Source organism: Prionailurus viverrinus, chromosome A1 (assembly GCF_022837055.1).
Source record: "Prionailurus viverrinus isolate Anna chromosome A1, UM_Priviv_1.0, whole genome shotgun sequence".
Classification (NCBI taxonomy): Eukaryota; Metazoa; Chordata; class Mammalia; order Carnivora; family Felidae; genus Prionailurus; species Prionailurus viverrinus.
Window position 1 is genome coordinate 32,487,818 of NC_062561.1, and position 144,179 is coordinate 32,631,996.

General features: G+C 34.0%; 1 pseudogene; it reads right to left on the reverse strand.

The window, feature by feature from the left end:
- Positions 1-4,959: 4,959 nt before the first annotated feature.
- Positions 4,960-115,009, reverse strand: LOC125163551 (ATP-dependent RNA helicase DDX3X-like; annotated as a pseudogene).
- Between the last annotated feature and the right edge of the window lie 29,170 nt (positions 115,010-144,179).

Consider the following 144,179-nt stretch of genomic DNA (forward strand, 5'->3'; position numbering starts at 1 on the left):
GTTCTAATAAAATCTCCTGACTCCAACTGACCTTGTCTTTATAAAAATGGGTTACTTTTGGCATTTCTTTGGCCTTAATTCTGTTTCAATGGAGAAAGCACTAGTAAACACCCTATTTTCTTATGGAGATCAATATGTATTCTGGCTTTTACTTTGGACTATTCTAATTTGAATTGATATTCAAACTTTATAAGTTTCTATAGCCCAATGAAATGCAATTTGTTGAGTATTTATATACATTTTTAGGAAGTTTGTGTTTCATGTAACCATAAATAAATAATGTATAATCTATGAATGTATTATTGCCATTATCACTGAATTCTAGATTATCAGATTAAATTTATAATACACAATTTAATATGCTAAAACATTTTCTTCTTTTTTGTTATGACAATTATTATAGTATATAAAGTATTTAGTTTCTCTGCTCTTAAACTATATTTGACATAGACATAGATTTTTTTTAGAAACTTTGATATATTTCTCTGTATTATGTAAGGAGTAATCTGTTATTTTGATAATTAAATATTATATGGTATTTCATTTCCAGAAAAAAATATATAAAACTGCTTTCTGGATAGATAAAATTTTCTTTTATGCAATTAATTTTAACTTTTAGTTTATTTTTCAATTAACAACATAGAGAATCATATTTTCAGTTTGTTGTTGTTATCCATCCCTCCTTTGAAGGATTTTGCTTTCATTGAGAAAAACTTAATTGAATTTTAATAATGTAGAAGAAAAAACACACATTTTAATATCAATAAATTGATTTATTTCTGATAAGTAACATTAAAATTTTAAGGACATAATGCTTATATGAAGATGTAAAGCCTAGGGGTGGCTCAGTCGGTTAATCATCTGATTCGACTCCAGTCCAGTTCCTGGGCTGGAGCCAGGCATCAGGCTCTGTGCTGACAGCTCAGAGCCTGGAGCCTGCTTCAAATTCTGTGTCTCTCTCTCTGCCCCTCCACCGCTCATGCTTTTTCTCTCTCTCTCTATCACCCTCTCTCAAAAATAAACATTAACACTAATTTTTAAATAATGCCTAGATCTATTTTTACTTGAGGCTTCCTTACCTTGAGATATAAATTGAAACCATCACTCAGTGATACTTGAGCCAAAATTCATGTGAATCTTGTGAATTCAGCAATTTAGCTCCATCTATAGCTTTTCGGTCTACCAGTATTACTGGAATGAAATAATGATTCTCTCTATACGTGGAAACGCTAATACAGATGATGTTTAAAAATCTCTTCTGATCTTTGTTTTCCCAAAATTCAAATTTTGTCATAAAATAGAACATTTCAATCAGATTAAATTAATGAATTATCTATATCTATATCTAGATATCTAGATATCTATATCTATATCATCTATATCTATATCTATCTATATATATATCTATATCATCTATATAGATGATATATAGATGATATAGATATAGATGATATAGATATAGATATAGATATAGATATAGATATAGATATAGATAGATATTTTTTTCCCCTTTGGCATTACTCATGACAGGGTGTTACGTTTTTCTAGTATAAGAATCTGATGTAGGCTGCCCATGTATTTTTTTGATGATTTTGGTAGTAATTTTACTGTATGTATACATCAATTGGGAAAAATGACATATTTTCAACATAAAGCCTTCATTCTTTGAACGTGGATTTTAATGAACTATGCCCAATGCAACTGTAGACTCAAATACCTGAGTAGATCATGTACTCCTACAGTGAGCTGGCATGTTCATATGATCATGTGTTAATGTGTTTTTAGGATATAGTTCTTAAATCTTATTGTTCATTTTTTTGATATATGAAAAAGTCTTCAAAATCAATCATTTATTTATTTACCTGTTTACAAGCTAACTTCCTTTGTAATCAGAAGTACTGATTTTATACTATAGTATCACTCTGAGTATGATCTGAGTATCATCACTTTTAGTACTGCTACCTTTTTAATTTGGTAAATATAGCTCTGTCAATTTTATCATTGCATTATAAAGTTCATAGGATCAGGTTAGATATTTTTAAGAGCATATTTTTAATGTATTGTTCTTTTGGAGTAATAATTTTAATACACTCTATTCAGTTATTTTGCATTGTAAAATTCACATTTTCTTAAGGAAATTCTTTGCTTTCACTTGAAATCTCTTTGAAAAGAATACCTTTATCTTATTGCATTGTAGTACTTTTAATATATAATATACTTAAATAATACTGGGTCTATTATTTGCTTAAAAATCCTCACGTAATAAAGGAAACTAAAATTATAGATAAATAAGATAGGAACTAAAACCAGTAACTTAAAAAAAGGATATAATCAATCACCTAATGACCATTATGTAGGGAAATATTATATTTGCTGCAATAAGGGATTTGCCATATATTGTTACCACACATTTATAAAATACCTGGTTCTGTTTTCACACACCTGAAATTGTTAATCTTCACAATAATATAGTGATGTAGATATTATTATCTTCCTTTTACAAATAAGGAAATAAAACACAGGAATATTGTATAACTTGTCCAAGTTCAGTTAGAAGGAAAAAAGAGCTAAGATTCACACTCAAATAGCTTGTATCCTTATCTATATAGCTCTATATTGTCCCTTCGTAAGATGTCTAAGTAGTTTTAACTCATTATGTGTTTCTATTAATTTTTAAATTATTTCTTGGTAAGTGAAAAATGTGTTCTCAAGCTCATAGTTATATAATTAATTCAGTCACAATTCAACAAGTAAAGTCTATTGATATTTCAGATTCGTGGAAAAACTTATGACTTTGGCAAAATATATATTAAACACATACAATTGGGAAGAATTGTTTTTTATGTATGTTACTACTTTTGGGGTTTACCTAACATTGCACTATAATTATTAGGGAAACATTTATGTCCCAACTTCATGTAACAAAGTTTACCAAATTAATTACTACCGTGTAGCATGTAAAGCACTTGGTCAGTTTAGCTTGAACCTGTGCTGAGTGCAAGTGCTGGCCAGCTCTCTGCTCTCAGTCAGGTGGTGGAATTTCTGTATGACCTTCTCCTAGGCCTTCAGTACTAACTCCAGTTTTTTCTTTTAGTACTCTAATTAAGTCAAGGCTCTGTAGACATATTTTCTATTCCAACTAAAAAAACAAGTATAGAAAGGGTTTTAAATTTTATATTCCCCACTCCCCAGCATTATATAATTGAAATTATGTGTTTGCTTTCTAATATGAACCAAGAAAAGGACAACTTTCAGGAGAAAAATGATGTGGTATATATTCCCGACATGCTTGACCGATAAATAAAAATAAAAACTGAGTAAAAAAAATTACATATCTAACCTTATCCATGACACAGAAGCATGATAAGCCAGAAAAGCATACTGATCACTGTGTGCACAAGGCTTTCTTTTTGTTTTTCTCTCTCTCTATTTACTTTTTTTCCCTTAACTTCCACTAAAATATTTTTGAAGTGCCATCCTTAAGGAAGGATTTTTGAAAATCATTAATAGCTCAAATGTGGTTAATATGGCATATGTGATCAGAATAAGCAGACATTGGTGAACCTTTAGCTCATGATTAAGAGTTTTTAACTTCTGTCCTTGAGTCTCACAATAGCATCTCATTTCTTTTCATCCTCCTAGATTATGCTCCTTGAGCTCTTTTCTGTAAACACCAATCACTTGAAAATGAATATCCAGAAGATTAGCCATTTCAAGAGTCGTATGTCCTACCTTACTAAAATATGCTAATATAGAAAATTCTAAAGGATGGAGTTTTGTTTTTTTTTAATCTTTGGATTTTTTTTCCATTCACTGCAAATATCACCACTAAATACTGAAGTATTATTGCAGGCATATTTTTTATATATAGCAAACATTAAAATCTGTGATTTAGTTAAATTTTTCTTAGACTCCAAGATTGCCTGTAAAAATTATATAAGACGAACCCACATTCATGACAGATTTATTAAGGACAAGTGATATATTAAAACCTTGGAAGTTATATTTTACATTAAAGGTAAATTAAAACCATAAATTAAATGTGTGCACAGATGAGCCCGGTCTTAGCAAACAGTAATCAGGTTCTGTTTAATTTTCCTGTACTAGATAGATTCATCAAGACTCACTGAGTCTCTCTAGTAATTTTCCACATCCCCTTATGTCTGACATTTGCTTCATTAGAATCAGGTCTCCTTGCAATCATAAGGCAAAACACATTCTTATATTAAGGAGAAAGGATGGCATTGCCATTACAATATTTTAATCTGGAAAACATATATCTGCTGTTCTCTGTAATGACATATTTGGGAAGTCAAATAGCCTTTAGAGAGAGGTTTACTATAATAAAGTCCGTCTACTCCTTAAATACTTAAATAGGTAATCGAGTTTTGTTTGTAAATGTGTGCTTGTTTTAAAATGCACAGATTTTTTTTTTAATTTTAGCTTATGTTCCATCAGTTTGTTTTGTCAAAACAAGTAATATCTTGAGTATTATCAAGTCAACAGGACATCAAAACAAAAATTTGTGTAAAGTTAAAGGCACAGTACATTAACAAATAAATGATCCTGTTATAAAATTATAAATGTAGTTTGGGATGGGGTGGGCAGGAGGGCAGTTACTCTAAAGTATAGGAACTGACGTCTTGAAAGTATCTCTGAAGAGAGCTGATTATTTCTTTCATCTCTTCTTATGACCTTAAGTTCTTTTAAACAAATCAGTGGAATATCACAGTTGGTAACTTGTTGTGAGTTCTTGAGGCTATACAGGTATTGTCAGGCTACATTACATGTGGTTTCCCTATTAGTTTGTTGGACGGAGTGACCCACTCCCAAGCAGATTCAGTTGTCTCATGGCAACTCCTGAGTATACCCCTTGGGAGTTGTAATTTCCTCTAAATCCTTACTACTGTAAAAGCCTCCATAACCATCTCTAGCAAAGTCTCTGCTGCCCTAGAGTTGCTACCACTGTGGCAAGTGCTCCCACACATAGTTGCTACAGAAGCTGGAATTGCTAGTGCCAGTACTATGTTGATAGTCTCCGGCACCAAATTGTCTACTGAATCTACGACTCCTGGAATGCACACAACTGCTACCCTTGCAGTGGTGTTCATATACCGTATTTCTAACCAAGATGGCAGTACTTGTTTAGTCCCTGCAAGAAGATCCAACAAACCCTTGGTAATATTTATGCTTCTCTTAAGAGAACAAGGTAGCAGTTTTCCTATACATTCTGCAAAGCCAATGTGATGTACGTTTCTTCAATATCATTGGCGAATCAAAATTGACAAATTGTTTCATATTTGAAACACCCAATCTTCTTGATGCTATTGATATAGCCACTAGAATTGGACTTTTTCCAGAAAGAAACAGGTCAAGGCCTCTTCTCTGTCTCTATAAGGCTGTTCTTCATGGATACTGGTGTAAGCGTATCCTTTTTTGTATAAAAAAAAATCCTCCAGAGAATCTGCACCCTTTTTGGTCTCTGCAAACGCTAAGGGTCAGTGAATCCTTGCCTTTTGAAAGTCAAGCCGAAACTACCATTTGTCTGGCTCCTTCTGTGGGATATTCTCAGAAGTAGAACCAATCTTCCCACAGCCAGAAAGATATATTCATCAAAGAAATCATGAGCAAGCATCATTATTTCCCTAGGGAAAGTAGCACTAAACATCATGGAATGGTGATCTCCCTTTGATACCATGCTATTTTTTCAAGTATTTTACATATTTGAGCTTCAAACTCCATAGCGAACATACTATCAGCTTTATCCAATACCAAGTATTGGCAGAAGTCTAATCCAATATTTCCTCTTTCCATCATATCTACAAGGCCTCTTAAATGGTACTAACAAGTAGTATCCATGTTCTAAGTCTTAAATCTGCTGACCAATATTGGTACCACCAGAAATAATCCAAAGAAAAACCCTAGATTGGTATGAAAAACCCTAGATATAGCTTTCTCATAGGTCAGTACTGCCAATTCTCTCATTAGTGCTAATACAAAGAAAACTGGATATTTTTTTGCAGCTCCCAAACCTTCTCTTTTCTTTTCTTGTCCTCAAAGTACCCCCTGGACCATTGGAATAGATCAGACTCAAGATGGGCAAGAGAAATACTGCAGTTTCTACAGACCCTGTTTGGGTACAAGCCATCAAATATCTTTTCTCTTTGATAGTAACAATAACATCCCTCTGCACTGAAGTCAGGGGAGTATAACAAATAAACTGTTTCTCAGGATGATTTCTCCCCTCTCAACATCACTGAAACTTTCATTATGTGGGAGACAATTGTTGCCTGTTGCCTCAATTGGAATGTCATATTTCTCAAAGTTAATTCCAGTCTTATCTCCAGAGAAGGGTTTCTGTTCCAAGCATTCACTTAATGGGAGGGGTTTTGATCAATCATCTTCATCTGATTTGTCATACCATCAACTGTTTCCACCATATTCAAGTTTGTCAGAGCCACTTCCGTAATCATGGCTGCCAGTGCTATCAGTCTCCTTGACCGTGATCACCAAACCTTCCCCTTTATCCACTTCCACAATCACTGAGAAACTAGACTTTCCTCTTGAGTCACCATGGACCTCAAAACTGTTGTGCACATCCTTTATTCAAACTATGAACTGTCTTTATCATAGACTGTTTTAGTAACTTCTCTGTTCCTTAAATGCGGAGGAATATAGCACCCTTGGCTATCATCTGTAACTCCTCTATGCTGAATTATCAGAAAAATTCAGATATGTGTTAGCAAGCTGCTGGTTCAGTCTGAGCTCATTTTATACCACCACAGGATCCATATCTGAAGAGTACAGAGAACTCAGAATCTTCTTCCATGGTTCTCTAAAATGTGCAGAATGTTGTTTCAAAAAGTGAGGTCTCCAGATATATAACCATGTTTGAAAAAAAGTATTTTTGAACAAATTATGACTCAAAAAAAGTTTTAAGACATTATTCTTCAATAATTATAAAGCATGACTGAGCAAACTATTTGATACAGGTATGTTTCGATATTTTACACAGTTTCTGGATGAATTTTAAATTATTTAAAAATCATCTCTTCATATTTGTTTAATTGATAAATCCCTAATCATGCTGTCATTTTAGATTAAACATTACTATATACATTTCAGTCAAAAGGACTGTGATTTTGAACTTTTTAACTTGTTTATTCTATTCTGAGTTACAGTGTGATTTATGGTCTATACTTTTCTCTTTAATAAGGAGTTTACCTAATTAAGTTTTTGGCCACTAAACAAAGAATTATGAATTCACTTAAAGGTTTGCAAGTAGCACGATGTAATACTACAAAATCAAAGCTATAATTTTAGGAATTGTTTTGAATTCCAATTCTGATCATAAATGGGTTTGTATCAAATATTATGTATAGATAGAATCACTATGACTATATGGATATGGGAACATGTTGTTCAAACAAACATAATAGCTAATATTTCTTGACATATTCAAGGTTAAATGTTGACAGGTGCTGTGCAAACTCTTCACCCTCCTCCTTTTAAATATTACATGTAAAATGCAACATGAGTAAATGCCACAGGTTAATAGATTTCCATAATCCTGTTCTATGTATAGAATTTTTCAGGTCCCGAGATACAATGCAAATAATCCAATTCCCAATACAAAATAAATTATTTTATTAGTGATGTTTTCTGGATTATGCACAGATAAAGTAAATCAATGCTTTTTGTACTTTTTGTTTCTTTGCTATTGATAAGGGATAATGAAATACAAGCCTTCAGAATGACATGATTTTCAAGCTGTAAAAGACCTATGAAAATATATACCTGGCCCATAATTTTATAGATGAAGAAATGGAGGTAAAGACGTTAACAGACTTGCCTATGTCAAGCTTGCTACCTACGACAGATTTGAGAGAATATCAACATACCTGATTCCTAGGTCAACGTATTTTCTCTACAAGATACAACCCTTCCTTTCAGCTAACACAAATGCATAATAAAGGAATGTTTCACATTGATACTATTATTCCTTGAATTCAGCCTTTCTGTTTCACAATGATTATGCTTTCTGGATTACCTAGGAAAATAACCATCAGATTTCTTCTTTTTGTTCTGAGTACACAGTTGTTCCAAACTCTACCTTATGTGAAATTTTCTACCTCTACAAAAACCCATTGCATATCAGAAAATTAATTTCTTCCCTTTCTCAGATATTCAGATATGTCCCAGAAATAATTGCAGCAAAAGGCTTAAGGAGAGGGCAAGCCATATGTTTAGAAGTTTGCATTTGGTGATAACTTAAGCATTCTTGGTGAAGAATGTTTAAGTATGTGAAAGATGTATGCTTTTTCACCTTATATATGATTTCTGAGGAAAGAAAATAGAGAAGATCAAACTTTAGTTCAGGAAAATCCTTCCTTCTTTCCCTCCCCCTCCCTCCTGATTTGTTTCTCTTCCTTTTCTTTTTTTTCTTGCTTTAAAATATTAATGCAAAGTGAACATGGTGGTACATACTAGAAAATCAATGTTTTCTAAATTTATATATGTTCAGTACAGCATGACTAAAAATAAATAATCAGAATATTTACATACCTTAATTCGTAACTACTAAAATTGGAAGATTAACAAACTATATGTATATAATTTTAGAAGAGAAGTTCGAATGACATAACATTCAATATATACTTTAGCTTAACTTTACATTCTGAACCCTCAGCTCTCAAATGAAATATCAAAACATTTTTCCTTATGGTTATTTAAATGGAGAGCAAACATTCCCAAAACTGTGTAGTGTGGGATTTAATTAGGGGAGATTAGTGGTCGTTTGGTCCCTTGAACTTAGTAGTTTGTTCCCTGAAAGTTAGAAATATGAAAAACTAGGTCCTCAGGCTTTTCTTCCTCAAGTTATAAATAATCCCCAAACAAGCATACTAGCTGTAAAAAAGAAAAAAGGGGGGAAAAACAGAGACAATAAAAGTCTACATACTCTTCAAATACCTGCATTTCTAATCCAATGAATAATAAGGCAACTGGTCCCCTTATTACCACTGAGCAGGAGGTGGTCAATGAGGAAATCTCTAGAGATCCACGTATTGCCAAACTATTAAGATTATCTCCTTCACAGCCCCAGGACTGAAAGCCATGTCACTAGGTACATATTTTTTAAAATTATGATTTATTAATCTTTTTACTCATTTCCTCCCACTCAAAAATAAAAGTAAGGAAACTATCTGATTTCCTAAATAATGGCTATTGAGAATCATTTAGATTTTTATTATTAATATACAATGCCGAAGAAAAACTCTGCAACAAAGTAATTCCAGAGAATTTCTTACCTAGCCATATCCATCAACCAGCTCTATCTCTGAGTTATCATATTCAGTCAGTTTCATTAAACTTAATTGTGAAAAAAAGATAAAGTAATATAGGGTTTTACCTTTTCTCTTCATTTCCATATACTATGAAAACAATTCACTGAAGTTTCTACAAGTCTACTATCTACTGTTTTAGTCCATTCAGGCTGCAATAACAAAATGCCACAGACTGGGCACTGTATACACACTAGATAATCATTTCTCCCAGTTCTGCTGGAGTTGGAAGTCTGAGACCAGGGCGCCATCATGGTCAAATGAGTGTTCGTGTGTCCTCACATGGCAAAAGGGGCCAGGAATCTCTTTGAAACCTCTTTTATAAGGCATTAAACCCCATTCAGCAGGGTTCCATCTCTATGACTTAAGCATTTCTGAAAGGCCCCACCTACTAATACCATCACCTCCAGAGGTTAGGATTTCAACATGCGAACTTTGGGGGATAAAAACATTCAGAGCATAGCATCTGCTATGAGATTTGAATTCTCATTTGCCTTATAGGTTGCTTATAAGAAAATTACTTCTTTGTTTCATAGTATCTTTAGTATTCTACAATATTTTTTTTTCTGGCAATGCTGTTATGAGATCAATTAGATTATATAAATACCAAATTCCAGTGATACTTCGGTATGCATTGATGGCAAAATTAGGTTTTGCCTCTTTTTTTTTTTTTTAATTTTTTTTTCAACGTTTATTTATTTTTGGGACAGAGAGAGACAGAGCATGAACGGGGGAGGAGCAGAGAGAGAGGGAGACACAGAATCAGAAACAGGCTCCAGGCTCTGAGCCATCAGCCCAGAGCCTGACGCAGGGCTCGAACTAACAGACCGCGAGATCGTGACCTGGCTGAAGTCGGACGCTTAACCGACTGCGCCACCCAGGCGCCCCAGGTTTTGCCTCTTTTTAATGACTTATACTTCCTTTTTTAACTCTAAAATTAAAGCAGTTAATATTAAATGTCTTTTCAGTTGTCCATTGGTAAATTCTGTTATAAGACAGACATTTTGTCTGTCTTATTTGTGTTGACTCCCCTTGTAGTAGATTCCTGGCACTTAGTAAAATTTCAATGAACATATAGCAAATAAATAATTCTGGGGTTTCCAGTTCTGCATGTCAGGAGCTTGGAAGGTACCACTCCATCCTAACAACAAGTAAAAAAGCTGAAGAGACTGACAAAATTGTCACTCTTCTACAATCCCTTAGAAAGGTGAAGACACAAGGCAAACCACTGTCCCTAAGAGAATCTGACCAGCAAACAAATACACAGAATAACAAACTTAGCAGAGTACAGACTCCAGCAGAAACTGCTGTAGGAACCAGTGTCAGGGTAAGAGACCTGAGCTGTAATTGCCAAATTGCTGGAGGCAATTACAAGAGACCTGAGCTGTAATTGCCAAATTGCTGGAGGCTCAGTGTGTGCAACTCAGTGTTAAAAACTCCACAGGGAGGGGTGCTTGGGTGGCTCAGGCTGTTAAGCATCTGACATTGGCTCAGGTCATGGTCTTATGGTTTGTGAGTTTCAGCCCATGTCCTGTGAGCTCCAGCCTCGCTTCACTTGGGGCTTCTTTCTCTCTCTCTCTTTCTCCCTCTCTCACTCTCTTTGCAACTTGCTCACTTGCAGGCTCTCTCTCTCTCAAGCAAAAACAAAACAAAACAAAACAAACAAAACAAAACAAAACAAAACAAAACAAAAAAAATTCCATGGGGAACCCAGTCCTCGGGGGACACCCACAATATGAGGTTTACCTCTAGAGGCTCAACCAGGTTCTCACTAATCCCTTGCAGCTTCCGGCAGGGGTAAGGAAAAAGGAGCTATTTTGAAATATACCAGACATGGCCTGCCCTTAGGAGAAACTGTTTAACCTGATGAGATATTATCAGACCTAATTTACCTGGGAGAAGGAAAAACCCAACTTCATACTACTTTAGCCCACGTGTCCCATCCAAGGAAGTGGGGGGAGAGTAAGAAAAAAATGAAAACACTTGTAATGTTGACAGTCCTGAGGCATAGGCTCATTAAAAACCTGAGACCTGATCACAGGACTGTAGAATGCTCCCCCACCCCCCACACATCTCACTACCACATTACTAAAGGCCTATTTACAGCAGTTCTTACCAGTCTCTCCTGTCTGACTAAAAAGAAAAATTATAAGACATACCTAAAGGCAAAAAAAAAAAAAAAAAAAAAAAAAAAAGAAACCAAACAAACCAAAAAACCCACACAATTTGAAGAGACAGAAGCAGACATGACAAGGATGTTGGAATTATCAGAAGGAGAATTTAAAACAATTCTGACTAATATGCTAAGGGATCTCATGGATAAAATAGCAGCATCCAAGAACAGATGGGCAAAATAAACAGAGATGGAAATCCTAAGAAAGAACCAAAAATTTTTTGTAGATAAAAAAATCACTGTAACAGAAATGAAAACTGACTTTGATAGGTTTATTAGTAGACTGGAAAGAGTTTCTGGTCTTAAAGATATCTCGATAGGAACTTCCCAAACTGTAAAGCAAAGGGAACAAAGACTGAAAAAGAATAAGATAGAATATCCAAGTACTGTGGGGTAACAATAGAAGGTATAACATAGGATAATAGAAATACTAGAAGGAGAAGAAAAAAAGAAAGGATCAGAAGAAATATTTAAGACAATAATGACCAAGAATTTCCCCAAATTAATGTCAGACACCAAACCACAGATCTAGGAAGCTATGAAAACATCAAACAAGATAAATGCGACAACAACAACAACAACAACAACAAAAAAAACTACATGTAAAAATACTATTTTCAAAATACATTTATCCAAAAGATGTGAGGTGAGAATTTATATCCACATAAAATAGGGATGTTTACAGCAGCTTTATTCGTAATTGCCAAAACTTAGAACCAATCAAGATGTTCTTCAATAGGTGAGTGGATAAATAAACTGTGGTACATACAGACAATGGAATTTTATTCTGTCATTCAGTGCTAAAAAGAAATGAGCTATCGAGCCATGAGAAGTCATGGAGGAAACGTAAATGCATAATTACCAAGTGAAAGAAGTTAATCTAAAAGCCTAAATACTATATGACATTCTATAAAAGCTAAACTATGGAGGCAATAAATAGATCACTGCTTTCCAGGAACTGGGCTTGGGAGTGAGGAGGGATGAATAGAATAAGCACAGAGAAATTTTATGGCACTAAAAATATCCTGTATGATATTATAATGGTAGACATATATTTTTATACGTTGGTCCAGAACCATACAATGCACATCAAGAACAAGCCCTAATGTAAACTATAGATGAACTTTGTGTGACTACAATGTGTTAACATCAGTTTATCAACTGTAATAAATGTGCCATTCTTGGTGAAGGAAGTTGATAATGGGGGGAAGGCTCTACATGTGTAGGAACAGGAGATTTATGGGAAATCTCTGCATCTTCCTCTCAGTTTTTCTGTGAACTTAAAACTATCTATAAAAGTCCTTTAAGGGAGGCTGGGTGGCTCAGTCAGTTAAGAATCTGACTCTTGTTTTCAGCCCAGGTCATGATCTCATGGTTCATGAGTTCGAGCCTCACATTGGGCTCCACACTGACAGTGCAGAACCTGCTTGGGATTCTCTCTCTCTACCCCTACCCGAATTGCACATGCATTCTGTCTCTCTTTCTCTCTCTCTCTCTCTCAAAATAAATAAATTAATTAAAAAAATAAAGCCCTTTAAAAAAATAATAATGATATACTAGTTTTATTATTATTATAAATGTTACTACTTATTATCATTTTATATTACAAATATTATTATTATGAAGCATATACATTTCTTTCTATATGCTACTGCCAACTCAAATAGGTAATATCATGCTCACAAATTTAAGAATTATATATATATATAATACATATATATAATGCTATAAAAGTTAAGAGGATAAATGTAAATTTATTATGCTATCATAGTGAAACAATGGAAAACCAGTTGTAAATAAATTTACTTTGGTAATACTGAGATATTCATTTAAAATTTACTTTTCCAAAATTATAGCTGAGTTAATACATGTATAATTATCTCTATTTAAGAACATCTGGAGAAATTGAAGTGTTCTTATGCTGAGGTGAAAAATACATGTAACATGACAGGGCTTAGATTACAGCACTGGCTATGTGTCCGAAATCCTTCTTTCTACTCTCCATATGAAACTCTGTCCCTCCCCACCGTATTTTGCACTGAATCCAGTGAAGTTACTTGAATTCATATGTTCACCCCAAAATCGAACCAGTTTTCTTGGCTTCACCTCCAGGGTAAACAATGACTTCTCTACTGAAGTGGACTTTTTTACCTCTAAGTTTAGATTTTAACTAGATACGATTCTGGAAATTGAGGTATAGGACAACTTTAACCTAGGCATTTTGTTTTTAAAGTGTTTTGGGGCACCTGGGTGGCTCAGTCAGCTAAGTGTCCAACTTTTTTGGTTTCGCCTCAGGTCATGATTTCCCGGCTTTGTGGGTTCCAGCCCCGCATCAGGCTCTGTGTTGACGGCTTAGAGCCTGCTTGTGACCCCCTGTCTCTCTCTATTTCTCTTAAAATAAATAAATAAACTTAAAAAAATTAAAAATAAACAGTGTTTTGCAAAAGATATCATTCCCTGTTGTTCTTATACCTCTGCAGTGTAAATAGTATAACCACTACGTCAATATACCAAAGATCTCCCTAAGGCCTAATTTAATAAACAATGAGTATTTTTTCATTTCTGATACAAGTATCAAAAAATAATTATGATGAGATGTTGCCTACAAGATGACCTTTAGCATGGATGCTTTGAGAATTTGTTATTGTTTTTTATAGTGATACTATTATAGTAAAAATAATAAAATGCTAAGTACTAGGAGGAAGAGAAATGGTATGATTTAAATTATAATATTTTTGTGAGACTCTAGATTAATATACTCTGATTACATGTGGCATTTAATTAATTTATTTCATTTATTTCATTTCAATACCTGCATTACAAAAATGTCATTAATATAGCACTTTCATTCAGATCACCAAATATTGAGTGATGTTAGAAATTTGCAATCATGTGCTAAGCACTAGAGATTTTTAAGAGAATGTCATGATCTTTCTCTCTCTCTTTCCTTGTTCCTTTAGTAGAGTGCAATCTATTGGGGAAGACATTATAATGAAATCATCATGTATTGCAGTATATAAAATACCTGTACTATATAAATGCAGATTATCAGTGGCAGACAGATACAAAGTGATCAAAGTAGCAGGTATCAGAAAAGAGACATGGACATTACATATCAGTAGAAATAGAATGTAGTCCAGGCTTTTCCATTGCCTTAATGTGAAAGCTTGAGCAAACAGTTTCACGTTTGATCAAGTTCCTTTAATCATTAAATTACTGACCAAGAGTTAAAATAGCTGATATTTCTTGGGAAGTTTCACTTTATGTAAAAACCTACTCTGGCTACTCCCATGAATATGATGATCTTATTGAGTGAAAACTGAAGCCTTAGAGGTAGCACATAAAGAGAGCATAGCATCAAGGAATCATATCATGGTGCTCTACCCCCTGCTAGTTAATGCATTCAGCAAGCAAATCACAATACAATTTTCTAAGGTCCCAGAGGGGGAGAAAGTGTAATTGTATGAAATAGGATTAAAAAAATGGAAGACAGCACATGAATTCAGCTACCTACGTGAGGAAGATAACATTTCCTTTTTTTTTTTTTTTTTTTCATTGCATTTAGACTAGTTTTTGTTAAGGTAGCAACTATTGATAAAAATGAAGTATAAAAGACATTTACAGTTATAAATAAATCCTAAGGTTGTTAAGCACATCATAGGAAGTAGAGTCAATGATATTGTAATAACTGTATGGTGACAGTAACTAGACTTATCCTGTGAGCATTTTGTAATGTACGCAAATGTCAAATAACTAAGTTGTACACCCGAAACTAATAGAATATTGAGTGTCAGCTAGAATAATATAAGAAGACATTTTGAAGTGTGATTTCACAATACAAATCAGACCACCCTGGATAATGTCAATGTTTCTGTTTCTGCTTTTGATCTAGATGGGGATGTTATAACACGAGGCAGGGGCTGATAGGAGCAGAGGTGTTAAAGTATTTCCATTAAAGCAAGTGAAATTACAGAGTGAAACTTTAAAGCTTTCCTCATGTTAAAGCAATTCCCTTTCATTGGAAGGGTATAGACCTGTTCTACTGGCAGAACTCTTCAGTATCTTAATTGCAAAAATTGCCTCAGATAATAAAATCTATTTCCCCTTAAATGAATATCCCTTCCTTTTAAATTAAATTTTAAAAGTTACTGGCAAACTGATTTTTGCCTTACATTTACCCTCAAGCAAAAAGAAGAGGAAACGGATCGGGTGTTAGATATGTTCATAAAAACATTCAGTTTGTGTGAAAGAAAACTTTTATCTTTCCTGAAGGTATTAATCAAAACCTAGTACCCAAAGTAGCTAAGCTTGTGATAAGATAAATTGTGGAATACACACAGAACCTAAGATGTACCTAATATATAAATGTGATACATTCTAAAAACTTCTGCATAAGTATATTCCCCTCCAGGAAGTGTTTCTTTGTGAGTTTTTGCTCTCTTCTGATATTATAGAATTATTAGGACATACAGCTATTAAATAGGAACCTCATGAAGTTAAGACACAGAGTTCAGGAACCACTTTTATAACTTAACAATTGTGAAGATACTTACTGCCTGCTGTTTAAGAAAGTTGATCCTGGGGATATATAAACCATTAGACCTTGAGAAAGTATCTAAAGAAATGTACTGTTACCCCTGTAGGTAGCTATATGCTCCATCTGGGTGAACTGAACTGTGCAAATTAGCATGTGATCACAAACCAAGACCAAAATAAATCCAAGTCATGAGGGAAAGAAATCAAACAGGAAGGATGAGAGAAAGTAAAGAAGAACCCCTGTCTCTTTTTCCAATTGCTTTCTTATTAGGTTTTTAAAGGAATTTGTGTTGGATGAGAAAGATTTTTACTCAGATCCACAGATATATTTTCTTATATATTTGGGAAACAGGGTATAGAAAAATATATGGGCTTAAGATGGGATGAGCAAGTCAATAGTACCTGAAAAGATTCAATGAATTGGAAAGAATCATCTATTCTTAAATCATCTATAAGCTTCGCTAAATTAAATGCATCTAAAGAGAAATCACAATTCTTTCTCTTTAGAAAAGGTTTAGGACTAGCAAGAATATTTCATTGAATTTTATTTTAGGACAAACTAAATGTTAAATTCCTTACGATAATATTTGTGAGTACCTATTATGAGTACCTATTATGTTATATTCTACCTTTAGCTCAAATGTGTGTAAATCACACAAACACACGTATTTAATGGTTTGAGTGTGTAGAATGATGACATCACATGCGCACCAAGAAGGCATGAAACAGGGCTGACTCCCAAGGAGGTCTGAAAATAACTTGAAAAAGCAGGAAAAGCATATTGACTGGGGTTACAGTGTGAGACTGTGGTGAAGGTTTCCTATGTGAGGGCTGGGTGTGCTCTGAACTTCCCCTGAGCGCCAAAGGAGGGCGCACTCAGGCTTTCTGATCCGTTTGCCAACTTCTGTTTGATGGCCTGAATATGGTCTAACTGCAACTGTTTCATGTGTGGGTGAGAAGAATGTGTTTTCTGTTGGGTTTGGATGGAGTGTTCTATAAATGCTAAAATGACCAAGTTAACTGATAGTACTGTTCCGGTCAACTCCACCCTAACTGATTTTTATAACAAAGAAGTTTCAAATTCTCCAACTTTTTGATTGTAATTTATATTTTTTTCTTTGTGTATTATTTATCCACTGTTAAAACTATTTTAGTGGTTCTTCTAGTATTCACAACATGTATATATAAGTAATGTATATACACAATGAAATTTCACTGTAACGCTTCATGTGTGGTGCAGTTGCTGAACGGATTTCAGCAGAATTGGGAAAGAGAGACTGAGCTGACTGAAGTCAATTGGCCAATTAAAGGAACAAGCCAAAAAAGTGGAAGAGTTAAGTGTCTAATCATTTGCTGCAATGGGTAATAAACAAAAGGCTAAAACCAAGGAAGCCCATCCCCCACTCCTAGTCCATTTTCCCCCACAGAACCACTCCTGCTCCATTTGCCCCCACCAATCAAGGGGCAATGCAGATGTGGGGGTTGGCTCACTGTTGGCCCAAAGTCTCTGGCACTATCATGGACCCTGAAGTCAGGGAGAGCTAGAGGGAAAGGATAGGAGTGGAAAAGTACTAGGAACTGAGTCAGGTTGGGGAAAAGTGTTTTCATGGTTTCTAGTTCCCCTTCCTCCCTCATATGAGACATCAGCGGAGGAGCCTAAAAAAGACCTCTGTCCAAGGCCTCAGATAAAGAGACCTAGAAATGGAGGTGATGGCAGTAGAAAAATGCACGTGTGTGAAGAGCATGACTGTCCAGGGGGCCTCAGACCTTGACTCAACTTCCTTCAGAGACTGTAGTATACCATGTCTGTGTGGAGAGAGCAGCTTTCCTCTGTAAGATGTGACAAGTAAAGCCTTTGTAATTGCCTGTACTCAGACCTGAAAAATCACACATAGGTTTTTTGTTTTTGTTTTTTTTGAAGTTTTTAATTTAATTTAATTTATTTTTTCAATATATGAAATTTATTGTCAAATTGGTTTCCATACAACACCCAGTACTCATCCCAAAAGATGCCCTCTTCAATACCCATCACCCACTCTCCCCTCCCTCCCACCCGCCATCAACCCTCAGTTTGTTCTCAGTTTTTAAGAGTCTCTTATGCTTTGGCTGTCTCCCACTCTAACCTCTTTTTTTTTTTCTTCTCCTCCCCCATGGGTTTCTGTTAAGTTTCTCAGGATCCACATAAGAGTGAAAACATATGGTATCTGTCTTTCTCTGTATGGCTTATTTCACTTGTACCCCAATGATTATAGCAGCACTCTCAACAATAGCCAAATTATGGAAAGAGCCTAAATGTCCATCAACTGATGAATGGATAAAGAAATTGTGATTTATATACACAATGGAGTACTACCTGGCAATGAGAAAGAATGAAATATGGCCCTTTGTAGCAACGTGGATGGAACTGGAGAGTGTTATGCTAAGTGAAATAAGCCACACATAGGTTTTTAACTAGGAACCAAACTTCGCAGTTACCTTTATGAATTTATCCTCCATTCCTCTCTGGTATGCTTTATGACGTTGCTGCCATTTATATCAATTATTCATATGTTGTACACATGCAACACATTGTTGGTACAGTGCTTTGAACAGTGGTTGTCTTTTACATCAACAAAGAATAAAGAACATAAATGATTTTATTTTGTTTTCATTTATGGTTTTTGCAACCCTCTTCTTTAAGTAGTTCTAAGTTTCTGACCTATGTCTTTTTTGTTCCTGCCTGAAGAATTTTTTTTTACATTTCTTTTATAACAAGTCTGCTAAAAAATGATTTCCCTCATTTTTTTTTTCAGTCTTTACTTCTCCTTCATTTTTGAAGGATAATTTCCCTGGATATAGATTGGAATAGATTTCTAGATTTTTTTTTCCATCTCTGAACGGTTATTGTAACCCATACTGCTTTTTTGCATATTTTTTTAATGAGAAGTCTGCTGAAATACTTATCTTTATTTCTCTATATGTAAGAGTTTATTTTTTTCCTTTTTCTTCCTTTAATATTCTCTTCTATTTCCCCCCAGAGTTTAAATATGATATGCCTAGTTTTATTTTGGGGGGGGGGAGTTTGTTTTTGTTTTTCTAATATTGCTTGTGGTTCTCTGAGATTCTTGAATTTATGGATTAGTACCTATTATTAATTTAGTATTAATTGGCCATATTACTTTAAATATTTCTTCCGGGGCACCTGGGTGGCTCAGCCGGTTAAACATCCGACTTTGGCTCAGGTCTAGGTCTTGGGGTTTGTGAGTTTGAGCCCAGCATTAGAGCCTGCTTCCTGTCCTGTCTTCCCCTCTCTCTGCCCCTTCCCAGTTTGTGCCTAGCCATTCACACCCGCATGCACACTCTCTCTCAAATATGAGTAAACATTGAATAAATGAATAAATAAATATTTCTTCTACCATTTTTTTCTTACTACTGGTTTTCCAATTATGTGTAAGTTATTCCTGGTTATTATCATTATTATTGTACAGTTCTTGGATGTTGTGCACTTTTCCTTTTTTTTTAATTCATTTTCGCTTTGGGTTTTAGTTTGGGAAGTTTCTATTGACCTATCTTCAAGTTCATTGATTCTTTCCTCAGCTGTGTAGAATCTATTAAGGAACCTGTTCAAGCCATTTTTCAGTTTTGTTCCTGTATCTTTAACTTCTAGAATTTCCTTTAATTCATTCTCAGTATTTTCATGTCTCTGTTAATATATTATCTACATATTCTTTTGCACTGTTTATTTTTTCCTTTTGGTTCCTCACCAAAATAATTATATCTCCTGTCTGATAATTCCGACATGGGTCATATCTCAGTCTGTTTTTTTTTCTTCAAGTTTTTATTTAAATTCTAATTAGTTAACATATATGGTAAAATTGGTTTCAGGTGTAGAATTCAGTAATTCATGACTTCAGAGTCTCATTCTGATGGTTGTGCTTTAATTCTTCAGAATTTGTTTTTCTTGCCGTTTAGCATGCCTTTAAATGTGTTTTGGTTTTTTTGTTAAGTGATGTCAACATGCTATATAGAGTGATAAGGACTGAGATAAATGGGCCTTCATTGTGAGGATTTATGTTAATCTGGCTGAGAGTTGGGCTATGTTACTATATATTTTGGATATAGGTACCATAGACATCAAATTCCTTTAGTGTCCTTATTTTTGTCTTCTTATGCTTTAAGGTTTCCTTTTGTGCAGATTCTGAGAGAGATTCTGTGTCTGACATTTCTTTTAGCTGTAGTTCATAGCTATTATCCTGGAGGTTCATGGTTTGGTGGTGGGACATGGGGGAGGGAGTATTCTATAATTTCATGATTTTGTCTGTCTTTTCATGGACTACTTTTGGGGGTATGGCTTTCACAAGTGTTTCTGTTCCCCCTCCAATGAAATAGACTTTTGCCCCAGACATCTGTTTCATTTCCTATGAGCAGCATTCACATCTATTTTTTGAAACCTTATATTCTGCTGATTTTTCCCCTTTGATAAAACAAACAAACACAAAACTGTAACTGGGACATAATTCTCTTTTTCCAGTTAAGGTAACGTTTCAGAATATCCCTTTAGGTAATTTTTCCCCCTCAAGATTAGAACTTTTTTAAAAAAATTTTTTAATGTTTATTTTTTGAGTGAAAGAGAGAGAGTGCAAGTGGGGCAGGGACAGAGAGAGGGCGACAGAGGATCCAAAGCAGGTTCTGCACTGACAGCAGCGAGCCTGGTGTGAGGCTTGAACTGTGAACTAAGATCATGACCTGAGCCAAAGCCAGAGGTTCAACCAACTGAGTCATCCAGGCGCCCCAAAATTAGAACTTTATTTAAAAATTTTTTTTAATGTTTTAATTTATTTTTGAAGGAGAGAGAGACAGAGTATGAGCAGGGGAGGAGCAGAGAGAGAGGGAGACATAGAATTTGAAGCAGGCTCCAGGCTCTAAGCTGTCAGCACAGAGCTCAATGTGGGGCTCAAACTCACAAACTGTGAGATCATGACCTGAGCCGAAGTCAGACACTTAACCGACTGAGCCACCCAGGTGCCCCCAAAATTAGAACTTTTAAAAGAAGAGTTTCAGCAGTTTTCCAGGTCATTACTGTCCCCTCACTCTGATCATGCCAGGAAAGAATTTTTCTCAGATCCAATCCTTGAGGAACTGCAGGGAATCCTTACATAAAACTCTGCATACCTATGAGGGATGACTTATGACAGTGAGCCCCAGGAGTTTCTCACTCTCACTATATGCTTCACTCAGCTTACAGCAACCTTATAAAATAGACATTTTAGTGTTCCTACCACCCTACTGATTCTAGCAGCTTCTGCTGCAGGTAATAAAATTTCGGGATTTTAATCTCTTTGGATGTGCTGATTTTTCAAGATCTCAGTGTAGGCGTTTGTGCAACTACGTCAATAATCTGATGGGTCTCAGAAAAGCCACAGGTTTTCAGCTTGTATCGCTTTTTCTTGTCATAAAGACAATGATGACTTCCAATATGTTTACATTTCATATCTGATACTGGCAGTCCTAAAGAGCAACTTGTGATTCAGATGTCCAAGCACGTCCAACCAATGGTGACCTAGTAAGAATCAAACATCAAACCCACATGACTCCATACATAGGGAAGTGTGCTTCCAGCGAATTTAATCAGAACTCTTTGAAAATGGTTGACTTTCACACCATTTTGCCCAGGAACAATGTTATTTTAGGGGGTTTTGGTTCTTTTTAACTTAAAATAAAGTATTTTACCTAATCATAGTAACAGAACATGGAAGGGTGGCTTAGAAAATTAAATGTTTTACAATACTATTGTTCATATGGGGAAAATATGTTTCAGGTTTCTCATAAGTAATGATAAACAAGTTCTTGAAACACAGCCAGGCTATAAATTATAGTCTGCCTTTAGAGAGTAGATATATACAAAACCTGAAGAAAGTGCTAGAGCTTAATCTTAGCATTAAAACATCTAAGAAAAAATTACTTACTTAAAATGTGCATTTATTACTTCAGTACATGGTGATAATTATCAGTATTTTGTCTCTTAATGTCATGTATTCATTATATAATTTATTTATTTTCATACAGATGGAACACGAAGGTACATTGTTTAGGAATAGGTATTGTACTTGGTGAGGCTTCAGTTATTTCAAACAAATCACTAACATTTATTATAGGAAAGGGGACAAAGGAAGGAAACAGAACATGAATCAATTGCACTATACAGATATGAATATCTAAATCTAAGGGGATAAATAAGTACATATTCATATTCGGGAAAATGTAAAATATGTTAGCAATAGGGGCTCCTTTTACTCATAGGTAAAATCTGATTTCCATCTATATTTCACAATAGAACAAATAACTCTCCGTTCAAAATGAATTTTAGAGTTTTACAATCTGCCTTATGTTGAAGAGTATACAGATGAAAATCCTTAAAGCATAAGAAAAGCTTTCACCAAAATAGTTTTGGGGAGTTATGTACATAATAGACCAGGGTGAATTTACTGTTTGATTCACATAATCATCACTGTCAAAGTCCGTGGAATAGCATGCATGACAAATTGCAAACATAAACCACCTGATATTTTTTTCCTTTTTGTGTTCTGAGATGGAGCTAGTGTTTGTAATTTATTCCCTATAAATCCTTCTTATGTCCTCTGTCTTCTCCTCACCTTAAATGGCATCAAAGGAACCTAGCTTGCTAAGTTTCCGTAGCCTCTGATTTTGTGGGGATTTTAGCTACCGTAAAAGATTATCATAAAATGGGTTTATTTCTTCCACAATGGCCAAAATTTCTGGAAGTGTATCCCAGTTATGCTTAAGCCATGGGTTTGAAGATTGGGTTCTTGAATGGCGGCTTTGAACACACATTAACAGTGTGATGCCTTGAAAAAGGGAAATAGAGATATGTCACTGTAACCTCCACAACTGTTTTTTAAATCTTTATTGCTTACAACTTTTAATTTTATTTTTTTACGTTTATTGATATATCACTTACATTTTTTTTTAGTCACACTTCTTAGGTATATGGTTTGGGGAATTTTGGCAAATGTATGCAGTAAGGTAACCAATACCAACACCAGGATATAGAATGTTACCACAAACTCAAAGAAAAAAATTGCTTGGAGTCATTTGCAATCAATATCCACTCCCTCCCTCAGATACTGGCACCTAGTAACTTGATTTCCATCCTTATTATTTTGCCTTTTCAAGATTTTATATAAATAGAATCAGATAGTATGCCTTTCTCATTTCTCTTTCTTTGATCACACAAAACTTTTGCACTCCATCCATTTTGAGGGGTTTGCATCAATAGCTCATGTTGAATAGTATTTCCTTTTATAGATGTACCACAATATGTTCATCAATATGCCAGTTGATGGACATCGGTGATGTTTCTAGAACTTGGCAATCACGGAAAACGTTATACACATTCATGTACAGATGTCTGTGGGGATATTTTAATTTCTGTTGTATAAATATCTATGCGTAGGATTACAGGGTCACATTAGAAGTATACACATAATTTTATAAGCAACTGTCAAACTGTTTGGCAAAGTGGCTGTGCCAACTTGAATTCCCATTGGCAATTTAAAAGAAATACAATTGTTTTGCATCCTATCAGCCATTGGTATTGTCAGGGTTGTTACTGTTTATCTATCCATCTGTCTACTTGTGTCTATCTATCTGCCTATCTGTCATCTATCTTTCATCTTCATTTTATTTATACTAGAATGTTTGTAGTGATATCTCACTATGATTTCAATTTGCCTTTCTCCAAAAATGAAGACATTGAGCATATTTTCATGTGCTTATTTATAATCCTTATCTTTCTGTTAGTCACATGTCCGCTCAAATCTTTTGCCTAGTTCTTTTTTAATTGAGTTTTTTTGTCTCCTTATTATTCAGTTGTAAGAATTCTTTAACACATGCATGTTTTGCATATGCTTTCTTCCAATCTGTAGCATGTCTTTACATTTTACATTACATTTAAGAATGAAATCCAATACATCATGTTTATAGTTTATGGTATTGTGCCTTTCCCTAACCCAGTAAAACAAATATATTCTAAGTTTCTTATAAAAGTTATGGTTTCACCCTTGATTTTGAGCCATGGCCCACTTTGAGTTATTTTTTAATGTTTTTTTTTATTATTAATTTTGAGAGAGAGGAAGAGAGAGAGAGAGAGAGAGAGAGAGAGAGAGAGAGAGAGAATCCCAAGCAGGCTCTGCGCTGTCAGCATAGAGCTGACATGAGGCTTGATCCCACCAACTGTAACATCATGCCCTGAGCCAAAATCAAGAGTCAGATGCTTAAGCAATTGAACCACCCAGGTGCTCCCCACTTTGAGTTATTTTTTAAGTGGATATCTGACTTCTCTAGCACTATTTGCTGAGAAGACTTTTATTGCATTTACTTGGGAATTTATTAAAAATCAATTGACCATACATGTTTACCTGTTTTTTTTCTTAGTCTCTTTATATTGTTGCATCTATCTATCTATCTATCTATCTATCCATCTATCATCCAATTCTGCACTGCTTTATTTATGGTATATTTATACCATGTCTCAAATTCAGATGAGTTCTCTTTTACTTTTTTCTTTTTAAACTATTTAACTATTCTAGGTCTTTTGGTTTTTCATGTATACTTTTAGAATCAGATTGACAGTTCTGTAAAAATTACTTCAAGGATATTGATGGAGATTACATAGGTCTATAAATCAATTTGAGGAAAATTGCCATTGTCTAATATAAATTCTTCTATTCTTTTTAAATTTTAATTCCAGTAGTTAATATACAGTATTATATTAGTTTCAGGTATACAATATAGTGATTCAACAGTTCCATCCATCACCTGGTGCTCATCATGACAAGTGCTCTACATAATCCCCATCACCTATTTTACCCATCCCCACCCCCAAACCACCCGCCTACTTTTCTTCTGGTAACCATCAGTTTCTTCTCTATAGTTAAGAATCTGTTTCTTTGTTTTCCTCTTTCTGTCTCTCTTTTTCTCCCTTTGCTTATTTCTTTTGTTTCTTAAATTCTACATGAGTGAAATTATTTGGTATTTGTCTTTCTGTGGCTGATTTATTTCACTTAGCATTATAAGATCCAACCATGTTGTTGAAAGTGGCAAGATTTCATTCTTTTTTACAGCTGAATATATCACATCTTCTTTCTTCTTGATTCATTCATCAATTCATGGACACTTGGCTGGTTCCATAACTTGGCTATTGTAAATAATGCTGCTATAAACATAGAGGTATATGTATCTCTTTGAATTAGTGTTTTCGTATTCTTTGGGTAAATACCCAGTAGTGCAATTCCTGGATGATAGCGTAGCTCTATTTTTAATTTTTTGAGGAAACTCCATTTTGTTTTCCCCCAAGTGGCTACACCAGTTTGCATCCCCACCAAAGTACAAGAGATTTCCCCTTTTTCCACATCCTCACTAACAGCTGTGTTTCTTATGCTGTTGATTTTAGCCATTGTGACAGGTGTGATGTGATAATGCATTGTGGTTTGATTTGCATTTCCCTGATGATAAAGATATTGAGCATCTTTTCATGTATCTATTGGCCATCTGGATGTCTTCTTTGGATAAATGTAAATTCATGCCTTCTGCCCATTTTTTAATTGGATTGTTTGCTTTTTAGGTATTGAGTTATATCAGTTCTTTATATATTTTGGATACTAACCTTTTATCAGATGTGTCATTTGCAAGTATCTTCTCCCATTTTGTAGGATGCCTTTTAAAATTGTTAAGTCAATATTAATTATTTTAATCAATATACTTATTACACATCTTCATTTATTTTGTTCTGGTTTAAATATTCTCACAAATGTTTTGTTGCTTTTATCACATAAGTCTTGCATCTTTTATATTAAATATATTAATTTGCTAACTTAAATTTATCCTAAAAATTAATTTTTATTTGACGCTATATATACATATATATGTGTGTGTGTATATATACATATATATATATATACTATATATATATATATATAAATGGATTTTCAAAAATAATGCCCAATGATTATTTTCAATAAATCATTATGTGGAAATGCAATTTATTTTGCACATTGCCTTTATCCTATAATATTACTAAATTAACTTATTAGCTACAGGATATTTTATGTACAATCTTAGGTATTTTTTTTAATTTTAAAGTATTTATTCTTGAGAGAAAGAGCGAGAGAGAGACAGCAAGCTGGGGAGAGGCAGAGAGAGAGGAAGACACAGAATCCAAAGCAGGCTCCGGGCTCTGAGCTGTCAGCACAGAGCCCAGTGTGGGACTAGAACTCATGGACTGTGAGATCATGACCTGAGCTGAGGTTGGACATTTAACCAACTGAGCTACAGGCACCCCTGGTATCTTCTACATAGATAATCACATTGTCATTTTGTCTGAAAATAAAGAAAGGTTTCTTCTTCCTTTTCAGTCTCTATGATTTTATTATATTTTCTTGCTTTACTATATTACTTATGTCCTCCAGTATAAGTCGAATAAGGAGTGAGAGTAGACACGTCTTTGCCTTCTTTCTGATCTTAGGTGAAAAGCTTTGTCAGTTTCTTTTTCTTTTTCTTTCTTTCTATTAGTTATAATGTTAGCCATAGAGTTTTCTTTACATTTCCTTTATTAAGTTAAATTGAGAAGGAAAGCTGGTAAAAACAAGATAAAAGGGACGACCCAGATGTTGGAGGCTGGATACTCCCCTTGCTTGCTTTTGGCTTCTGTAATCTTGCTTGCCTCCTGCATCTGCCACCTGCTCGTGTAGCACAACTGATAAGTGCCCCCTCCCCTTTTTCTTTTTTTTCCTTTCAAGCCCCTGCAATCCCACCCATAAAAAGATGCCAGTGCCAAGGCTCAAGGCTCAGCCTTTGGAGGTGACTCCGCTCTGCCAGCACTGGTGTGAAATAAATTGTCTTTCTTGATTCCCCAAGTGCATATTGCTCCTCTCTTCCTGGGCACCAAGTATTTGCTGTACCAAAATAAGTTCCTTACTTGCCTTAATATGCTAAGATTTTTTTCATGAGGAGATGCAATATTTTGTCAAATTCTTTTTGTGCATCTATTAGTAAGATTGGACGAATTCCTTTTTTTAGACTGTTGATATGATGAAATACATTGTTTGGTGTTCAAATGTACTACCCTTATATTATTGGAATATAAAAACTGCTCATGAAGAGTTTCCTCCTGTTAATTATTGAATGTGATTTGCTAATATTTTAAGTATTTTTGTATCCATATTCATAAATAATATTATTCTATAGCTTTTTCTTCTTGCTGTATCTTTGCCTGGGTATGCTGTAAGGTAATTCTGGCCTCAAAAGATGAGCTGGTAAGGCTCTCTCTCTCCCCTTCAACTATTGGAAGAAACGGTATAGAATAGATTCATTTCTTCTTGCAATATTGGGAGAATTCAACAGTAATGTTATCTGGGCCTAGAGTTTATATGGGAATTATTTTATTGTGAAATCTAATATTTTAATAGATATACAGCTATGAAAACTATTTATTTTTGAGTATTTTAATTTCAGTCTTTCAAAAAATTAATCCATTTCATTTACTTATCAAATTGGTTGGCATAATATTGTTCATAATATTCCCATTATTTCCATAATATTTTCTTAAAATTACTTTAATATGTAAAATATATTCATAAATATCAATTTCATTCTTAATAATTTATGGTTTCTCTCTTGTTTTATTATCAGTTTGGCTATATGAATCTCTAGGAAAATGTTTTTGGTTTTATGGTTTTATCTGATATTTTTATGATTCTAATTTCATTGATTTCTATGTCTATATTTATTATTTTCTTCCATCTGCTTAAATTATTTTGTTCTTATTTTTCTATCTCCCAAGACTTAAGCTTAGATCATTGATTTAAGAGTATTTTTTCTTCTCTCATAATTCTATGAATTTCCATCTAAGAATGACTATAGCTGCATCTCACAAATATTTATGATTTGTTTTTATATTTATTCATTTCAAATACTTTCTATTTTCTTATTATTTCTTCCTCAATTCATGGGGAATTTAGAAATTTACTGGAGATTTCAAGATATCTTTTGATTATTGATTTCTAGTTTAAATTTTGTGGTCAGAATATGTTTTTATGTGATAATAATTGTTTTACGTGTAGTGGAGTATTTTACATGTGGTCTGTCAGTGTCATACATGCCCATGAGAAGAATTCATATTCTGCTGGGAGCCCTACTGGGTGGAGTGCCCAAGTCAGTTGACAGTGTTGTTCAAACCATCTGCATCACATTTATTCTCTCTCGACTTATTATATCACTTATTAGGACAAAACTTGGTAGTATCCAATTATAGTGTGTGCTTGTCCTTTCTGTTCATTCCATTCTATTTATTTTAAGTATCCTGAAGCTCTCTTATTAGGTGCATACACCTTTTAGATCTCACATTGTTTTAGATGGTGACAGAGAAAATGCTTAGATGTTATGGCTCCCTCATACATAATAGAAACAGTAGGTAGAAAGATAAGAAGACTCTATACTTCTTTTTCTATTTTCTTCTCTCACTGTGAGATACCAATATCAGAGGATATATTTTACTATGCACTTTTGCATAAAGATCAATCAAATTTGCAGCATGTTAGAAGAAAATGAAATTTAGAAATCTAATGAGTCTATTGTTATTTCAAGGTAATGCAAATTAAATAATAAGAAATTTTAAAACTTAATGATTTACATGCAAAATAAGTTATACATCAGCTAAGACAATTTAAAGTTAAAAATCAGATTAGCTCTCTTTAAAAAATATATTCAAGACCTCTGACCAGCAAAAACTTTGCATTAACTCATGTTGAACAGTAGTTTGTTCTGCTGAATATATCCATTATAAAAAGATGATAGCAGTTAAACATAAATAAGATATGGTTAATGATGAGAAAAATCACATCAATAAAATACCTATCCTTAGATTCAGACCTACATTTCTTTAGTAAATCACTTTACTGATAGAAAGTATTTAACGTCTGTTAAGTTAATAGGATTTCCATGTCTCATAGTATAAAGGTAAATATAAGTACATAAATAAGTCAACTAACAGTCACTATCACTGTACTATAATTTTACCCTTCAGGTCAGAAATATGGGGTCATAAATAAATTAGATAAATAGGTAGACAGACAGATAGACATACAGAAAAAAAATATGTTCTTAATTGACTTTTACATTTTATTCAATTTTTCACAAAGAGTAGACTAATTTCAATTAATTTACATTGTTTTCATATAATATTAAGTCTTTTTTCTTGAAAACTATTATGTAAAACCATTTATTTCAAGTTGACAAGAAATAATATTGAGATATATCTTCACGCCTTATCACATGTTTAACTTCATGGAGCTCACTTGGTATTTAGCAGAATAAGAGCAATTTCATGATGTTATAAAATTAAAATAAATAGAATATTAGAAGAAAGGTGTTATCAATGTTCACAATTTCGACTTTTTAAAATTAAATAAGCCATATTTTAAAATATATTTCCTGACTAAATGGTTTTGAAATACTTACCATAAAGTCACTGCATTAAGTGTGTTATCACGGTGGACCCTTTGGATATTAAGAAAGGAAATAAAATTAAATAACCAATTTTCCTTCAAGTAGCTTCTCAGTCATTCTGAAGAGTCTTGAAATACCTGTGATTACAGCTATTATTTGGGCTATTCGAGTAACACAGGAGAAGATATTCACATTTGTTTTCCTTTTTGCTGTAATAACTTATGGGTCAGCTTATTCTGGGCCGGCATTGTGTGATGCCAGATGCATTCAGTTGGGTGTCTACTGTCAACCATGATTCCTTCCTATTTAGGTTAATGTACCTATTAAAATGATCCACAGATGAAACTTTTGGCCATGAGGCCCTACACATGGGAGTGAAGATCAGCAATGGCACATCAGATTACTGGAAGTAGGAAAGAGGATTTTGAAATGAGGCCTAGGGAAAATTGGTCAAATGCAGAGAAATAAGTATGCAGCAAAGAAAGCAGTGGCTGCAGTGAAAGACATTAGTTTTTGTTGTTGTTGTTTTTAGTAATAGTGTATATGGTATGTATGTTGGAAAAAGGCATGCTCTGGGCCAAAAGTGTATACTGATCTAGACACAAACTAGAGTGGTACACATAGATTTTGATATCTTATCTACTTAGATTTGAAAGTAAATAAGCTCTAAGCTACACATTACTCTTTGAAAAGTTAAAACTCAGCAAGACAGAGGTGTTAAAGTGTCCAAGCTAGTACTTTCAGTGGTTTAATTTAAACATTTCAAATATATGTTAATGTAATTATGATTTCTACATCATAGTAGTACGGATTTTATACCCCAGTGACCTTTCATTTTAGAGAGTGTAGAGAAATAACGGTTTTAAATTGTTGATGATATCAAATGCTACAATTCAGTTTCATCTCATTTGTAAAACTATAAGGTTGAATTACATGCTGTTATTATCTCACAATTCATTTCTTTGGCTGCAGTGAAGCAATTATATTATGTCTTCTTGGGGAATGGAGAAGTGTCTCTCTCTGTCTGTAGCACCAGAATAAGCCCTTTTCACAGTCGACTATAGTCTTAGAGACTACATAAGATTTAAGAGGAGGGAGATACACAGATAACCAAATAAAGCTGTAATAAACTAAATAGTCCCATCCTTGCATTCCTATAAAGACAAATAATGCCAGTTAACAGAAAAAAATTTTTTGCAAGCATCCAAACTTTTGGTAAGAGTAATCTTGTTCTTCAATCCATCTCATAAATATGAACACTGATATTGACTTTTTAGGCAACTAAATTAACCCAATGAAATTGTCCCTTTGTGAATTCAGCCAAAAGAGAAAAAAGAAAAATAGATGATGGTCATTGTAATGGCTAAAAATGTACTGTAAGTTGAGAAATTGAGAAAAATTAGAATAGAAGTTACTAGAATAGGATCAATGATAACAACACGGACTCTTATTCTTCTCTATGCTATCCTCACGACATAGTTATTTTTAAAAAGATGCTAGTTTTAGATATGAGTTAGAGGCAATAAAGTTAATTTTAGTAAGATCTATGTAAACAGAAATAGATGTTTGGAAAACACTGGTAGGGAGCTGGTGGTTGAAGATATTAAAATGATAGCATTCATTTTACCATCGTCATAGAAAACTAGGTATTTATTGGTCATTCCTCTCAATCTATGAAGGAGTCTTTTCTATTCAGGGTCTAATAGCAACAAAAGCATAAAGCTTAACAGAAAGGTGAGGGAAAGAGACCGTCAAAGAGAACCCTAGAAAAGCCACTGTCATCTTAGAGTAGCTGTGCATTTGAGAAGCAATATTGGAGATTGCACACTATGGAGGTAATAGGAATCATTAAAACAGTTCAGCCAAATCAGTAAACAAATAAGCAAACAACAACAAAAAGTCCTAGTGTTCGTGGGTCAGTGTACAGAATTATGCACTATTTAAAATGTCCATTTTCAACAAAAAAAGAAATTCATAGAAACAGAAGAGTGTAATCCATAAAAAGAAGAAAAGTATGCAACAAAAATTGTCTTCAAGAGGGGCCACTTGTTGGATTTAGCAGACAGGACGTTATTTATTTTAAATAAGTTCAAAGAACTAAAAAACACATACTTATACAAATATAGGACAGTATGACAATGTATTATCAAGAAAATAATATTGATGAAAAGACAGAAAATTCAAAAATAAGAAGCAAATGGAAATTCTGAAATTGAAAAGCACAATAGCCACAATGACAAATTCACCAGAAAGAAGAAGCAATCCAGAAATTTGAAGATAGATCAATTAAGACTTTTCAATCTGCATAACAGAGAGCAAAAGAATAAATACAAATGAAAAACGCTTCAGAGAGATATGAGGAAGCCAACCGGGACATCAACATACCCAAATCAGAGCAAAGAGAGTAGAGCACACAAAATATTGGAAAAAATGATAACAAAAACTCCCTAAATTATATGAAAAACATTAATCCACACATCAAAGAATCTGTAACTCCAAATAGGATAAGTCAAAGAGATTCATATCTGGACTAGTCATACAAAAAATGTTGAAAGACAAAATTATTGAAAATAGCAAGAGAAAAATAACTCCTCACTTACAAACAAATGCCAAGAAAAATAACAGCTTACTTCTCATCATAAAAAGAAATGAAGACCAGAAGGCATTGAGACATCATATTCAAAGTACTGAAAGAAAGGGGGGAGAGGAAGCCTGTCAACCAAGAATTTTATATACAGTAAATCTATGTTTCAATGATAGAGGCAAAAAAAGACATTTACAAATAAACAAAAATTGAGAAAATCCATTGCTAACAAACTTTTACTATGATAAATAATAATAGAAGCTTTTCAGGCTGAAACAAAGAAACACCAGAGAGTAATTAAAATGTATATTAAAAACAGCAACAATAATGAAAAACAGAGTACCATTAAAGGTAATCATGAAGGTAAATATCAAACAATATTATAGCATATTTTTACTACTCTGAATCACAAATAAAACAATAGCATAAAACAACATGTGTTGTTGGGAATAAAAGAAGTCCAAGAGAAGTTGGGGGGAGTACATTCTTATTGGAGCAAGAAAATGACACCAGATGATTACTCAAATTCAGAGAAACAAAAGAAGACACACAGAAATGGTAAGGAAATTCTCAAAAGCATATTTTTACTTTCTTTTTTCCTCTCATCTCCTTTAAAACCAATATAATTATGTAAAGTAATAATATTATTGTTTTTTTCACATATATAGATGTAATATTGTATAAAATAGTAGCATAATAAGGGAGATGAGAGAATAGTGGTATGTAAGAGTACATTTCTGTATCTCCCTGAAATTAGATCAGTATAAGTCTAATGGAAATTCTGCAAAGAATGGATTTATCTTATAAATCTCAGAATATTACTACTATGAACATAATTAAAAAAACTATAGTGAAGATGAAATTAAAGGAATTATAAAGGAATTATAATGTTAAATAAGAAAGTATTTATTTAATGCAAAAAAATGGGGGTGTTTGGAGGAACAAAAAAATCATGAGAAATTTAGAAATCAAAATAGTAGATGTGATTGATAATATATCAATAGTTATATTAATTATAAATGGATTAAATCATCCAATGTAAAAGCAGAGTTGTAATATCAACAGTGCATAAAAAGGAGTACAGACCATGACTAACTGGGATTTATTCCAGAATTCTATGTTGTTTTACCATCCAAAAATCAATAATTTAATAAGTAGAAATACATATTTATATTTAACAAAGACCACAGGATCATTTGAACAAAATGCAACAACCTTTCATGATAAAAATAATCATATGCTCATAGATTAGAATACTTAATACTATTAGGAGACAATAATCCATAAGTTCATCTACAAATTCATAACAGCTCAGCTGGCTTTTGCAGCAGTCTTTTTTTTTTTTTTAAGAGTCCATAAATAAGCCTTCATATTATGGTCAATATTTTACACAAGCCAAGATAATTCAATCCTAAATGAATGGTCTTCTCAACAAACAGTCTGGGGCAACTGATACCCATATGCAAAGAATAAAGTTGGATTCCTTCCTCACCATACACAAAAAAATAAGATAAATCATGAACTTAAATATAAGAGCTAACCATATCAAGCTATTAGATTAAAAAGAAGAATAAATCTAGTTAACTGTATTTTAGGCAAAGAGACTTCTAGATAGGACACAAAAAGCAAAAGATAAAAGTAGATAAATTGGACTTCATGAAAATTTAACACTGTTTTGTTTTAAAAGATAACTTCAAAAAAGTGAAAAGGCAACTCACAGAGTGGAAAAAAATATTTGCAAATCATATTTAAAGAAGTTGTACCTGGAACATGAAAAGATCAATCATAACTATGATAAAAGGATATCTTATTTTTCAAAAAAATGTAAAGTATCTGAAGAGAGATTCCCCACGGGAAATATGCAAATTGAAAATAAGCGCCTAAAATGATGTGCAACATCGTCAACCATTAGGAAGATGCAACTCAAAATCACAAAGAGCTACCACTTCAGACAAATTGGATGTAAAATTAAAAAAAACAATAGGTGGTAATGAGGATTGGTGAGGATGTGCACAAACTAAGACCATTATAGATTGTAGGTGGTAATGTAAATGGTACAGCTGTTTTGAAAAAATTTTGATAGTCCCTCAAAAAATTCAACACAGAGCTTACCATATGACCCAGAAATTTCACTCCTATGCATATACCCAAGAGAGATAAAAACATACACCCACACTAAAACTTGTGCAACAGTGTTTAAAAGGAATTACACATAAGAGCCCAAAGCTAGAAACAAAGGTCCATAATCTGGTGAATTAATAAATCCAAAGCAATGTATCCACTTAATAGATTACTATGGCAACAAATATGAATGCATTCCTGATAGATACTAAAACATAAATGAACTTGAAAACACAATGCCAGTCACAAAAGAGCACAAATTGTAAAATTTATAAGGAAGTTTCAAATAGAAAATTAAGAGAGAAAATAGATTACTGATTGCACAGGGCCAGGGGGTAGTTAGAGGAAAATGAGAAGCGACTGCTAATGTGCATGGAGTTTCTTTGGGGCTGATGAGAATGTTCTAAAATGGAGTGTGATAATGTTTGTACAACTCTGTGATTACACTAAAAACCAATAAATTTCATACTCTAAAGAAATTAACTGCATGATATATGAATTATATCTAAATAAAGCTACTTTAATAAACAAGCAAACAAAATCAACTCAACCTTGGAACCCTTCCATAAGCCTACAAATTCTGCTTATCTTGGCCTTTTTGTTTTTGTTTTTGTTTTTGTTTTTGTTTTTTAACTTACAAAGACCTAACCTATTGCACAATTTACTTATTTAACTGAAGGCTTTCTCTTCCTTAGCTGTAATATAACCTTTATGTAAACAGTAATTTTTTTTAGCTTAATGAAACCCCTTAAAAGCATTAAAGTTGGGGCACCTGGGTGGCTCAGCCAGTTAAACATCCGACTTCAGGCTCAGGTCTTGATCTCATGGTTCCTGGGTTCAAGACAGTGTCAGGCTCTGTGCAGACAGCTTGGAGCCTGGAGCCTGTTTCAGATTCTGTGTCTCCCTCTCTCTCTGATCTTCTCCTGCCCACTCTCTGTTTCTGTCAAAAAAATAATAAAACGTTAAAAGAAAGTGGGGTGGGGTCAGACCTAGGCACAAATGACAGCTAAAGTTTGGCCTTAAAGCAAAAGAAGAAGAAGAAGAAGAAGAAGAAGAAGAAGAAGAAGAAGAAGAGGAGGAAGAAGAAGAAGAAGAAGAAGAGGAAGAAAGAAGCATTAAAGTTGAACAAAAATCAAAATGGCTACACTAATGCTTCAAAGCTCAATTTAAACATATAACCTTTTTCCTGTCTTCCTCAAATCTCCCCTCTTCCCTTCTTAGCCTTTTGTTTCAGGAGCCTGGTACCACCCTAAAGATAGGACAAAGGAGCCTGGAATCAAACACACAATTTCTGTTGAAACCAGCTAGATCTTGTATTTCCCTATAAAACCCTCCAGCCCCCTGCTACTGGAGGGCTTGCAGTTTTTGAAGGCAATAGCCTGCTGTAGCTTCCTTTGCCCCACAAAGCAATAAAGCTATTGCTCCTCTGTATCCCGAACTCTGTTTCATGATATATTTTGGACCAGAAGCACAGAGGTCAGTTTTTGACAGCACTCTTCTTTTCTATTGATATTTTTCAAGAGCATAGAAGATGCTTAGCATACAGTAGTAGTACCATCAGAATATCTTCCTCAAAATATATGACACGTAAAGGGAGGGAAGATGACTTTACATGGAGAAGTCTGACAGAAAAACCTAATTAAGGTTAACATCACCAGGGGTGAGGATGGTCTGCAGAGTGCACATGTGATATGATGCTGTGAGAAGAGCTAAGAAATCATTTTGCAGTGTTCCTGCCAAAAGCACATTGGCAAAGTCTGGTCGTGAGAAAATACTGGCCAGGAATTCATAGAGGATTTTTCTACAGGGTGGTCAGCCTATGTCTTGTAAGACTGTCAAAGACATACAAGACAGGGAAAGACAAGAGAGAAATAGTCCAGAAATAAGTAGATTTTTGAGATATGGCAACTAAATATAATGTTCCTTCTGAATTGGACCTTAGCACAGAGTTGAAAACAGTCTTTGTTGGGACAGGTGGTGTAATTTAAATGAGATTTGGGATGTTGGCTTCCTGATGGAGAGTTTTGCACCTTAATAAAATTAGACAGTTCCCTGGTTTTTAGAGTATGTGCTGCATTCAGTACACAAGCATAATGAAACATAATTAAAATCTATATTCCACTTGTACAACTCTTTCCATGCCTGTATGGTGAAGGGAAAAAGGAGAAACAGAGAAGAGACAGAGGAAAAGACGGGAAAAAAGAGAGGGAAGACAAGATGCTTACAATGATAGTATCTGGGATAAATGGGTCATGGATGTTCTTTGTATCATTCTTGCAACTGTTCTATACATTTGAAACTATATACAAATGAGAAAAAATAGTAAAAGGCAATAAAATAATTGAAACTGTGAATGAATGAATTATACATGATGAAATGTAGGTATGAAAGTGCAAAAAACAACTGAATGTACGGAATGTCCACGTTTATGAGAAAAGTTGGAAAACAAGAGAAGGAAAATGTAAATGCCACAAATGAGAATATTTACCAAAACAGAAGACTGTAAGAGATTTTTGCAGTACATGAATATAATCAAAATTGCTAAATTCCACTGAGGTTTCAAAGAAAACATTTGCAGGTGATAACTTGATAATGTTCATCTGTATTTCGATTTTATCAGTTGAGCCCTTAATGTGCTTTACATTCAGGGATCCAGGGGAAGAGAAAAATGTAAGGATATTCTCTAACACTTCATCAGAATAAAGATTTATTTGACAAGGGTTCATAAAAACCAGGATGATCATGTGATTATTTTATTCCCAAAAGAATCTGACACGGATATTCAGCAAAATTTGGTTAAGAGAGATGATTTATCTTATTTTACCATATCGTTTATTTAATTAAATAAGGTTTCTAAGATAAAGAATTTAAAGAACTGGAGTTCTCTAACATCTTTCAAAAGCACAGAAGCAGAGATATTATTGTCCTTCTTCCTTTTCTTCCTCTGATGAGTTCTTAGTCACTCTTTAATATGTAAGCAGTATTTCTCTTTCTACAGATTGCCTGGTACAGTCTGACTGAGTTCTCCATGCTCTGCTCTGATGCACATCTCTGTCTATGTCTCTAACGTAGCACATACTGCATTTGCTGACAATGTTCTCACAATTTCAGGTTGCAAGCTTCTCAAAGACAGATAACAGAGATAAGCTCAGACATTAGAATACAACCGGTGCATAGCAGATAATTGAAAACTTGAGAGATGAAAGAATGAAGAAAAATGAATAAATCTAGCACAATCCTCCATTCACAGCCTTTAAATCAGTAAAGAATGTTGATGGATAGTAAATTGAAGTATCAGCAGGTAATGCCCCAAAGAGAGAAGGCATTACCAACAAATCCCTACTACTCCCAACAAATAGCTCTTTTATTCTATGACAGCATACTTGATACTCTGACCTTCTCAGAAAAACACTGCCCTACCATATCTTAGTTTGATTTGTAGTTTTGTCTTTTGCTCTCTGTCGCTCAGAGACTGTCATCTAAAATCTAACACAGAGTAGGGGAAGTAGGGAGATGTGAAAATTAGGATATTTATGTTTTGGTTGCCAACTAAGGAATGCAGTTTTCTAGAAAGAAATCAAAGAAACATTTAATAAATATGTGTTTGGTTAAAGAAAAAAATGATGTATTAATAATAAGTTCAACCATTAGGTTTCATAATAAATCATTATTAAATATAACATTGAAGCTTGATTAAAATACAATTGGCAAGTGGTATGCATTTAAAGATTACTAGCTATAAGTTTTCCAAGGATGAAAGAATGTATTATTGCTCTGAGTCTTATACTGTTATTTGATACGGTGGTCTCACTACCCAGACAGAAGTTTTATTTCTGTAGTGATGTGTAAATTATTTTATTTATAACTATTTGTATTGCTTATTAAAGAAAGGTCCAATGTTGACCCAGGAAGAATCCTGAGGATACAAGTGTGGTCTACATTAGTTAGTGGCATAAATGTTAAAGGTCAAATGTTAATACACTTTATTGTTTCTCAAAAGGACTAACATTGAATTAAAAATACCACCATTGTCTTAAACCCCACGGAACTCATCAAAATTCATGACGAATAAATGGTTTTTCGGAGAGAGAGAGGAGGTAACTTAGTAAATGACAAAAATGAGACTGACTTTAACTTTGTATGATTGGATAATTGTTCCATTTGGGTTTTTTAAATATAAAATTTAGTGTTTATGTGTGTTTTAAGTATTATTTGCTTAAACCAGGACCATCAAGCAAGAAAAACAAAAGAAGAAAAAAAATCCACTGATCAGACCTACTCAGGATGCTTAATAAGATAGTCATTTGTAAGATAAGCAAAAAATCCATACTATTCTCCAACACTAGCTTGAAAAATAACCTAGGCTATACCACAGAAAATGACTCTGAAATTTGAATGATACATCTGCATAAATATTCAATCATATATTCAAAAAAATGTGGGCATCTACCTCCCATTAATCAGAACATAATTAAACTAAAACAAATTTTACAGAGTTGCATTTCAAGGTGTTACATCTTTCCTTAAACCATAGACAATGCATAAAAGAAGAAAAATAATGTTTTACAGAGTTAATGTTATAGGAGTTTGTTATATCTTCCAGCAGCCTTTGTATTTCCACTATATGAAGGTCTAATTAAGGCTATTTTATTATGGTTTATCAGGATTTGGGACAGAATTGGCTCTCTGATGAATATTCTGTATTTTTATAGGGTTGTGGGATATAAGAGTATACACATTTGCCAAAGCTACTAAAATATAATACTTAAATCTGTGCATTTCACTGCAGGCATTTATGTCATAACTCTTAACAGACAAAAAAAATGACACGGAGGATATGTTGGAAATTTGCTGCTTCTCAGACTTCTCAAGTCAATAGAGCATGCATCAAATTCAGTGATTAGAAAGTCCCAAAAATCTAAATTATGAAGGACAGAGGGATAGATTTCCTATATAGAGTGAATCCCAATTCTCCTACTTTGTACTGGATTTTAAAAATTAAGGCTTTATTTAACAACAAAGTACCTGTCTTGGTTCTGTAACTTTCATCTTCATTCATAAATAGATAATTAGGTCCCTGATGATGGAAATGCATTTTCTATTAAACCAAACTTCTTTTAATGTAACAGCGCAACTCTTTTATTTTGTGCCTTAAAATGCATATACCCTGGGTGTGATATATTAGAAATACATTTAATTAGAGTCTGGATGTGTATGATTTCAATACTCAAAAAGATGAAATTGGTATAATAATGAAAGATAAACCTATTTTAAAATGTTTTCATTTTCAACTCTGTTATATTTAAAGCCACTAGTGGAAACTCCTCTATGCAAAATGAAATATGACAACATGAGATTAAATTAGAATATGGGATACAGAAAAAAATGTTTTCAGTTTTGTAAGATTCTTGCATTAGGTGTCAAAACAATACCAGCAAAAATCTTAAATAATGAACAATGTAGATCAAACATGATAAATTGCCTTCCAAAAGAGAATGCTAAAAGAAATAGAAAATAAATTCCCTCTGAAAATAAAATGCTGCATATTTAATCAGAAAAAACTGTCATCATACTACAACTTTAATGTCATCCTGTAATTTCACATATCATGCTGATAGATGGCATCTGATATTTGACATGGCATGAATTTAAAAGATTCCAATCTAGAAAATAATATTGTAATGAAAACTGAAGCAAACTGCCTTGCTAAGCCAAAACATTTTTTCTAAGAATTAAATTAAACAAAACTATTCTAGAATATATTGTTTTAAATTAAGGAGACCTAAATAAATTAGAATGAAATAAAATTTTGCTAATTTTGTCATATTTGTGTAAAAGTCCATTGAAATTAGTAGGCAATTTAAGTCATAAAAGGCATGACATTTATATAAACTAAAAAATTTTGTTTTTAACTATGTATCTTTTGTTCATCAAATGGCTAACTGCTTCACTTCTCAGAGAACCTAAATAAGTAGATGTTTTAAATGTGTCTAAAATAGTTGGCAAGGGACAACATGAGGAATTAGTCACATGTTTGCATTTTTACTTCTCTACTTCCTTATATCTTTGGGCCACTTGTTACTTATCTCAGGGACTGTGCTTTTGAGTATGTAAAATAGAAATAACAATATTTATTTCATATATTTGATCAAAAAATCAGGTGAAAAATATATAAACTTTTAGGCAAGTTCCTGGTTACTAGTAGTAGATAAATAAATGTTAATTTCCTTTACCATTACTATTTTTTTTAGACATGCAATCCTTGAAATTGTTGTTTAATATTGTGAATACACTTAAATAATTTTTCTTTAACATTGTATTTCTATTTAGTTAAGCACAGATTAGCACAAAAATATATTATGGGTAATACATATCATAAGTCATGGAAACCCAGTCAGTATAAGAGACAATTATGTGGCACTTGCAATATTGGAATTCTATTTGTTCATTATATTTTATGAGTTAGTTTTTTTCTTCATAAAATGGGATTAAAACATCATAGGATAAAGTTATGACATTTAACATCTATATTTACACTTAAAAAGTGGTACAGTAAAGCTAAAGTGCTTTATTCCATGACAAAATCCCCTGGAATATCTAATATTAAACATTACCAAGTTATATCAAGCTATTGCATTATTACAATTCTGAAGACCCCTGGTAATTTATTTCATAAGTTTTTCATGTTCCCTTAAGATTTGCCTCTGAGTTGTGATTAAAGTAAACTATGCTTACTATCCTATTTTTGATATTATGGTATAAAATTATTTAAAACTAATATTTTCCACAGATTCATTTATATAGAGACTTGGTCCAATAAGGTGTATTCATATAAAATGTGCATTTCCTTCAGTTGATTAAAGAGTTCAATACACATTATATCCTTTCACACCACTTTTATTTTCATTTGTAATTGACATTACCTAAACTAGCAAGGGATATAATTTAAGTAGAAGAAAAAAACATTCAATAGCAAATTCTCAGATGTGTAAAAATGATAATTTATATTTCCACTGATAGTTCTTGCATCCATATAAATAGTTTCAACTAATCCATTTGTTTTTTTTTAAGTTTATTTATTTATTTGGGGGGGGCGAAGAGAGAGAGAGAACGTGCAAGGCAGAGAGAGAGGGAGAAAGAGAGAATCCCAAGTAAGCTCCACACTATCAGCACAGAGCCTGATACAGGGCCCAAACCCACAGAACATGAGATCATGACCTGAGCAGAAATCAAGAGTCAGAGGCTTAACTGACTGAGCCACTCAGGCACCATTGTCTTTTTTTAAGTAGCTTCAAAAACAAAACAAAAACAAAAACAAAAACAAAAACAAAAACAAAAAAAAAGCATTTTGTGATACAGGGAAGTTATTTCAAACACAGTTATCATCTCAAATCCTCTAAACTTTAATTCTGTTTACTATTGAAAATGAGAGAAATGAGGTTTTCTTATCTAATTTGTCATTTTCATTTGACTTTTTGAAATAGGCAGATTATGATGGCTTCTTAAAATGTGCTGATGTTTTAATTCTTGGGGTACGTGGGTGTCTCCGACAGTTAAGCCTCTTCTGCTCAAGTCATGATCTCATGGCTGGTTCTGGAGAAACTTCAACATAAAGGCCCAAAGTCTTAATAAACTAGGAGGTTATTAAGTTTCAGTAAAAAAGCAGTATGACATATATGCAAAAAACAACAGAGCCCAAAAAGTATGAAGCACACATAGATAGAATTGAAGGGAGAACTAGATAGTTCTACAATAATAGTTGGAAAACTCCATACATAATTTTTAGTAATGGATATAACATCTAGACAGAAGATTGATAAGGAAATTAAGGGCTTGGACGATATTAAAGATGACCAGACCTAACAAACATATATAAAACCCTCCAGCCAACAGTAGCAAAGTACTCATATTTTTAAATATACAAAATGTTCTCCAGGAGAGACTATGTTAAGCCAAAACACAAATCTGAATAAATTTAAAAATATTTAAATTATACAAAGTGTTTTCAAAGACCATTAAAGAGGAAATCTAGAAATCAATAAACAAATATGTAGAAATTAAACAACATATTATTAAACAATGAATAAGACAAAGAAGAAACGACAAAAGAAGTCAGAAATTAATGAAAATGAAAACACAGCATACCAAAACTTAAGGGATATGGTGAAGACAGTATACGCTGGGGAATTTAGAGCTGTCAATATCTACATTAAAAAAAGAAAACTATCAAATCAGTAATCTAATTTTATGTTTTGTGGAACTAGAAAACGAAAAACTCGTAAAATCAAAAACCAGATGATAAAAGAGTAATAAAAATTGTAGAGAAATGGAACACAAAATAGAAATAAAATTGAGAAAATCAATAAAACCAAAAATTGGTTCTTCAAGAAGATCGAAAGAATTGACAAACCTTTAGCTAATCTGACAAAGAAAAAAAGATGGAAATAACTAAAATCAGAAATAAAAGAAGGGTTATTACTATTAAACCATTACTACTCTTAGTATTAAAAATAAAAAAATATTATAAGAAAATTCTACAGTCATATATTGACAAATTAAATAACCTAGATTAATTGGATAAATGTCTAGAGACACAAACTCAATAATAAATAGAAAATCTCAGCACCTTATAACAAATAATCAAGTTGAATAGGTAACCAAATATATCAAATCAAATAAAAGTCCAGGAACAAATGCTACCACAAATTTAAAGATGAATTAACAACATCCTTCTCAAACTCTTCAAAAATGAAAAGGATGGAGTTTTTCCTAACTCATTCTATGAGGTCAACATTATTCTGATATCAAGACATAAAGAAATCACAAGAGGGGCACCTGGGTGGCTCAGCTGGTTGAGTGTCTGACTTCAGCTCGAGTCATCTCATAGTTCGCGAGTTTGAGCCCCATGTCAGGCTCTGTGCTGACAGCTTGGAGCCTGGAGCCTGGAGCCTGCTTCAGATTCTGTGTCTCCATCCGTCTCTGCCCTCCCTGGCTCGTGCTCTTCTCCCTCTCAAAAATAAGTAAACATTAAAAAAGAAAAGAAATGACAAGAAAAGAAAATTATAGACTGCTAAACTTTTTGAATATAAGATGAAAAAATTCTCAACAATATATGGCAAAACAAATTCGATAGCATATTTTTAAAAAATTATACATTATGACAAAGTGCAATTTATTTTAGGAATGCAAGGGTAGTTCAACATTAGAATAAAATCAATATAATCTCTGTTTACAAATGGTAAAATTCCATGCATACAATATCTGAAGATTCCACAAGAAAGATACTCGAGTTAATAAAAAAAGACTAACCTCAGTAGCAAAGTAAGATAAAAATCAATTATTTGAATGGGACCATAATAACTAAATATGAAAAATATATTAAGTAAACAATTCCATTTACAATTGGACTCAAAGGGACAAAATAACTAGTGTTAAATTTAACAAAGGAGGTATAAGACTGGTATAAGGAAAACTTAATAAAAAAAACACTGTGGAAAGAAATTTAAGAATAAGGGAGTGACATAAGCAAGATGACAGAATAAGAGCTTGTAGCTTTCAACCTCACAGAAAAACAATTTTAACAAATATCTCTAGGTGAGAATGCATTTTTAAATAAATGTAAAAAAAATGTTTATTTATTTCTGAGAGACAGAGTGCAAGCAGGGGAGGGACAGAGAGAGAGACAGAATCTGAAGCAGGCTCTGGGCTCTGAGTTGTCAACACAGAGCCTGATGCCGGGCTTGAACTTACCAACCGAGGGATCATGATCTTAGACAAGGTCGGGTGTTTAACCAACTAAGCCACCCAGGCACCCTGCGAATACCTTTATAAAAGCCATTAATTCCAGCTGAGAGGTTCCAATGAGGCAAATATGCTAATAGATGTATTGAAAAGGATAAAAAGAACAGTTTTGCTTTACATGGGTCACTGTTCCTCCAAGGTGGTACAGCTCACTGCCAGGAAAGACCTCATAGCCTGCAAGTTCTCAAACAGGATTACGTGAAAGCAGTGAGATCCCAGCTTCCTCAGCCTTGTGGGACCTGGCCTAAGAGGTCCATTCCTGTCTCACCCATGCAGAACCCTGAATAGATTGGCACAGGGGGAATAGTCTGGAAACAGATAAGACCAGGGAAAAGGGGTGGAACTCAACAATTGGCTACCAATCCTACCAACCGTTCATGGACTCCAAGGGCCCTGACCAAAATCCCAAAGATCATCTCAACTTCGGAACCACTCAACTAGCTAATGAGCTCTCCCAACAATAGGCAATAGTGAATTTGAGGCCTGGAACAATCCCATTGTTATGGGTTGAATTGTGTCCTTTTCATATACTGAAGTACAAAATGCCAGTACCTCAGGATGTGACCTTATTTGGAAATCAGGTGGTTGCAGATGTAACTAGTTAAGCTCAGATGAGGTTATACTAGAGTAGGGAGAGCTCCTGTTCCAAAATGACTAGTGACCTAATAAAAAGAGATTTTGTCACAGACACACATACAGGGAAAACACCACAGGAAGATGAAGACGAAGATTGGAGAGATGCTTCCACTGAGCCAAGAAATACCAGAGACTGCCAGCAAAGCACCAGAAGCTGAAGGAGAGGCTCTGAACTGATTCTTCCTCATGGTTCTCAGAAGGATCCAACCATCCTCATGTCTTGAGCTTTTGAATTCCAACCTCCCAAACTATGAGACAACACATGTTAGTTGGTTAAACCACCTAGTTTGAGGTACTTTGTTACAGAAGCCCTGGTAGGCTAATACAACTGTAAACTAATTAAACTTAATACACATATATAGTGCACCTCACCCAATTATAACAGAGCACACATTCTTCCCAAGTACCCAGAAACATTCTCCAGGATAGACCATATGTAAGGCCACAAAACAATGCTCAATAGATCTTAAAAGCTAGAAGCTAGAAATCCATTAACAGAAGGAAAATTGAAAACTTCGTATGTGGAAATTAAGAAACAGACTCAATAATATTACTTAAGAGTGCAAAACACACACACACACACATACACACACACACACACACCAGCTTAGTTTATGCAAAAAAAAAATTGACAAACCTAACTTACTTTCCTGACCAAAAAAAAAAAAAAAAAAAAACAAAAACCAGAAACAAAACAAAAAACAACAAAACAGTTCAGAGAACCAGAAAGAGAAGGGAAATCCTCAACATGATTAAATATGTTTATGTTGATAGTGCTGCTATAAACATGGGGGTGATGTTTATGAAAAATCCAACATAACATTGTGAGTTGTGAATTGAATGAAATTGTAAATCTGTAAATTATATTGAATGGTCACTTTAAAAAGGTTGCTTTTATGTTATGTGAATTTCATCTCAGTTTTAGAAAAGAACAGTATAAAAATCAGTATTTTTTGTTTATCCTGAAATTTCTGGAGTTAAGTGTTGGAGAAGTATAACATTAACCAAAACTTTCAAATATAGGATAGATGATTGGTGAAGAAATATACAAGACTTGGGACAAGGCTCGTCTTCATTTGTATCATTACTGAGAATCTACCTGTTTCCTGACAGCTTTTATTTGTTCTCTTCATTTTCATAAATGCACTGAGTATGAATTCTTTAGAGCACTCATTCCCTTATATCATATATTTTTATTCTCTGGTCTATCATCTATCATTTTGTATATATATGAGAGAAAGGTCACATTTCCTCTATGGCATATATAAATTGCACAATGTTATATCTTTGATAATCAGATACCGAACATATTGAGCAAGAAATCTTGCGTCTTAAAATAGCATATTAAATGCACAGATTTAGGGATTTTCTAGAGGAAACAATTCTTATGAGCAGATAAGTGATGAATGATGAGATGCTCTAGACTTCTGGGAAAAATCTACTCAAATGGTTATTCTACAAGGACAGTCACCTATAGGTGAGTATCCTCCTAACTTTGTTTTTGTTTTTCCTAATGATTCTATTTTATGTGTATATCATGTTGTTGTCTTGATGGCTGATGGAAAATTGGGATGAAAATGGGAAGACATTTTAATGATACAGTTTCAATGATACTAAGATTATAAAAGTGTCCTCCCCACACTCAGTATTACAGGAGATATAGATTTCTCCCATCATGATGGTACATAACAAATTATCAGTAGAATTTTCCAAGATGGTGTGATCCAAATTGGTCATTGCTTTCTGTATGTTATCTGGGATGCCACATGGGAGATTAATTACCATAGAAACTTAATTCCACTCTACACTACAATATATATGATATACATACTATACCTATACAGGTAATTTGCATTTTTCTCCTTATATGTCAGAGCATTTAAAGTTTCAGATGATATCTTAGGAATAAATGTTATGAGACATTAAAAAATTATTAAATTAAAATTTTTGTTCCTGCACACTTAAGCTGTTTTGGTAAACAAAAGCAGAATTTCATGAATGGTAACTTATGCAAATAAAGTACAAATGCCTGAAGTAATTGACTGGTTTCATATGAGTAAACATTTCACCCAACTAGTGAGGAGTTTTTTTTATACTATCTGAATTTTGCTTCTGGGGTTCCAAAGACATGCCATTGAACAACCTGTATCCCTTCAACCTCAATATCATTAGAATAATGTATTCAAGAGTAATAAATCTCACATAATACCTGAACAAATAATAGGAGGAAGCATACATACATACTCATGCAAACGTACAGCTATCTATGCCTAGTACCATCATGATAGTCACAATGGTATGTTTCCTTTCTGCTACTTAAGATTGACCCATTCACCCTGCTCCCAACTTATACTCCTATCTTATATTTATTATTTTCTGCTTTCAATGTTTAATTGCTCTATCTTTAGTTCTACTCCCCTAAGGATTATGATAGGTTCAAAAACTTTATAAAACTAATGACCTAATGAAACAAACACAAAAAAATTTTTGACACTTTACCTCCCTTTAAGGTCTGTAGACACCATCCCTATTTCTTCTCTTCTCATTCATTTCTTGACCTATTAGAATCTAGATATGTATTCTTTTTATATGGAATTGTAATCTCTTATAAAGTTAGAACTGAGATGTGGAATGAACACATACACAAAATGGAAAGTTTCTGTAAGAAATCTATGCTAGCTATGATCCATCTATGTATCCACCTGCATACTTACAGTGACAGAGAGATCTGCTCTTTTCCCTAGGTTGGCAGGGGTGGTAGAAAGAGAATAGTGTCTTTTCTAAAAATTAAGATAAGGCCCAAAGACAAATTACTGCTGGTGAGAATGCTAATGCTCAATCTTTTCCAAAATTATCTGTGTAGAAAAAATATTTTTCAATCTATCACAAACCATTACTTTTTAAAAATATAATAAAAGGCAATATATAAAAATAAAATGAAGTAAAAGTCATATTGAATAAAAATTCATAATATTGTCAACAGAACCAAAATTATCATATTAAATTGTTAGCAAAACAACTAAATTCTTACTCTCATTTTTGGTATTTATGTTACAGTCTATGACCAAACAGTTCTCATATCAGCTTGGGCCCAAGAACCATTGCTGTATAATGGCACTGTCCAGAATTTTTTTTTCTTTCCTCATGTGTGACTATCCATTATAATGAAAGGGGATTAAAAAAAAAGTAATGAGGAGTTGGAGGCATCAATATCTCACTTTCAGTAACACATATAACAACTAGATAGAAGACTAAAAAGAATTGGGAGGCTTGAACAAAACTGTAAGACATAACAGACTTCTATATAACACTCTACCCCAAAACACGAGAATACACATTCGTGTGTACTGGAGTGCACATGAAATATTCTCCAGGAGAAATCATAATATATATTAAGCCATAAAATAAGTCTCAATAAGGTTAGAAGAAATTGAAAACATACAAAATATATTTATTCACAACTGAATAAAATTTAAAGCAGTAATTGAAAGATATTCAGGAAATTCACAACATGTGAATTTTAAACATTTTTAAAGCATCAAAGAGTTACAGAAGAAATATAAAAGGAAATTAGAACATACATTGAGATGAATGAAAATGAAAACAACATACCAAGACGTATGAGAGTCACCTCAAGCATTGTTTAGATGTAATAGCTATACAATCTTGAAAAAGAACAAATCCGTAGGACTCCTCAATTTCAAAACTCTCTCACTGACATTTATCTCCTATCTTTTGATAACAACCATCTTAACAGACGTGAGGCAATACGCATTGTGATTTTGAATTGCATTTCACTGATGATTAGTGATGTTGAGTATCTTTTTATACACCAGTTGGCCATTTGTATGTTTTCTTTGGAAAATTGTTCATTCTTTTGTCCATTTTTAATTGAGTTATTTGAGTTTAATGATTTCCTTATATATTTTCAGTCTTAACCCCTGATTTCAGATATGTGGTTTGCAAATATTTTCCTTTCCTGTAGGTTGTGTTTTTGTTTTGTTGATTGTTGCCTTTGCTGTACAGAAGATTTTTTGTTTGGGATAGTTCCTACTTGTTTGTTTTTGCTTTTATTGCCTGTGATTTTGGTTACAGACCTAACAATTTAGGTTTATTCCCAAGAGAACTGAAAGTTTATTGTTACGTGCAAAGTTGAACATGATTATTCATAATAGACAAGAAGTAGTAATAACCCAAAGTATGACAATGAATGGATGGATAAAAAAATGTGGATTTTCCATAAAATGAAATATTATTTAGCCATAAAGAAGTAAAGTATTGATACGCAGTACTATTTGGATGATATTCTTAGCATTATTCTATGACACAGAGGGCAGCACAAAAGACCACACATTGAATGATCAAAGCAGAGTAATCAAATACATAGAGAACACATTAGGGGGTGCCAGGCATTGGAAGGAGAGAGAAATTGAAAAGTGACTGACAATGGATATGAGCTTTTTTGAGGGAATGATGAAAATATTCTGGATTTAGAAAATGGTGATGGTTGCACATATTTGTGAATATACTAATAAGCACTGAACTAGATTTTCAAAGGGTCATTTTCATGTTCTATGAATTATACTGCAATTTAAGAAATAGGTAAAGAAAATGAAAAAAATAAAATAATCATATAGATTCAATCATATAGATTCTAAAACTAGAACAAAAACAGCCATTTTAACAATAACAATGAAAACAAAGAATATTTATTTGAAACAGAGCAAGTAATTCCCATATATAGGCCTTGTTTAGATCACCATCAAAACAAATGAACTACAAAAAAAGCATTTGGGGGGCAATTACAGAAATTTTAACGTAGCTGCTAATTAGTTGATGCAGAACAATTATTGTAAATTTATTTCACTATGATAATGATATTGCAGTTATTCAAGAAAATGTCCTCATTTTTCAGTATTTTATATTGAAATATTTAGAGATGAAATATCATGATATCTTGGATTTGCTTTAAATACCTCAATGAAAAGAAAAAAATAAGAAACAAATGTTCAAAAATATGAGTAATTCTTAAATCTACATGGTATATGTATCATGGTTTATCTTGCCATTATCTCTTCTTTTATGTTTGAAGATATTCATTATAAAGTATCTTTTAAATAACAAACTTTATTGGGGCGCCTGGGTGGCGCAGTCGGTTAAGCGTCCGACTTCAGCCAGGTCATGATCTCGCGGTCCGTGAGTTCGAGCCCTGCGTCAGGCTCTGGGCTGATGGCTCGGAGCCTGGAGCCTGTTTCCGATTCTGTGTCTCCCTCTCTCTCTGCCCCTCCCCCGTTCATGCTCTGTCTTTCTCTGTCCCAAAAATAAATAAAAACGTTGAAGAAAAAAAAAATTTAAATAACAAACTTTATCAAATTTTAGAAAGTAAAAGAATGCTAAAGTCTTGGATTTTATCACATAAAAATTTCCATTATTGACAATATGTTTGCTGTTTTAATTCTCGATATTATGTTTCTATCACATATATGAACAATGATCATTAAAAAAAGTAAAAACAAAGTACAATAAATAACCTTGATCTTAATCTTGCTCACTAATAAAACACATTATAAACAATGCCCATTGGAAGAGACAAAACATTTTAAACAGAGATCCAGTCTTAGTTCACTGATTTTAAAAGCTTATTCTCCATATCTAGCATTATCATGCTTTGTTTTATAATGGCTTCTATATCAGGCACAGAATCTCAATATTATTTGATTAGAACATCTCTTCTAAATGCCAGCCTATCTTCTCACTTCAATTCTGTGCCTCAGTTTTCATTTATACATTTGTTCCTGACAGAAATATTCTGAAGTTACACGTGTTCTTTAAGGGCCAATGTTATTACTGCCTTATCAATATCATTTCCCACATTTAGCTAGGTCTAAAAGTATGCCAAATTTTGGCGACTAGCTTTAGAGAAGTTTGTAAAGGCTAAGTTAAACTTTCCTTTCATGTTGGGAAATGCCTTTTATTAAAACACGCTAGTCTTTTTTTTTTTTTTTTTCTTTTTTAGGTGTTGAAGTTCTGATTGCTTGGAAAATGTCTTTATCATAAAAATAGATGCTCAGATACTAGCATAAAATTGTATGCAAGATATTCTCTTCAGGAATGTCAAGCAATCAAAAGAAATGATTACTTCTCTCAAGTGCTGCAAAGAGCCTGTAACCCCTTTCTTTTTGTACCTTTCACATGAACTACAGTTTATTCTTTTATCTGTTATTAGTTTTTCCTCAAATGACATCAAATAAACGTTTTCCACATCACCATAATACCTCAATTCTTCATTTTTGCAATAGAAATAGAACGGAAGAAAACCTGTAAACTTTGTCTCTAGCTTTTCTGTCAATGTAAAACATTTGCTCCACGGTATTAAAGGTAGTCCCATAAGTCTTAACAGTTTCTGTGCATAAAATCTTGCGACTCTAATATGGCATAAAAAGAGATGTGAGCATTAACCCACACTAAATATATATATTTAATCACTGAGATTTTTTTTAAGTATGGTTAAAACTCAATATGACAAAGCATCTTGGGCACTGACACATATATTAAATTTTTGTCAAGTTATTTAGTACTTTTTCAACATATTGTTAATATTGTTCATAACACTGAGAAAATTACCCAATAGTGAGATTTTATCATTATTATTATGAGGAAATTGAAGTAATAGGCTTAGCAATCGCTGTTATATTCAAAGAGAGTAAAATGCCCAACTTGTGAAGAGTAATTTTTAAATTTATATTATTTATTTAATTTTAAGGAAAATGTAGTGATATAATTTTTTGAGAAAAAATGGTGTACAAGATGACTGAGAAAGGTGGTCTAGATTGGAAATAGAAAAGTAAATATAATCAGTTAATCAAGATATTCTAGATGTGAGTTTGATATCTAGTTAGGTCATATTAAGAATAATAACATCAAGGGGCACCTGGGTGGCTCAGTCGGTTGAGCATCAGACTTTAGCTCAGGTCATGATCTCACAGTTTGTGGGTTCAAGCTCCACATTGGGCTCTGTGGTGACAGCTCAGAGCCTGGAGCCTGCTTCAGATTCTTTCTCTCTGTCTCTCACAAATAAGCATTAATTTTTTTAAAGAATAATAACATCAAAAAGATTCTTCATAACTGGGGTGTCTGGGTGCATCACTCAGTTAAGTGTCGAACTTCAGCTCAGGTTATGATCTCGCGGTCCCTGGGTTTGAGCCTCGTGTCAGGCTGCTTACAGCTCAGAGCCTGGAGCCTGCTTCGGATTCTGTGTCTCTCTCTCTTTCTGTTCCTCCCCCACTTATACTCTGTCTCTCTCTCTCAAAATAAGTAAACATTAAAATTACTTTAAAAAGATTCTGCATAATGAACCCTTATAAAAAAGATACTCTATTTCACTGTAGCTGCTTAATGTGTAAAATAATATTTCTAACATAAAATCATATTTATCCAAGTGAGTACGGAATTTTCTCAATGACAGAGACTCTAGCAGATTAAAGATGGAAACATTTGACATTTTTCCCATCAAGTAATGTGTGTGCTTTCTCCTCCCTTTCAATTTGAATGGGCTCTATAATTGCTTTAACCAATAGACTATGGCAGAATGGACACTGTGCCAGTTTCCTTTCACTGGCCTTAAGAGCTGAGAGGTTTCATTTTGTAAATCTTGAAAGATTTGCTCCTGGAATTTACAGTTCCTGTGTGAGACATTCATTCACCTGGTAGAAAGAACACATGGAAAAATACGGAGACTACAGTGGAAAGGGCGATGGGCCTAGCTTTGCAGGCCTCTCTACCAAGATGCCTATAATGTGAGTAAAGGCATTTGGGGTTCTCCATTCAAGTCAAGCCACCTACAGAATATCACATGCCAAAGTCATTCAAAATCATGTAGAGCAGAAGACTTGGCCAGCGAGCTGTTCATATCACTGACCCACAAAATCATGAGATGTAGTAAGATAGTTGCTGATTTTACCTGATAAGTTTTGGGGTAGTTTGTTATGTAGAAAAAATGAAAATCAGAACAGTGACCGGACTCATTCAACACTACTGAGCATGTACCCGTATCATCTATCTGAAGATACTTATTTATAAACCAAAATGTTAAAGATTCTTCCTAACAATCACCATTCCAAGGGAGTTCTTTCAGAAGGGGAAGTGTAATGGTTGCTCCTTTTCGCAGTACAAATGCACCAAATTCATTTTTACGTGTGTGTTTCTAGCCTAAAATGTAGACTTCCTCTGTATATGAGTGTTTCATTTAGTTCTTATCAGTATGCTTAGGGGTAAGAACTGGGTATTGGCAACCGGAGGGATACTGTTTACTTATAAGTAAATAATAAAAATATCCTGTATTTTACAAACCTTGCATGTGAATTCAGGACATTAATTAATGTGGATATTAAAGACCTAACGTACTTGTTTGCCAGAAATTAGCTACAAGGGCATATCTTGCTTCTAAGATGACTGGGATCTTTAGGTTGACTGCCAGAAAAGGCTAAAATATTATTACTATGTAAAAAAGAAAAAAATCATATTGGAGGAAAACTGGCAATCTTGGCCCCAATGTATAGTAGATACATATCACTGTTAGAGACATGTTAACACTATGGCAAAACCAATGTCAAGTCATTAAGATTTATGTTTGCAATTATATATTTACTGTATACCATTGGTTCAAAATATACTTTTTCACATTTTCCTATTTTATATATGTACGTCTTTTTGTCAGTTCTTCTGATTTCTGTTTCCTTCCAATTTTTGTCATGTCACCACACTGACCCATACTTAATCTTTCATCATTAAGTATGATGTTAACTAAATTTTCTATATTGCCCCTTATTAAGTTAAAGAAATTCCCTTCTATTTCTAACTTGCTGAGCATTAGTATCATGTCTGGATGTTAAATTTTGCCTAATGCTTTTTCTGATGCTTTCAGATGATTTCTAAAGTCTATGAACATAAGTTAAAATGATTGATTTATATGTGTAACAACAAACTTGTATTTATGAAATATATTGCAATTAGTCAAGATGCCAAGATGTATTTTCTATTTTTTTCCGGGGGGAGAGAGGTATTTTTAATACGACTTGCTAAGGTTTTGTTAAGAATTTTAGCAAAAATATTTAAAAGGGATATGAATTTTAGTTTTCTTTTCTTTTTTTTTTTTTTTTTTTTTTTTTTTTTTTTTTTTTTTTTTAAATTTGTTTTGAGAGCAAGCCAGTGGGGAGGGGCAGAAAGAGAGAAGGACAGAGTTTCTGAAGCAGGCTCTGTGCTGACAGCAGCAGGCCGGATGTGGGACTTGAACTCACTAACTGTGAGATCATGACCTGAGCTGAAGTTGGACACTCAACCAACTGAGCCACCCAAGTGCCCCTAGTTTTATCTTCTTATAATGTCTTAATTTAGTTTTGGTATCAAGATAACGTTGACATCATTCAATGAACTGTTAAATATCCCTGTGATGATGAATTTTATGCGTCAATTTGATTGGCTTATAGGATGACCAGATAATCTGGTGAAACATTTTTTCTGGCAGTATCTGTAGGAGTTTTCTGGAAAAGATTAGTATTTGATTCAATAGATTGAATAAAGAGGTTCACCCTCACCAACATGGGCAGGCATCATTCAATCCCTTGAGGGTTCAACTGGAGCAAAAAAAAAAAAGGAAAAAGAGGGTAAATCATTTCTTTCTTCTGGAGCTGGAACTTTGATCTTGTCCTGCCTTCAGACATTAGAGCTGTTGGCTGTCCTGCTTTTGGACTCTGGGAATTAACCATTGGCTCCCCTGGTTCTCAGGCCTTCAGCCTAGCACTGAATTATAACCCTGGTTTTCCTGACTCTCCAGCATGCAGATGGCAGATTGTGGGAGAGTTCTTGGCCTCTATAACTATATGAGACTATTCCTATCATAAATCTCTTGTATCTGTTTATTTTTAATATAGAGCCTATTGGTTCTGTTTTTCTGGAGAACCTCTACTAATATATACCCCTTCTGAATTTTCTGGGCATGTTTGAGTAGAGTTAGTATTATTCCTTTTTAAATATTTGGTATATTTTTCCAATGAAGATATCTGAATCTAGAGTTTTCTTTGTGGAGAAGTTTTAATTACAAATTAAATTATTCTTAATAGCTAAACACGTGAGATTTCAAATATTTGTTTTTCAAGAAATTTGCTCATATTTCCTAATCTAAATTAATGTTGTGTTTTCAGTGTTGGGGTCTTATTCCAAATTTTGTGCCCTAATTTGTCATATTCCATTGACTCTAATCCAAGTCATTCTCATTTTATTTTACTTTATCTTATTTTATTTTTTTTTAAAGTATCAGACATCTTTACTGCAATTTCAGCTGGGATAATTGGTACAGTTGACACTTATCCACAACTTTTATAACTATTACACACTGTTTAAATGGATGTGCTTATATAGGGATTATAAAAATAATTTAGGGATGATATAGTATTCCTGAAAATTCCTTCACTTAGCTTACATATATGACATATTCCTTTAATTAAGGGAGGACTTATTTTTTGAAGCCAAAAACATGAAGTGTGTTTGATATAGATTGATTAGGGCTTGATTAGTAAATATGAATAATAATTAATTTAGCAGATATAAGAACATCTGGGTAAAATTTGCCAAGTTTTCTTATATAATTTCTTTAATGTTTATCTTTTCTACTTGGAAAGTAAGTAGTTCATTAGTGTTTTGTCCTAAGTGTAAGTTAAATAATTTATATATGCCTTTAGTTAAAGAAGACATTTAATTCAAGTATTATATATGGAGACTGCTCTGTAGAGAATAAATATCAGCTTATTTATAAATGAATTCTAAAAAGTCTTTGATAAAGAAATGTGAAACTGTCATGGAATTTTTTGAAAAATAATTAATTCAATAATTACAAACCAAAATGCATGTACAATGTGCCATGTTTAAAATTCTCAAGTACTTTTAGCGACCAACTTCGGCTCAGGTCATGATTTCACAGCTCATGAGTTTGAGACCCTCGTGGGGCTCCATGCTGACAGCTCAGAGCCTGGAGCCCACTTCAGATTCTGTGTCTCCTCTCTGCCCCTCTCCTGCTCACACTCTCTCTCTCTCTCAAAAATAAAAATGAACACACAAAAGAATAAATTTTCAAGTACTAATATATGTACTATAAAAATAGGCTAAAAAGGGGCACCTGGGTGGCTCAGTTGGTTAAGCTTTTGACTCTTGGTTTCAGTTCAGGTCATGATCACATGGTCCCTGGGATCGAGCCCTGTGTCAGGCTCCACACTAACAGCATGGGGCCTGCTTGGGATTCTCTCTTTCCATGTCTCTCTGCCCCTCCCTGCCCTCTCTCTCAAAATAAATAAATAAACTGAAAAAAAATACTCTAGGTACACAGGAAGGAAAAACAACATTAGTTTAAAGATATTAGTAAGTGGTTTTATGGATTTATGTTTTGGAAGACTGGGGAAATGATTTCAGGCAATCTAGATTATAATTTCAGCCAAAGATATGTCAAACTTGGTATATATTCATTCCATATAATAAAAGATTGAATTTCAATGCAAATATTATCAAAAACTGCAATACCAGGACTCACCCATAGGATATGAAGTAAACCTTTATTAGTTTATGAAACAAGTTGCTTTTAGAATACATAATTAGACATAGTCAATAACTGAAAATTTCTAGTTCAAAGCTCATATCACTAGTTATCATTTTCTATATTTGCGTTTAACCTATCAGGTGCTGTCATACTTAGGTTGTAATTACTAAAATCTGTTATAGCTATGACACTTTGTTCCTTTAGTAATTCTTTCTAATATTCTTCATTAAAAGTAGATGGTCATTATTTAGCCTAAAAAATATATTATTTCTATACTATATCAAAGAAAAGTAATGAAACATTGAGAATGTATTCATAAACGTCTCTGTTTATTAGAATAATAATACCCTAGAATCTGGTGGATTTTTTCCATTACTAATAGAAGTATTCTCTTCAATTTTCATTATTCATACAAATGGAAAAGAATAAGATTTTAACATTCTTAAGCCCTATTTACTAAAAATTGTAAAACAACTAAAAATTTTCAGTGCCCTAATATGTATAGTATGAAACACCACTCTTTCAGGCTCCTTCAATATTACCATCTGTGTATTTACATATGGCAAATTAATATCAAAACTAAATCTCATTGTAATGAACTAACACAATTTTGCAATTGTAGGAATAATGAAGTTAGTATAGTGTCTTTATCTGAATAATCTTGTTTAATTTTATTCAGGAAAATCTTGAAAATCTGTTTCTAATAATATATTTTTGTTTTGATGTGAATCCCTTCAATTGTGGTCTTGGATGAAAGTGATTTAAGAATGGAAATGGCATTTGCTCGTTCTTACCTATAAGTGATTTGCCTTGGCATCCTGGACCTTCGATTTTGTAGAAAAGATTGGTAATTACAAAAAAAGAGAAAATATTGGAATTATAAACAAGAAAGCAGGGCACATTTGTACAGATTTACATGATGTTCTCTCTTATGTTACATAAACTCCAAATCAATTAATGTCTTGAACAACATACACATACCTCCAGGGGACATATCAAATACCATGTTTCATTAAAGGTTAAATTAGACTGAAAAGATATCAAAAAAATATAAAATTCACAGTTTTCCATAAAGAATAACCATAAGCACAACAGAATTAGATCTAATTCTTTATTATCCATTTAATGTATTTATTTGTATTCTTTTATCAATAATTTTCTTACATTCAGCTAATACTACCATTAGCTTTAGTTTTGTGGTATTTTAATATTAGCATTTGCTTTGTTCATATGGTGTTTTATGTCTATGTTAATTATCCAAATACAGAGGAAGTCATTTTAGAATAAAGCAAAGAAAATCAAAGCAAAGCAAACATAAAGCACAAAAATCAAAACAAAAACAACCACATAGTATTTTTGATTTTTTAAATTATTCTTCGGTACTTACCCCATGGGTATGTACATAGCAGGTGTTCAATGTATGATTTGCAAGCAAGTTAGTAAGGGAGAAGCAAATAAAATTATGATTAAGAATATTTTCTTTTTTATTGATTAAATTTTGTTTCTGTGTGGAGTGTGTGTGTGTGTGTGTGTGTGTGTGTGTGTTAGAGATAGAAAGTAAACTCCAGAATTTAAGATTGACTGTGAGTGCCAAAAGTTTTAGTCATGACAAATTTGTAATATCAAAAGATGAATTAAGATACTTGGAAAAATGGTACAGTTGAAACACCTTCAAATATCAAAATAATATTTCTTATACTTCTTATTGTTTGTCAAAAGTAGGGGGATGATAATGTAATATCAGAGAAGGGACTAAGATATGGGAAGAAGATTGAGGAATTTAAGCTTACAAAATCTGTGCAGAAATCTCCCTGGGAAGTGAAGTTTAGAGTTGACAACACCTGATTTCATGGCTTTGAGGAATTCATGTGTAAAGAAAATCCCTCAATATAGTGGGCTGCTTCCTCATTTATCACTTAGGATACTCAAAAAAGGATATGACCAGAGGAGGAGGAAGCTTGGTATTTTATAAGATGTGTTATAATATTAAATTGGCCATGAGTAGAGACACAAATGTTTTGAGAGTATAATAAAGTGATCATCTTTGTGTAATGAAAGTGGTATTTGTGCTACCATTTATGTAGCCTTTTAAAAGTCTAAGATCAAGAGGAATTCCAAGGATACACAGAGACACTAATGTTCAAGTTAAGATCATTGTGCTTCCAGACTGTTATATAATTGATCATAAAAATTTTGTCAAAATTTATTTAGAATATGATCCTTTAGGGAAAAATAAATACTGGGGAAAAACTGTGATTTTCTAACATATACATGATCAGATCTACATTTTAGGAAAATATACTCTTAAGATGATTATTAGGCTTGTGAGCTCTACTTCTCATTTCAGCCTATGCTATGTATGGTTTCACAGATCATTAGTTGCCTAAAAAACATCCATCTCCTACTAGAAAGAGAGCTCTGATGTTCAGCTAGGAAATACCTCCTGGAGTAAAGACTGCATTGCCAACCTCCTTTCTGCATGACTATGTGATAAAGTTATAATTTATTAACTTCAAGCAAAACATTTTAAGACATTGAAAGGGCTACTTAGGGGAGCTAACTCAGTCAGAAGGGGTCTCCCCTTTATCCTTCTCTCTCCCCTTCTTCAGACATGTAACTCAGATGTGATAGATCGGTACCTACCTAGGTTTGGACCATAAAGTGACTTTGAGGATGGAAGCCACTCATCACATATTTTGATTTATTTTTAATATTTTAATTTGATATTAAATAGACTTTGTGGGTATGGGTAGATGCATGTGGGATGTATGCGTGTGTATTTGTATGCATGTTTTTGAAACATATACTGCTTTCTAAATATATATATATATATATATATTTTTTTGTATTAATTTTCTTACATATAGCCAAAAAATTAAAATAGTAGTGGGTTGAAGAAAATAGAAGTGTCCCTCTCTAATGTAAAATCCCCGAAGTTGTCAAGCCAATATGATGGTTCCATGGTGTCTTTTGCCACCATGGCTTCAGTACTTTGCTCCAGCAGTTTTGTGACTAATTATTGGAATCTAGGTTATAGGGCTTGGGGAGATAATGGGGGGAAGTGTGAACATTTTGATTTGTTCTAAATGAGAAAATACATTTTATTATTGAATATCAATATAATTACTTTTATCCATAAAGAAGATACTGTAAAGCCTTGGAACAGTGCAAGAAAAATAGTAACATGAAAGAAATTATTTAAATAAAGTTAGAAATTTATTCAAAAAACTGTTTTTTAGTTATCTATAATTGCCACGAATTCAGAGACTATCTTTCATTTAGGCTATCTCAGTGATTTTGGCATGGCTACTTAAATGTATAATAAAGGTCAGACAGACATATAGTCTGTGCAGACATAATATTAGCAACTAAAATGCAATTCAAGAGGAAAAAGTAGGTATACGAAAACAACCTGAAGAAAGGAAAATTGATACTTTTAAATAACCTCTTTATTAAAAAATGCTGACAGTTTGACTCACACCAGAAAAGCCTTTTAAGGGAAATGTCTTTTAAGCCATAAACCACAAACCTAAGCCTTACACGGATGTTCACAGCTGCAAGCCTTTTCTAGAATAAAAAATTCTTGTGTGCAATCTTTCATTAACTCTTTTCTGTCCCAATTACAAGCATCCAAAAAAGCGATGAGCAATAAAAAACAATGTAAAAACTCTTTGGATTAATTTACTTGGATTTATAATTTCTTTGAAAAAATTAATTTAATTCCCATTAATAAAAATCTTTACATTTTATGGTATTTATAGAGATGTTAATTTTTTTAAACTGAAAAGACTTTCTACATGCTTTCCTGTCAATGTGTTGCCATTTATCATTAGTTTTTGTTTATGGTCTGTTAGTCAGTTTCAGTCCATGTGACAGTACTCATATCTAAGCCAATTTCAATTAATTTCTTAGTAAGATTTTTGAAACACAGTGTCAACTGATTTATTAAAACCATTTTTACAACAAATGAATTAACAATAGTCACTAATTATTTCAAATTAGGCAATCTATTTTTTTGACATTACATATTCTCCAAACTTTTTTCCTACATTGAATTTTATTACATAGTACTTTTCCAATTCTTTGTTTCCTAAATATGCAGTTGTTGAAAATAACTTTTATTGATCATCAACAAATTTTTGCCTCTCTGCCTTATTAACAAAATCCAAAGTTTGTTCAGTTTATCTCAACTTCGTTGGATTCAGGATACGTGTAACACAGTTCTCAACCAAAGGGTGGGACTACAATTTTGTTTCATCCCATCGTGAAGTCCAATTGCATATGGCAGTGAAAAAAATATGTAATGGTATTTGCAACAATTTGGGCAATATAATTAATGAAAATATATTGAGAATAATCTTGAGAGTGGTTTTACTTGTTCATTATGAGATACACTCCTCTTTTGAGTAGATATTTTCAGTTTTACATATGATTCCTAGTATTGCAGTAGTTCCCTTTATAAACCATGAGAAAAGTTATTCTAGAAAGAATATTCTGAGAGGGACAATTTGAAAAAACAGAAAGAACTTGGAACTTGGAAAACAACGTTGAGCCCTGTATAAATCATAATGGAACTTTCTGGTTTCTATAATTTTGATATTGGTTAAAGTAATTTCATTTAGATTTTTGTTAGTAAGGCTATGCACATTATTACCTATATCACAGTGGAACATAATTTTATTGTAATCATCCTTTGTCCACAAGAGCTTTGTTCTATGGCATAAAAATGTCTTGGCTTCCAGAAAAAGACAAAATCACAAAACTAATGTGATCTACAGTTAATATACAGTGTCTGTTAAGTGTTCATAGAATTAAAAGGCCTATGAATTCAAAAGGGACTGTCATAAGATCAAATAGAATATTATAAACTAGCTACATAAAAATAGAAATAATTATACTAAAGAAAAATAATGTGGGTGTTCATTAATGTTTAATATGCATGTCTAAATGTGTACGGTCCACCAGACAGACACTAGCCCTATGTAATTATTTACATTCATATTTAAAGTAATTGGTTTAAATTAAAATTAAAAATTTAGTTTCTCAGTAACATTACATCTATTTCAAGTGCTCAGTAGTCAAATGTGGCTAGTGACTCCCACACTGCACAACAGACACATAAAACTTTTCCATCATTGCAGAAAGGTCAATTGGACAGCACTGGTCTAAATCAAGAGTCAGCAAGCTATGATTCACAGACCATCACTTATTTTTGTAAATAAAATTGCTGAACACAGCTATGCCCATCCATTTATTTATTGTCTGTGGAAGCCTTTATACAACATTGGCAGAATCAAGTACTTGCAGCATAGACCATATGGCCAGCAAAGTCTAAATACTGATAATTGGAATCTTAAAAAAAAAAATTGCTGAATTGCTGGGCCATGGTCTAAACAATAGTCTAACTGTCATAAACATATATTGATATAATAGCTACATGTAAATATTTTCTTCAAGGGTGACACAAAATGCTTTTTAAACACTTTTTTTCTTTATTCTTTAAAGTTTATTTATTTATTTTGAAAGAGAAGGAGGAAGCATGCATGAGCAGAGGAGAGGAGAGAGAGGAGAGAGAGAGAATCCCAAGCAGACTCCATACTGTCAGTGCAGACCCTGGTGTGGGAGTTGAACTCATGAACTGTGAGGTCATTACCTGTGCGCATATCAAGAGTCAGACACTTAACTGATTGAGCCACCCAGGCGCTCCTTGTTTATTCTTTAAACAAAACATTTGAAGAACGTAATATATATTTTGAATCATAATATATATTTTTATTCCTCAGTCTTCATAATATTCTGCATAAAAATTACACCTTTGTTCATATTCAGACATATAAAAATTTAAAAAGATGAACTTTGATTTAAAAGTAAAAGATACTACCTTAGATTTTGTTTGACTTTGGCATATTTCACAAACACATTTGTCATGTAATTTGTAGAGTTTTTATTTCTTCCAGAAGGATTGCCTTTGATCACATGTATAAGAAATCATTTTTCATATTGCCAATCTTTAGCAATAATGCCAGTTTAAAGAGAATCACTTCTTGCACCTGCTAACTGCATATCTGTAGAATGTAAATTGCCTTGGATGTATACTTTTGTCATTGTAAGAAAACCACAAATCTCTTCTGTATTCTGAATAATCAGAAATGCTGTATAATCAGAAGAGTTGATTACAAGTGAAATTGACTTATACCCACAAATGAAGTATTTTAGGAATTTCTAAAATTATAAGGATTATGGTTTTTTCCCCCAATTTCCTATGATTTAGACATCAAGTTTTGCTTAGAAACTAATTTTAAGGTCTGTTTAGAAGGCAGTATATGCAAAGTGTCACTGGAAAGAGCCAGAATGTTGTAGAAGGTTGGGAAGAATTATCATTTATCATCACTTTAGAAAATACGATGTATTGATTAAGAACTTCAGTGTTTCAGTCAGACTTCCATGTTTTGATTTTCCATTTCCACTTTTCTCACTTGCTAGCTGGGTAAACTAGGGCAATATGTTAGGGTACAAGTTAAGACATGGTAACAAACATACAAAAAATTGCGGTGACTTAGCTAAGAGAGATGATTACTTCTAAGTTACATAATATTCTAGAACTGAGCAGTCCACATGATGGCACATCTGCCCAGTAATGTGTTTCACAGCACTAAGAATCATTTTGTTCATTTATTCACTTAGATATTGCCCTATTCTTCATGGTCAAAATAAGACCATGATGAAGTCTGCTTTTTCAACCTGCAGAAAGAGTTACAAAGAATAATTGTGAGGGTGAATAATTTCCTTTTGACCAACTTTAGCATATCACTAACAGTTGTATTCCATTTGTTAGAACATAATTAAATGTACGTAACTATCTTCAAAGAAGAATTGGTGTTTTACCTAGCCAGCCAAGTGTCCAGTTTGCGAAAATCGTGTTGGAGAGCCATTGTTCCATATTTCACAATTTTCTTGTCTTTACATTGCATCTATTCATGGATTTGTTGTCAAGCAACAATGTGAGTACATGCAAAACCCTTGGGCAGGCACCTGAATCCTTGATAACTTTTATGCCTATTTCTTTTTTTTTTTTTTTAATTTTTTTTTTCAACGTTTATTTATTTTTGGGACAGAGAGAGACAGAGCATGAACGGGGGAGGGGCAGAGAGAGAGGGAGACACAGAATCGCAAACAGGCTCCAGGCTCTGAGCCATCAGCCCAGAGCCGGACGCGGGGCTCGAACTCACGGACGGCGAGATCGTGACCTGGCTGAAGTCGGACGCTTAACCAACCAAGCCACCCAGGCGCCCATTTTATGCCTATTTCTACTTATGGAATTACTTTCTTCTGTGAACTGCTTTGGTATACTAGAGATTATAAAGAGGAATAAAAATGCTTTATTTATTAAAATTGTGTTTTTCAATTTTGTGATGATGAAAAAATTAATGATCATTAATAAAAATAAAAAACCAACTTAGTGCTTTAGGCTGATCATCATTTGGATAACTTTATAAGATTTTATTTTAATAGATAGTTTAATTGGTGTTCCAATATACCACTCCAGTGCGTTTTGCTAAATTATTATATTGCAAAGGAATAATTCAAGTAGGTTGAGAGAATCATTAAACTATTAAGTAAACATAAAGTACTATGAGCGTTTTGAAAATTCTGGGTAAGGCAGATGAAAATACATGATTTTCTAATCGAATTTTGATAATAGTTGTAGGTGAGAAAATAACAGGATTTTAATTTATAAGACAAAGGACAAATCACAATAGACTCTAGCATTCTGTTAGCGGAAACTTTATTTAATGTATTCATGGAATTTAAATTTAAGAGTTAAGTTCTTAGCTAAGGAGCTAACCTGCTCACGCATCATCAGGTTCTCATCCTGAAGAGCCAAGAAAAACCCTGTTGCTTCTGGCAGAGGGAAGGGAAAAAGTAGCCATTCTGAAATAGCCCAGGCGCGCTCTCCATCACAAAGGTCTAATCAAGCGAAGTAAACACTTAACCTGAAACTTATTCCTGGATAAAATAAAAATACCCTATTCCAGCACACACTAGCCCTCCAGTTTTAACTAAGGTAATAAACAAATGTTGAGAAACATTTGTGAGGAGCCTGGGATATGGGAGAAGACAGATTTAATTGTAAGATTATACAATATTTTACCTCCCCCCTCAACACTTACTACCACATCAACAGGGCTTCAGTATAACTGGATTATAGCTAAAAGACCTGCAAGACAAGGAGGAAGAGGAGTTATGGATATCCAAAGACAAAAGGGGAAAAAATCAGAACACAAGAGAAGTTTAAACCTCTCACATATACTACTACAAGAAACATTAAACAGCCTAACTCCTAGCCAGATTAAAATAAACATTTACACTAAGCCATCCTCAGTCAAATCCCAGCAAACTCTTCTTTGGACATAGAAAGTTTATATGAATAACCAACATAATATTGAGGAAGGAGAACTAATTTGGGGGAGTGACACTACCGACTTCAAGACTTATAAACAACCATAGTCAACACAGTTTAGTATTGGCAAAAGAACTGACAAATAGATCAATAGAACAGAAGAGAGAGTCCAGCAATAGACTCACACTAACTGATCTTTCAAAAAGGTACAAAGGGATCTCAGTAGAAAATGGATATTCTTTTCAGCAAAAGTGCTAAAAATTTTTTAGTTTGTAAGTGTGTAAGCAAGAAATAGATGGATAAATAGATCTAATCAAATGCCTTACAGCTTTCACAAAAAACAACTCAAAATGGATCATTGGATAACAGGACTAATTTTCAAATTTAGTATTATAAAACTTATAAAAAAACATAGGACAGTATCTAGTTATCTAGAGATTGGCAATAAGTTTTTAGATGCAGAACCAATGTCATAATCCATGGTATGAAATATTGATAAGTTGATCTTTTCATTAAAATTAAAAACTGATTTAAACTGATTTAAGACACTATTTAAAAAAAAGTGAAGACAGGGGCGCCTGGGTGGCTCAGTCGTTTAAGCGTCCGACTTCGGCTCAGGTCACGATCTCATGGTCCGTGAGTTCGAGCCCCGTGTCGGGCTCTGTGCTGACAGCTCAGAGCCTGGAGCCTGCTTCAGATTCTGTGTTTCCCTCTCTCTCTCTGCTCCTCCCCCGTTCATGCTCTGTCTCTCTCTGTCTCAAAAATAAATAAACATTTAAAAAAAAGCAGTTAAAAAAAGTGAAGACAACTAGAAATTTGGGAGAAAATACTTGTAAGCACATATCTGAAAAGTACTTGTAACCAAAATAGTTAAGATCTGTCTTAAAACTCAAAGTAAGAAAAGAAAACAAAATAAGAATAAGGCAAGAGATCTAAACAGATACCTCACCAAAGAAGATATACTGATTTTAAATGTCTATGAAAACATATTCAACATTATTTTTCATCTGTGTAATTAAAAGTACAATTTTATACCACTTTATATCTTTTAGAATGGCTAAAATTTAAAAAAAAAAAAAAACAGCTGACTATGCCAAATGCTAACAAGGATGTAGAACAGCAAAAGTCTCACTCATTATACATTGAAATGCAAAATTCTACAGCCACTTTGGAAGATACTTCTGCAGTTTGTTACAAAGTTAAACAGTCTTATCATGAAATCCAGCAAAGTTGTCAGTAGGTATTTATGCAATTGTTTTCAAAGCTTATGATCACATAAAAATCTCCAGACAGGTATCTATTGCTGCTTAATTCATAATGACCAAAAACTAGAAACAACTAAGATAATCCTTTAATCGATGAATGGATAAACAAACTGTAGTATATCCTTACAAAGGAATATCAGCAATAAGAAAAAAAAATGAGCTCTCAAACCTCAAAAAGATTTGAAAGAAACGTAATCAAATACCACCAACTGAAAGAACAGAGTCTGAAAAATCTACATAGCATGTAATTCCAATGATATGACATCCAGAAAAGGGAAAAAAATATAGGTGCACTAACTGGATCATTGCTTGGTGTCAGTGGCTTACAGGAGTAAGGTGATAAAGAACTTATTTATCCTTATGGAAACCTTATGTTGGCAAATTTTTTTTTTGGTACCCTAATGCTGGATGCATGTCGTTATGCATTTGTAAAAACCCATAGAACATAAAAGCATAAAGAGTGGACCTTAATGTGTGCAGCTAAAAAAAAAAATCACTTAGGAGGTGGGAGAACCAAAAAGGAATAAAGATCAGAGAATTCAATTTTATTACAATATATTGAAAAAATCAGAAGAGGAGCCGGAGATAAGGTGGGGGCCAAATTAACTTTGGAAATGAGTAGAATCTGTAAAATTAAAAGCACAAATGAACTGTATTTTAGTTGATAAAATGTTTCCCATGGTGTACAGCTTACAAAGTAATACTGGTATACACACTGGAATACTGGAACTGAATTTGAAAAAATGGTAGATGGTGGAAGTTAAGTTTCCCACTCTTAGAATGGGAATTTACAGATAAGCCAGAAGAGGAGGCTAGAAAGCTCTATGCGGTAATAGGTTAGAGTTTGAGACATCAGGAAATATTGATGTTTAGCTTAATCTACATATTAACCTATAACATATTGTTATATATAAGAATACTTACAGATATGTGTTTATGCATGCTTTAGTATACACACGTTTTTCTGTGCCCTGTCTGCTGAAAAACCTAGAAGAAATGAGACTCTAGGAGCAGCAAGCATTGCTCTCACATCAATATCTTAGCTTCCAATACCTTTCTTCAGTGAAAGGAATCAGTCTTCCTTACTGAAATAGCTTATTCTAGTACTAGGATAGGAAATACATGGCAAGCATGGGTCACCCTACAGCGTCAGAAAAAAGAAAGTGTTAAGAAAATATATACGCACACGCGCGTGCATTGATGGGGGGGCACATCAGTGAGCACAGGAGTCAGCTGAAACATCCTCATGGTCAAAACTGAAAGGAAGAATTTGAACAAATATCCAGAGAACTATTACCCAAAATACAAATAATAATAATAAAATATGCATATACATATATATGTGTGTGTGTGTGACATGAAAATTATGAAAATCAAATCAAACTCAACAATATGTAAAAAATAGGATATCATTTACCTATTTTACACATATTTTAGCACATGGCAAAATGGAGTTACCCCACATATTCAAGGGTGGTGTAATATTTTTAAATCAGTCAGCATGTTAACATTAATAGACAAAAGCATAAAACCACATGATCATCTCAACACATACAGAAAAAATAATGTGTTTAAGTGGATCCATTCTAAATAAAAACTTTCAGTAAACTTGAAATAGAAACAAACCTTTTAACCCAATAAAGGGCATCCATGAAAAACTGAAAGCTAGCACTATATTTAATTGTGAAAGTTTGAATAGTTGAATTGTTTTAAATAAAATAGTTGAATATTTTGAAAGTTGGGTTTTTAGGAGGAACCCTAAAAAAGAACAAGATAAAGGTATCTGACCTCAAAACTTCAGCTCAAATTGTCCTAAAAGTTCAACCTAGCAAAATAATCCAAAAAAAGAAAAAAGAAAAGAAATAAAAACAATGAACATTTAAACGGAAAAAGTAAACTAGATTTATTCACAGGTTACATGATCACATAGGTAGAATCCTGATGGAATCTGTAAATCTTACCAGAACTAATAAGTTATATTAGCAAGGTTGTAGAATACATGATCAACATAAAACAGCAATTGTGTTTCTATATACCAGCAGATATGAAAATCAGAAATTAAAAGAAAATCCTATTTATAATACAATTAATTTAGTGAAGTGCTAAGGGATATATATGACAAGAATGCAAAAACCTGTACATTGAAGAAATATAAGACTGCTGAGAGAAACTAAATATTAGATTTTGAGAAAAATAGAGACACACCGTGTTCATTGATTGGAAGATTCAGTATTTCTCAGGTAGCAGTTCTCTGTAAACTGATCTGGAGGTCCAACAAAATCCCAAATTCATATGGAAATGCATATGTCTTGGAACAGCCAAATAAACTTTGAAAAGTGAAAAACAAAGATGAAGGACTAACACTACCTAATTTCAAGACTCTTAAAAGTTAAAGCAACCAAAGCATTTTGGTATTGGTATAATCATAGATGAATGGAACAAAAAAGAGTTCAGAAGTAGATCTATTTGCATATAGACAACTTATTTTTGACAAAAGTTGAAAGACATGTAAATGGACAAAGAAAAAAAATTTCAACAGTTGTGCTCGATTAGATGAGTATCTGTATATAAAAAAATGAACAGCGACAAGAATATTACACCAAACAAAATATTAATAATTTGAAATAAATCATAGGTTAAAGTGTAAAGACTTAATCTATAAAATGTTTAGAGGAATACATTAAAAAATGCTGTGTTAGTCAAAGATACCAAATATGTTTCTATGTTTATACAAAATGTTTATGTTTTTGTTTATACAAAAACAGAGAAATTGATAAATTGGACTTCATCAAAATTAAAAATAGTTTCTATTTGAAAGACAATTTTAAGAGAATGAAGAGATCAGCCTTAAACTGGGAAGAAACACTTGAAAGTCATTTATTCAATAAACAACATAAAATGCAATTACATGTGTTGTCCTCAAATTCAGTAATAACTCAATAGAAAGTGGCCAAAAGATTAGAACAGGACTTGACCAGAGAAGATACTTGGATGGCAATTAAACACTTATAAAGATGCTTTCCATCATTGTTCATTAAGGAAATGAAAATTACAGACAAAATGAAATGGTACTGCATAATTATTAGAATAGTTATAATTTCAAAAGACTGACTATATTAAAAGAGTGAGAATATGAAAAAACCGAAACTGTCATAAATTGCTAGGAGGAATGTAAAATGAAAGAATGCTACTGGAAGTCAGGTAGTCAAAAAAATTAAACCCACATTTACCATATTATCTAATCATTCATTTATAGGCATTTTTGCAAGATAAATGAAAGCATAGACCCACACAAAGACTTTTTAGAGATAATGCTTATAGCCGTATTAATTGCGATAGGCAAAACTGAAAACAGCCCAATAACTATTAACAGGTGAATGAATAACAAATTGTTGTATATACCTATGGTAGAATACTATTTAGCCATAAAAGGAGTGAACTAGTAACATACGCTACAACACAGGTGAATCACAAAATAACTAGCTGAGTAAAAATAAAGAAAGAATACATACTGCATGATTCCATTAATATAAAACTCTAGAAAATGCAAATGAGTCTATAATGAGAAAGCATATTAGAGTTGCCTGGGCACAGGGTAAGGAGGAAGAAAAGTACAATAGGACATGGGGAAACATTTGAAGGGTCTAGATATGATCGTCATCTTGCTTGTAGTGTTGATGGTTTCATGGGTGTAAATATTGATGTAACAATATTGGAAATGTTTGTTAAATTGTACTTTATTCACAAATCATTGTATGTCAATTGTTACTCAATAATAAAATCAACCCAGGAAAAAAAAAGATGTGTACATTAAAGAAATTTCCTTAGAAATAGAAAAGTAACCAGGTTAATAAACTCATATATTTATCACCAAATTTTATCATTATTATTGCATGAAACTGGAAATATTTTTGGCAAAACTGTAATTTCTGTTACATATGCTAAAATGTATAAAATCAATAAATTACAATAACTTCAAAATAGTGCCACACTGAAATAAAAATAAATTTTTAATTTAAAATTTATGTAATAGAATTACTCATGATCATTAAAATATGTTCACCAGGAAAGAAACTATCTAATTATTATTTTGTAACAAAAAAATGTAACAGATAAATTGTATATTTGGATCTCTCATTGCATCTGGGGTAAACTAGCTGAACAAATAAAACTACTTGGAAAAGTTAATGTGTTAGTGAAATTGCAAATGGGCTTTTTACCGCTTAACATTATGCCATTCATGCCATTTTGATACATTATAAGAAATGAGAGCAAAAATAGTAAGTCTATATGAAACAAAACATTTTTGTCCTCTCTTTGTACAAATATATCTGAGAGAGTAATAAATAGAAAAAAATAATAAATAGAATAATCAATCACATAAATATTTTCACTAAAATGCTACTGGACACCAGGATACTATGAAGAAAGCAAAATAATGTAAATATGTTTAACAAAAATCCAATCCCACTACCAGACATTTTGCTTGTGGCGAGGATCTCATTTTCTAGAATTTCTCTGAAAATTATCTATCATGTTCATTTTTAAAATAGAGTGTATTATTCTAAGCAAAATAAGTCAGTCAGAGAAAGACAAATACCATATGATTTCACTCATACGTGGATTTTAAGAAATAGATGAATATAGGGGGAAAAAAGAGAGGGAGGCAATTCATAAAAGAGACTCTTTTTAAAAAAAAATAAAGTTTATATACTTATTTTGAGAGAGGGAGAGAGAGACAGAGAGAGAGAGAGTGTGTGTGCACACATATGCTTGAGCAGGAGAGGGAGAGAGAGAGAGGGAAAGAGAGAATTCCAAGCTGGCTCTGTGCTGTCAGCAAGGAGCCTGACACGGGGCTTGATCTCACCAACTGTGAGCCACCCAGGGATATCAACAGACTCTTAAGTGTAGAGAAAAAGCAGTGTTGCTGGAGGGGAGGTGTGTGGAGGGATGGACCAAATGGGTGATGGATATTAAAGAGGGTTGAGCACTAGGTGTTATATGTAAGTGATGAATCACTAAATTTTACTCCTGAAACTAATATTACACTATATGTTAACTAACTAGAAGTTAAATAAAAATTTGAAACATTAAAAATAAGTAAATAAAATAAAATAATAAAATAAAAAAAAATAAAATAAAATAAAATAAAATAAAATAAGAAGAATACACAAAATTTGGAATGTAGGAAATTGTAAGCAATCTCAAGAAAATTTCCAGGTTTTCAGACCTTACTTATTTAGAGATACAAAGAAAGTGTATTTTATTCCAACAGATTCCTCAATAAAATGCCCTGGAACAAATATCCAAGGAAGAGACTTAATCATGTTAACTTTAATGCTTTTTTTCTTTTTTTTTTCTAACTTTTGCACTAACAGAAGTCACTTGGTATTTATTCAGAAAGATAAATTATAGACACTGTTTTACATTCAGATCAAATAAGTGATTTGGGGGCACAAGAGAGGGCAAAATTAATTAGACTGAGAAATAAAATTCTTGATATTAGCACTTTGCTTTTTTACAGTACTAATGTGTAGTTATTTGACTTTTTTTATTTTTGAAACTGACAAATTTCAAAAGGACTGAAAAAACTGTACTTCTGAAAATGCATATTCCTTGTTTAAGTCTTCTCAAAGTTTGAACTATACACAATAAATGGTTTGGATAAGGCTGAAGTCATTTTGGAATTGTTGCTATTCCTATTTTTAATGCAGTTTAATTAATTATATTTGAACTGCAAGTCTTTCATACCTTTTTAAAATCTACAAAAGGAAATGAGTAAAAAGTTGCCTTCCATTAGTGTCCCACAGCTACTCATTACCCAAAGCAACCTGGTATAATTTTCTTCTAAATTATTCCAAGAATATTTTGTTCATTTACATGCAAATTATGATATTTTAGATATATACTTTTTGTTATTTTTAATTAATAGGCTTTATGTTTTTAGAAGAGTTCTAGATTTAGGGAAAATTGAGCAGGAAGTAAAGAGTCTCCATAGACCATACACCCACCCTTCAGCACAACTGCCCCATTATTAACATTTTACATTAATATGGTATCTTCGTTACAAAAATATATGTATTTATACATTGCTATTAATTAAATTCCATAGCTTACATCTGGTTTAATTCTTTGTGTTTTTCTTTCTATGAGTTTTGAAAAATATATGTCATGGATCTGCCATTACAGTATTATACAGAATAGTTTCACTGTTCTAAAAATCATGTGTTTCACATATTCAATTCTCCCCCTTAATACTCCAGCAACCACAGGTATTTTCACTCTCTGCAGTCTTTCTTTTTGCAGAATGCTATATAGTAGAATCATACAGCTTATAGCCTTTTCAGACTGGCTTCTTTCACTAGCACTATGTAATTAAAATTGTTTTGTGCCTCATCTTTTCATGCTTTGATAAATCCATTTCTTTTTTGACGTTGAAAAATATTTCACTGAATGAATTAAACACAGTTTTTCCATTCACCTCTGGAGGAGATTTTGGTTGCTTTCAATGATGGGCAATTACAAATAAAGCTGGAATAAACATCAGTGTGCAGGTTTTTGTGTGGACATAAGTTTTCAACTCAATTGGATAAATACCTATGAGCGCTGTTGCTGGATCATATGGTAAGACTATGTTTAGCTTTCTAAAAAAATCCTGCCAGCTGTCGTCTAAAATGGTTATACAATTTTGAATTGCAACCAGATATGAATGAGAATTTATTTTGCTCTGCATACTTACTAGCATTTGGTATTTTCAGATTTACGGATTTTAGCCGTTCTGATAGATGTGAAGTGGTGTCTCATTGTTTCATTGTACAATGTCTTACCATTCGATGTTGACCATCTTCTCATGGGCTTATTTGTCATCTGCATGTTTATCTTGGTGAAATATCTGTTCAGATGCTTTTCCCTTTCTCTAACTGGATTATCTGTTTTGTTATTGTTGAGTTTTAAGACCTCTTTATAAATTTTGGGTACAATTTCTTTATCAGGTATGTGCTTTACAAGTATTTCAAATCAGTTTTTGGCTTAGCTTTTCATTCCCCTCACAGTGCCTTTCACAGAAGAGAATGTTTTAATTTTAATAAAGACCAACCTCAATTTTTTAACCAATCATGCTTTGGTGGATTGTATTAAAAACTGATCCTTAAACCCAAGCTCATTTATTTTCCCCTCTGTTACTTTCAAGAATGTTCATAGTTTTGTATTTTCATTCAGGTATGTGATCCATTTTGAATTAATGTTTGTGAGAGGTTTACGGTCTGTGTCTAGATTAATTTGTCTGTATATGGAGATCCAATTGTTCTAGTATCACTTGTTGAAAGGGCTATTGCTCCATTGAACACCCTCTGCTCTTTTATTACTGAACTTTCTAGTCTGTTCCATTGATATATTTGTCTATTGTTTTACTTATACCAAACTGTCGTGATTATAGTAGCATTATAATCAAGTCATGTCAGTCCTCCAGTTTTGTTCTTTGTCATTGTTTTGCCTATTCTAGATCTTTTACTCTTCAGTAAAAACTTTAGATGCAATTTGTCAATACCCGCAAAACAATTTTTTCTGAATGCTGCTTAGGAATGTGTTAAATCAGTAGGTCTATTTGAAACAACTGACATCATAACAAATCAAGTCTTCCCATTCATGAACACAACATTTATCTCCATTTATTTACATCTATGTTCTTTCATCAGAGTTTCATTACTTTTCAAAAATAATTAATGGGGGTGCCTGATGGCTCAGTCAGTAAAGTATGTGACTCTCTTGATCTCAGAGTTGTAAATTCAAACCCCATGGTGGACATAGAATTACTTAAAAAAAATCTTAAAGAAAATAATTTGTGTACATATTTTGTTAGATTTACATCTAAGCATTTCTTTTTTTCTTTATTTTCTTTCTTTGGTGCTAAAGTAAGTGATTTTGTGTTTTTAATTTCAAATTCCAATTGTTCATTGCTAATATATAGGAAAGAAATGACTTTTATTCTAACCTTACTTTAATAATTTATTCATTCCAGGAATTTTTTATATGAGATTTTCTTCATAGATAATCGTATTATTTGTTAATAATGGCAGTTTATTTTTGGCTTTTCCAAACTATAGAACTCTCTTTTTTTCATCCTATATTAGCTTCCATTAGCTGGATTTCTCACACTGTTGAATAGGAGTAATGAAAAGAATAATCCTTGCCTTGTTTCTAATCTTAAGACGGAAACATTTAGGTTTTCACCATTGAACATGTTAGTAATAGGGTTGCGTGGGTGACTCATTTGGTTAAGTTTTCAACTCTTGGTTTGGCTCAGGTCATGATCACGGTTTGTTAGATCTCACGCTGACAGCGCTGAACTTGCCCAGGATTCTCTCTATTCCTCTCTCTCTCTTTCTCTCTCTCAAAATAAATAAATAAACTTTAAAAAATATGTTAGCTGTAGAGCTTTTGTAGATGTTTTATAGCAATTTGAAAAATTTACCTCTCTTCTTAGTTTTTTGAGAATTTTTGTCATGAATGGGTATTAGATTTGTCAAATGTTTTCTCTATCAGTTGTTATATCATTTGATTTTCTTCTTTAGCCTGTTAATGTAATGGAATACACCAATTGGTTTTTAAATGTTGAGAAGCTTTTGCATAGGAATAAATCCCAAATGGCCATGATGCAAAATAATGCTTTTTATGTAATGATGGGTTTTATTTGCTAAAATATTCTTAATACATTTTGAATCTGCATCCATTAGTTTTGGTTTGTAGTTTTTCTCTCTGTAATGGCTTTATCTGTTTTTTTTTGTATTGGAGTTATGCTACCCTGATAGAATGTATTAAGGGTAGCAATTTTCTGGAAATTTCTGGATTCAGTTTTCTGGAACAGATTGGAGAGAATTGATATTTCTTGTTTAAAGCTTTGATAGAAGCCACTAGTGGAACCATCTAAGACTGGTGTTTTATTTTTCCAAATTTAATTGTTGATTCAATTTCTTACTGGATAAAGGTATGTTCAGAAAACCTACTTCTTTTGTGAGTTTTGCTATTTTGGTCTTTTAGGATTTGGTTAAATTCATCTACTTTGTTAAATTTGTGGTCATATTTGTAATTTGTAAATATTATCTATTTATTATCCTTTAAATGTCTACAGAGTCAGTAGTGACAACCTCTCTTTTATTTTGGGGTCAGTAATATGTGTCTTTTCCCTTTTTTTCTTGATTAGCCTGTCTAGATATTTATCATGTTATTAATATTTTTAAAGAACAAGCTTTTCATGCAATTTTAGCTATTGGCTTCCTATTTTTAATTGCACTTTTAACTTTTAATTATTGTTTTCTTATGCTTGTTTTATGCTTATAGTACTGTTCTTTCTCTAGTTTCCTAATGTAAAAACCTTGATTGATGATTTTACATCTTTTTTTTCTAACGTGGATTCAATGCTATAAATTTCCCACTAAGCATACTTTCACTACCTCCCACAAATTTTGATAACTTGTATTTTTATTTTCATTGAGTTTAAAATACATTTTCACCTTTCTTGAGGCTTCCACTTTGACCCATGTGTACTTAGATGTGTAGTGTTTAATTTCAAAATATTTTCAAAATTTTTCAGCTCATTCTGTTATTGGTATCTAGTTAATTCCACTGTGGTTTAAGAGCATGATATGTATGATTTCTATTATTTTAAATTTGTTAAGCCTGTGTTTTTGGACAAGAATGTGGTCTATCTTGGCAAATGTTCCATTGTACCTGAGAGGAATTTGTATTCTGCTATTGATTGATGAAATATTCTAGAAATGTTAATTAGATGCAGTTCATAGACAGTTCCATTCAGTTCCACTATATCCTTACTGACATTCTGCCAATTGAATCTGCCAATTACTGACATAGGGCTGTTGAAATATCCAACTATGTAGTGGCTTGGCAGATTACTCCTTGTACTTTTATCAGTTTTATTCTCTCATATTTTGATGTTCTACTGTTAGTTGCACATATGTTGAGGATTGTTATGTCTTCTTGGAGAATAGACTCCTTTAACTTTAAGTAATGTTCTTCTTTGTCATGATAATGTTATTGTAGTTCCAAAGACTGGTTTTTCAAAAATAAATATGGCTACTCCAGTTTTCTTTGAGCTGTGTTAGCATCGTATATATCTTTCTCCACCTCTTTAATTTTAAACGATGTATTTATAATTAAAGTGGGTTTCTTATAGGCAACATAGTTGTGTCTCTGTTTTGTTTGGTGTTTTAAAATCCATGCAGTTAAACTCTGTCCATTAATTGGTATATTTAGACCTTTTAGATTTACAGTAGCTATTGATACAGTTGAATTAGTATCTAGTATGTTTATAGCTGTTTATCTTCTTTACATTTGATGTTTCATTTTTACTTTCCTTTTTTTCTTACTAATCCAGTTTAAATTAATAAACCACTTAAACCATTTTGTAAGATGTTATGAACTTTTATACCTTAGTATATCAGTTGTACTACTTATTTTAATTTTCTATATTTCCCTATACATTTATAAATAATATAACTCTACTTTCATTTTTTTAATGTTTATTTATTTTTGAGAGAGAGAGAGAGTGTGCACATGAGCAAGGGAGGGACAGTGAGAGAGAGGGAGACACAGAATCCGAAGCAGGCTCTGGGATCTGAGCTTTCAGCACAGAGCTGGACACGGGGTTTGAACTCACAAATCGTGAGATCGTGACCTGGGCCAAAGTCGGGTGCTTAACCCACTGAGCCATCCAGGCACCCCAATATAACTCTACTTGCAAATAACACTATATCTCTTCAGTTACTGCAGATAGACTTAATAGATTAGGCCAATTCTCTCAATCATTGCTATCATTCATTTCATTTATGAATATTCTATGACCACTCTATACATTGTGGTTCTTATTAATTTAAGGTTATATATTTGATTAATTAAAAGTACAGAAAATAAAGATTTTATTTTACTTTAATTAATTCCTTCTCTGATTTCTTCCTTTCTTTCTGTAATCTGCATTTGTGATCTATTTTATTTCCCTTCCCTCTGAAATACTTAACATCTCTTACATCTATTTGTAATAGATGCTCTCAGTTTTTGTTTATCTGAGAACGTGTTTATCTCCCTTCATTTTATTGAAGGCTAACTTTGCTGGATACAGATTTCCATGTTTCTGGGGTTGTTTTCTTTAACAATTTATGTATTTTATTCTACTTTGTCCTTGTTTATATTGTTTCTGATGAGGAGTCCAGTGTAATTCTTATCCTTCATCAGTAGGAAAGATGGTTTTCTCTTTCTGGCTGTTTGCAAGATTATCCCTTTGTCTTTGGCTGCCTGCAGTCTCTTAAGATGAACCTGGATGTAGGGTATTTATCCTGCTTTGCATTCTCTGAGCTTTGAGTTCTGTGGTTTGATGTGTCATTAATTTTTGAAATTTTCCTGCTCTTATTAATTAAATACTTCTTTTCCTCCTTTCCTTCTTTTCCTTCTGATCTTTCTAGCAAAGTATGCTATGCCTTTTGTAATTACCCCACAGTTCATGATGATCTGTTAGTTGTTTTCATCCATTCATTTTGTTTTGTTTTGCATTTCAGTTTGAGAAGTTTTTATTGACATTATCTTCAGTCCCACGGATTCTTTTCTCAGCCTGGTCCTAACTGTCTGATGAGACCATTAAGGCATTCTTTATTTCTGTTACCGTTTAATTTTTTTCTAGCATTCCCTTTTACTTCTTTCTATTAATGTGGTGGAAAGGGATTGACAGTAGAATGTATTTGTTAATTGTATGATTAAATTTAAGTTATTGGTGAGTCTGACTTCCTAAGCTCTGACTTTTGAGTGTCTTTCTTAGCCTTTTCCTCTCTACTTCAGAGGAGCAGGTTAAAGGGGGCTGGGATTGGATACGTGCTCTTTCTCTATAGCAGATAAGTATCTGGTAAATTTCCTTTCAAGGGGAGATCTTTGTAATGGAGAATATTCTGGGCATATTTCAAGATTTTTTCCCTGCTGCTGCATGAAACATAAAAGGATATTTTTCAGATCTTCATCATGAAAATCTGGTATGGTTCATACAGACAAAATCTTATAAAGTTCAAAAGACTTCAAAAACTAGGGCCTAGCAGATTTTAACTCACAAGAGAGTCTATATTCAGTCTCCATCAATTTGCCAAATTACCTGTTAATGTTCTTACCAGTTACTAGCTCCTGTGGTTTATTTCAGGTAAGTTAATCTCAGCTTTGATTCTCTGTACTTGTCTGTGTCTCAAATTTCCATTGGATGTGATTTCAAATCTCTAATGGATCTAAGAAAAGTTCCTGAATTTCAATTTGTTAAATGTTTTTTCCTTGTTTTTAGGATAGGAGTGACAATGTCCAAAACAGTTATATATTGTAGCTAAAGCTGGAAGTTCTTTTTATTTTTTAAACAAATTATATGCATGCTATATACCCTGTACATTGCTTTTTGTTAATTAGTATATCTTAAGGGTTTTTTTCTCATTTTGCAGTTGCTTAGTGGTTAATGTTTAAATGTTCATCTATTTATTTTAGAAATATTTATTATCAGGTGCCTGGGTGGCTTAGTTAAGTGTCTGACTTTGGCTCAGGTCATGATCCCATGGTTTGTGCATTCAAACCCCACTTCGGGCTCTGTGCTGACAGCTTGGAGTCTGGAGCCTAATTCAGATTCTGTGTCTTCCTCTCTCTTTGCCCCTCCCCAACTCATGCTCTGTCTCTCTTTCTCTCTCAAAAATAAATAAACATAAAAACATTTTTAAAAAATGGTTTGGTGTGTTAAAGCAACTTGTGTAAATCATCTTGGTAGTTATTCAATATATTCTAGAAGAAGGGTACCTGGGTGGCTCAGTTGGTTAAGCATCTGACTTTTGATCTTGTCTTAGGTCATGATCTCCCAGTTCATGAGATCAGGCTCCACACTGGGCTCGGTGCTGACAGTGCAGAGCCGCTTGGGATTCTCTCTCCCTCCCACTCTGCCCCTCTCCTGCTCATGTGTGCACGCAGTTGTGTGCACACACATTCTCTCTAAAAATAAATAAATAAAATTTAAATATGTGCATGTATTATATATATTCTAGAGGACATACGTTTCATAGATACATAACTATTTTAGATTCAAAAATGTATTTCAATATGTTAATTCATTTATGAAACACTCAGCAATGTATTCACAAAAATCCTGAAACTGTCAATTTGTTGGTAAATAGGTAAAATATGTTGTAGATACACTAAATAGTTACATCATTATCAGGAGGAAAAGAGATTATGGGAGTTAGTGCTTTTACTTCCATTTTAGTACTGCTTTACACTTTTAGTAAGTTGTATTATTGAATAAAAATAAATGAACATTAATTAAATTATAGTAACACCTTGGTTTGTGAGCATAATTTATTCCAGAAACATACTTGCAATCCAAAGCACTTGTATATCAAAGCGAGTTTCAAGAGCCATTGGTTCAGTTGTGATCATGTGATATTGGGCACCACATATTACTCGTATTGCAAAACATCGCTAGTTTATCAACCTGAAATTTATTAGAAATATTTGCTCACTTGAGGAACACTCACAGAACAAGTTACTCAGAATCCAAGGTATTACTGTCTATTAAATCAACAATGGCAACATTTTATTAATATAGACACACTTGTACATTATTGTTTGGAATGTGACTTCTAAATAAGCTTTATGAGAAGTTTTGCAATGTGTATCAGTACTCTTATCAGTATTCATGTATTGATAAGCAATATTTCCACATTTGTTAATCTTTAGAGAGAAAAAAGCAGCAATGCAAATAACATTTAAATAGAAGAGCCATTGCCTTTGTTTTAATTTAACAAGAAAACATAGGAGCAATTTATAGGTAACAGAATGTTGAACTCAAATATATTATTGCATATTTACAGAATAACATTATTTTTGAAACACATTCAGTTATACGTAAAATGATTAGTAGTTAATATTAAAATTTAAAAAGCAGTATACAAAATAATAAAACACATGTTGCCTATTTTTAATACCTTAAAACCTAAGAACACAAATGTGAAAAGATAGAAGATTTGGAAAAGTATATCAAAAATTTTTTTCTAATTTTTGGCTCTTATAAATAACACTGTTATGAATATATTTACATACATCTCTTGGTGCACGTATGTGTGAATTTCTTTTGGCTATACGTTTAGTAGTAGGATGCCAGTGTCACATCTCATGTCTATACTCAACTTCACTACCTACACCCAAACAGTTTTCCAATGTGGTTCTACCAATATATTTTCCTACCAGTAGAGTGTGAAAGTTCCCATTGCTTTCCAACCTTGTCAATATTTGATATTGTCAGTAATATTAATTTTACAGTTGTAAGTTTTTGGTATTCTTTTCCTGTTCATCTTTTATGTTCTTACATTCTAAAATGAATAAAAATAAACATTATAAAAATGAGATAATAATATACTAAATGTTATGTTTCTATAGCTCTTCTACTTAAGTTTTATATTTCCTAGGTTACCTATGTAGAATTCATTGCATAAACCGTTTAAGTAACAGGATTAATATTCACGCCAAATATATTGTGGAGATAAAATGTTCTATAGATTTTAAATGACATGGGATAAACTGCACCATTTTGTAAAAGGGAAATCCAGATGTGGCAGAGGGATAGATTAGGAGGCCTTTTTGTATCCTTAATGTGCCTGCATCTGTGATGATAACAGTCCTTTATTAATAAGAGGGTTCTTCTCCTTAATTGGAAATTTCTTGGCCTGCTGTTCAGCGTTTGTTAGGAGAGTTGGCAAAAGGAAACATAGTATTACTTCTGTTTATTTCATAAGTACCCTTGTAAATAATTGTGTAAAATCCTGTTATTCACAATTCTTAAATAACGAATAGAGATTATTAGTCCTTGTGAACAGAGCTCATTATCTTTAAACTCTACTAGAAAATATCATAGAGGATTTATTTGCTATTCTCCAAAAGAAACCTATCATAGTATGTGTACATATGGTCATAATTTCCTGTCTTTCAGGTTCCCCCCCCATAAGAATTGTCTGCATAATTAATATGTATAGGAACATTACATATATAGAATATGTCTTTCACCTTTTCAGTTTGTTCTCTGGGATTTGCATGTCCTTACTTAACATGTTCCTTGTTTCTGTTATTATGCAAGAAATCATGCCTGATTAAGTTCAGACAGTTTGCAAGGCAGGGGGTTTGTGTAATTGCGATCATGCTCTGCAGGTTTTTACTTAATTGTCATCTCTTCTGAAACTAGATTAAAGGATTTTTTTAGAGTGTGCTGCTCACCTGTTTGTTCATTACATTAATTTAAGTTGTCTTCCCTGCTATTTGTTAAAAACCTACCACCAGGAGAATTCGGTGAGGTCATTTTTTTCCCCATCCTATCTGCCTAAAGGCATTATATCACTTTGTCATACAGTATCATGTATCCAGTAAACTCCGACTTTTCTCAGATATCTAGGATGATGAAAGTACCAGAATAGGTCCATTTGTCCCTTGGGATAATTGTGTCTACCATTCCAATCCATGAGGATGAGCTTTAAAGCATTTAAAGTATAAATATCCATGAAAGATATTCTAATATAAAATGGTATATTCCTTTTAACTCAGGGTGCTGCAAATCCAAGGAACATCAATTGTGCCACTTTTTTTCTTTCTAAAACAGGCAATAATAGGGAATTCATTTTCTGACTTAGGGTCTAATTCTCCACTTTCTATAGACATGGCAATAAACACCATATTTATTTACCTGTATTGTCAATTAACCTTTACATCTTTAATTTCTGTACTTGGAAATTTGAGAATATACATGTGACATAGTAACTGAGCATAAGATATTATGTAATATCATTTATTATAGTATTTTGCTGTATAATAAATCATTTATAGTTCCTCAAAAAGAGATAACCAAAGGAAAAAAGTAGTTAACTTGCACATTAACACGCAGATTACTGGTAAATGTACAGTTTGTATTGAAAACTGATTCTGTCTGATCAAACTGATTCTGTCAAATCATAGGCTTTTTAATTTTGGCACATTTTTTTCTGTGATAACATGGTACTTCAGCTGCTTTTTGAGCTATTACTTGAACTGTGATTGTGAATTAAAGCCCTATTGTAAAAACCTACTGTGTAGCAGACCATGAAAACAGTTTGGGATATAGGAAATATATCAGCATAACACGAACAAAACAACACAAAGAGAAATCTAAATCAAGCATCCACACAATATAAAATTATTTTAATAAGAATTTCTACATTTTCATAGTGAGCAGCACTTGGAAATTTAAAGAGTAATCCTATCACCTACCTGTCATTTATGAATTGCTACATATAATTAAGATGAAGCCTTCTGTGCTAAACCACATGCAATAATTTAAATCCATAGTATATTTGCAATTATTATCAATTCTTTTCAATACCCTCTGAGAGTTTTTCCTATTGAAGCCCTAATACATATTAAGAGAAATTCATGTAAATGCTGTTTGCACAATACATCTAAAAATTATTCCCAAAATGATTTAAGTGACTGCATTATGTTCAGAGGGATAAAATTAGTCCAGAAATTATTTGAGTGACAGTATTATAGTCAGAGGATGTTTATTTGTGAACTATATAAATGACCGAAATAAAATCGTGGCCCCAAACAAGAGACTGATTACAACCTAGTTTTTATAAGCGAATATTATATTAAAAATGTGTCATATGAGTTTTAAAATGGTTGCAAATGTTCAGGTATTGTGCTTGCTAAAAAGCAAGAGGCATGCCACTTCCATTATATTATGATTCCCTTTTAACATATGATTGTATATATTTGAGACTAATTAGTCTTAGAATATATGATAGTGGATGATTTATTCTCTTTGTAATTTTTTTTTAATTTTCACTTTTTGAGAGAGAGAGAGCAAACAGGTGCAGGCTCATGCCTGGCACAGGCAGAGGGCAAACAGGTGCAGGCACAAGGAGGGCACAGGCAGAGGGAGAGAAAGAATCCCGAGCAGGCTCCACACTCAGAGGGGAGCTGGACACAGGGCTTGATCTCATGACTGTGAGATCATGACCTGAGCCTAAATCAAGAGTTGACCACTTAACCAACTGAGCCACCCAGGCATCTCAGTAGTGGGCACTTTATTCATAACATGAGAAGAATATGTTTATATCTCCCCTAAAGTGGAAAACCATAAACACTAGTGTACTTAAAATCCTCATAAGAATTTTAAATGTAAAAAACTAATGGGAGTCCAAACCAGGTAGTGCAATAGAACATTAATTCAGAAAATCAGGTTTAAAAATGGAGTAAGTACCAATTCAAATAAGAACTTTTGAGGAATTCCAAAGTTAGAAAGAGCTGGAACCTACTACATATCCTAAAAACTGAAGGAACCGAGGGAGGGGATTTTGTACCAGCACCCAGCACTGGGGTAGGTCAATGGAGCTGAGTCAAGTGAAGAGGCAGCCATCCTTAAGAGAACCTGCCAGCTGCAGAAACAGGGAAAGAAATAGCCTAGGCTTCTCCTCTCTCCTATTCTCCAATCTCCTGGCAATACTTTTTATTGGCCAAACTCATAGGAAAAGAGTTGGCAGGGGATCCCACAAAATGTGGTTGGTAAATCTGTGGTATGGGGAAGCTACATAAGAACAGAAAGGCAAATGTCTTCACTTCAGGTTCCACCCATTTTGTTAATCAGTAAATGTTTTAACCTTTCTTCCAATGTGTCACAAAGCAAAAGTTTGCACTTTCACCTAACATGAAGTAATTATCTTTTACACAAAATGATATCATCTCACCTTATCTCCTATTGGGAAAATATAATTAAAAACAAAATCTCTGAACCCAGAAAACCTCCCGACAAAGGTAGAAGAAAAACAAAGTTTTATTATACATTGAATATGCATTGAACCAGATGATGATGCACATCATAGGCAATCCACGAAGCGATTGCAAAGGCAGGAAGAAATCTTATCTTGTATATAGCCAAACATTTACAACATGTTACTTGAATGTTCTCAAGATAAACAGTTGAGAACTGGTCTTCAAATAAAAGGACTCAACAGCATCATTCGTCACGTAGTTAATCCAAAATCACTTGAAAATTGGGGTGGACATCTGTGTTAGCTAATTGATTTTATCTAAAGGAAAGTAAACTTCTCATATCATTATGACAGAAGGTAATTATGCAATCTGGAAATTTGCAATTTGCAATTTGGTCCACCAATGTTAGACTCCTACTCCCCCAGAGAAACTGGAGATACGGACATTATCTTCTCTGATGTTTATATTTCAAGGAGATGGTTCTCAATTCCTTGAGAAAGAAATCCTTAGGTCTGAAAGCTGGCAAGAGCCTTACTAAAATTTTAACAAGATTTATATTCATTTCAAAGAAACAAGAGAATTAATTTACAATTGTAAGTTTTCTAAGGTAAATGTTCTAAAAACATCATTTTCAACAATGAGAATTAAGCCTTTTATTTGTAGTTTATATTTGCCCTTACAGTCCCAAAATAAGGAGAGACACATTGTCCCATCAATCACTGTAGTCTTCTCAAAGCTCAGGATGTTCATCCCTCTCCCCAGGTCTAAAGGCAGCCACTCAAGGTGCGATTAGCCATGAGCTAAAAATCAGAACGTTAAGCCCCACCAACACTCTTTACCCAAAATACTAGAGGAAAAAAAAACAAGAAAAGAATATCATAGTCTGCATACCTATGCATAATAAAATATTTGCTGCTGTCACTGTCCTCATTTTGACAGTCGCTCAAGAATGTACAGCTTCTATTTAGCAATATCACTATTCAGTTTGTTGTTGTATATTACCCTAGTGCTGTTTGAATCTTGGAAATTTCTTTTCTTTAATTTTATTTATTTATTTTGAGAGAGAGAGAGAGAGAGAGAGAGATAAAGAGAGAGAGACTTAGCATACATGTGAGCAGGGGAGAGGCAGAGAGAGGAAGAGAGAGAATCCTGAGCAGGATCCAGGCTCAGCAGGAAGCCCAACATGGGGCTCCATCCCACAACTGTGAGATCATGATCCCAGTCAAAATCAAGAGTCAGATGCCTGGGGTGCCTGGGTGGCTCAACTGGTTAAGCATCTGACTTTTGATTTCAGCCCAGGTCAGGATTTCATGGTTTGTGAGTTTGAGCCCCACTCTGGGTTCTGTGCTGGCAGTGCAGAGCCTGCTTGGGATTGTCTCTCTCTCCCTCTCTCTCTGACCTTCCCCTGTTCACACTCTATCTCTCCCTCAAAATAAATAAATAAACTTAAAAAAAAAGAGCCAGACACTTAACCAACTCTTAACCCCCCCAGACACTCAAAGAAATGTCATTTTAATTCATAATCTTCATTCAACAAAACAAGTAGGGCCATTCAGGCCTCATTCAAAATAACCAAATTATTTACATACATTTACGTTGTATGGTACAATTGATGAAATTATGAAGTGGGGCTCATGAGCAAACAGCAAAGAAATAATTCTTGAGACGTTTTTGGTGCAAAGAGGTGATTTTATTATAGCACGGGGAACAGGACCTGTGGGCAGAAAGAGCTGCATTGGGGTTGTGGAGGAGTGACTGATCATATATTTTTAAGTTAGTGAGGTTTAGGGATAGTACAGGTCTGTAAGGAGTTTGGAAGCAAGGCTTTCAGAATCCTGAGGGGCTAGCTACTGTTAAGATAAGGTTACTTTTAGTCTTTAATAAAACAAAAACATTTAGGCACTAAGGCAGCCTTGAGTTCTTTGGGAAGATCACGCTCTGCGTGTTCCAAGTGTCTATCAGTGAGCTGCAAGCTGTACAGAGATTTAATTTAAGCTACATTTCTCTTGTCTTTGTTTCCCTCATCACAATGGACCAATTTTTAATAATATGTGCTATTTTAACAGTAATAATAACAGTGATAACAATATATTTGTTTGATGTCTATAACACCAAGTATTTGAGAATGACAATACCATACAAAGGATCTCTGATGATTCCACAAGAGTCTAAGCTTTCAAAGTGATAGATACTTTGATTAGGCATCCATATGAATAAGAAAGCATTTATTTATACTAGGATTATAATTTTTCAACCCCTATTTAAGATCTATAAACACCATGCAGTATCCTTACTTCATTCTGAGATCATCAAGTTACCCAATGCTTCATTATGAAACTCTTCCTGTGTCCTTTTCAAACTTAAAAAGCGAGCCTAAGTTCTCATTGCCATGACTCACTTTCTGCTCCAGCTGCTATTCAGACTGTCCCCGTTTTCATCCAAACCTCCCTAAATAGTCTGAATTCCATATTTTCTCTTTCTCGCCATCTCATTTACCCATCACTGACAGAGATCCGATTTCTGCCACTTCTGCTAAGATCCCCCAAACTTACTCTTTGCTAAATCCTTTTCCCATTATCTGGGTGTAATGGTTCTTCTGGTCACTCTCCTCCTCTGGCATCTTAACCTTTGACTTTTCTACAAATTACCTTCAACCAATTAAGAATGAAGAAGGAAGAACACCAACATCCAACATGTCCTTTATTTGAGGAGGAAGCAAAAAGCTTTAACTGCTGTCCACCCATCTTTCTCTGCTCCAAATAGTTAATTGTCCTTTATGAATGCCTGGATGAACATGCATATTAACTGACACGTACATTTTAGAGTCAGGAAGCCTGGCCTTAAATTCTGGCTCTGCCACTTACTAGTGTGTATTTAAGAAAATATCTGTGTTTCCATTTTTTTCATGTGTAATATGGGTATAGATATGGGGATAAAATAAAGATAATTTATCTCGTTTTAGCAGATTTTCTAGCACAGAATTATTTCTGATTCATCAGGTTAGTGGGGAATTCAGATATAATAAATCAAAGAAAACTGAAACAGTGCTAGGCATACAGGAAGCAGAGTTGCTAAATGCCATGCTGGCATGGCTTTAAAAAATCGAAACGTTTGGAAAGGAAACATGTTGTACCCTGTGGTAAATGGCTACAGTGAATGAGTAGTTTGCTTTCAATCCCAGAAGTCTATGGTGTAAATTACAACCATGACAATTAAAATGCTTGGGAAAAACATCTGATATTTGGAAACTGAGTAACAAGACAAAAAGGAAACCAAGCTGGTATCTGAATAAACATAACCAAAGAGGTTAGTCTAAAATTAACTACCATATATGCTACTTTGCTTTTTTTTTCCATGTAAGAAGCTAATCCTCAGACACTTCTCCTAGGTCATCAATGCCCCATGACTTCATGATTCTCACCTACACCACTACTGCATTTTCACAGTTTAGTGTACATGGAGCATCACTAAGCTCTCCAACTCCAACTTCAATGAAGATGTTAAAATAATGATATAACACCATACAATTAAAACACAGTGAAAGATGACATAATAAGACTACATTGATATGTATCCCAGGAGATAGAGGAGACCAACATTCCTCTATGAAAAATCACACACACACACACACACACACACACACACACACACACACACAGTCACTATAATTCTAAGGGCTTGATTCTGTAATCTCTCATCTCTGAAAGACAGGATAAATCTCTTCTGCATCTTACCTATACAATCTCTTTTTACAAACCTTGATAAACCATCAGGCCTTCATTCTGAGAAATACTGCTCCAGAGTACATTGACTACAGTGTAGCTATTAGCACTTGATTATAGGTTTTAGGGATTGTATTTAGAGGCTTCAATATAATATTGATCACACTGCTTTATTTGTCCATGTGTTGAAATATGAATTTGCCTGGGATTCTAGACAGGGGCATTTTAAATGCTCACATCTTTGGCACTCCATTGCCGTTTTCATATAGATTTTCTGTTTGGCAATTTTATGAGAGTTGACTTACTACACAATTAGTGAAGCCAAAGGGAATATGGGTTTATAAGAATCTTTTATTGTGTAATTCAAATACTAAACACTTTATATACTTACCATTTGCCTTATTTCAGTTCTGTGAACTATGTTCTCCATGAAAATAATTCTTGATTTCTATCCACTGATATAAAAAAGATCCAGTTTGCTGATAATAAAAATTAATGCCTTTAAAACATTCATAATAGTAAGTCCAATTTTAGCATTTCTTAATTATACTAATGATGATGTGATATAAAGGATTAGAAATCCATACCCTGATGGCATGGATGTAATTGAGAACAGATTAACTTTATTAACTGTTGGGTAGGTTTATACACCTTGGTTATCTTTAAATGACATTTTGGTGGTGTGATGTTTTTTTTAAACATCCAATTTTCCATATATTGGTTTGTTTTAATACTAACATTATTTGCAAATATCTGTCCACAGATATCTTCTTACTTGTAATTGTATATTTCCTTCTGACTGCCGAGAGTATATCTGCTGAAAATGAAATTACACGTGAGTGATTTTCTTGACATTGGTTTAGAGATGCAATTCTTCTGTCAATTTTCACAGGAATACTTGGGGAGTATGCTAGATAATACCTTTCTTTATTTTGAGTTTAAATATTCTTTTTTTTACTATAACCCAGCCCAGTGAGTGCAATAGAATATCCTTCTGCAGAATGTTCACTGTCTTCCAACAAATCTCTTACTTGAAAAATAATTCCAGAGATTTTATTTACATTAATCTTGGTAAAGATGACTATAAATATGGTTCAGTGCAAAGTCACTAAATAGAATACTGCTGTTTCCTTTTTTGCCTTATGTTCAGGTTTTGGAAAATAGTTCTACAATTAAATAAGTACAAATCCTCTATTTGTCATCACTTGGCACATTTTTCCCTTTCTGGATTATTTGGGGTTTTTTTTAATCTAGGACAAAAATATTTCATAATATACTCCTTAAAAGAGGGATATATTTTACCATAGGTAAACAGTTACTGAAATACAGCTTTCACAATCCAAAGTAATTGAAAGGTGATACTTAATCATATACCTACTTCCCTTATTTCATATTTTATTCTGTTTCCTTGTGTGCTTTGCCATTTCTTCAAAAACCTGAAACTGAAAGTGAAAAAAACTTATTTTAAAAGTATATTCTTTTGGGCACCTGAGTGGTTGAGTCAGTTAAACGTCTAACTTTTGACTTTGGCTCAGGTCATGATCTCACACTTCATGGGTGCAAGCCCCACATTGGGTTCTGCACTGACAGTGTGAAGCCTGCTTGGGATTCTGTCTCCTTCTCTCTCTGTCCCTCCCTCACTTATTCTCTATCTCTTTCTGAAAATAAATTAAAATAAACTTTAAAAAGTATGTTACTTAAATAAACTATGGGGAAAAGACCAGATCATTTCATCCTTTCATTATTCATTGCACTATTCATTTTTAAAGTGGCTATGAAGAGCCTACTTAGTCCAGGGCACTGGTTTAATATGTATAAAAACATAAAATCAAGTATAATAGTACCATTGTCTCTAAGGAGGGGCCAGTTTTGAAAAATCTAAAATATAACATTTATTATAGCTGTTTAGAGTGAACAATAAAGTGGGAAGTAGAAAGAAATGAACTTAACCTTCTTTCTACATAATAAAATTCAAGAATGCTCTTGCTATCCATTGATATCCTTATACCAACCACCCTATCCCAGGATGACCAGCCACCACTGAGTCCTTAGAATAGTCTAAATTAAGTAGTGTTACTTGACATTCAATTTTTTAACATCAAAATTATTTTGGGGCTATTTTAACTGATTTTCTATTTCTTCTCTTTGCATAAAGGATGTTTAGTAAACATGTCTGACTTGTGAATGATGTCTGGTAAAATCAAATTTAAGAGTAAACTTAATTAGATCCACAGATGGTGAAACATAATTGATGATAATATGTCAATATAAACTTGAAATAACTGCTTCTAAAACTGTGTCAACACTAGGAACAAAATAACAGCATTATCAAGCACTGTACTTAAGTGGTGTGAAGAGTAATGCAGTTAATTTCTAATTTCAGTTCAGATGTCCTAGACACGAGAAACTCTTTGGTGTATGTGAGCAGTTTTTCTTCAATAGGATAGGATCTGCTGCAGTAATGAAAGAAAAAAGATAATTTTTCATGTTGATAATACATAAGCTATTCTTCTTATGAAAACTATATGGGGCACTACCACCTGAGCAAGGGAGAAGAAAGAGTACATAACCTTTCCTTTGGATGATTTAGTGTCTGCTGTAATGAAATAACTTTGATACTGTGATTCTGTGTGCCAGTGGTCACCCCTCATTTGTATATGACAAGATGTGTGTAAGTATGGGAAAAGTACTATTGGATGAAAAATGACCAGGCAAAATTTTTAAGGAAAGAAATATCAAGACCATTTTTAAAGTTTTATGTGCAGTGGACTTCGACATCTACTATGAATGAGGACATGGAACTTGGAAATACAATTAATCAGATTAGGAAAACCACAGCAAGCCACTAAATTACAGAAAAACTACAACAACAGTCCTTTCCAAGAAAAACAGACAATATTTTGCAGTAAAATAAGTTACTCATTTATATTCACATTTAATTTTAATTATATCAAAGTCAGTTTTGATTATTAAGAGTAATCCTAAATAATCCTTCTAATATAAAATAATTTATAATTTACTTCTCAAGTATTGTTTTTTAGTGTGAATTTCAATTAACAATAATGATAACATTAACAACAATAAAAATAATGGCTATCATTTTGGGCTGTCTTCTATATACACACTCTGTAACTTTACATATGCTTATTGGTTAAGGACATTAAAATATGAAATCTAGTTTACTAATTCCTGCACTACAGGTTCCTAAGTTGAAACTCTGGGATAAATATGTAACTCTTTCAAGGAAACACACAGAAAAAGAGACTATGATTCAAATTCAAATCTGCTTGATGAAAGCCAATGTTTCTGAAGCATCACATTCCTAGTAATTTAGTAGAAAATCCATGTGTTGCCTGAGTTTGGCACACAATTGACTAAAAACTGTGGCTATTCATTTAAGTTCATTTTTTTTTTCAAATGTGCTCTTTCCTTGCTATGTAGCATCATGTACACAATGCATAATTGTATCCCTTCATGTAGATGAAACAGAAACAAAAATTTCATCTTTGTGTAGTTTATATACCAATACACACACACACACACACACACACACACACACACCATACATAGAAATGGTAATATATAAAGACTCAAATTTATCATCAATTTCCTCACATATTCTTAAAATCACCATGAAAAACCAAAATTAAGTTGGCTATTGGACTGTTGAGAAGGAAAAAATTGGTATGGTATATAATTCTATCCTTGTCTTCCTAGAAATTATGTTGCACAGGTTACGGATGCTCTGAGAGATTTTTTTTTTAAATAAAATGCCACTTTTCTTTCTTTCAAGGTACAATGTACCAAATTTGAGGCATAAAGATGTTGAAGATCTATGCCTAATTATCGTTGTTCCTAATTATCATTTCAAAAGGTAGCTAATGATCCATATGAACAGCAGGAAACCTATGGCTAACCCTGTTACTCAAAGTTTTGATCCTTCCTCTGTGTTCCGTTTTCCAAACTTCTAGTGCTGTATTTTTCTTATATTCAGTAGCTCTTCCTCCCTCTTCCTCTCTGTTTTCTCCATGTGAAACTTCAAAATGTGCAACTATTTCATTCATCCACTTTTACCTATTTCCATGGCATACCATTAGCCTCCTAGGTAACTACAATGTTGACAAAAAATATCGATAATTTATTGTCCCACATCAATCTATGTGCATAAGCCTGTAAAGAATAAATCAAACCAAACTATATAAATTTTACATTTTTGCTGAAATTACTTCATTTTGCATTATCCTTTGGTTACTGGGTTCATATATACATGTTTATGCATATGAAATTCACAAATTCTTGTATTTTAACTATCTCTATAGATTGACTCTATAGAGAGTTTGTGAAGTCAAGTTGGATTTTTTTCAAAAACTAAATTGGTTGGTTTATTTATACTGGCATCAGCTTTTTATTAATAGACTTCACAAACTGGCTCATAACAATTTAATGCATTTTAATAATAGAGTTAAATGTTTCTGAAAGATATAAAAAAGTCTGAATTATTGAAGCTGAGAATGTTTGAAGGTTCTATAGACATTTGTATCAGGCTCATGTAGAGCAATGGCATGTAGGAGTAGAAACTGAAAAATATCTACAATTTGTTCTAAATTAAGAGGCATTATGAGATTAAAGATTATTGACGAGCCCTTAATAAATGGGAGGCTGGGGAAAATGTAAGATAAAGTTAAATATTAAGACATTTAAAAAACTAAATTAGGAGTGACATCAGCAAGTTGACCAAATAAGATTTCCTTTGCACACAACCCCTTATTAACAACAATAATATGCCATCCATCCATGGAGAAAAGTGTCTTTGTGGGAGCTTTGGGATCAAAACAGAAGGTTATGAAACCCCTGTACACCCCAAGACCCTGGAAAGCCATTTTGAGAGGACAGGTTCTCACCCAGACAACTGGCTCACTGATCATGATCCTGGTTACAAACCCAGACACAGCTCTGCACTCCTGAGAACAGTTATACCCCTGTTTGGCTTTGTGTTTATCACCAGCACCATGTATCAAAAGACCTGGAGTAGTCGTGGCCCCATGCATATCTGGTACTAGGCATACAGATATTGGTCTTGGCTGTGGACCCTGAATTGGCCCATGAACTGCCTCTAGTTCCTCTCAGCCATGGTCGAGGGCCCCTGGAGGTGAGTCTGCTAACCTCAGTTAGACTGCAGATTCTGAAAGGGTCCTGACCTTCTCAGATGCAGTCCATGAACAGTCCTGCTAGTATAGGAACCAGGCAGCAGACACCCCCATCTGTGTTGCCAGAGATCCTGAAGGGACTCTGCACTGGGCGTAGGCTCCCTCTCAGCCAAGGTCTTCAAGGGAGCCTGCTGGCATAGGGACTAGGAAGGAGAAACCTCTGTCTATACCATTGGAGATTCTGAAAAAGCCCTATCCATAGCTTCAGCTTCCTGACAGCCATACTTTGCCACTGTACCAGCGATCCTGAGGGTCCAGATTCCCAGTGGGAGAAACTAGTCTGCACCCCTAGCAATCCTGAAAGAGACCTATACTAAGCACCAGCCTCCTCTCAGGCTTGCTGGCATAGAGACCAGGCAGAAGACACTCCTGTCTGTGTCTCAGTGACAGCCACAGAACTGGCTCCAACATTGCACAACTGTGTTTCTGGAGGTCATCCCATCAGTCCAGGGAACAGACAGAAAAAGAGGACTTTATCTGCAGAAAACAGTCTTTGGAGACTGGAAGAGGTGTTTGTTCTTTTCAATGCACAGGCACCAATACAAGTCTACCCACACCTTGAAGAATCAGGCAAATATGATAACACCAAAGGGAACTAATACTTGGCAACTGATCTCAAAGAAACAAGATCTACAATTTGATTGACGAAGATTTGAATGTGTTCATTCAACTAATATTTTTGGAGAACCCACTATGTGCAGGTAAGGTAAGGTTTACAGACTATATTCAAAGAATAACAATGCCTGGTTTTCCCTGCTACTAAGGGCTGGGATGGGCACAGAAGACAATAAAACACAGTGTGAGGAGTAATATATGATTGATCACAGGAAATCACCTAGCCCGGTCTTGGATGGATTGTGGTAAACTGACATAAAGAACATGATTTCTAAGTTGAGAGCTGAAGAGAAAGTAGGCAAGAGTCTGAATAAGGAAATATTGGCATTATTTATACAGCAAGGAGGAGAGACAGAAGATTAGAAGTATAGGTGCCTATATGTGCAGATGTAAATTCTTATTCATTCCTTCATTTATTCATTCACTCATTAGAATATTGTTGGAAGCTAACAACTTACTATATTCTTAGGGATAGACATTTGACAATTAAGCATGAATATTCTCTCTGGGAGCATGTTAAGTGAATTAGATATTTTGATATAAAACGCTTTAAGAAGTATCTGTCCAATTCTAAGTTATTTCTAATTTTTACACCACACTTCAGCTTGACATTTTGGAAACATTTTGTTATATAATCCTTTCTCAGAGATCTCATAACTTTGTGCCTTAACATTGATATATTGGAAGCTATTGTACTTATTTCTTATAATCTCCGCTTGTTTGAGATGCTTCTTTCCCTTGTACTTTTTGCATTCTTTCTTGTCCATCATTTGTTTTCTGCCCCCATAGTTCTACATACCTTCGGTGCTGCTGACAATGAGCTTCTTCCTTCTAATTGTAAAACAAACAAACAACACACACACACACACACACACACACACACCCCACATAAACAAGCAAACAAACCAAAAAACCACATACAAAGTGTAAGTGAACCTTTTGGAGAAGGGTAAGAACATAGTTTATGCTCACAAATTCCTTAGAAGTTTTTTTTTCTTTTCCCCAGAAGACATTTTATTTGGACCTTATCATGCCCTTTCCCCTGTATTTCTTGATAGAATATAAGCTGTTTGGGGTCTTACCACATTCTCCTTAATTTAAACATTCCCTCTTGCCCACAAATATTCAATAAAATTTTCCAACACATTTGACATTTTAACAGTACCTAATAGTTTTGTCATAAACCCTTCATTTTAGGAAAAAAGAATCTCCATTTATTTTTTAACTTTAACTCTGAAAAATAATTAAATTAATTTAGTTGAAAATAAATTGAAAACAAAAACAAATCTTCAATTTCTATTCTTCCATAGAAACAAAAATTGTGTACCAAGAGTATCAGCATACATTTTCCAGCTCTGAATAGACAAAAAATGTTCTATTATTGTTGTTACTAATGTTCACTTCTGCACATTTTCTCATATGAAATATGACATATTGAATACTGAGAGCTTTGGTATAAGTGATTCCTTGAAAAGCTCATGTATTTCTGTAGGTCTTCATAACATTTTAATAGCATTCTATTATCTTCCAAATAAAAAAATTCATGTGTGTGTAAAACATTTTTCTTGACACTTTAAAGTGAAATGATTTTCTTTACAATTTGAAAGAAAAATGCATATTTAAACAGAAACGGATACAGTGAAGGGAGGAGTTTTTGAAGTTCAGATAATTTCCTTCAAAAGAATATAGTACTCTCAAAAAAGATTCTTTAATGTTTAAAAAGAACAAGGATATTTATGAGGGTTTTTAGTTTAAAAACTAAATGTTATGACTAAATATCAGAGGGCTAGTCAAACTGCTTTCAAAAATCAGAAGACTACCTCAATTGTTAAAAAATAAACATTAAGTACTCTTCATTTATATATAAAAATAAATAATATATTAATCTTGCATATTCTTTAAGAATTATTACTTAAGAATAAAAATATATAATAGAAAAACTTTGCTATACAAGTACATAAAACCTACATGAATAGGAAAGTAATTTATTATAAGTAGAATCTAATGAAACCCTAGACTATTAATTTGACATTGTCTATAATGTGATAATAACTTGCTTTGTAATTTCAAAAAATACCATAAATTTCCAAAATATGTTTAAAATCTGTTTAAATTTGAACATATTTTTGTTGTAAATTTTATATATTTTTACATTACTAAAGAGATCATGTCTTATTCTCATATATAACAAGGTCTAGGCATGCTTTCACATTAATAATCTACTGTATTATATGCAATCATATACATATGTTGTTTTTTTCCTCATTTATCTTGTGAAGACAATTTTCCTAGAAACCTCTGACTGTCATTTCTAGAACAAACCAATTGATTTCTAAGCTTACTGAAAGACTGCCATAATGAAATTTTATTCTATCTCACTCCTGGTTTATTTTGAAAATTTGAAAAGATCAGTTCATTGAAATACAAATCACCTACAATAAAATGCACATATTATCAATGTACAGATTGATGAATTTTGACAAAGCTGTGTAATACCTACCACAATTAATACATTGAAAACTCCCATCCACCCTAAAATCTACCTGGAGCCAACTCCCCATTCTTATCCCAGAAAATCACTGATTTGACTATCACAATGGTCACAACACACAGTGTTGCCTATCTTAAAAAGTGATATGAATTGAATCACATAGTTACTTATAATTGTATAATACTTTAGAGATTATATTGATGTGATATCTATAGTTTAAAAAAATTTAATTCTTGTATAGTATTCCATTTTATGTTTATGTCTACGTATGTTTATCTATTCTGGTTTTGAACATTTGAATTATTTTTAATTTGGTGCTGTTAACAGTAAAGCTACAATGAACAATCTTATACATTTTTGTTGACATATATTTTCATTTCTTTTAGGTCAATATCTAGGTGTGCAATTGCTGTGGCATATGGTAAGTGTAGATTTACATTTATAAGAAATTGTCAAATGGCTTTCCAAATTGGTTGGACAATTTTAAATTTCCACCAATAATATATTAGCACTCTGGTTTCTGCACAACCTCACATCCCCTCCAAAACTTAGTGTTGTCCATCTTTTTAAATTTTGGCTTCTAGTGAGCGTGTAGCGGCATCTTATTGTAATTTTAATATGTATTTGCATTATTCTGATAACTAAAAACCTGAACAATTTTTCTGGGGATATTAGTTATATGCATGTTTATGTGTGTACATTCATATGTGCGGTGTCTTTAACTTTCTAAATACGTTTTTTGTGTTTTTCTTATACGTATACTTTTTTTTTTAGATGTTCAAGATACAAAATCTTGGTCATATATATTTACTGTGAACACTGTATTCCAGTGTGGCTTTACTTTCCTTTTTTTAAAATGGAAGTTTTTGAAAAACAATAGTTTTAACTTTAATGAAGTCCATTTATCAATTTTTTCTGCTTTAATTAGTGAATTTTATTGTTTATATATATGTATATGCATATATATGTGCATATGTGCATATGTATTTATGTGCATGCATACGTTCTTATTTGTGTTGACCTATACACTTTAAAACAACATAAGAATCTACCTCAATTTATGAGTCTATAGAATAAGAAAATTATAGCATTCATTTTTTAGGATTTTTGGCATTACTGAGAAAATTTGTGTAAAATACTTTGTAAGTGATCCAGTGCATAATAAGCACTAAATAAATATTAGTTATTATTATTGTTAAACCAGTCAAAAATTCTGAGATTAATTCAATAAAATTTCTGAGCACAAGAGTTTATAATTAATACTTTATATATTTGTGATAATAACTTGAGTCAATCAACAGATTAATTTGACAACCCAGCCTTGTATCAGTTCTTATAATAAATCCAACAAGGCATGTGTAATATATATATTCCGAAAGCTAAAGGAGATTGATAAGGAAATGAAAGATGTAAATAAACTAAGAGATAAACCATCTTCATGAACAGAAGACTCAATGTATTTAATACTCAATATTTTGAAGATGTTAATTTTTTCAAATTGATGTATAGCTTAAATGCTATCACAGTCAAATTAATTTTGTGAAAAGAAAAACAAAGTTGGAAAAGTTAACACAATAAAAATATTTTTAATGTTTATATATTTTTGAGAGAGACAGAGACAGAATGCGAGTGGGTTAGGGGCAGAGAGAGAAGGAGACACAGAATCCAAAGCAGGCTCCAGGCTCTGAGCTGTCAGCACGGAGCCCAATGCGGGGCTTGAACTCACAAGCTATGAGATTATGATCTGAGCCGAAGTCTGATGCTCAACTGAGTGAGCCACCCAGGCGCCCTGAAAACTTCACATTATGATTTAATACATATAAATTAAGACAGTGATTAAGGAAGTTTAATATTAGCATAAAGACAGACATATGGAAAACAACAAAAGAAATAGTTCAGAAATACTTTCACACATATAGAATCAATTGATTTTTTTGAATAAGGTATTAAGGAAAAGCAATTGGGAAAGGGTCTAGTGTTTTCAACAGATGTTACATGAACAACTGATCATCTCACAAGAAAAAAATAATTGAAATATATTTCATCTTTTACACCAGATTATAGTTAAAAAAATAAGATGAAATAAGTTACATACTTAAATATTATCTTTTTAATTCTAAAGTAAAAAGAAGAGAAAAATCTTTGTGACACTGGGTTATCCAAAGATTTTTTTTTTTTTTAGAACAAAACATAGTACAATAAGTACAAGACTGGGGCACCTGGGTGGCTCAATTGGTTAAGCATCCTGCTTCAGCTCAGGTCATGATCTCGTGGTTCATGAGTTCAAGCCCTGTGTTAGGCTCTGTGCTGACAGCTGGAGCCTGGACCCTGCTTGGGAGTCTGTGGCTCCCTCCTACTCTCTGCCTGTCCCCTGCTCATGTTCTGTTTCTCTCTCTCTCTCTCAAATATAAAAAACAAGTAAAAAATAAATCAATAAAAGTTTAAAAAATTAATATGCTGAGCGAAAATTTAAAACTTCTGCTCTTTAAAACCACTGTTGAGGGGCGCCTGGGTGGCGCAGTTGGTTAAGCGTCCGACTTCAGCCAGGTCACGATCTCGCGGTCCGTGAGTTCGAGCCCCGCGTCAGGCTCTGGGCTGATGGCTCAGAGCCTGGAGCCTGTTTCCGATTCTGTGTCTCCCTCTCTCTCTGCCCCTCCCCTGTTCATGCTCTGTCTCTCTCTGTCCCAAAAATAAATAAACGTTGAAAAAAAAAATTTTTTTTAAAAAAAACCACTGTTGAGAAAAGTAAAAGATAAATCACTGACAAGATGAACATTTTTCTGAAACATACATCTGATAAAGATCGATAAGCAGAATTTAAAAAGCTCTTACAATTAAATAAGAAAAAAAACCAGTTGATTAAAATTGGGCAATATTGGGCAAAAACAGACAATTCACCAGAAAGGAAAGAAAAATAGATATCAAGTTTTTTTTACTTCCGGGGGTTGCGGCAAGATGGCGGCTTAGGAGGACGCTGGGCTCACCGCACGTCCTGCTGATCACTTAGATTCCATCTACACCTGCCTAAATAACCCAGAAAACCACCAGAGGATTAGCAGAACGGAGTCGCCGGAGCCAAACGCAGACGAGAGGCCCACGGAAGAGGGTAGGAAGGGCGGCGAGGCGGTGCGCGCTCCACGGACTGGCGGGAGGGAGCCGGGGTGGAGGGGCGGCTCGCCGGCCAAGCAGAGCCCCCGAGTCTGGCTTGCAAAAGCGGAGGGGCCGGGCGGACTGTGTTCCGACAGCAAGCGCGACTTAGCGTCTGGGAGGTCATAAGTGAACAGCTCTGCTCGGAAAGCGGAAAGGCTGGAGGACAAAGGGAGGGAGAGCTGCTGAGCCCCCTGACAACAGAGCTCAGTTTGGTGGGGAACAAAGGCGCTCGCCAGCGCCATCTCCCCCGCCCATCCCCCAGCCGAAATCCCAAAGGGAACTGGTTCCTGCTAGGGAACTTGCTCGCTCCGCGCAAACACCCAACTCTGCGCTTCTGCGGAGCCAAACCTCCGGCAGCGGATCTGACTCCCTCCCACTGCCACAGGGCCCCTCCTGAAGTGGATCACCTAAGGAGAAGCGATCTAAGCCTGCCCCTCCTGCCCCCGAGCACCTTGCCTACCCACCCCAGCTAATACGCCAGATCCCCAGCATCACAAGCCTGGCAGGGTGCAAGTAGCCCAGACGAGCCACACCACCACACAGTGAATCCCACCCCTAGGAGAGGGGAAGAGAAGGCACACACCAGTCTGACTGTGGCCCCAGCGGTGGGCTGGGGGCAGACATCAGGTCCGATTGCGGCCCCGCCCACCAACTCCAGTTATACACCACAGCACAGGGGAAGTGCCCTGCAGGTCCTCACCACGCCAGGGACTATCCAAAATGACCAAGCGGAAGAATTCCCCTCAGAAGAATCTCCAGGAAATAACAACAGCTAATGAGCTGATCAAAAAGGACTTAAATAACATAACAGAAAGTGAATTTAGAATAATAGTCATAAAATTAATCGCTGGGCTTGAAAACAGTATACAGGACAGCAGAGAATCTCTTGCTACAGAGATCAAGGGACTAAGGAACAGTCACGAGGAGCTGAAAAACGCTTTAAACGAAATGCATAACAAAATGGAAACCACCATGGCTCGGCTTGAAGAGGCAGAGGAGAGAATAGGTGAACTAGAATATAAAGTTATGGAAAAAGAGGAAGCTGAGAAAAAGAGAGATAAAAAAATCCAGGAGTATGAGGGGAAAATTAGAGAATTAAGTGATACACTAAAAAGAAATAATATACGCATAATTGGTATCCCAGAGGAGGAAGAGAGAGGGAAAGGTGCTGAAGGGGTACTTGAAGAAATCATAGCTGAGAACTTCCCTGAACTGGGGAAGGAAAAAGGCATTGAAATCCAAGAGGCACAGAGAACTCCCTTCAGACGTAACTTGAATCGATCTTCTGCACGACATATCATAGTGAAACTGGCAAAATACAAGGATAAAGAGAAAATTCTGAAAGCAGCAAGGGGTAAACGTGCCCTCACATATAAAGGGAGACCTATAAGACTTGTGACTGATCTCTCTTTTGAAACTTGGCAGGCCAGAAAGAATTGGCACGAGATTTTCAGGGTGCTAGACAGAAAAAATATGCAGCCAAGAATCCTTTATCCAGCAAGTCTGTCATTTAGAATAGAAGGAGAGATAAAGGTCTTCCCAAACAAACAAAAACTGAAGGAATTTGTCACCACTAAACCAGCCCTACAAGAGATCCTAAGGGGGACCCTGTGAGACAAAGTCCCAGAGACATCACTATAAGCATAAAACATACAGACATCACAATGACTCTAAACCCGTATCTTTCTATAATAACACTGAATGTAAATGGATTAAATGCGCCAACCAAAAGACATAGGGTATCAGAATGGATAAAAAAACAAGACCCATCTATTTGCTGTCTACAAGAGACTCATTTTAGACCTGAGGACACCTTTAGATTGAGAGTGAGGGGATGGAGAACTATTTATCATGCTACTGGAAGCCAAAAGAAAGCTGGAGTAGCAAATGACATATCGGACAAAGGGCTAGTATCCAAAATCTATAAAGAGCTCACCAAACTCCACACCCGAAAAACAAATAACCCAGTGAAGAAATGGGCAGAAAACATGAATAGACACTTCTCTAAAGAAGACATCCGGATGGCCAACAGGCACATGAAAAGATGTTCAGCGTCGCTCCTTATCAGGGAAATACAAATCAAAACCACACTCAGGTATCACCTCATGCCAGTCAGAGTGGCCAAAATGAACAAATCAGGAGACTATAGATGCTGGAGAGGATGTGGAGAAACAGGAACCCTCTTGCACTGTTGGTGGGAATGCAAATTGGTGCCACCGCTCTGGAAAGCAGTGTGGAGGTTCCTCAGAAAATTAAAAATAGACCTACCCTATGACCCAGCAATAGCACTGCTAGGAATTTATCCAAGGGATACAGGAGCACTGATGCATAGGGCCACTTGTACCCCAATGTTCATAGCAGCACTCTCAACAATAGCCAAATTATGGAAAGAGCCTAAATGTCCATCAACTGATGAATGGATAAAGAAATTGTGGTTTATATACACAATGGAATATTACGTGGCAATGAGAAAAAATGAAATATGGCCTTTTGTAGCAACGTGGATGGAACTGGAGAGTGTGATGCTAAGTGAAATAAGCCATACAGAGAAAGACAGATACCATATGGTTTCACTCTTATGTGGATCCTGAGAAACTTAACAGGAACCCATGGGGGAGGGGAAGGAAAAAAAAAAAAGAGGTTAGAATGGGAGAGAGCCAAAGCATAAGAGACTGTTAAAAACTGAGAACAAACTGAGGGTTGATGGGGGGTGGGAGGGAGGAAAGGGTGGGTGATGGGTATTGAGGAGGGCACCTTTTGGGATGAGCACTGGGTGTTGTATGGAAACCAATTTGTCAATAAATTTCATAAAAAAAAAAAAGATATCAAACACATGCAAAGATGGTCAAAATTCTTAGCTATTAGGTACATAAAACTTCAAACTATAATGAAACATGACTTCATATTTTCTAGAATGCCTAAAATTTATAAAACCAAAGACGAAAACAACAAGAAATATCTGACATATATGTGTTAATAAAAAAAACAGAATCAGTAAAAATTTCACATATTGCTGGTAAAGGATGAAAATGTCACATTTGGGTAAAGTAACATTTATAGAGACAAAATCATATCCAGGACTGCCATGGGTTGTGGGTGGGGAGAAGAGATTCACTACAAAGGCACCTGAGGGAGAGAATTTTGTGGAGTGATAAAAATGTTCCAAATCCCAATTCTGGTGGTGGTTACATAATTGTCAAGATTTGCCAAAACTCACTGAATTTTTACCTTTTAAAGAGTGAAGCTTACTGCATGTAAATTACACGCTAGTAAACCTGACTTAAAAAAATGAAAGGAAAGTAAAATTTTTTTTGACAAACAAAAGTTAAGTTTTGTTTGTCTACAGCAGAGTTGATTTCAGCAGACATGATTGCAAATGTATTTCCAACAGAAGGAAACCAATCCCAGCAAGAAGCCGTACTTCCATGCGAAATGAAATGAAGACCATGATAAAGGTAAATACATTGATATATATAAATAAATACTGACTATTTAAAGCAAAAAGCTAATTAAAATTTCTTAAGGAAATATTTTAAGGAATCGCTTTAAAAATGTATATGCATAAATAAAATTTATGAAAATGGTTACACAAAAAATTTAAAGATCTTAACTTTTAGGATATTTAGAAAAGAAATATTAAGCATAATTATGTCAAAAATTACCATCATCTTACATTGATAGTAGAATAATGAAATGAATTAGCCAAATATTTCATATGGGTAATATTATTATGTGTCCAAATCTATAAAATGTTGGCATATATTATGGAATTAGCATGAGAATATTTTCATACATTAACATATATGAAAATAAATATATACATTTATATTTAAAACAAAATATTTAACATCTGTAAGTATTTAATTAAGTAATACCTGTAAATTAAAAGTTGGATGTATTCATTAATTAGGGGACATCCATGTAATATGTTGGCATGGCCCTTAGAAAACATTCCTTTGTCTACTTAGAATTCACCTTCTTTTGCGGAATTGTCTTAATATATAAAAGGCCCAAAAATGCCTGAAATGTGAAGGGAAACATGGGTATTAATGATGCTATTATAAGGTACCTAATGTATAATAATGTATTATACAGCATGTAATGATACTATTATAAGGTACACTATAAGAATCACTGAAATTTTCCGTTGATAGGTGAATTTTCTAATTGAACCTGAGGCAATATTTTCTTGTAAGTGTTTCAGATAAAGTGATTTAGGATTTAATGAGAATTAGTATTCTCATGTGCCCCTACAACCTATGCTTTTTCCACAAAACAGAAATTTCATGTTTTAATGCAAGGTTCTCTATTATCAAGAGTAATCAAGAACATGAAAAACAAGTACTCTGAGATCAAACTAGTTAAAGCCAGTATATTCTAGATAAAGATCTAGAAAAATGAATCTGAGAGAAAATAGAGTTCAGGGTAGTTTTTTATGTATGCTTATATATTATTCTCTTGGTAAAAGAAAAGGATGTTTGAAATATGGGACCAGACTCACATTGATTCTTTCATTGCTTCTGGTCTTATTCCAGTAACACAGTAATGTGCATATCAATATCCCTGCTGGGAAGCAGCATCATTAATTTTCTATTTTCTCATATCCTAGCTTTGCCTATTCCACATGATTTTCAGAAACATTATTTTTTATCATCTTCTATAGTTTTTAAATATTCTCAGGGAAATGTTTTAAAAATTTAAAACAATCTATAGGTTTCAGTACCATTAAAATAAAAATGCTGTTTTAAATGTATTAATAGATATTATTTGGGGTTGTATATATTATCATCTCTGAAACTTCAAGGTAGCCTTAAGTGATATTCAATTGCCTATAAAACATGTTAAAACTTCTCTCTTCTGGAAGTCCAAGACATAGCCTTTGAATTGGGACGTTAAGAAAGAGTTGAACTGATACTGGATAAAGTGAGCTTTTCTCCCTGCTCAACCTCTCTACTCCCATTATGGAACCAAATAAAGAATATATGGCACTGAACTTGGTTAAATTGAATGGAACTTCTTGATTAACTAGTATGGCCTTAGGCATCAATTTCAGAGGAATAATTCAAATTGTTAACAATAAGAAGAGTTAATTGACTATGATGTTAGGTAGCAAGATCACAAGCTAGATTCGTGGAGTCAGGTAACGATGTGGTGCATAGTGTAATTAGAACTTAAGAGCATTTCAGTTTTAAGTTAGCATGAGTTCAGTAATAATTGAAGGCCCAATTTTACAGGGTTAGTGATATGGTTCATTTTAGCCTTCATGACTTAAATGACAGATGCTTGTACCTGTACAAAATATTCAAGTAATTTCCAGTGATTGGTGATGCAGCATACAATTTTAAATTACTATCATGAACAAATAGTCTGTCTCATAGTCTTCCCCTCACTCACCTGAACCTTGTAAGGTCAACAAACACAGTCTGCATAAGAGCCTTATGTTAAACAACGATATGAACTAGGTTTCACGGTTCATCTAAATTATACTCTTATCTATATTTCTAGTAAATGCTCATTCCAGCTTCTGGTCTATAGGGCACATCACTTATTTTTTTAAAGCTTATTAGTCACTCTCCTTACAAAACACTAGAATAGTTGATTCTTCCTTGTTGTTTTGCTTAATGGAACAAATAATGTTAAAGCAGCAATTGATTCATAGCTACACTTCCTCAAGGAAATCACAGTCAGGGCAAGAAACTGACAAGTACGGGGAGAGAGGGATTGTAGCTAGTTGCTAACATAGAGGTTCTCAAATAGGTTTATGGAGACTATAGTGTGGGACCCTTTAAATCTTCCTGAGATGAGTGATAAGGCAGGGTGAGAAATTTACAGAGAAAGAAAGATTAATTCATGTTAAGATTCCATCGTAAGAAGTGATTTCTTAGTTAGACATAGAACAGCAAAAAGTATAGTCAAAGAAAAGAAGAATAACAAAGCATAGTATAGCCTGGAAGCTATCTGCATATCAGTGAATTACTGATAATATATTATTAATATTTGTTTTAGAAATCTGTGGGAATGAAAATGAGATGTCAAGAAAGAGACAGTAAAGATAATTTATTCACAATCCACTTGGAAAATTATGTCATGTCTGTATCATGCACTGGGTTTGGTATTAGAGATTATGTGAACAAATGAGATAGACATATCCCTGTCTTCACAGACCTTACAATCAAAGGGGCAAGGACTGGGAATGGAGGTACAGAAAAGGTATTAAAAAATAATCATTAAAACATGGTGTGAGGACATACAGCCCTGATAAAGAAATGTAAGGTAGGATTTTGCAGCAACTCAAAGGCCAGAAACATTTATCTGTTGAAATGAGGTCTCTTCTGAATTCTGTATCATAGGGTTGCGATTCTATTGTGTATTTATTGTGCATGCAGAATTATTTACAGATTATGTTATACACATGAGAGATGGAGAACTAAATTAGAATTTTAGAAAATCATTTTTTAAAATGTTGACAAAAGAATGGAGGAAGATTAGAACCAATGCTGAAATACCATTTAAGAGGCAAATGCCACACAACAGACAAATTATACGAGCCAAATCCAAGGCAGTTGCAGTAATAACAAAGAGGAGTGTATTGATTTAAGAAACTGTTAAGAAGTAGAATTAATGTAACATATATATCAAGCATAAATTTTATTTTTGATGTCTTTTACTCCCTTTAAAATGAAAATAGTCAATACTATCCAGGGTAAAAGGAAATGGCCACTCCTGAAGATTGTATACATTATTATATCTCTTTTGGGAAATATGTTGGTAATATGTGTGAAGAGTCTTCAAATTACTCATGATCATTGACAGTTATTTTTACTTCTAGGAATCAATCATATGGAAATAACTGTAAATAAAAGTGTCTTACACAAGGAGTTCAATAAAGCATTATTTATAATAGTAAAATAAATGGAAATTGCCTAAATCTTCAATTCAGTAATTATTTTTTAGTGTACAGTTTTTAAAAAGTAGATGTTGAATAGTATAAAGCAAAAACAAGATTACATGGCCTATAATATCGAACCTACTGAAAAATGTGCATAAGGTAGAAGAGATTGTTCAAAGTTGTAAATTTTAACACTAGGTCATAAGATCATTTCATATTTGTTTCTTTTAAATTTATTTTTAAAATATTTTAATAGAGACTTCTATTATACTCACAGTCAAAGAAAAGTTAAATTTACTTCACTATTCTTAAGATGTGGTAACCCACTGCATGTAGTGGTAAGAAATAAAATTAATAATGCAAATTTAAAAGATTTCTAGCTTTCTGGCTTGACATGGATACTATATTTTGAAGGAAAAAATGTGTGTAAATTTGAACTTGTTGAATCAAGCGGATTTAGAAAATTTCAAGGGAGACCAATAAACACTAAAATGTGGCTAGCTAAGTACATATTTGAGGAACATGGACTAATGTATGCATATTAGTCAGGGCCATGCCCTAAGATAATAAGCTAATACCATTAAAATAGTATGTGCAAAGTAAGAATGCCAGAGATGGACTTACAGATGGTACACACATCAACATGCAACTAAAAAAAAGAAAAAAAAAGATTCGATCATAGATATAAGAAGACAATTAATGTACTTATTTATTCCGATAACAAACAACGCATCGGTTTTCAATTTAACATATGTTTTAATCTAATTGTAAGTCAAGGACTAGTCTACACCCAATACTACAAGAATTCAGCTTCAAGGAAACAACTGAGTTTTGCAAGTAGGTAATAGGTGAAGGCTGTTCAAAATCACCAAAGGACAAGTTGGCAGCATAGTTAGGGAACCCTGTGCTAGTCTCATCTTTCCAACACAGCTAGATCAACATCAAACCATTTTGAACACGTAGGAAATCAACCTGAGAATTATGAGAACAGTCTGCATAATTTGAGGGAGAGAATGCAGCAGGTACATGGTGTAGAGAGGCAAACTGGGGAAGAAAATAGCCACAGTACCACAGAGGGCAGGCAGCCATTTTCATGTAGAAGAGAAGACAGAAGGAGGGGTAGAGCAATGCATCACGTTTGCACAAGAAAGCACTCTCCTAGAAGGTAGCTAGAAAGAAAGAAAACATGCACAGAGTACTGTACCAAAAAAAACAAAAAACAAAAAACAAACAAAAAAAACTGTTCCCCAAAACCATGGATGGGGGAAAAAGTAGAGGATTGCAAAACCGCCAGTTTTTTTTTTTTTTTTTTTTTTTTTTTTTTTTATTAACAGAGGAACACAGAGTCTGAAGTCAGAGGTCAGCACCTGGAAGTGCTCCAGGGAGGAAGCAGGGCAGAGCCTGGGAGCGGGCAGCATGGTCTAAAGATCCCTTGGGTGGCACGGGGAGTAGCAGTTTCCCTGCTTGGAGTGTATTTGGTGGAGGTGATACTACCTCTCCATGGACAAAAGACACAATGGGAGCCATCAAGTCACCACGTTCACCCATATAGGAACAAAGTCACCAGCTGAGGGCAGCAAATCCTGGTGCCAGCTTTATGTTGTGATTTATCACAAACTCTGAAGCTTCTGTGTGGTCATGTGACCATTTCCTGGGACAAGTCAGTACCAGGCAAAGTGTGGGGAAACATTCCCTAAGAGGATCAGTGTTGGTCTGAGCCCTAGGGGTCTCTGAAGTGTGGTTCTGAAACACAGCCACACCTGAGATAAAACTCTGGAGGGAGGCACCACCTGGTAGGTAGATAGCTTGGACACAGACATGGGGAAGGCAGGGAACTGACAGAAGTAGGGGACATGGAAGGGGTGACTGATCACTTGTCTCTGAGGGCATGAACTTTTGCTCTGGAGACTAGAGAATGGGGTGAAACCATTTTCACCATTAGCCCACCAACACTTTTCAACTCCAATGAGCTAAACAGCACCACCAACTGGAGAACCGAGCAGTTACATCAAGCCCTTCTATGTGCCCTCAGACCAATCCCCAGTAGGGCAAGTAGGCCTGATAATCAGAGCAGCAGCAGGCCCCTCACCCAGAAGACCAGCAAAAATCTCTTCCATGAGCTTAGTCTACTGACCTTAGAATGCTGCAAAGTTTCAGCTCTAAGGGAAACTGGATCTAGCTTCATTTGGGTTTTTTTAGTTTGTTTATTTGTTCATTATTTGTTGCTGCTGTGACTTCTGTTTTGTTTTTGTTGTTTTTCTTTTCTTTTGTTTCTTGGATACAGAAAGAAAAAAAAATTTTTTATTTTATTTTATTATTTTTTTCTCTCTTCTTTTCTCTTTTCTCTTTTTTCTATCAAGTTTCTCTTAACAAGCAGACCAAAACACACCTAGGATCTACTTCCTTTATTTGATTTTTTTTAATTTTCAAATTTTTATTTCATTCTGTTATTATTATTGGTTTTTCTTCGTCTAAAATACAAGATGGAAGAATTCACCTCAAAAGAAAGAATAGGAAGAAATGAGAGCCAGGGATTTAATCAATGTAGATATATGTAAGATGTCTGAACTAGAATTTAAACAGCCATTATAACGATAACTAGTTGGGCTTGAAAAAAAAAACATAGAAGACACCAGAGAATCCCTTTCTGTAAAAATAAAAGACTAAGATCAAGTCAGGTGGAAATTAAACATGCTATAACCCAGATGCAAACCCAAATGGAGGCCATAAAAAGGAAGGTAGATGAGGCAGAGGATCAAATTAGTGATACAGAAGATAAAACTATGCAAAATACTGAAGCTAAAAAGAAGAGGGAAACAAAGGTCAGGGATCACCACGGCAGACTTAGGGAACTCACCAATTTATTAAAATGTAAACATTCGTAACATAGGAGTAACAGAAGATGAAAAGAGAAAAAAAGGGGGCAGAAGTATTATGTGAGCAAATTATAACTGAAAACTTCCCGAATCTGGGAAAGGACAAAGACATCAAATCCAAGAAGCACAGAGAACTAATTGCATTCAACAAAAAATGACCATCACCAAGGTATCAGAGTCAAATTCACAAAATGCAGACAAGGAAATAATCCTGAAAGCATCAAGGTAAAGCAGTCCTTAACCTACAAGAGAAGATAGATCAGGTTCACAATAGCTCTGTCCCCAGATACTTGGCCTCCAGAAAGGAGTGGTCTGTTCAACATGCTGAATGTGAAAAATGCACAGCCAAGAATACTCTATACAACATGACTGTCATTCACAATAGAAGAGATAAAAAGTGCTCCAGACAAACAGAAACTAAAAGAGAATATGACCACTAAACCAGCCCTACAAGAAGTTTTAGGGAAAGACTCTTTGAGAGAAAAACAAAAACAAAAATAGAAAGGACCAGAGAGCAGAGAACATCATCAGAAACACCAATTCTACAGGTAACACAATGGCATTAAATTCATATCTTTCAATAATCACTCTGAATGTAAATGAACTAAATGCCCCAATCAAAAGACATATAAAAATAGATTAAAAAAACAAGACCTCCTCCTTTGTTGATCTCAGTGCTGGTTACAATGGTCCATTAATTTTGGGAAAATCTGTTTACAATTTATGCACATTTATGTATAATGTAACATCATGAACTTCAGTAAAACACTTACCTAAAATTATTTTCAAACACATAGATTAATCCTCTCAGCAATTTGTGATGAATACATTTTTAAAGCTCTAGAAATTTCTCATGGAAAACTTGAAAAAATATGTAATTTAAACAACACTAAAATATTCAGCAACAATTGCTGAAAAGCAAACAGGTATTTATAAAACATGTATATAGAAGAATCCATAGTGATCACATTACTGTGTACCTTCAAAATATTGTGCCTTTGAAAAAGTTTTACTTTGAAACGTACTCTGATTTCTGTTAAGCATGAAATTCTTGCACAGTTCAGCAATTTATAATCTTTGGTTGAGGTTGATGCAAACTCTTTACCTATTATCTCGTAATTGCAAATGTAATCCCATTTCACCCTATGCTGTATTCAGTCTATCAACTCAAAGTTCTATCAGGGAAATTACAATAAGTACATGCATTCACAGTTTTTAACAAAAACAAATCATATCCTTTAAACAAATTCATGACATACATTTATAAAACATATACACACACACACACACACACACACACACACACACACACACACATATATATATATATATACACACATACACCAAGTTCCACAAAATGGGAGATATCCATTGACACATTTATCTATCATATAAGCATAAATGTTAGTTTGGTAATTTTATTCTGTTTTCTACACAAATGCATTGGTGTCACATAAACACCCTACACAAACATTTTAGCATTTTAATCTAAATTTCTCCTGCTTTACTATCCACTAATAAAATCAAATTAGAGAAACAAGATCTTTAATATTTTTCAAACATAAATTCTGAAGTAAAAAAGCAACATTTGAAGACACAGAGCTTACAGTTGGCTCAAGGAGAGAATAAAATGTATTTTGATACTGGTCTATCTTTTCATAAGGTTTCTTTAAAATCTCAAGGGTGAAGAGACAAAATTTATTTTTCATTTTTAAATAATTTTATATCTGAACCGAATTCTAGTATATCCAAGATGCCTACCAAACAGTTTTAAATCAACAGAATTGAGTATGTTAAGATCATAACTGTCTTTCTTTTTTGTGTTTGTTACAAAGTGTTTTTGTCATAGGAAATTTCCCTGTTTTCAGCTAAGGATTGTTTTCAAGGAGAATGAGTTTTTTCTCAGTTTATTTCTACCCTAGAGAAGTTCCCTATGCATATGTATAGAAAATAATTGAGAATTCTTGCTGTTTCTTCCCAGGGATTCTTTTAAGTAAACTTCTAATATCCCATAAAGGAAATAAGTAGAAAAGGTACAATTTATCTTTTGTGTTGCTTAGGAATCAGATTGGTTTCTACTTAACAGGGAGAAATGAAGGCAACATATTAACCAACTGAATGATTCAAGTTTTTCTTGCAGATATGACCTTGTTGATACCATTTTCATCTTTGGATCATCTATATCGTTGTCATTTGATTCCATGCCTCCTTTTTAATAGCAAAGCTATGTGGTTTATAGTAATTCATTAAAAAAAAAGATGTTTCTAGAAAACATATTGCCACTTTATGAATTAGATAGCAACAGAAAAGACACACAAATAAAATATGTAAAACTTTACCTTTAATCTTTTACTATGGTACAATAGAAATCATAAGCATGTGAAATGCATCCAGTTTTTGAGTTAAGCATACAGATGTTTAATTCTATCACTTACACTCCAATGAAAAAAATACTATCGTGAGTTTGTGTTGAGTACATTTAGGCATATTTCATGACATTAATCTCCCACACAAACTATATCTCTCATTTAAAATTTCTGTGCCATAAATTACATTCTTTCACATCTCTCCAGAATTTAAAAACCTATTAGTCTTTCATGGTCAACATCCACAAACATTCTTCTATTAACAATAACTGAAAGAAGTATCTCCCTCCCCTCAGATACCATAATATTTTATCAGTGTTTCTACCAGATTATTTAATATAGAATCATTTCTTGAAATAACATTTTAAAGCATACTTACTCTTATTTTTATAAGGTAATATCTAAAGACTAGATCTGAATCTACAACTAAGTATATGATTCTTAAAATATTTTCACATTTGTATTAGGTATTTATTGTTGCTGTTAATTTTTTGAATTCAACACGGAATATTTTTTCGTCAGTAACTAATACACACTATACTCTGGAGAAGTCACCTACTTGTTTCCACAGAATAATTGGATTAAAAATGATAACTGTATGTTATTAAAATCATGTGTTTTGTATTTTAAAGATTAGATTTCATATTTGATTTTAGCTCACCCCCTCATCCCACACAAGATGGAGTTAAATCTTCAGTGATTTGGAATTCAATCGGGACAGGCTCTTTATCACTCCCTATGCCTTTTTTTCTCTCATACCTTCCTCCTGTTGCCTCCAACTTGACTCCAGTGAGGAAGACACAATACCCTTGGCCAGCAGAGAGGGTAGCAGCTATTTGTGATCTGGCAGTGAGATTTGGTGATGCTGTTAAAGGCACAATCACGTGCTTTCAGTGACAAAAGAAGAACCCCCAAGTCCCCTTGGTTAGAGTGGTATTAATATCCTTGGTTAATTTGGCAAGCTTGTCATCAGTGATGTTTTCTTATAGTCATATTTGTCAAAACCAACCCAACTCTTCCTTGAGACACAATCATGTGGACTTTCTTGCCTCTACCAGCAATTTAAAATACCCAAAACTTCTCAGGTTTCAGGATCTTATAGATGTATTGAGCATGATTCAGTTTTTTGTTTTGTTTCTGTTTTGTTTGTTTGTTTGTTTTTTTGTTTTTTAATACGGCTGTTGCAGACTGATGGGAATTTTATAACAAGAGTCAGGATGCAAGTCTCTTTGATGTGGGCTTTTGACAATTGAGTCACTTTGGACTCATCTGTGGGCTCTATAATATCCTATTGCTTACAGATGCAGGGAAAATGCCCTATCATTACTTTATAAATACATGTTACACATTGATGTCAAATGTTTTGATACATATTATATGTTTATGTCACATACCTTGATACATGTTACATGAATGAATAAAAGGTGATAATCTATTAAATATTTATCACCACCCTGGGTCATATCCCAATTTTGTTGGACTAAAAAATTATATATAATAGTCTACAAAATTATGAATGTCACATATGAAAGTGAATATTTGAAATGATAAATTACAATGAACTATAAATTATAAAACGTATTATGTATACCACAAACATTTAATCTAGAAGAAAACAAAGGATATTGATTAACTTTCCAAAATAACTACATTTTATTTACATTTTGGTTACCTATTTTTTTTAAAAATTCTCTTCAGATGACAATAAACTTTTAAAATAATATTCTAAAGAGAGAACAGAAAGAAAATTCAACCTTTTCTTTAGCATCGTTGACTAATTTTGCTCATCAGCATTGATGGCTTAAAGAAATATACCTCCACTTAACAACTTTGTTTTTAAATTTTCTTAATGTTTATTTGAGAGAGAGAGAGAGAGAGAGAGAGAGAGAGAGAGAGAGAGAGAGAGATTGAGAGCAGGGGAGGGGCAGAGAGAGATTGACAAAGAATCTGAAGCAGGCTCCAATCTCTGAGCTGTCAGGACAGAGCCTGATGCAGGGCTCAAACTCACAGACTGTGAGATCATGACCTGAGCTGAAGTCTGATGCTCAACTGACTGAGCCACCCAGGCACTCCTACACTGCAACTTTTTATTGGTAATGTGGTGTACATTTTCAGACTTGTCAAGGAGGAAAACTTTAAGTGCTTGTATTATATGGGCTGTAAGAGTTCAAGGTATTTTAACCATTCTTGTGTAGTGACAACTCTGAAATAATTTTTAATTCCTGACGCTCACTATTTTGCTGTCAGCATCTACTTCAAATTGGTTTATTGTGAATTTTACATCATGACAACATAAACTGTATTTCAATAAAAATTGTACAAGTTCATTTTATCTACCAAAGTTAATTCCTCAAAATGAAGCTATTATTGGCACACTTTTATGTGCTTTTCGGACCCTATAAACTGTATTTCTTTACCATTACTTGCATATTCCTTCTGCTTTTTCATTTTTAGTTTGGCAATGTTCTCACAGTGTTCTTTATCTTTTGTTGTAATTTTCATTATCTCTAGTCTAGTGACTATCATGACTCTATTCCCTGTCTTTATAAAATGACCATAAAATTTTTAGTTTCTATTTCATGTATAAAAGTTTCAACATTACAAAATTTATGAAATCTTCTTTCTCTCAGTTTATGCCTTGAGTCTCAACTGAAATAGTTTCTTCAATTATGTTTTAATTTTATAGGATCATTATTTCTAAAAAACAAATAAATTTAATAAGGTAATAAGACATATGAAACAGTAATTCAAATTCCTTTAGAATTTGACATGATAGAGTATAAATCTAAATAATTAGGCATTACTTTGCTTGTATATTATATATGTGTGTATATATATATTTATTTATTTACTGAAATACTATGTAATTTATATACTCACAGGCTATATATAATTATAGTACATACTATATAGTATATTATATATTATATAGGGTAAATATTGAAGGGATCTTTACAAGCAATGGGCCCTAAGGCTTGAGCTTCTTTACATTCAAGGTAGCTCTGTCTAAAATAACATTTTTTATTTCACAAATGATGACACTATATTAGTATTATACCACATTAATCAAAATGCGTGAAAATATATTTTTAAAATTTTGTCATAGAGTATACATCTAAATTTATACTCTAATTTATACTCTAAATTTATACTGTAATTCAGATAGGTTGGAGAAAATGTATTCCCTTATTCATTCATTCATTTGGTTAAAAACTTTAAAAAAATTAAAATAGTAAATTCATACATATTGTGTGCTCTGAAAAAGCGGTAAATAAATGAACATGGTCCTTGTGGGAGACAGAAGATATACAGTAAGATGGTTTATATTAATATAAGTTATATTAAGTTATAATTACTATGTAAATAAAAACAGCTGATATGAAAGAAAACTGATATATAACTAGGGAAGAGGATTAGGCAAATTTACATTGCACGTGTGAGACTAGCTCCCAAGGTAACATGATATTTAAGCTCATCAAATAAATAGTAGGAAGTAATAGGCATGTATTATATAATATTTATTTCTCTATATTGTGATGACTAAAATAATACATTTTGGTGTAGAACTTCTGTAAAGGCACAAGAAAAAAAAAAACATCAACAGAACTGCTCCTCATCAAAACAATAGTTTCACTCATGAAAATTATAAAATAAAATCACTTAAGAACTCTGGAAAATGTTCTAAAAGAACACAGTCACTGGAGAATCTTTCATTTAATCTACAAAATCCCAGTGACAACAGTAAGAGCATCTGTGGCATGTGGGACGGGGCCTACTCCCTTACTCCCACTCTAGCTCTGTGGTGTGGAAGCTTTACACAGGGTGCTCTATCTTGGTTAGGCATGGCCACGAAGATGGGGTTTGTCTCACCTCTCACCTTCTGGTGTGATACTGCAATTTCAACCTGAAAAGGACAGGTTTCTGACATCCTCATCATCCCCGTGCTCCCTGAAGCACGTAGCAGCAGCTGTACTTCCAGCAGGTACAGCTGTGAAAATGAAGTCTCTGATGTCCCATCCTGTCCTCACTTGTCAGGCAGAAGCTCTACCCAGCCATAGCAGACTGAGACTTAGGATACAAATATCTCATACCAGCATTAAGAGACTCTTAACTGGAGAAAACAAACTGAAGGTTGCAGGAGGGGAGGTGGGCTGGGGGATGAGTTAAATGGGTGATGGGCATGGAGGACGGCACTTGTTGGGATGAGCACTGGGTGTTATATGTAAGTGATTACTCACTAGGTTCTACTCCTGAAACTAACACTACACTATATGTTAGCTAATTTGAATTTAAATAAATTAAACAAAACACACAACTATTTTAAATATATTCAAAGAACCAAAGGAAACATTTAAAATATAAAGGAAGATATAAAATAATGTCACATCCAGGAGAAAATATCATTAAAGATATTGCTGTAAAAGAAAGGAGCCATACGGAAATTCTGTAGATAAAAAGTTTAATAAGTGAAATGAAAAATTGACCAAAATGTCTTCAACAGTGGATTTTGGCTGGCAGAAGAAAGAATTAATGAACTTGAACATAGATCAACAGAGACTATGCAATCTGGAAAAAAACAAAAAAAGGCAAAGGAACAGATTCTCTTGGAAATGTGGAACGCCATTATTCGACCAAAGTTGAGGAATGGGGATATTATGGAGGAAATATGAGAGGGACACTAATGGAACTTATATTCAAGGAAATAATGTCAATGTCTGAGAGCATTCCATAATTTGAAGAAAAACATTAATCTATACACCCAGAAACTCAGCAAATTTCAAGAAGGGTAAAATGAAAGAGATTCAGCCCAGTCATATAATAGTCAAAATATTGAAAGTCAAAGTTAAAGAGAAATTCTCAAAAGCAGTGAAAGAAAAAACAATGCATCATTTATTAGAGAAGCTTAGTATACTAACTATTACCCAGATGTTAATAGAAAAATGGGCCAAAATGTTAGGCCTCATTGCCCATGATATTCTTTAGTAAGTAGGTAGGTGAGTATATGATATTGATAAAATAGCTTATGATATCTACTATGATGGTAGTCATTTGAAAATTTTGCTAAAAATGGACAAAATTAACCACTATGCAGTTTTCACTTAATAAGATTAATTTAATATAAAACATGTATTTTTTCTGTAACAAAAAAAAATTAAGATGGATGAAATCTCTTTATTGTGGTTTAAATTTTTGCTTGTCATCCACCTACTAGAGGACTTCAAATTTTCATTGAAGGAAAAGGCACATGATAATTGACAAGTAAAAGGTCTTTAGAAAAAGTAAACAGAATAATTATCATATGTAAACAGACCATTAACTATAGAATTTATTAAGTGGCAGTAGCTTTGGGAAATTATATAGGTAAAACATTCCAAGAGAAAGCAGGATGTATTTGAGATTTAATTAATTTAATTTCAAACCTAACAATGATAAACTGACCTGTCTATATACTTACATGAAATGTATGGTTCTCACTTGAACTCCATTTAAGTGTAATAATCTGACTAAAACCCTACCTTGAGAAATATTAACATTTCCTCTTTAATTATAGCACACAAGATATTAGATCCAAAAGAAAATCTCATGGTAGTGAATGAGAATTTTGCATTTTCTCTCCTATGTAGTTTTCATACATGAAAATTGTCAGTTATCATCAGCTATTATAGGAAAAAAAACACAAAATACAATGAATAACCACTATGCAGTGACAAATCAGTTGTCTTACCATTTTTTGTTTCACTTTTATTTATTTATTTTTTGATGTTTTTATTTATTTTTGAGACAGAGAGAGACAGAGCATGAACGGGGGAGGGGCAGAGAGAGAGGGAGACACAGAATTGGAAGCAGGCTCCAGGCTCCGAGCCATCAGCCCAGAGCCCGACGCGGGGCTCGAACTCATGGACCGTGAGATCGTGACCTGAGCCGAAGTTGGACGCTCAACCGACTGAGCCACCCAGGCGCCCCTTGTTTCACTTTTATAATTATTTTTTTTTTATGAAATTTATTGACAAATTGGTTTCCATACAACACCCAGTGCTCATCCCAAAAGGTGCCCTCCTCAATGCCCATCACCCACCCTCCCCTCCCTCCCACACCACATCAGCCCTCAGTTTGTTCTCAGTTTTTAACTTTTATAATTATTTTTAAATAAACTAGGAATTAGCCATTCCAAATTAAGTCATTGTGTCCCCTCCTTAATCTCTATCCTCTCTTTCTATCCTCAGTTAAGAATATTTTTGTTGATATTTTCCCTATTATCCCTATGTAACTTTTCCATATATAAATATATTCACTAATATAGTAGAGCACTTTTGCATATTTAAAATTTTTATATAAACATTGGATTTATCATTCCACAACTTAAAAACTATATATCCATGTTGTTATATGCAACTCTAGTTTAATCATTTTAACCAATGGATAATGATTCAGTCTATGATTATACCAGATTTTTTGTTGTATTCAATATTTGGATATTTAAATTGGGATATTTAAATTTAAATAATGGGAGGGGAGAGTAACAATCTAACAAAAAGTAGTTTACTTTTTCCAAATAATGTTTACCCACAGGAAGTTAGTTTGTTCCTAGTATTGAGTTCACAGTTCATGGATATGAGTACTGAAGAGTATGTGATTCTCTTGGTCTTCCCCTCTTAATTGAATTATGAAGACCACACTATAGACATTATGGTCATTTTGAAATGAGGAGGATAAAGGAAGAAAAGTGAATACAGGTATGTGCCAACTGATCTCCCTCTTAAAGAGTTTTCCTGAAAATTCCACGTGAAGTTTTCCACATGCGTATGATTAACCAATGCCATGTCATACAGATGTTCCTAAAAGCAATTGAGGTTTGGTAATTTATTTTCTTTTCTGACTGGGCACAATAACACCCAAATAAAATCAAGTTTACATTTTTAAGAAAAAGAGAATAAATTATATTTGTAATTTTTCCGTAATAAATAATACCATAATAACATTCTTATGAATTTATTTTACACATATGTATATGTACTTCTTTAGGATGTATATAGTTGTCTAAATATAAGGTTGTAAATAGAATAACTAAATAATTTATTGCCCAAACTGGGGTCATTTCTGGAACAAAAAGGGCAGATATTCATTATTATGCCAGAAAACAGGTGAATAGTTGGACTATCCCATACAAAACTAGTGTTTAGAATCATCTCAGTCATATAGCATATGCCTCTTCAAATTAACCAGATAGTACTAAATTGTAAATTAGTTCCAAGCTAAGATAAAACCAACAGTATTTGAGAATTTCCTTTGATCTCCATTCTAGCCAAAATTTTCCTACATCATATTTTCTAGTCTGATGTAGGAAAATTATATACTTCTAGTTTTCATTAGCATATCCATGGTCACCTGGTTATGTTTATGATCTCTTCCTAAAATTTCTGAACAGATCTATTACCCAATTATCTTTTTAATTTTTTGTCTTTGCAACTGATTTTTAGTAAATATTTATATACCCTGTGTTTTATGATCATCTTACAAGGGTGTTAGTTTTCAGTGTGAGGACTAATGATGTACACACACACCAAGAGGGTGTGAAAGTTGGTTACATAATAAATATGCAGTGAGCAGGTCCATTTTCCAAACCTGGTCTGAAATTGGTTTCAGAGTGGGCAAAGAAGACTGACTTGTGTTTTTTAGGATGAAGCCTTGCTGAGTGTTCCCACATATGGTTTACACTTTAAATTCTTGCCAGCACAAGAGAAGGGAGCACCCAAATTTTCTTACCAGTTTTCCCAGATGTGAGATAAAATGACAGGAGGAAGAGTGAGGTGAGGATTAAAAGCTCTCGGCAGCCAAAGATCAAAAAATGGCCAGACTCTTTATTACACTTAACCTCTAATGTTTGATTGATAAATGAAATGGGTCATGTTTCATTTCACTGTATTTTAACTTACTTAATTAAGCAAGCCATTATTGCATTATAATGCCTGCAGACTGAGACTGGTAAGGGAGGTGAAAATCACGGTGAAAGCTTATTTAAGGTTTCGACATCACACAGCATGCCTGGGTGGCTCAGTTGGTTAAGCATCTGACTTTGGCTCAGGTCATGATCTCATGGTTTGTGAATTCAAGCCCCATGTCCTGGAGCCTGCTTCAGATTCTGTGTCTCTCTTTCTTTCTGTCCCTCCTTTGCTCACATTCTGTTCTCTCAAAAATAAATAAACAATTAAAAAATTAAAAAAAAAAAGAGTTCAACATCGTGCATTCTGTGAAGTAAAATCAGAACCTTGGTCATTCATTACCAGTGATGTCTAGACTGTATGAAGGGAATAATAGTGTTTTGGTTAGACCTCATGTCAGTGTTTTAGTGGATGTAGGGACAAGCATAACTTTGATTTATATTTTGGATAAATACAAGGCAAGACAAGGCTTCTCCCTTAAATAAAGAATCATTGTTGCTGCCATTGGCCAGCAGGTGACCCCCCAAAATTCTGTTAACATGCATTTATTGCTTATTTCCGGCCAGGGCATCCCTTGCCAAGATGCTTACTTGATGTTTGGCTCATTATGCTAACATTACATTATGTTTGGCTCAGGTGCTATTCTTTATTAGGTATGTTCTCTTTAAGGGATGAAAAGGCAGCAACTCCCCAAAGAGCTTTTTGATATTTAATAACAGTGATACCATCTATAAAATTTGTGAACTCCTTTGATATTCACTTAGTTGGATCCAAATGACTCCCTAGGTAACCAAGTGTCTTAGTCCATTAAGGTTGCTATAACAAAATACCACAGACTAGGTAGCTTTTAAACAGAAATTTATTTTCCACAGTTCTGAAGGCTAGAGGTCCAAGATCAGGGTGCCAGCTTGATCAGGTTCTAGTGGAGCCCCTTTCAGATTATAGACTGTAGATCTTTAGATGTGTCTTTACATGGTAGAAGGTATTTGGGAGCTTTATAAGGTCTCTTTTATAATGGTACTGATCTCATTCATGAAGATTCCACCCTGATGACTTATACATCTCCCAAAGATCCTGCATGCTAATACCATCATATTGGGCATTAGGATTTCAACTAAATGAAATTTGGGCGTCACACTCAAATTATAGCACCAAGAGTCTAGGAGAAGACAAATCTTCCAGAACTGGGACTGCAAAAGACAGAAGACTGGGAGGCCATCCTTCCTGCATACTGGATATGCCAGAGGGCTCAGATTTGGCTCTATGCTCTAGCAGACAGGCTTTGGTGCCCGTTCCTAACAAGTAGGGTGCTGCTTCTGTCTCAAAGTACAATAAGCAGCTAGGTACAGAGGATGGGGGGCATGGGTCCTATCAGAGACTTTGTTTCCAGAATAGCTCACTATAAGGCCAGCAATCGTCCCTTTCATTAACATAAAATGGGCCTGAGGAGGGCAACTTCTTCTATGAGAATAAACAGACAACTTATGGACATCATAGGTGGTCCTGAGACTCAGGAGGCCAAAGCCTCTAAAGAAAATGTTTCTTCTCTTCTTTGGCATTAACAGAAGCACCTGTTTTATTGAAATTTGGACAGATTTTAGGGCTTTTTTTTTTGCTGGAGGGAGCCCTATACAAAACTGTGGGGATTTGCAAGTAACAACAAATGAGCTTCAGTAAAACTTATTGGTGAAGGGTGTGTTGCTTCTAGAACTCAAAGACAACCAAAAGATGCTGAGCTAGTAGTAACATTGTGGATGCTGAGAGGGTGAGTAATCATTACTTGACAATGTCAGGGATGGAGTGGCTCTGGTTTTTCCAACTAACGTTTAGGATTTTAACTGAGAAAGGGGAACCTTGTACTATGTGTAGGGTAATGGTCCACCCCCCTTCCAGTAAGCTCCTTTGTGAGTATTTGTATGCTCTCGAGTAGTGTTCACATGATTCTCTCCAGAGGAAGAGATCATCAGAATGATATCTCCTAGAGGAAATAGGATGGGGTTAAGATCTTGTCTGTAAGTGTTTTGTGTAAGGCCACTGAGGTACCCCACAAGGATCTGGGCAAAGATATATTATGTCACTTTAGAGTAAAGGCAAATTGCAACTATATCATTTACTTATTTCTGATGCTGTAACAAATTAATTCTTAATTCCGTCTGTAATTTTAATTTAGCCTAGCCATGCCATCTAGCAACATATTGATAGATTCTGAGTATTAGTGCATGTATTCTCTAGTATTTAATAACCCTGTTTTCCAAAAACTTACAAACTTGCATTTTACTTCTTCCATTTGTTTATGAGTATCTTGCTTCTGTTTCACTTATAAACTGGTCAAAAGTTGGTCTATTCTGTTAGTGTTGTTAAAGATAATTGTTTCTGTATACTGTCCATTGATTTATTTGATATGTGTGCTAACTCAAGAGTATGTTGGGTTGTTTTCCTCCTTTTGTGTTTTATAATTTTGGATAGTGAACTCATCGTTTTGGACCACACTCTGAGGGAAAAAAAAAATGTTTCCTGACATCCCTCTGAGGTGATACTTCTTGCCCCACCCTCACTGTGCTAACAGATTCTTCCCATCTTCCTTATTGTCTCTCTGTGTTAATTATTTTATTATCCTAGTCAGCTTCTTGCTGAGTATAAAGCCTTTCATGGATGCTAAATAGAGATATTTATCTCAATTCAACCTCTTACTTCTCATGTTCAAAATCTCAATTTCTATCCCTAGTGAGACATCAAAACTTAATCTTCTTGGTTCCATAAGTATCAATCTACATTATGAAATATTCAGGATAGTGTTATTTTTTTTTTTCCACTTGATTTTAACTCCTGGAAATTTCCCTTAGTTTCTTTGAAAATGATCTACTCACTTCTGAAGTGTTTCTAAATGTTTGTAGTTAAGAGAGTTTTCAGATTATCTAATCTCTCATATAGTGTTTTCGTATACTTTATTACTTTTTTATATTTAAAGAGTCTTCTAGAGAAAAGAGCATTATTACTAATAGTTGACAGTGAGACAGTGATTTATCAATTTACTATATATACATTACATACTTTATTGCACTTTACATACTTGACTTTAATACTCACTGCTCTGTAAAATATGTATTATTACCATAGGTTTTTCAGATAAGAAACCTGTAGCTTATTGACATTAATTGGAAATTCTAATTTAGGTTGGCCTGATTCCATCCATTCAATCATTCATGCATGCACTCATCCATTTATTTAACAATATGTGCACAGTCTAGTGGGAGAGATGGATATAAAACAAAAGTAATTGAAACATAATTATCTAATTGTAGTTGTAATGATAACTATGAAAACAGATTGTAGTTTGCAATGAGAGCTTATGGCCACATGTCATCAAGGGAGACTTCCCCAAGGAAGTGATGTTAAACACTGACAAAAAATTTGTATCAGTATAGACTATGTTAAGGTTGTATGTATGTGCATGGTGTATGAGTGTGTGTGTATGTGTGTGTGTGCGTGTATTTGAGAGAGAATGTGTGGGGAATGAGAAAGAAACAGAGTGATGGGTGAGGAAAATATAAGGGTGTTGATTTTGACATTTGCAAAGGCATTTTTAAACTCTAACATGAAAAGCTATGGGTCCACTCAGAAAACCACACAAGGATAATAGGAGTATGTTATATGGAAATGAAAAATCCAGGCTGGGGCCAAAGCATGTTGGACCTCTTAGGTCACTTTAAAAGCATTAAAAAGATATTGAATGTTTTTATTGTAGTGAAAGTACAGAGAAGGATGATATGCTTTAAATTTTTATTGTCCAAGCTAATCCAGAACTTTCAGTTTTAATAATCACTTGAGATAAGCATTATTAAGTCTTATGGCCTTCAATACTTGGGAGTTGTAATTCCATGCATCCTTAAGAATTACGTGCATACACTAGATAAGTAAGGCAAATGTGGGAAAGACATTACAACTTAAATAAGTTAATATTTTCAAATGAAATGGTATAGAAATAATGAGTATAAAAATTAATGGAGAAACTGTGAGGAGTTATATTGAGAGTTCAGGTAACATAGGAGAAAACTAGTTTAAATGTCAATTGAGAACTAGTTAGGTAGTTTCTTCTTTTTCATCATTACAGGGAGTGCTTCAATAAACATTCTCATATCATTCTACTTGTACACATGTGTGAGAGTTTCTCTAGGGTAGACACTTAGAAATGAAATTTAAAGGTCATAAAGTACATGCATTTTGACTTTCTGGTATAATTAAATTCTATACAAAATAACTTAACCAATATACGCTCCAGTCATCAAGAGCTCATTTTCAGAACTTTAAGAACATGGTCTTTACCAGTCAGTGAAGAAATATTAAAGGAGTTACAGTCATGTAGCCATAATGAGAGCAAAACAGACACATGCCAATCCCCTAAACTGGTAATGCAAAGTCAAGGCTGGTATGATATTTCTACTCTCTTATTTTTCTTTTACATGATCCAAGAACTTGGCAAAAAGTAGTAGCTATTAATGGAAGTGGAGAGAGAAATGGAATTTGTGTAAATGGAAATAAATCTCCCAAGGTATACCCCCACGTCTTCCCAATGAAATTTTTAGACTTGGAGTAGCCCAAGCTACAAGAAAAGATATATTTTAGATATTCCAAGTTTTATGAACACTGTTATGACACTTAGTATATGCACAAAACCTTATGATGTGCATGCTATTATTCTTCTAATTTTACGATCAGAAAACAAGCATACATTTGTTATGAATTTTCTCAATGTCACAGAGTTTTTGAGCATTGACACTGGGATTTGAGCACATGCAAAGTGTCTGGAGAATCCATGATCTAAAATCACTATGTGTTGATATCTTCTAGGACTAATGACTTATTAATTACCAAGGTGAAACTGTTTTTGTGACTGGGTATGACCAGATAACTTAATATTCTCTAAGAACTCTAAAAATAGTTCAGGTTTCACCTAGGAACAAAAGAAGAATGAGTATTAAGATTTATAGGTCTTAAGAGTGGAAGATATTTGCTTTATGATAACACCCCATTTAGTTTCTGCACTTTCAATATAATAAATATTTCCTTCTAATCAGATTTGGGGTAGGCAGGATGCCCCTGGCCCAAGAATTAGCATAAAGCTCCGTGAACCAAAGTGTTTCCTGCTGGAAGTGAGGCCAGTCTGGAAAGGCTATAGACATGCTGGAAGGTACTGAGGCTGAGATGGTAGCTATATGATTATGAAAAGGGCAGCTTTGGCTTTATTAAAGAAGCTATTTCAATTAGATGTCTGCAGGAAGATATCTCTGAGGAAATTATGAAGGAGCATCCTGGGAAAATCAATTAGAGCTTTCCTTAAACCCTTAACTACCAATGACAGATAAAGACAATATTAGTCAAGCAGATTATTTCCTGACCTATATCACTCTTCTCTCTTATAGCTGGATCCCTACGGGAACTAGAGGTAGTCCAATGGGGGATAAGTGGGGGAATAACACAAAGAGGGAAATAAAACAAATCAAGCATGACCTATTCCTTCACTGTAAGTTTTGTAGCTTGAAGTACTGCCAAGGGAGAGAGTAAATTTTTTTACATGAAGTTTGAGATCTTCATCATTAGAATGAAGTAGAAATTTTATCCAAATTGTAGGGACTAGTATGTTATCTAAGGGTAAATAAAAGTTATGGGAACTATCATAACTTTCATTTAAGGAACTATGAAAAACCAGACTCATAAAATGGTTTTGAATGGCTATTGGAAAAAAAAAAAAAGTAATGCTTTTTATTTGCATCCTATAGAGCTGCACTCCCTCTCTCTTTTTTCAAATTTTTTTTTTAATGTTTACTTATTATGGAGCGAGACACAGAGCATGAGTGACAGAGGGGCAGAGAGAGAGGGAGACTCAGAATCTGAAGCAGGATCCAGGTCCTGAGCTGTCAGCACAGAGCCCGATGCGGGGCTCGAACTCACAAATTGTGAGATCATGACCTGAGCCAAAGTTGACACTTATCTGAATAAGCCATCCAGGTGCCTCAGAGCTGCACTCTTTCATTAAATAGCTCTATATAGAAAGATACAGAGATACAGATACAGATGATAGATAAATAGGCAATTTTATTTTCTGGAAACAAAAGATGAAACAATTAAAAAAAATGTTTTTTAAATGTTTATTTTTGAAAGAGAGAAACAGAGTGTGAGCAGGGGCGGGGAAGGGACAGAGAGAGAGGGAAACAGAGAACCTAAAGTGGGCTCCAGGCTCCACACTGTCAGCACAGAGCCTGACACAGGGCTCGAACTTGTGAGCTGTGAGATCATGACCTGAACTGAAATCTGAAGTCTGATCCAACGAGGTGCCCCTAAAACAATTTTTTAAATGGATTAACTTAATTGAAAAAAATATCAGCTTAAAATCGTCATGAATTAGACCTTGAATTAAAACTCAGTTAATTTCCATAGAAATCAGAGAGAGTAAAGACAAGTTCCTAATCTCAATGTAGTAAAAAGGATACATATCATAAAATAGGGCAAAAACTCTAATTCCAGATATTTTAAAAAAATAAATCTTAACATTAAAGGCAAATATTCTGTCAGAAAAAAATAATAGCCAAAATTACAAAATTGCAAAATGTCAAAAAACAAATACAGTGAAATACTCATGGGTCAGTATATAAGTTAAGGCCATGCTTTGATGAATTACTTCTCAAAGTAATGCTATATAAAATAAAGTGAAATACCAATTTAGTAAAAGAGTAACAAAATGAAGACTATAATAAAATAATAAAAGTAATAAAGATGAAATTAGAAATTAATAAAATGTAAAGTATAAGATTAGATGTTTTTTAACATTTCATGAGAAATATAAATGAAATGAAATGGATCTACTTAATAAAGAAACTAGATCTACTTATGGCAATATGTATGATTTTTAATATATGTAATTCTTAAAAAATCCTCAATATAATTTATAAAAACACAAACTTCAAGATTTTTTTATACTTCTGGGAAAAGGAGTAAGTTATAAAATACACTTATAATATTTTGGGTTTTTGAATTAAGAAGGCAAAATTTCAACATCAGTTTCACTTGAGTAGTGTTGCTACGTATGTTAGTTACATTATTTTATGTGATTTATATATTACTTAATAACAATACATGTTTCCTCATTAAAATATAGAACAATGAAATCAAAGGAAACTAAATACATTAAATGAATTTATATCTGCCATTGAAAAGAAAGTTGATAAGTTACAGTCACTGCATGAATAAACACTACACACACACAAACACGTGTCTGCTAAAATTGCTAAAGCCAAGGGAAAAGCATAGACACTTACATAAGAAAAGCCTACCGAATTGGGTCGGGGAAGATGGCGGCGTAGGAGGACGCTGGGCTCACCACGCATCCTGCTGATCACTTAGATTCCACCTATACCTGCCTAAATAACCCAGAAAACTGCCAGAGGATTAGCAGAATGGAGTCGCCAGACCCAAGCCCAGATGAGAGGCCCACAGAAGAGGGGCCCCTCCTGAAGTGGATCACATAAGGAGAAGCGAGCTAAGCCTTATAAATTAGCTACCCACCCCAGCTAATACGCCAGATCCCCAGAATCACAAGCCTGGCAGTGTGCAAGTAGCCCAGACGAGCCACACCACCCCACAGTGAATCCCGCCCCTAGGAGAGGGGAAGAGAAGGCACACACCAGTCTGACTGTGGCCCCAGCGGTGGGCTGGGGGCAGACATCAGGTCAGACTGCGGCCCTGCCCACCAACTCCAGTTATACACCACAGCACAGGGGAAGTGCCCTGCAGGTCCTCACCACACCAGGGACTATCCAAAATGACCAAGCGGAAGAATTCCCCTCAGAAGAATCTCCAGGAAATAACAACAGCTAATGAGCTGATCAAAAAGGATTTAAATAATATAACAGAAAGTGAATTTAGAATAATAGTCATAAAATTAATCGCTGGGCTTGAAAACAGTATACAGGACAGCAGAGAATCTCTTGCTACAGAGATCAAGGGACTAAGGAACAGTCACGAGGAGCTGAAAAACGCTTTAAACGAAATGCAAAACAAAATGGAAATGACCACGGCTCGGATGGAAGAGGCAGAGGAGAGAATAGGTGAACTAGAAGATAAAGTTATGGAAAAAGAGGAAGCTGAGAAAAAGAGAGATAAAAAAATCCAGGAGTATGAGGGGAAAATTAGAGAACTAAGTGATACACTAAAAAGAAATAATATATGCATAATTGGTATCCCAGAGGAGGAAGAGAGAGGGAAAGGTGCTGAAGGGGTACTTGAAGAAATTATAGCTGAGAACTTCCCTGAACTGGGGAAGGAAAAAGGCATTGAAATCCAAGAGGCACAGAGAACTCCCTTCAGACGTAACTTGAATCGATCTTCTGCACGACATATCATAGTGAAACTGGCAAAATACAAGGATAAAGAGAAAATTCTGAAAGCAGCAAGGGGTAAACGTGCCCTCACATATAAAGGGAGACCTATAAGACTTGTGACTGATCTCTCTTTTGAAACTTGGCAGGCCAGAAAGAATTGGCACGAGATTTTCAGTGTGCTAGACAGAAAAAATATGCAGCCGAGAATGCTTTATCCAGCAAGTCTGTCATTTAGAATAGAAGGAGAGATAAAGGTCTTCCCAAACAAACAAAAACTGAAGGAATTTGTCACCACTAAACCAGCCCTACAAGACATCCTAAGGGGGACCCTGTGAGACAAAGTCCCAGAGACATCACTACAAGCATAAAACATACAGACATCACAATGACTCTAAACCCGTATCTTTCTATAATAACACTGAATGTAAATGGATTAAATGCGCCAACCAAAAGACATAGGGTATCAGAATGGATAAAAAAACAAGACCCATCTATATGCTGTCTAGAAGAGACTCATTAGACCTGAGGACACCTTTAGATTGAGAGTGAGGGGATGGAGAACTATTTATCATGCTACTGGAAGCCAAAAGAAAGCTGGAGTAGCCATACTTATATCAGACAAACTAGACTTTAAATTAAAGGCTTTAACAAGAGATGAAGAAGGACATTATATAATAGTTACAGGGTCTATCCATCAGGAAGAGCTAACAATTATAAATGTCTATGCGCCGAACACCGGAGCCCCCAAATATATAAAACAATTACTCATAAACATAAGCAACCTTACTGATAAGAATGTGGTAATTGCAGGGGAGTTTAACACCCCACTTACAGAAATAGATAGATCATCTAGACACACGGTCAATAAAGAAACAAGGGCCCTGAATGATACATTGGATCAGATGGACTAGACAGATATATTTAGAACTCTGCATCCCAAAGCAACAGAATATACTTTCTTCTCGAGTGCACATGGAACATTCTCCAAGATAGATCATATACTGGGTCACAAAACAGCCCTTCATAAGTTTACAAGAATTGAAATTATACCATGCATACTTTCAGACCACAATGCTATGAAGCTTGAAGTCAACCACAAGAAAAAGTCTGGAAAACCTCCAAAAGCATGGAGGTTAAAGAACACCCTACTAAACAATGAGTGGATCAACCAGGCAATTAGAGAAGAAATTAAAAAATATGTGAAAACAAATGAAAATGAAAATACAACAATCCAAACGCTTTGGGACGCAGCGAAGGCAGTCCTGAGAGGAAAATACATTGCAATCCAGGCCTATCTCAAGAAACAAGAAAAATCCCAAATACAAAATCTAACAGCACACCTAAAGGAACTAGAAGCAGAACAGCAAAGGCAGCCTAAACCCAGCAGAAGAAGAGAAATAATAAAGATCAGAGCAGAAATAAACAATATAGAATCTAAAAAAACTGTAGAGAAGATCAACGAAACCAAGAGTGGGTTTTTTGAAAAATAAACAAAATTGACAAACCTCTAGCCAGGCTTCTCAAAAAGAAAAGGGAGATGACCCAAATAGATAAAATCATGAATGAAAATGGTATTATTACAACCAATCCCTCAGAGATACAAACAATTATCAGGGAATACTATGAAAAATTATATGTCAACAAACTGGACAACCTGGAAGAAATGGACAAATTCCTGAACACCCACACTCTTCCAAAACTCAATCAGGAGGAAATAGAAAGCTTGAACAGACCCATAACCAGCAAAGAAATTGAAGTGGTTATCAAAAATCTCCCAACAAATAAGAGTCCAGGACCAGAAGGCTTCCCAGGGGAGTTCTACCAGACCTTTAAAGCAGAGATAATACCTATCCTTCTCAAGCTATTCCAAGAAATAGAAAGGGAAGGAAAACTGCCAGACTCATTCTATGAAGCCAGTATTACTTTGATTCCTAAACCAGACAGAGACCCAGTCAAAAAAGAGAACTACAGGCCAATATCCCTGATGAATATGGATGCAAAAATTCTCAATAAAATACTAGCAAATCGAATTCAACAGCCTATAAAAAGAATTATTCACCATGATCAAGTGGGATTCATTCCTGGGATGCAGGGCTGGTTCAACATTCGCAAATCAATCCACGTGATACATCACATTAACAAAAAAAAGAGAAGAACCATATGATCCTGTCAATCGATGCAGAAAAGGCTTTTGACAAAATCCAGCACCCTTTCTTAATAAAAACCCTTGAGAAAGTCGGGATAGAAGCAACATACTTAAAGATCATAAAAGCCATTTATGAAAAGCCCACAGCTAACATCATCCTCAACGGGGAAAAACTGAGAGCTTTTTCCCTGAGATCAGGAACACGACAGGGATGCCCACTCTCATCGCTGTTGTTTAACATAGTGCTGGAAGTTCTAGCATCAGCAATCAGACAACAAAAGGAAATCAAAGGCATCAAAATTGGCAAAGATGAAGTCAAGCTTTCGCTTTTTGCAGATGACATGATATTATACATGGAAAATCCGATAGACTCCACCAAAAGTCTGCTAGAACTGATACAGGAATTCAGCAAAGTTGCAGGATTCAAAATCAATGTACAGAAATCAGTTGCATTCTTATACACTAACAATGAAGCAACAGAAAGACAAATAAAGAAACTGATCCCATTCACAATTGCACCAAGAAGCATAAAATACCTAGGAATAAATATAAACAAAGATGTAAAGGATTTGTATGCTGAAAACTATAGAAAGCTTATGAAGGTAATTGAAGAAGATTTAAAGTAATGGAAAGACATTCCCTGCTCACGGATTGGAAGAATAAATATTGTCAAAATGTCAATACTACCCAAAGCTATCTACACATTCAATGCAATCCCAATCAAAATTGCACCAGGATTCTTCTCGAAACTAGAACAAGCAATCCTAAAATTCATATGGAACCACAAAAGTCCCCGAATAGCCAAAGGAATTTTGAAGAAGAAGACCAAAGCAGGAGGCATCACAATCCCAGACTTTAGCCTCTACTACAAAGCTGTAACCATCAAGACAGCATGGTATTGGCACAAAAACAGACACACAGACCAATGGAATAGAATAGAAACCCCAGAACTAGACCCACAAACGTATGGCCAACTCATCTTTGACAAAGCAGGAAAGAACATCCAATGGAAAAAAGACAGCCTCTTTAACAAATGGTGCTGGGAGAACTGGACAGCAACATGCAGAAGGTTGAAACTAGACCACTTTCTCACACCATTCACAAAAATAAACTCAAAATGGATAAAGGGCCTGAATGTGAGACAGGAAACCATCAAAACCTTAGAGGAGAAAGCAGGAAAAGACCTCTCTGACCTCAGCCGTAGCAATCTCTTACTTGACACATCCCCCAAGGCAAGGGAATTAAAAACAAAAGTGAATTACTGGGACCTTATGAAGATAAAAAGCTTCTGCACAGCAAAGGAAACGACCAACAAAACTAAAAGGCAACCAACGGAATGGGAAAAGATATTTGCAAATGACAAATCAGAGAAAGGGCTAGTATCTAAAATTTATAAAGAGCTCACCAAACTCCACACCCGAAAAACAAATAACCCAGTGAAGAAATGGGCAGAAAACATGAATAGACACTTCTCTAAAGAAGACATCCAGATGGCCAACAGGCACATGAAAAGATGTTCAGCGTCGCTCCTTATCAGGGAAACACAAATCAAAACCACACTCAGGTATCACCTCACGCCAGTCAGAGTGGCCAAAATGAACAAATCAGGAGACTATAGATGCTGGAGAGGATGTGGAGAAACGGGAACCCTCTTGCACTGTTGGTGGGAATGCAAATTGGTGCAGCCGCTCTGGAAAGCAGTGTGGAGGTTCCTCAGAAAATTAAAAATAGACCTACCCTATGACCCAGCAATAGCACCGCTAGGAATTTATCCAAGGGATACAGGAGTACTGATGCATAGGGCCACTTGTACCCCAATGTTCATAGCAGCACTCTCAACAATAGCCAAATTATGGAAAGAGCCTAAATGTCCATCAACTGATGAATGGATAAAGAAATTGTGGTTTATATACACAATGGAATTCTACGTGGCAATGAGAAAAAATGAAATATGGCCTTTTGTAGCAACATGGATGGAACTGGAGAGTGTGATGCTAAGTGAAATAAACCATACAGAGAAAGACAGATACCATATGGTTTCACTCTTATGTGGATCCTGAGAAACTTAACAGGAACCCATGGGGGAGGGGAAGGAAAAAAAAAAAAAGAGGTTAGAGTGGGAGAGAGCCAAAGCATAAGAGACTGTTAAAAACTGAGAACAAACTGAGGGTTGATGGGGGGTGGGAGGGAGGAGAGGGTGGGTGATGGGTATTGAGGAGGGCACCTTTTGGGATGAGCACTGGGTGTTGTATGGAAACCAATTTGTCAATAAATTTCATATATTAAAAAAAAAAAAAAGAAAAGCCTACCATATTTTAAGAAGATTACCAGCTGATAGTATTTAACTTTCTCTAGGGCAGGTCATCAGGGAATTAGGAAAGTTTCTAATACCACAATATTCTCCATTAAAACCTCCCTAAAGAATAGAGAAAGCACAAAAAAGAACTATACAATTCTTATGTATGAATGTTAATTATAAAAATGGTGAATATTAAAATTACGTGGACAATGGAATAAAGCAATGAAATAAATGTTCTGGTGTGGATATGAAAGATCTACAAGTTACTCATGATACACATATTTATGAATGTTTATATACATATATTAGCACACAATAATTTTTCTTGATATATGCAAGGAAGACTAGGAAGAAAATGGAACTTTCATTGTAAACTCCAGTGTACCATTTTTGTTTTGTTCATGTGGCTTTTTTCTCTGTTAACACATTATTAGCCAACTTTTAAAAGCTAAAGTATTTCAAATTACCAAGGAAATGCCATGAATTACTAGGATGAAAGTGACAAGGAAACAGGCTGAATCAATCAAGAGAGGACTCTAAGTATATATCTTTCTCAGAGTAATATAAGTGGAGTTAAATTCAAAAAGACTCTTTGAGCATATTTAATTGGTTAAATTTGGGTGTAGTATCAACAAATGAACACACCTGGACTATTTTTTCTTGATTCTGTTCTAAGAAAATCTATGAACAATCATCTGCACCATCTGCTGTCGACCATCTGTTGAGGGAAAGGAGTGGACACACTGGTGTTATATTTGTTTAACAAAACACTATTTTAAAAATACTACAGAGCTAGCAAACACATGGAGGAAAGAAAGTTTAGAGAAATGCTACCTTTGGCAAAAAGAAAAGAGAATAACTCTAATCAGAATAATCTGCAAAGCTATCTGTGACCTAACTTTTCAAAAAATAATTGACAGGTAAAAAAATTGAGTCAATTTATCAATGGAAGATTTTCAGAAAGTTTTATTTTTCAAATAACTGGTACATTTAAAAGATAGCTATAATGCAACTGTATTTATCTAAAAAATACTACTAAAAGTAGTATTTTAGGAAATTAACTTTTATCAACTAAATCATAAAATTTTAAATTATATCAATTCATTTTACTTTCTTTTCAAAATAGATTCATATGCTTTGTTTTAACTAAGAGGAAAAAATATATGAAAGAATGGATAATGATGGAGAACTTTACCAGCTGTTTCCACTGACTGAAGAAAAAAGTGAATTTAACCAATGCCTTTTCTACAAATGAGAACGTTCCAACAATATACTATTTTAGTACTTCAAAACATACAAAAAAATTGTCCTCTAATAAGTGAGAGACTTAAAAAGCCTTTACTTTTTAAGAGAAAGTGATATTTATAATTTGATTATCTATTGAAAATATGTAATAATTTTCTATATTGTTGGTTTCCTAAATTTTAGGAAAAATTTTAGACAACTTCAGATGATTTACATTACATTACAGAATTTGATAATACACAAGGACCATGAGGAGAAAATGAAATTTTTCTTTTAAAAGGATAAAAGGATGACAGTATATTATTTCTTAAAACATTTATATATCTTTCTTTAAACCATATACTTCTTAAAAGAAGTAAAAAAATTTTTTTTCAAAAAGAAAGATAATTGCAGAGCAACAGTCTTCAAATTTTTAGTTTTAAAAACAGACAACAACTCATTTAAATAGTATCTTCAGTAGGACTCTAGTATATAAAATTTTATAAAACTTGAGTCAGCCTGGCCTCTCATTTGACTAGAGAGAGTCTCTAAGGACATCACTTCAAAACTAGTATGATTAAAAAATTGGGCAGATCAGGTAACTGAAATTTGCTGTTTAACTTTAAAGTCTACTTATTATTTTTACAATTTATTTTTTCTTATCCCCATCACTTTCCCAGCCACAGAAATGTGATTTCTAATCCAAACACTCCAGTACAACTCTTCTGAATAGTGTCATGGATGACCACCTAGTGGCCATTTCCAGGGCATTCTTCACTTCTCTTTTTATTTGTCATGTTTATGATATCTGAAAGTGTTTTTTATGTAAGAATTTTAAAACTTTTCTTCCTGTTTCCTTTTCACTCTAAGGTCATGATTTATCCCTCCCTTTGTGTTAGCTTTAATCTTTATGGTTAGGTCTACTTTCTTTTTTCACATCTGATAACAACCTAAATTCACAGGAACCCATCCTTAACCCCTTTCCCTCTTAACTCTACGAACTCAGGGTATATTTTCAACCCTATTTATGTCTGTTTATAACCATCTTTATTCTGATGACTATATAATTCTGCAGTCTATGAGAGGTCTTAACATAAATATATCATGGCAACTCTAATTCAACTGAATAAATTCAACTGAATTTATTATACACTCCTGAAAATTTGTTCTCTTACACATTTCGTTTCACTTCAATAAAAAGCTACATCTTCCATTTGCATAAGTGTTTTCTCATTAACCTATGCATTTGTTTGTGTGCTTCCCTTTATCAGTGTTTTTGTTTTTTTAAAATAAAAATATAATTTAAAAAATTAAAAAATTATAAGTAGGGGCACCTGGGTGACTCAGTCAGTTGAGCCCCTGACTTCAGCTCAGGTCATGATCTCATAGCTCTTGAGTTTGAGACCCATGTCAAGCCCTGTGCTGACAGCTCAGAGCCTGGGGCCTGCTTTGGATTCTGTGTCTCCCTCTCTTTATGACCCTCCCCTGCTTGTGCTCTGTCTCTGTCTCTCAAAAATAAATAAGCATTAAAAAATGTTTTTAATGGTAAGTAAAACTCTCATGATCCTAGATTTGATTAGGAAATATCAGAATGAACTTATGATATATTTTAATAAGAATAACTATTTACTCTTTACTGAAAAGGCATAGTAATCCTGTAGCCATGATAATCCCTAGTGTCTTAATTATGGTGCCCCAAACCATTTTCTATTAAAAGAAGTCAGGAGTCCTAATAGAAATGGCAGATAACTACACCAAGACAGAACATTTAGAAGATGAATCTGGAATATGATCATACAGTAAGGTAAAAAAAGTCATTAAAAAAAAGAAAGAAAGAAAAGAAAACTACTGTAATCATGTCTAAAGGAAGCAAGAAATTCTAAAAGACTCACATAGGTAAAAAAATGAGATTCTTTTCAATAGTAACTGCAATGTATTGAACCATAATACATTAATTATGTTTTCAATGATTCAAAAACAAACAAAATAAAGCCTCTTTAGTCACTTTTAGACAATGCTAGTGATGTTACCAGATATTTTGAATACAGATAAATAAAGATTGTGGTGGTGGAGATTCAGACATTTATCTTCCTTCATTGTAAGAAACTTACTTCAAGGTCAAACAAGAGTTAATAAAGATTTTCTCCCTATAGAAATAGTCTAGCTAATAAGTGAAAGGGGAATGATATTAGAATATTTTCTCTTAAAAATTTTTTTTAAATAATATTTTCACTTTACAATCCCTAATGAAACAATTGTTTCATGCAATGATGAATAGTGACTACCTATGAGGTAGGAGGGAAGGAAAGCGTAGGACACAAGTTGAGCAAAGTAAAGCCATTTTGTTTTTAGGCTGACCCTTAACCTAAAAGTTAGCAGGTCATACAAAGAGTCACAAGATGTGACTCATGATAAACTACAAGACCACACTCCCTCCAGTAGTAAAAGCCATTCAGGCTGGACATTCTTAAAACTGCTCCTTGTGGGTAATTACACAGCCCTGAGACACTGGAAAATATAACCACCAATGTGAATGATAAACCCAAAGTTAAAGAGTAAGCTCCTCCATATAAGGTTACATAATTAAAAAAAAAACACAAAACAAAAACTTAGATTAGGGCATCTGGGTGGCTCAGTCATTAAGCCTCCATCTCTTCATTTCAGCTCAGGTCAAGATATCATGAGTTTGTGAGACTGAGCCCCATGTCAGGCTCTGTGCTGGCAGCAGGAAGTCTGCTTGGGATTCTATCTCTCCCTCTCTCTCTCCCCTTCCTTGCTTGCATTCACATGTGAGTATGTTTATTTATTGTGGGGAAATAGGTTCTATTTACATAAATGGGTTAGAAAAAAACTTAGGGCGGAAAGCCACCATCACAGGGCAAAACATTTGAGGATAGCTGGTGATATATTATAATAGGATCACTAATAACTTGTCATATTACTTGCCAGAAATTACTTTCCATCTGACGCCTATATACTATTGTGCTTTGATCACAAACTCCACTTGTCCCCCAGACCTTACTTCTTACACATACAAGTTAATGATTACTTTCTGATTATTTTCTCCACGTCATATGTGTGAGATCTTGTTTTCTTCATGTTCACCACGTGGGTAGTATCTTGTGAGCTCAATAAATATGGTGCTAAAACTGCTGTTTGGGGCTCATGTCTCCTCCTGGACATTAGCCTCTCTCATATTCAATTTTGTGTCTGTGCTCTTGCTGGACAAGAAAGAACTCCAGACTCATAGCCTGTGACAATTTATCTCAAAAAATAAATAAATAAATAAATAAATATGAATAAACATAAAAAAAAACCAACTTCTAAAATCCTCCCTTAGAGGCAAAGTGTGGTCCTGTTCCTTACCTGGGAGGAGAGACAGCTACTTTGTGAAGTAGCTCCTTTCTTACTTCTATACTTAATAAATCTCTGTCCCTTTTTCTAAATGGCTTACCCTTGAATTCTTTGTCATACAAAGCCAAGAATCCTCTTGGCAAGGGGCCCTGAGGACCTCCTTCTCTGGGTCTTGGCCTGTCCAGTATCAATTATGTCACATAAACAGAGAAAATTCAACATTGTATAATGTCTTATTAAGTGCATGAATAAATCACATCAGAATCTGATAAAGTCTCAAGATCTAATTGCCAGGAAATCGAAAGCAAAAGGCCAGAGAAACATTTTAAATAAAACCATGAGCATGCAAAATCCAGAAAGTGAGAATGGCATAACTATATTATTTTACAGATAAATTGCAAAGAGAAAAAGTAGAGGGAAAGGAAATGGCTATTAATAAGAGACTTCAGATATGAAAAAAATGAAAATATATACTTTGTAACTTTCTTAAATCCATCAAATAAACTGTAAAAACAGAGACAATGAAAGAGATTTGAATACTTACTAGATCTTTCATGACAGTAAAGAATTATTTCTTTACATATGATAAAGATATTTTGATATCATAATATAATACATATATTTTAAACATAATGAAGTATTTTTATTGATTACGTATTAATATGTGTGAGATTTATTTAAAATAATCTAGGAGAGGTAAGTGAATGAGAGTTTAAATTAAACAACACTGTCCATGGTTTGACTATTGAAGCTGGGGAATAAAAACATACACATTCATTAGATCACTATTCATGGGGTTTTCTTGAATTTTTCACTAACGTTTAAAAGTACTATTCTATACAAAGAGACTAGAAACATTTAGAGGTATAGGAAAAATACTTTAAACATTTTATATATGTTCAGATAGATTTGAGAAGATATTATACCCCAAAAAACAGTAACAGTATAATAAAAAAGAAAAATCAGAAAATGAAGCAGTTTCTGATAACTTTTTTTTTCAAAACATGATTTTGAAATTAAAAATAAAAGGGGTTGCCTGAGTGACTCAGTCAGTTAAGTGTCTGACTTCAGCTCAGGTCATGAACTCATGGTTCATGATTTCGAGCCCTGCATTGGGCTCTGTGCTGACAGCTCAGAGCCTGGAGCTTGCTTCAGATGCTGTGTCTCCCTCTCTCTCCATTCCTCCCCCACTCTCACTCTGTCTCTCTCTGTCTCTCTCTCTCTCTCTCTCTCTCTGTCTCTCAAAAATAAGTAAATATTAAAATAAATAAATACATAAGAGGAAAGAAAGAAATAAAAATACAAGAAAAAAAACCCATCTTGTTTTGACTGGGCAATTTAAAGTACAGCCCAAACAATAAAACTTGTTATTCATAAGGTAAATTGAGGAAACTGTGCAAATGTAAAAAAACTTTAAAATGCATTGAATACATTATTTAAAAAAGTAAAAATAAAAACAAGTCCAAGAGATTTATCATTCATGCTATAAGAATTATAAAACAATAATTAAATGCAGGGGATACAAGGAAGGGTGGGTTATCAAAGAATCAAAACAAGAAATTTTCCAGAGTTGATGTTTCCCATTTTTTATGTCCCATTTTTATGTGGCTCTAGCTCTAAATGAAAAATGTCTATCTGCACATGAATGAACCATTGTCACCTGAACCCCAATAAAACCTAAAATGGAGTTGTATTCATGCAAAAACATATTAACAAATCTTACATCAAGTCCACTGTTTGTGAGTATGAGTTCAAGTCATTTCAAATATGATTCAAAATTTTCTAAACTCTGTACCCTCGGAAAAATAATTTTATACCTCTGAGTCTCAGATGTAAATAAAGAGTATTTACAGAACCTTTATCATAGAGTTCCTGTAAATTTTAAATGTAAGAATTCATGTTAGGGAGGCTGCGTGGCCCAGTCGGTTGAGCATCCAACTTTGGCTCAGGTCATGATCTCACGGTTCTTGAGTTTGAGCCCCGCGTCAGACTCTGTGCTGACAGCCCGGAGCCTGGAGCCTGATTCGAATTCTGTGTGTCCCTCTCTCTTTCTCTTTCTCTTTTAAAAATAAATAAATATTAAAAAAATTTAAATGTAAGAATGCATGTAAAATCAATAGCACAGATTCTAGCACATATAAAGAGAATACTATAGTTATTGTTCTGTTGCAGTAATATTAATATTAACATCATCATTATCATTTTTACAGTTCTTTGCTGATTTCAGGTCTTTCTGTCATCCATCTGGTAATCAAGATTTAAAAATTAAGGTTTCTTGAACTTCTTCGTTTAACAAAATGTTCCCATTCCGTAAATTACCAAGCCCATTTTATTTGTTTGTTTCCATGGCTACATTCACAGTCTTATCCAGTGCTCTTCCCATAATTTTTATAAATTATTGCCATTTTTAAACTGATACCATTGACTCCAGTCTTGAGGATTTTATATATTCATGGGTTTCCCAGTAATTTCTACCTCAACATTAGTGTTTACTGAATTCCTCTACATGTGAAAATCTAACCAATATTAAAGTCAATGCAGTTAGTAAAAGTTGGTATGAACATTTACACCATCTTACATTTGTACCATTACTCTTTCTCCTTAGAATACTAACTTTGATTTTTCTTTCGTCATTCCCTTTTCACTTCTTTTCATCTTATTAACTTCAAGGAATGCTTCAGTCACCTTCTCTGTCAAGTCTTTTAAAAGACATCATCTAACTTTCCTAAACTGCATTAATGCTTCTCTCTAATCCAATAGCATTTACAATTCCATCTTATTATAATTACTATATCATGACTGCCTGTGTACTTACCTGAGTCTTAAATATCTCAGAAACACATCAGCTCATATAATATGCTGCATGAAGTAGAAACCTAGTAAATATTTGTTAAACTTAATTTGTTAAAATTACTAAGAATTATTACAGTAAAGATTAAATGCAAGGAACACTTTTATGAAAGGCAAAACTGGGTTAAATATAAAACTTATGGCAGAAAAGAACACTAAAAACACGTTGGAATCCAAGGAGATAAAGTGGGGAAGTGATAAACAAATCCAGAATGGCCAGAAGGAAAGAATTAAACAGAACGAAAATATCAAACAAAGAAAATATTGACTAAAATATGTAATGAGGAAAAAGGAAATTATGTTTCCTCCACATGACAAGTGTGACAGATTTTTTATTTCTACAGATTTCTCCTATTGATACGCCAAGGATGATCCCGTTTGGGGTTATTATAAACCTGGAAATAGGAATTCCTGCCAGGTAATGTATCAACAGTGAGGTAAAACCACAGAACATTTTACTTTTTGTTTTCCCATAGTTATATAGACTCAGACTGTGAATTTTATGCAAAATTATAAAATGTTAGTGAGTTAATGAATTATGGAAGAGGTTTCACTGTATATGCCAACCATTATAGTCTATTGAATTTCATTAAACATAAAAGTAAGTTCCTACAAATGCACTTAAATGTGTACTGAAAAATAAGTCAAAATGATCTGAAAAAAAAAACAGGTTAAATTATTTAAAGAGAAAATATATTTAGTTGAAAGCATTCTCTTCTCATAAGATTGGGCATTCTAACTAATTTCAACAGACAATTTTATTCCCTAGAAGATTTATGAACAGTAACTTCATTGAATTTGGAGGTGACACTAAATTGGAAGATGGCATAAATAGTACTGATAGGAAAATACTATATAAAACAATCAATTATATAGATATCTACAGCTTCCAAGACCACGGTTCTTAGACATAAAATATGCAGGTGTACTGGAAGGTGGTGTGCTCAATTCTTTGAAACTTGAGCACCCCATTTCTTTAGCTAAGCTTTGGATCTTGTAGAGCAAATTAATACCTAAGAGGGATATGGCACGACATTGGGGATTTTGAGGTGTTTTACAGTATACCTCATTGCACAGAAATTTTCTTAACTTTGACAGATGACCGAGCATCAGTCTGGCATCAGTTCCGTGACCAACTTATCCTACTTTTAGAGGTAGATAGAAAGTGTTTTAGCAGTTTTTGAGTGCTCGACCCTGCCCACCAATTTTGTGGCTTTGGCTTCTGAGATTCCCATTAGCAATGGATCTATTAAGCCTTTCAGATTTCTTTTTAGTGGCAGACACCCCCCTGATTTTCAATAGTGTAACCTGTGACTACTTGGATTTTGATTTTGATGGTCTAAATAATCTGAACTTTTTGTCTTAATTTATTTCCCCAAATCTCCCAGTGGTTTATGCTATGGACTACCCTGAAGGCATTGTGAGCTCCCTAACAGCTGCCAACATTGCAGACTCCCAATATAACTACCCTAGAAACTTTCCAACTTTCTGGAGACTTTAGTAAACTCCAGAAACTTTGCAGGACCTAGAACTTTTCTGGGAACACACGCGCATGCACACACACACACACACACACACACACATGCACACATGTGCACGCATTTTTAAAAAATAAAGTTTGAATTGGAGAACTGCATGCAAGGGAGCAGAGCTCAAATCCGAGAATGACTTACCCATAACCCTTGGTAATGACCACAGAAAAAGTAACAAAGGATTCAGCAGGTTCCTCACCTGTGCATCTCATTGTCTCATAGGACATTAGCAGTCAGCTTTGGATCTTATCACCAAAAACTGTGAGAAATAATTAAAGAAACAATTTAGGAGATACAAACAACTTCAACACTTCATGAAGTAGGGAAAATTCTTTCAGAGAACTGAAAACAGTGCTGTTTGTTTGAAAACTGACTCCTTCACACAGAGGACAAGGAGATACCCAAGAAAGAGGCAGGGAACTGCAGTTTGGTAGGTGGCAGGTTTAACAAGCAAGGTAACATACATATGAGGCTTGTACTGAGCAGACACAGATGAGTAGATGTCTGTACCTCCTTTCCAGAATCTTAAAAGTTATATAGAAGCCTTAACTGGGTCTAGTCACGTATTCAGTCCAGACGGTCTCAACATCCTTCTCTCTCAAGTCTATGTACTTGAAATAGTTCCTAGTATGGGAAAGGTGGGTGGAACACACATTCTAAAGACGGGAGAGACGGTCCATTTGCATGGGTCTAACTCTTAGGTTCAAGCACCAGTCAGAGCCTCTTGACAACCTCTTACAACAAGAGTGGAAAGCAGAAAGCTTTTTTAAAAAAAATGTTTATTTATTTTTGAGAGAGACAGAGAGCCCAAGTGGGAGAGGGGCAGAGAGAAGGCGAATGAGAATCTCTCAGTGTGGAGCCCAACAAAGGGCTGGATCTCATGAACTGTGAGGTCATGACCTGAGCCAAAACCAAGAGTCAAACACTCAACAGACTGACCCACCCAGATGCCCCGCAGAAAGCTTTTTTTAGAATGAAGAATAAAGAACAAGGAGGAGATAAATAGGAAATATATAATTGGCTCGGGCCACATAGTCAACTTATTTGGAGTGAGAAAGTCCAGAGTTGGCTTGGTGATCAGGGATTGGCTGGCTGGGTGGATATATGACATTGCTGGTCAGGCAGAATATTTAGAGGGACACAAAAATTATCTAAGTTTCAGTTTGCTGGCATGACATCCAAGAAAGGAACAGCTCCATTTCGGGCCTAAAAATTAATTGCAACACTTGTAAGTACTCTTTTTCTCCTACCTCTCAAAATCCTGACATATTTCACCCTTGAGCACATACCCTTCCATTGACAACCAATTCCAGTTCACCTTCAGTTAAAGTTTTAATGATTTCAATACAATTGCATGCCAAGTGCAATCAGTACTCTACCAGCATTAGTGGTGATAATTCTCATTGCCAGCTGCCCAGTGGGTGAACCAGTTTTCATTTAAGAGTCTGCATCATCAGATTAATCCTGGTGAAAATGTCAGGTTGTGTCATGTGGAAAGCAGAGGTTGAAATTCTAAAATTTGCATGCAGGAGTTTCACTGACAATCGCTTAACAAAGGAGGATTGGGCAGAGGGAGAATCTGAATTGCAGTGCAGTTGCCAGAGACCTCACTTTCTCATCCCACAAGGAGCTCTGGAGCTGTAATGGCTTTTCACAATTTTTCCATATCAAGTGAAGGATGTGGGCTTCTGTGGTCCTGCATCCATTTGATGTAATCTTCCCAAATGAGGGACATACTTATAAAATGGACAGGTTTTTGTTGTTGGTGTTGCTGTTACTGTTGCTGTTGTTGAGGACAATTCCTAGAAAGAGACTCATCCACGAACTACTGGAAACCAACACTGCTAGCAGCTGCAAGAATTCATTCCTCATTCCTGAAATCATCTACTGTATCATCTACCCTGTGCTGGCCAATGCAGCTTGATCTCATGGAAGTTTCTAAAATTCACAGCAATGAATTTTATAAATATTTATCTGAGGAGTAAAAGGGAAAATAATTAATTCATACAGCTCTCATCCCCACATTTTAAGGATAGGGCTATGTGCGTTTATTCCTGCAAATTATAAGTTGGTCATTCACAGTGCTCTTCAGTTTCCCTTAGGCATAATATTTTTAAAGGAAGCCCATGTGAAAGGTTTGTGGGGCTATAAAGTAATATTTTATGATACAGACAAAAGGTGAGGCACTGTAAAATTGAACAGACGTAAATCTTTGAAAAAAACCTATGCAGAATTGATTACTGCAGCAGTAGTTGGGGTAAGTTGTAGGGCTGAGAGCATTAAAGGTTGCCTAAAAGTTTTATCTGATTCAAGACTTAAATGAAAGGATTGACTAATAGATTATTCCATTTGATCAATACAATTTTCTGACAGTATCAGTAATGGTATGTTCATGAGGATTTTGTTAATGATGTCAGTAGTGTAAAAAAATGACACCACCCTTGAAGGCAACCAGACTACAAAGCAGATATTAATGATCTTAATCTCCTGTCACTTACACCTTTGTGTTGTATTGTCTCTCACACTGAGTAAGGCTGATATGTATAACCTATAAGAATTGTGGAAAAGTACTGTGTGATTTCCAAGACGAGATCATAAAAAGAATTTCACCTTGGATCATTTACTTTAGGAGAAGCCAGCTATTAAAGAAAGACAACACTTAAACAACAATATGACATCCACAGGGCATGGAAAGGCCTCCTGCCAACAGACATTTGACTATGCCAATTTGGAAGTGTGTTCTCTTCCTTAGTCAAGTCTTCAGATAACTTCAGTCACCCTTATTAGAGACAGTGAGCCACAACCACTTAGTTAGGCTGCTCCAAAATTCTAGAACCACAGAAACTGTGTGAGGTAATAAATCTTAAATTGTTGTTTTAAGTCATCAGATTTTTGGAGTATTTATAACACAGCAGTAGAAAACTAGCACAACCATTAAATTACTAATATCCTATCTTTTTTTCACATTGCACAAATATGTATCATATGCATAATGGCAGAGCCTGGCAGGTTCAGGCTTCCAACTCCTAGACTACCTAATTCACTTGGGATACTTTCAGGAACAGAAATGGTGTTCTGACTTTTCTAATTAACCTAGAGCTTGAGCACTAAATGGGACAAAGCTTAAACCCTGGACCGACTTATTCTGACATTCCTGACAAACTCTGTGGAGAGTATGGGGCATGGGCACTCAAAGAGGGGGGGAAATACCGTGAATGATTGAGTTCTACCCCATTACAACCCATATCTAAGTTCCAAGAAAAAGCAGCTATTCTAGCTGCCAGGAGGAGTTCTTTTTGTTCACCGAGACAAAGTCTACATCAAATCCATATTTTTCAAGTACAAATGAGTTCTAGGAAAAGTGGAAGAATGATCAATAGAAGATAT